The 144,179-nt window shown below is 39.3% G+C and overlaps 1 protein-coding gene across 6 annotated transcripts; it reads left to right on the forward strand.

Moving 5' to 3' along the window:
- Nucleotides 1–18,848: 18,848 nt before the first annotated feature.
- Nucleotides 18,849–71,834, forward strand: HACE1 (HECT domain and ankyrin repeat containing E3 ubiquitin protein ligase 1). 6 transcript variants are annotated; one of them, XM_052781422.1, is made up of 24 exons: nt 18,849–19,006; nt 23,523–23,577; nt 24,848–24,937; nt 26,721–26,825; nt 28,222–28,297; nt 28,572–28,703; nt 29,876–29,958; nt 32,394–32,490; nt 35,000–35,101; nt 37,521–37,627; nt 42,127–42,373; nt 46,922–47,262; nt 50,207–50,275; nt 50,945–51,032; nt 52,797–52,908; nt 53,000–53,097; nt 53,293–53,380; nt 54,434–54,583; nt 59,443–59,639; nt 64,224–64,355; nt 65,067–65,165; nt 65,458–65,528; nt 70,364–70,477; nt 70,926–71,834. In XM_052781422.1, the coding sequence occupies exons 1-24, from the start codon at nt 18,931–18,933 to the stop codon at nt 71,026–71,028; spliced, it is 2,832 nt and encodes a 943-aa protein (XP_052637382.1). In that variant the 5' UTR covers nt 18,849–18,930; the 3' UTR covers nt 71,029–71,834. The 6 variants fall into 6 exon arrangements, with proteins under 6 accessions (XP_052637382.1, XP_052637383.1, XP_052637384.1 ...); XM_052781423.1 differs by having other exon boundaries at nt 42,127–42,277; XM_052781426.1 differs by having other exon boundaries at nt 18,913–19,006; nt 24,848–25,005.
- The last annotated feature ends 72,345 nt before the right edge of the window (nt 71,835–144,179 follow it).

Raw genomic sequence — 144,179 nt, forward strand, 5'->3', positions numbered from 1 at the left:
TGGCCTTGCATAGGGATAGATATCTCCCCAATGGTCTATTTAAATGTTTACATAAGGGCATAATTTGTATGTAAATAGATAGATATTAATTCTTTTATGGCTGGATTCTGAGTCCCTTACAAGGAAGAATATTCCGCTCATTATCCGATGCCCCTGCTATAAATAGAAAACTGACAAAAAAATATTATTCAACCGCTGTTCCAGTTTTATTGAGGGGATTTTTTTAAGGACAGAGACAAAAAATAACATATTTCTCTTGTATATATATATGGCTGCATGTACCTTTGTAGATGAATATGTTTAGATGATAATTTTTGTTGCTTGATTAATTATTTAGGTATGGTATGAAAATCAGGATGTCAGATTAAAATAGCTATTGTCTGCTTTTATGAACAGTCAGAAACTAGGTCATTGCAAGAACTGAAAACATCCCAGTGGTCTGTCATAGGTCTGTCATATTCTATATTTTTATGTGTAGGTAATACAGTATATTGTAATGTGAGATCTGGCATGTCTTATTCTAGTACAGCCTAATTTCAGTTGTGTCAGCTGTGAAACTTGCCAAGGGATGTAGAAGCCAAGCACAGTCTGCGGGTGCTAGGCTGCCTTAGCAATTTTTATGCGATAGCTCAGAAGGCTCTTGACCTCATGCCCTAAACTTCCTTGCATACGCACATGAAAGTTTCAAAACTCAAGGTTTCTGCTCTGTCCCTCCAGGCGAGCTCCGCAGAGCACGGCCCTGGTGCTCCATGCAGCCCTGCAAGGTAGCCAGGATGTGTGGCCTGAGCACGGGCCTCTGCTGGTAGTGTTCTGTTCATGGGAAACCCATTCCAGTCCCTGGAAGCCAGCAGGAGGCAATAAATTAAATTCCTCTGTAGTACTTATCTCCCTGTAGCCTTCTGCTGCTGCTGTTTCCTGTGCATTCCTGTCTTCTTGCCCCACACAGCCACTTCTTGACCCACACACCATCGTGGGCGTACCGTGCCGTTGCTCTTTGCTGTCAGGTGCCCTTTCTGGCATGCCATGCATATTACAGGCAGCAGCTCGCTGGAGAGTGTCACTTTTCCTTGCTTCTGTAACTCAAGTTACAAATAACCAACATATGAGAAAACTTTGCCGAATGGTCTGTGGCTGTGTGCCACTTTTTGGCTATGGCTACATCTTCTAGCACTTTACCATAGCTGCTTTTATCACAGCTTCATTTTCCATGGGTTAATCTTTTTATATATACATTGCCTTCAGAAGAACTGACCTATAAATAGGGATAGTTTTTGCAAAGTGTGCAAAGTAGAACATTCATCTTACTGATTTCTCTCAGGTGGCCCCAAAGACCCCAAAGAGGGAAATGAGTAATGGCCTAAAATAGTAGCTTGGAGTGACATAAAATATTCTGCTTGTTGACCTGCACACCCCGTCCTCCCTTCCCAGGATCCACACCCCCTCCTTGGTCCAAGGAAGTTACTGAAATGATAACATAAGCAAGCATGACAGGACTGGGTATTCTATACAGTTATTTTTCCCAACCATATATATATTTTAGATGATTAACTTTTCATTTACAAAGTTCCTTTCACTCATAAAGTTGAATTCTTTGGCAACAGACACAACTCAATGACTAACCTCTCTGAATAGTTAGATAGATATTATAGATATTATAAGAAAGAAAAATACTATAATAAGAAAAAAATAATAATGTTACCATTTATTATCATTATTACTTGTGTTCTGGTGCTCAAGGTTTGTCAGGTGTTTAGAGAGTAACAGGGAATGAATGACCTTTCCTCTCAAATCTAGATACGTCAAATCATCCTTGAAAACTGACACTCGCTCAGCCTCCCCTGTCCCGTGTTCCCAAGCCACGGTACCAAACAATCAGCTACCTCCAGGACGTATCCCCAAGCTAAACTGCATCTGTTTTCTGGCTCCAGGGTCCCATAGGCCAGCTGCAGCTGAAAGGCCAACCACCCAGCTGCGTGTGGCAAGGAGGACAAGGGAGGCCACAAGATTGAGGAGCAACCAGCAATATGTGCTGGAAAACAGCCTCCCCAGCTACAGTTTTGCCCCTCAGCATATCCCTTGCATGATCCAGTGCTTCAAGGAGGGAGCGAGCCACAGGAACCTTGTCATGTGTCCAAATGCAGGGAGAAAAAAGTGGGTGACAAAGATGTTGAGAGGTCTGAAAATTTCAAAATCCAAATATGGGTTTCATGTAGTACAGGAGAACATAAAAAAGAAATCTGGAAAAACAGCTTTTTATGGTTTTTTGGAAGCTGAAACCGGGATAGTGCCAAGAATCCTATCCTTCCACGGCTTCACCATGCGCTGTTAAAAAGAAACCTTATCTTAAAGTACACAACATCCCCATTTGCCTGGCCAGCTCTTTAGACACACTACTAAGCCACATCCTGCCCTCTGGGAAACACTCTAGTGCAAGGAGGAAAACGAGACTGCAACAGAAAACTGGTAACTCTTCATGTCTCACTGGGCTTGGGTTTTTCCTTCTGCCCGTAAGTGCGTGTTCTGAAGGCCCAAAGTGATACTGGAAGCTGATGCAGAGGAGAAGGATGAGGGTAGTGGTTGTGGGTGGGCATATTTTTAAAATCAAAATAAAGTGGCAGAACAGGAAGATAAGGAATGTGATGGGTAAGCTTAGGAATGCAGGGCAGGAAATGGATGGTGAATTAGCATCTTGCCATGGGGGGAAGGTATACATCATCTATCATCATCACTGTCAGTGGTTAAAAGTGATGTTGAAAGAAATGTCAATCTATAACTTTGTCTTAAAGTGCTAAAACTAGAAAATCACATACTGAGAACAGGTGAACAAGTGAATAACATTTAAGAAGCTGATTAAGCATCAGGCAAGGAAAGAAAACTCTTTAATGGAATACAGTAACTCTATTAGCTGTCTTCAATGAAACTTGAGCGCGGGTTGTACTGACTAATGTAAAGTTACCCATGAAACCAAGTGCTCTGGGATCTTCTGCTGTAAGAGCTGAGGAGATACACTAATCAATTTTGCGATATGAACAAACTCTTTAAATGGCAAATCCTAATAGACTGTGTCTAGAAATGCTGAAAAATATAAATACAATTAACTGGTCTGAAAATTTGATTTTTATATGTTGGAAGCATTGGACTTTCTGCAGATAGTATCTGTCAGATACATTTTTAGATAAGTTCTGGTATTTCATTGTCTTGCTGACATTTTGTATTTCTCCAGTGGTACTCCTTACAAAATAATTGATGAGTACTAAATCAATGTATGTTAACTCCTGAGTCTATGATTCTGTATCCCTTGTGATTGCAGTAGTGGTCAATATGTCTAGTTGCTTTTCAGAGAAGAAAGTACACAGGAAGGAACTGATTTTATACCAAAACCCAGACAGATTCCAGACAAATTGCAAGACAGAAGCTGAAAGAAGCAAGAAACAACAGCTTTTCATCCTTTACTCTTTTATGTTTAATATTTGCAAAGGATTACTCTAAGTAAAGGATACTGTTATAATGAGTGATGTATCAGGAAGAAGCTTTAACATCCCCAAACATTTTCCCTCCTAAATTTGGAAACATTCTACCATAACACGTTCATTTTACAAAGCACAGAACAGATCTCAGCAGAACATGAGTCATCTTTCAACCAGGCACACAAATAACCTACGTTGCAGACATACTTGTCCCAGATGGCAGGTGACTTTCAGCCATGGGATACAGATTCAGACTTCTGGAGGCTCCACACCAGTGCATCATCTCCTTGCCCTGTCTGAGTGCATTTTGGCTGTCCCTGCTTTGGGGGTAGTATTAGGCAGTTGCATGGTCCTGTCTCAGCTCTCTGTTGGCTTCTCACCACTCAAAAACCCAGAGCCAAGCCCCACAGCATCTTTTATCTGTGTATTAGGATGCCTGCTCTCTTCATAAAGCAGAAGCAAATGTCCCAAGGGAGACTGGCAACCATCAAACGGTGCATTATGAAACCTGAAGACACAGCAGGTGAATTAAACTTGAAGGCCAAAGTAACTTTAGCAAAAGTGCTTTCACTTAATACCTGAATGACGAGAGTTGGTCAACTTCAGTTAGGTGGTTTATAAGGCTGGAGGTGTGAGGTGCAGGGGGGGACGACAGCCTGTGTGAGAACCCTGTAAGATGGGAGCCTAGAGCCTGCTGGCTTGCAGCGAATGAGCTGGTGAAGGAACTAAAGGTTTGGGGCTTAATTTCCTGATTAAGTGTTGTGATGCCTCGGGGTATTTCAGCTACAAGTTGATGTGTAAGGGTTTTAATTGTGTTCTGGGCAACCTATCTGTGATTGTGGAGGGAGCAAATGGTGCAGCTTGTCATTGCATCTCACAATAAAGGAACTAAAAGCAAATCTGGGTCAAAGCATCTTTTGGTGTTTTGTCTGTTTTTTCAGAGCACAGGTAAGATCCTCCTGGGAAATTTGCCGGTTGTGGCACGTTTTCTGTGCAGTTCCTGGGTATCACTTCAACTTTTTAAGCACAAATGAAAGACTGTATGGACTGCAGAAAGAAAGGGCTGAGCAGCGACACAGAAGCAGTCAGCAGTTTTGCTGCAGAACAGAGCAGAGCAAAGCAGCACAGCGTGAACAACCAGCAGAAACAACAGGAGGTTGCGACTGATGGCAGTAGCTAATGGTAAACCTGGCTAGTGTGACCAACCGGTACCAAACACAAGAACATTTCTAGTGTGAGTAGCTAGAGGCAAATAGAGCGTCCCTCAAAAAAAGCAACTGAGAGCACAACTCTTTTGTCAGCTTTCAAATGGTGAACTATGGGGGAATAGATGGCAAAGTATTCCAGGAATAACGATCAATATCTGTCACTTGGATGTCTCCAAGCCTGGACTGGAAATGGAAATTGGACTTTATTATCTTACAAGCTTTCAGAACTGCAGGATGAGAACACGGTCAAGAATATTAGGAAAATAAAAATAGCTTTACAGGAAAAAGCCCAAAGTCCATCTAGTCTGATACCCCAGCTCTGACAGCAGATGCTTAGAGAAAGAGTGTAAAAAAAGGGCAAGTGGGGAGTGACAAATCCCTGCTATGTCCTTCCTGTGAGTCTCAAGCAGAAAGGTTAAATCTTCAGCTTTTTTTCTAGTAGAAACAAATGTGCGTAGGGACTATATTTGGAACTGATCATTCATTTTTCTGACTATGTTTATGACTAGGGGTATTATTCTTACATTACTTTCTCCACAAAATTTTCAACATGATAAATAGTTTTTCCCTATCTAGTTACTTATCAGGAAGGAGCCAATCAGAATAATCTACTGTAATTCATTAAGGCTGACATCTTGTGGTTGCTTTTTGTATGCCACCTTCTGCTCGAGTTTCTTAGAAAAGACGGAATTTCTCCCTTGGCTTAAATAGCTATTGCACATCTCTAGGTCACTGATTGCATATTAGCTACATGATTCTGAAAATTATTCAGTAACCCCAACAGGAAGCTGAGAAAAAAAGTAATGCTGGTATCAAAATTTACTTCCTTTTTTTTTCAGAGCTTTATGGTTTTGAATTGCTAATGCACGAAAGCATCCTTACCACTGCAATCACAGCCCTCTTCAACATGTCTCTGTTTACATGCTGATATTTATAATCTAAAATATTTTTAAAACTGTTAGTAATCCTACCCTAGAACACTAAACAAACTTAAAGGCATTGGCTAGAGTAACAAGGGAGTATACTTTAGTTTGAAAATCTCTCTAATGATATTCTGCCTTTTGTGAATTAAAAGCTACCAGCGTCCAGTAGAATGTGCGTAGTGAGGCCTGCTTTTTGCACATATTTAGTCAACATAGCTACTGGGAGCACTGCTGTGCTCCCTAAGATTTCATCATGTGTTTTATTGTGCTGCAAGCGTAAAAGACACACCGCCCATGTCTGCAAAACAGGATCCATTTCAGAGCATGAAATACTATTACTGCCAGTCCAAGGAGTATAGTAATTGCTACACTATTTTTTTAAATCTCAGGAATGGTGTTATAATATGAAGCTACATCTTCATATTATTCTGAATTTAAAGGTAGAAGTTTCTTTCTTAGACAGCAATTTGCAACTTGCAATATGTTGATACAAAGCGGGAAAGTAATTTGGATGTTTAACTGAAACTTTGTGATCTTCTGTTAGTACCTTATTAGCTTGTTCACAGGCATCAACAACTTCTGCGGCAATACTTTACAGGAGGCCTGGGATACCAAGGGGAGTCCACCTGTATAGCACCAGCAGCAAGTCGCAGAGAAACAGCAGATCAATTATCTCCAGTTATTATTGTGTTAAGCAAGGATAGATCAACCCAGTATTTTCTCATGTGTATATAATTAATTGATCTATTTATTTGCTTGAGAAAAGAAAGATGATTGCCTTCCTTTGAACTTTTCTGAGTGACAGAATGCTCTCTTGTCTCCCAACAACTAAAATTAGCCCAGTTTTAATATACTTCCAAGAAGGAAATTAGTTGATCAGGAGTAAATTAATAGATTTTGCTTGTCCTTCAAAATAGAATGACAGCAAATAGTGTCATCCTGAATGCAATTTTTACAGAGTTAACAAGGACCTGAAACAGGGATAATGAAAATCTCAGTATATTGTAAACTCTAAATTTACAGCAAATGCAACAAAATAATTAGTTCTACTGTTCATTTAATATGTTTAGGTTGTTGTTCAGGATGTAATGTAGCCTTTCAGCATCATTCACCTTGTGGGTTTCCATATTGTGATCTCTGCTTGAGTATAGAGATAATGAATTACAAGACCTAAAGACATGATTACTGTTGCGGAACTGTAAATATGCATGTTCTAGAAACATGAGAGAATATAAAGAAATTTCCATAATTATCTGGAGGAAAAAACCCTCACATCTGTAGAGAGCTGCAGCTGCACAGGATAAAGTTGCAAACACAACTAACCAGAGAAGTGGTAGGGAAAACATGACAGCCAGCAAGAATCTTACAAGAACAGCATCACCAAAGTTAGACAGACAAGGACAAACTGATTATTGACTTCTTATTGCCCAAGCAGATGTTTAAATAGTCGTCCCTTCGCTGATTCCACCCAGGCTAATACTGAGAGGAGCATAATGATTAGCAGAACAAAGGCTCGTGTCTATGTCTTACTCACCTTTTGGTATTTTCTGCTCAAAAATGCTCTGTGCAGAAGAGGGGTTTTACTAAAAGAAGAATGATGCTGTTTTTTAAATATGAGATATAGTTGTGAGCTTTTTAAGCTTCAGTAAATATATTGCAAAGTTAAGGGCTATGACACTATGAAAACAGTTCGAAGTATCTTCACTTTAATCCTCAAGCACTGTGGATTTGTTCTGAGGCACAGTAAAACTTCCTTTCAAAAAATTAATACAACAGAAATGTAGCAGAAATGTAACAGAACTGACAGAGTTGCTTCAGATGAGGAGCATGGACATATTAGACAAAGATAGTTAAAAATATATATCTTCAAGCCTGGACACTTTATTACTGAGAAATTTCAGCAACTCAGCTTTAAGGAAATGTAGGTAGGCGTCAAGTAGCACTAACTGTTCCACAGAGAATAGAAATGGATGCTGCACAAACTGATGGTCCTTTAGTTTAGAAATGTTTTTGAGAGTCAGTGTAAATCATGTGGGTCATAAAAATAGGCAATAACATTTTTAACCTTATGTTAGGTTCTAATTAGAATTAAAACAAATTAAAAAAAGATCTGTATCTCTTTTGCGATATAGTTCATATAGCAAAGCAGGAAAGAAATAGAAGGAAAGAATTCAATAGTTCAACAATGCAGATAAAATAAAACCAAAAAAAGTGATGCGGAGTTTCTCTGATGTCCTGACCCACAGCTCCTTACCTGTCAGTTGGCAGAATCAAAGCAATGCAGTGCTTTCAGAGTCTTCTCTGGATGAATTTCCCCCCTTGATGAAATCTCTTCATAGTAAAATGAAGACAAACCCAGTCAAAGTATACACAATTTGTACTTTTCTAGAACATGGTTTCATTATTATCTAGGGAACTAAGTTTGTCCATTAAAAGAAGATATTAAAATAGTTCTAAGAAATCCCATTAAGTGATTATAAAACCAGCATCTTTTTACACAGGATAATATTCCTTATTAATATTAAATAATATTTTATTAAAAAATAAGACAAGACATAGAAATAATAGATCTTACTTTTTGAGATTATTATTATTATTATTATTATTATTATTACAGCCTCTATGAGTATTGCTTTGGCACATATAGCACAAATAATGAGGCTCAGAACTCAAATCTGAACACAGCCAAGTTCACATTTCATTTGGCAGTAGCAATAAATGTGGACATAATCCATATAGTTATTATTGTCTTATAAATCCCATTGACAATGAGAGTGAGGTTGCATTGATTGTTTTTAAGATGGATATGCAAATGAAACAATAGATTTCCAGTCCAGATAACAGATAAAATCGAAACAGCTTAATGCTGCATTTTCTTACCCTCGATACTATTGATAAGAAGGCTAAAGATAGCTTTTGGAATCTGAAAAGCATCTGGAAAAACAAAGATTCATGTATATATGTATAAAGCCTATCTATCCAATGACATACAGCTAATAGATCCTGAAAAGGTTACTGGAAGTCTCACTGCAGTAGCATTTTACAAGATCAGATATACTAAAATACAGCTGTATGAATTAGTGTATAGGACAGTCATGCAGCTGCATTAGTAGTAGAATTCACAGAGATACATATAGATCCTTCATCATTGTTTTCACTGGGATTATGCACAGTTCTCTGTCTGGAGTGGCTTGATCTGATTTCCTCAGTCCCTAAGAGCATCTATCCAGCAGTAAGAGCAGTCCTCTCAAGAGCAGAGGGAAAGCAGCACGGACTTGTTTTCTGTGAATGTCTTCTGTTCTTTGATGGTAATATACGAAAGAGGAAGGTAGCTGAAGCAGGTCTCTGTGAATTAAGTTGATCTCTACTGTAATTCTGCAAAGGTCCTCTGTTACATAGTGTCCTGGTTTTGGCTGGGATAGAGTTAATTGTCTTCCTAGTAGCTGGTATAGTGCTGTGTTTTGGGTTCAGTATGAGAAGAATGTTGATAACACACTGATGTTTTCAGTTGTTGCTAAGTAATGTTTAGACTAAAAGTCAAGGATTTTTCAGCTTCTCATGCCCAGCCAGCAAGAATGCTGGAGGGGCACAAGAAGTTGGGAGAGGACACAGCCAGGGCAGCTCACCCAAACTGGCCAACTGGGTATTCCATACCATGTGACGTCATGCCCAGTATATAAACTGGGGGGAGTGGGGCTGGGAGGGATCGCTGCTCGGGAACAAACTGGGCATCAGTCGGTGGGTGGTGAGCAACTGCATTGTGCATCACTTGTTTTGTATTTTCCAATTCTTTTATTATTATTCTTGTCATTTTATTATTGTTATTATTATAATTATTATTTTCTTCCTTTCTGTTCTATTAAACTGTTCTTATCTCAACCCATGTGGTTTACTTTTTTCCCCCGATTCTCTCCCCCATCCCACTGGGTGGGGGGGAGTGAGTGAGCGGCTGTGTGGTGCTTAGTTGCTGCCTGGGGTTAAACCACGACACATAGCCTCATCTTCTGCACAGGCAAGTTCCTGCACAGAAGATGCAGGCAGGTTCCAACCTCAGTGTGCTGGCGTGTCCAGATGAAGCTGGCTCAGCCCACAGGGAGCATGTGGCTGTTGGGAAAAATGGCTCCAAGCCACACTCCGAAGATGTGCTGACTCCTAACACTGCAATGCAGCAGAGAAGAAAATCTCCGCTGGCAGAGCAGCTTCCAGAAAGGACTCAAATTGCACTTGTAAGTCCACTGCTAGGGAAGGGAATCAAGGCTAAAGAAATTGCAGGGCAAAGCACGTGGGATCATGCCTGCCTATCTGGAGTACCCCATAAAAATATCACACTCTGTTAGATTTTTGGTTCATTCCTTGATTAAACATGAGCTACCACACTATCTCTTCCTTCAGTATGAGTGGCAGACAAAAAAAAAAAAAGAAAAGATACTCTTTTACCTATTTGTGAATATTTAATTATATTCTTCCTTTCTGAAGAGATCTGATCTTTTTTTCAAGTAGTCCTGTCTCATAGTTTGCAAGTAACTGAATAGGGCCTGCTAAAGTGAATCTGAACTTTAGCAGAATCTCTTTTTTTTGGTAAAAGGAGACAATAGAATACAGCTGAAATGTGCTTTCCCACACATTGTCTTAACTCCTGTATTTTGGCATCCAGTGATGCCAAAAAGGTCCAGTTTAGGACTGGATGCTTTGGCTCAGCACTGTCCAGAGAAGACTCTTTGTGAAGATCTAGCAATCTAATGATAGACAAGATGCAACAAAAAATGAGATCCAAAGTTCACTGAAGTCTTTATGCCACAAATTCCTCTGGGGGTTTAAAAACAGGAATACCAATATCAATTTCTCTCTTTCTTCTATGCTGTAGGCTAACTAGCTTAAAGTTCTTATAATTTTCTATGTGTGAAGAATGTACGGAGGAAAAACAGAGTGAAAGAGCTGAAGGTTTTTATTTTTACTTCGTACTGCATTCCCTTTCTGACAACAATCTGCATTCCTCCAAATCTTGAAAATAAAATAATTTTTATCTCTGAAGAAGACTTTGCTTGTAGCAAAATAAATTCCATGAGCTTCACAGTTTTAATTGTTTTGATGGTATTATCTTTTTGAAAAGAAACACAGTCTATCTCTGGTCTCCCCTGAGAATGCTCACGGCAATGAACTTCCTGTAAAATCCAGGGACAGTGTTTCTCTTGCAGGACTGATAATTGATTTGATTTCATTCACTGCGAAAGACAAATTTGACCAACTGCTCTTAGGCAGTTGAACATGACATCTTAGATATGCAAGCGCAATGGATAGATATATTAGTGTCTGCTTATCTCAGTATTGAAGAGAACTCTGCTGACTGCATTCAGTGAGCAAATAACTTAAAAGCTGTAAATGGTGAGTTAGAAATCTTAGTATTTCCTTGGGATGACATTCTTTTCCTTGACACCAAGGAAGTTAATAAAATCTGGAAGTATTATTGATGATACCTGCCACGGTGTAACTAATTTTAGCCACTTAAAAGTTTTCAGTTTGAGACCTAGTCTTACTACAGGTGTCTTACAGACACCTCAGAAGGTGTTTCATCCCTGTGTAATACCAATTTCTAAACTAGATGGAATTAATTACCACCCAGAGGTGCCTAATTCTCCATGGCAGTCAATATAGGCACAGACAGTAGCAATACCACTAGAAAAGCACACTGTTCAAGTAGGAATTTCCCACGACATACTAATAGCTCGTAGGGTTGAGCTGAGGTTTTTTCAGGTGATGAAGTCTACTATAAAGTAGTCTACCAAAAAGAAAGGCACTTAGGCATTTATGCAGCCCTCAAAACAGCTGGGTGGATCTGGAGTTTAAGTCAGCCTCTGAAAGTGATACTGAAATTTGTGACCGCTGACACTGACCACTGAGATCACCTTACTACTACCTGGTTTGCTTTTGGGTCTCCACTGGATTTTCTTTCCTTGAATTTTTATACGGTCTCCAACCAAAGGAGTTGTTAGACTTCAGGAGATGCTTTTGCTTGTGGACTTCTTCCTGCTAGAGTGGAAAGAATAAGGGTTCAAAGCTGAAAATGCCCATCAATATGTCCTATCTGTTTCAGAATGTCTTGGCAAGTAGAATGAGTTTGTACAAGAAAACCTGAAGTAGGGTCAAAAAATACAGGAGCAAAATTAGTCAAAGGGCTTGGCTGACGATCTTCCCTGATGAATCAGGGAAAAGGGTCTTGTTTTACCTAGTCTGATGAAGCCCAAGCTGTTTGGCTGGATAGCAGACCTCATGAGATAGGTAGTGGAAGACCCTGTAATTTAGGTGAAGGAAGACCTTGTATTTAGGGTTGGGAGACTGCATAGCTGATTGCTAGGGAAAGGAGTCAGGTAGTGGGTATCCTCCTTCCCTTCTTTCCTGAGCAGTCTGTGACAACATGGAAGGTAAAAACCATTGATTCTCTCCATTCTGTGTCCCAAGAAGAACTAAGAAAAACCACAATAAACTCAAGCAACTCTGGCTGAAGTAAAAGCAAGAGCTTATGTTGTTATCTCTTCACTGCTTACCTGCTCTCTAGTAGCATTTCTGCCCTGTTGACTGCAGATAACAGTGAACCCAGTGTTTGACTGTAAAACATTCTCTATTTAAAACAAAATTTACTAAGGATTTTATATCACTGCTGTAACAATCCTTTAACTTTTGAACATGCATTCCTGAATATAGTTTGCATTTAGCCCCAAACTGGAAACTAAATACATAAGAATTTATAACATTTTGCAATTGATTGCATACCCTTAATGCTTTTGTTTTGTTTCAGCCCTTTATTTTGATGCTCTTAAAAGATGCCACTAAATATGTTCTGTGGCAGTGAAGTACCCTTGAAATATCATTGCACTCATGAGGGTCTCAAGAGACATTAATTTAGCAAGGACATACATTCTCAAGTTTCCATGCTTTACTCCTCTTTGGTTGCTATGATGAGCAACTGCAATCAATGGTTGTTGTTCACACATGTTGTGGTCCTACTATTAGGTATATCCAGAATCATATGCACACAAAAGGAAAGGGACCTGAAGAGGTCATTTAATTCATCCTCTACCCTAGTAAGGCCATTTAGAAATTGGAGTAAGCTCTAATCTTAGCCCCTGAACAACCTTGGAATAAAAGGAAGAAGCACTGGATATGCTCACAGAACATCACTGTTTAATAGCACACTAATACTGTTTGTTTCTATTAGCAGCATCAGCTGCCTTTGGCAAAGCTGAATGTGAATTGATGCTGACTCGCCTACAGAAGTAGACCAAGGAGGGGAGAATTGCATTATACTGTTTATTTTACTTAAATAGAACTCACACACTAATTTTCCTAAGGAACACTTAAGTATCGAGACATTCTATAGTTGGTACTTCTTCTTTCTTAATACCAATGAAATAAGAAAAAGACAACTATAGAACGTTTTGGACCAGTAGAGGTAGACTGTGACACAGGATGCATTTCAAAACTATGAATAACGTGATGACACCTCATTTATATCCTCTTGCTTGTTCTATTATCTGCCAGAAGAAACACATGATAAACTCAAGTTGGGCTAACATTCTTGTTGAAAGGGCTCCTCTACTCCATCAAGTATTTGTAGCAAAATAAATCACATTTTTCTCATAATATTTAAAAAAGTATTTAATTTTTGTGGTCTAAAAAGCATGTATAGGACCCATTTTTCATCTTGCACCCAAGCCTCCACACGTAGAGAAAGTGTTCTGTACCAGTACTGCAGGTGAATATTGTCCTGGCAACAATTCCATGCAGGTCTGGAAAGGAAGGAGGAAAGTGTGGCAAGATCCAGCTAGCAGAACCCTGTGAACAAGGGAAGGAGAAAGCATTGTTTCGGCAACACAGCTAGGGATAGGCACATTTGCTCTTCTGTGGAGATCAGCAAAGGCATCCGCATGGATTTAAAGACGCCAGACCAGAGCACATTACTGTTGCAGGTAAGAACTGTCATACCACATAAGGCCAGTCTGGCTTCTCGTGTCTGACCATGACGGGTGATGAATACGTCCTCTTACATCTCTCGCATACTTACGGAGTTTATGGAACAAGGTGTGCGCAGTGTGATTCTTTACCTGGTTTCCACACCCGGCTGTGGAAGTCTGTAGTTCAGGAGCTGAGTCAGGTTGCACCTACACCCATCATGCTTAAAATCTGCTGATAACCCAGTACTCCATGAACTGTTTAATTTTTGTTGGAACACACTTTGCAACCTGGCCTCCACAACACATTTGTTTTAAGCTTGTTGCCTGTTAACTTCATTTCCTAGTCACCTTCTCGACACTGATAAGATTTTAAGATTTTATAAATCTTTATCATGCCCACTTGAATCCACCCTTCTCACATGCAAGAGTCCTAGTCTTGTTTGTTTTATCTCATAGACAAGCCATTCCACATCATTGACCATTCTTCTTGCTTCTCTTCATAACTTTTCAGAGGTAATAAAACCTTTTTTTCTGAGCCAGGTGGACCAGACATGTGCCCATAATATTAAAAACATGTAATTTTTTCTGTTCTTAATTCCTTTTACATGTTACAGAGCTATAAACCCAACAGTTTTAAATACTGTCATTCGTAATTACAACTAAAAAATACTCTTCAATCATCAATAAAACAAAGACTTGAGAAAACAAATGGGCTTTGCAACATTCTTGAAAGTTGATATTCAGACTCCCAGATCAATGGAGACGATGAATTCCAGTGCTGAAGGTCTTTTACTGTGTATGCCATGCCCTCTTAGCATTCTCCAGATACTTTGTTCGACTGACTTTTACATGGAATACTTCAACTGCTATCATCTACCAGGTGAGTTCAGGCTGTCATCTGGATACCCAGGAGCTTTCTGAAGATCAGGCAGTGTTATTACATGTTGGAGGTTTTTTTTAAGATATGTAGGCAGGTTAGCAACCTGTTTTCCTCCTCTGAACCTCCATTTGATTTCTGTTCTTTTTTTTCTCTTAGAATTCAAACAACTACTCTGTTTTTATCTGCTATCTGTAAACCAAGTCTGATCCCTAGGAAGCACAATCTCCTTTCATTCATCATTGGAGTGTGTTAAATTCACAAGTCTTGTCCGCATAATCAACATCTCAATTACCTTTTAAAAAAGACTGTGAAAAATAAATCTGATAAAAGGACTGGAAGCCATCTGATAATTTCTTAGAGAGACTGGAGTCTAGCCACCACATGTCTAGTAGATATTAGATTGAGACAGGATCTTATTGACGCAGGACACTAATCTTCCCTCTTTTTTAAAAATTAACTTCTTAGGATCAAAAAAGTAAACCTTAAGAAGTTAATTTAAATTTGTCACATGGAACTAGGTATTGCAGTACACCAGATCATTTCTAGTCTAGTACAATATTCCATGTAATGCTAACCAGTAGAAACATATGTCTAACAACCAACAGTTCTTAAAATTGCATTCAAATAATTTTGCTGAGTGTCCTGGTTTCAGCTGGGATAGAGTTAATTTTCTTTCTAAGAGCAGGTATAGTGTTATGTTTTGGATTTAGTATGAGAACAATGCTGATAACACACTGATGTTTTCAGTTGTTGCTAACTAGTGTTTAGACTAAGTCAAGGATTTTTCAGCTTCTCATGCCCAGCCAGCAAGAATGCTGGAGGGGCACAAGAAGTTGGGAGAGGACACAGCCAGGGCAGCTCACCCAAACTGGCCAACTGGGTATTCCATACCATGTGACATCATGCCCAGTATATAAACTGGGGGGAGTGGGGCTGGGAGGGATCGCTGCTCGGGAACAAACTGGGCATCAGTCGGTGGGTGGTGAGCAATTGCATTGTGCATCACTTGTTTTGTATATTCCAATTCTTTTATTATTACTGTAAGTTTATTATTATTGTTATTATTATAATTATTATTTTCTTCCTTTCTGTCCTATTAAACTGTTCTTATCTCAACTCGTGAGTTTTACTTTTTTTTTTTCATTCTCTCTCCCATCCCACTGGGTGGGGGGAAGTGAGCAAGTGGCTGTGTGGTGCTTAGTTGCCAGCTGGGGTTAGACCATGACACTGAGAAAATAAAGTTGTTAGCTAGTATCTCATTTATACATTAATGGTAAAGCTTCATTTGTTGTTAAGCTTATTGGCATTTTCAAAATAGAAAATTTGCACATCACAAATTAACTTACAGAGTTCTTTTTTACAATGCTGGGGGTATTTGGAACATTTATTTTTGAAAAATGGAATAGTTTTTTTTACATTTTCACAGAATTCCATCATCCTTTGCTACAACATTAGAACTCATTGTATAATTTTATTCTTCCTCAAAAATTCTGTATTTTCACTTCAAATTATCCTCCTTACATTTTTGATTTTTCATGTTATGTAAATTGCTTATTTTTGTGATTGGGATTGGGGATTCTTTTTCAAAGAATGTTCAGTGTTACTGTGATATAAGTAATAAATATCTAGTATTTTCCACAGAATTTTAGGAAGGGACTCCAAGGTGGTCATGCAGTCATCTCTTCATCCCAAAGCAAGATCAGTGAATCGACATCACTCCTCTCATATGCTCCTCCGGCAAATTGTCTAATCATATGTCTCCTCAGACAACCTATTCTACTATCTCTATGGCTATCAGGAAATATTTTTCTAGTATCAAAGCTAAATCTAAGCCCCAAACAATTTGAGGACAGTTAGGATCTTCCTGAGGCAGATATGACTTTTACGTGTTCAGTTGTTGTATTGGGTTTTTGTGGCAAGGTTTTGGTAGCGGAGGACTACAGGGGTGGCTTCTGTGAGAATCTGCTAGATGCTTCCTCCACGTCCGACAGAGCCAATGCCAGCCGGCTCCAACACGGACCCGCTGCTGGCCAAGGCCGAGCCCATCAGCGATGGTGGTAGTGCCTCTGGGAGAACAGATTTAAGAAAGGGCAAAAGACGCTGCACAACAGCTGTGAGAGAGGAGGACATGTGAGAGAAACAGCCCTGCAGACCCCCAGGTCAGTGAAGAAGGAGGGGGAGGAGGTGCTCCAGGTGCCGGAGCAGAGACTGTCTCCCGTGGGAGGGACCCCACGCTGGAGCAGGGGAAGAGTGTGAGGAGTCCTGCCCCTGAGGAGGATGAAGCGGCAGAAATAACGTGTGATGAACTGACCGTAAACCCCATTCCCCATCCCCCTGTGCCGCTGGTGGGGGTAGGTAGAGAATCCGGGAGTGAAGCTGTGCCTGGGAAGAAGGGAGGGGCGGAAGGAAGGTGTTTTGAGATTTGTTTTTATTTATTACCCTACTCTGGTTGATTGGTAATAAATTGAGTTAATTTTCCCCAAGCTGAGTCTGTTTTGCCCGTGACGGTAACTGGTGAGTGATCTCTCCTGTCCTTATCTCAGCCCACGAGCCCTTTGTTATATTTTCTCTCCCCTGTCCAGCTGAGGAGGGGGGAGTGATAGAACGGCTTTGGTGGGCACCTGGCATCCAGCCAGGGTCAACCCACCACAGTTGTCTTCTGTGGTTGTCCGTTCCATGAAGTTCTCCAGTGTTACTATGTCAGTTTTCAGCAGTCAACACATCATTTGGCAAGAACTGCAGTTGTATTATCTCTTTTTGTTTGCTTCTGAAACTAATTGTTACCAGCTTCGTTCAGTGTCCTCTGTCTGACTGCAGAGAGTGAACAATAGATCCCCATCTCTCCTCTCCATGCCACTCATCATTTTTCCACTTCTACTATTTCCTCTCCAGTGTTTCTTTTCCAGATAGCAGAGTTGCAACTCAGTTCCCACTTGGATGGAAGCCAATGCACATCTCTTGATAGTCCTTGTTGTCCCTTCCAAACCTTTTCCAATTCTTAGATCTCTCTTCTCCAATTTATCTTTCCAGGTCAGAGTCACGGGAACATGTTATGGCATTATCTCACTAAAACATTGTACAGAATGAAACAATGAAACCATTACACAGAATCAGATCACAACAGATCCCTGTGGATTCCCACACACTTCCTTGCATTTGGAAGTAGATTATTAATAACAGCTTGTTGGGCTATGATTATCCCACCATTTTTACATTACCACTTTACAGCCTTTTCATGTAACCCATACTTCCCTGTCTTGGCAAGATCACATTAACACCTGGAGCATCATTAAAGCCAAAATACCTGACATTGAATGCTTCTTCACACTTGTGTGTGTATGTATTATCCTGCCAGAGGAAGAAATGAATTGATAGACTCCTGCTGGCAGTTGTTTCCTTGCACAATTCTAGGTGCCTACAGTTTTTGTTCTGACACTTTTGCTGGAATGTAAGTTGCACAGACTTACTGATAAATCCCTAGGTTTTCCTCCCCCACACCTACATTCGCTGTTTTCAAGCCCCACCAGTCCTTCAGGAGTCCATGTCGGCTAGGTCTTGACAAGTCTTAGGAGGGAGTTCATGAGGCACAGCTCACTTGAGAACACCTAACAGATCTTTCCTTAGTCTATTCTCAGAGTGTAACAATTTCTCCTTGGATTCAAGTGCTTTATCTGCTTTGTTGTAGTTGGGAGTGACAACTGAAACACAAAAAGAATTGATAAATAATTTATGAGCATTTGTTCTTTGCTTCTCATGTCTTTATGTATTATTGCTATTATTAAATGCTGCTTACATTTTTTTTTAGGTTACAGTTCCTCCATCTTGCTTTTCCTGAGCTTACTTTTAAAGTGCTAGTAAAGTCCATCACACTTTTCATCCTTGCTACATGCTTCCTTCTTCATTTTCAGTAACACCTCAGGCTAAAAGGTCCCAGAGCTTGACTGGTGAAAACCCCCTCATCCCTGGCTTGGGGCTTACTCTCATCAACACTGCAGCCTGGCTGCAATTTCAGGGCAGGGATGACAGCAGAGCTGCCCCATCCTGCTCAGCTGCATTTGCCAGGCGCCATTACGGCCCCTAGCTCGTAGGCCCAGGAAATGAAGGCCTCGAGGCAACACTGGCAGGACCACTCAGGGGAGGTGATTTCAAAAGGCAGTCTTTTTTTTTTCAAAAACTGTAACAAACAGAAGTTTAAATGTCCCTATACCACAGGTTTTTGAAAATTTATCCCACCCCCGCCCCTTTTCTTTTGTCCCCTAGGAAAAAACTAAGTTGAACTAAACCTCGCTGCCGGCGCGGCCTACGCCCCGCGCGCGACTCCCGCCCCCCCCGGAGACCGCCCCCCCGCGCATGCGCGCAGCCACCGGCCTCTGCGCATGCGCAGTGGGTCGGGGCCCGACGGCGGCCTGGGGAGCCTTCGCGCCGCCGCCGCCATGGGCTGAGGGGAGAGGCGGCAGTGGCGGTGGGAGGGGGTTCAGCGGCTCCAGGCTGGGCGCCCCGAGGATGGAGAGAGCTATGGAGCAGCTCAACCGGCTGACGAGGTCCCTGCGCCGCGCCCGCACGGTGGAGCTGCCGGACGGTAGGAGAGGGGTGGCGGGGCGGTGGCCCGGCGGTCCGTCCCGGGGCCGCGGCGGCCTCCCCGGCCCAGCCTGGCCCGGCCCGGCCATCCCGGCCCGGCGGGGGTGGGCTGAGCCGCGGGCCGTTGCGTAGCTCCCCCCCGGCGAGGCGACTCGGGAAATGGAAACCGGCTCCCTCCCTCCCTCCGCCTCCCAGGGGCTTTTTTTATTTGTAACGGTGATAACAACAGCAGCAACGGCTTCCCCGCCCTCGCCCTTTCCCCGGTGTCTCGCCGCCGGAGGACGCCGGTGTCTGTCACAGGGCGGGGGGTGCCCCTGGGCCCGGGCGAGCAGGTGGTCTGGGGTGCTGGACCCTCTTTATCCGGTTTTATTTAAATCCTTCATTAGGTGCTTCGTCGATGGCACACTAGTGATGACAAGTCTTTGCTTTTTTTTTATATTGCTGAATTTTGTTTGAAAACGTGTTGTAAGTCACTATCCCTGGTCACAGCCTGATTTTTTTGGCTGTAAGCTACTTCACGTGGGTACTAGCCACCCAGTATCGGGATGGATTTGAAAACACAGCTTCAGGCTCTTATGGCAAGTAGTTTAGTGGTCCAGCCACGTCCAGCTTTTGGGAGGACTACCTCTGCAAAAGCTTTTGGATATGCAAAAGTTTCTGTTGTTGTGAGTCATGTGCTGTTATTGTACTCTCTTCAGGGTTTATTTTTATGGACGAGTCTTTGGCTGTCTGTCTGCCAGCTTTCATCTCCAGTGGTGGAGGAAAGGGAGTAATATTCTGTTTTCTCTATGCACTCCCTGTTCGGACTTCCTGGCTGTTACATATGGACTTCCTCCTACACTGAGCTGCTACAACTTTTCCTTATTGTCACCCGTCAACGGTTTCGATGTCTGCCAGTGCAGTTGCTCATAAGTTTCACAAATTGACAGACAAGTTTCAGATGGATTTTGCTGCTGCTTGTAAGCCCTTGAATGACAGCAGCAAAAACTGACTTAATACTGTTAACGTAAGCTCAGACTTACAGAAATAATGTAGTAGCACCAGTTTAACTAATTGATTATGGTAACATGAATAATGCTTAGCACAACCTATGCCAGTTGGAGCCGCTTTAAATTTACTTCAGTACTACTGTAGGCAAATTCATTCCAAATTTGAGTTCAGCTGTTTTCTTCCCGTCTTGGGCATTATTATCTTACATTTCAGAGGTAGTTATGTCTGTGGTAGTGCAAGTGCAAGCCCTGTGACATCTGGAACAAGTACTACTTTTGCCATGTAGTGGAGAAGGAATGTCAATCCTATGTATTCTCTAAGAATTACATGAAGCAAATCACAGCTGGACTGAAATAAGGAGGTAAATGGACTTCAGGCTCTGAACTCTCAAATTACATTCCAAGAAAACTTCCTTTCAATGGCCATCTAACTCTGGGTACATCTTAGCTCATTACATGTCTTCTTTCTTGACCTTGGTGTTTCCTAGGTTCATGCAGGCCTGCCCAAACTCTTCTTGAGAAGCAGGTTTGGGTTGTAGTGTTTTGCTCCAAACATGTACTGGCAGGACCAGCTTAGAAAATACCACCACCAGTCTAGTGTGGCTTCCTGTGTGCTGTGTCTGGCATCTTGAATTGTGATTTCTTTTTTTTTTTTTTTTTCCTCCCACATACATTTGAATAGCTTTAATTTGAAAGATACATAGTTTACCTCTCCACCCTTAAATGAAGAGTCATAGTACTCTCTTAGGAAATGGAGATGTATGTTTGAACTTCCTTATGCTGAAGAAGGCACTAAATCCAGGTATTTAACTTCCTTTGCATGTGCTGTAGCCATTAGGGTATTATATGGATGGTGCTGACACTTCTTTAAGATTGTGATCTCTGCCAAATTCAAGCCAATATCTCTTACAAAATAAACCGATAAGTATCTTTTCAGGGCAGGCAGGATTCTAGATGATGAATCTTAAGTGATTTTTTTTTTTTTTTTTTTAAAGCAAGCATTAACACCCGAGTCCAATGCCAGTGAATACACTGAGCTGACCTTGCCAGCAGGAAATAGTATTAGTTTTTTCATCACTCTTCTGAAGTATGCTTCAGCAGGTGTTTTCTGGGAACTTAAGAGCTTGACACAAATTTCTGGATTCTACTGTTAAGGCTCAGTGCATGAAAACTGTTTTGCAGCCCAAAGCTGTAGGTTTTAGGCCCTTTGGCTCTGACTTGGCATTTTGGGTGCTTTTTTTTGTCTTTGGATATTCATGACTTGAAATGCAAGCGAGTTAGATAACAAATAAGTTCTGTGAGTGCATGAGGCGTATAATGCTTTTTCTTTCCCAGGTGTCATGTACTTTTATTTCAAATCAATAGGAGTTTGTTTATGAATAGGGATAATATTTACCAAAAATAGGCACAAAAGCTCCTTAGTTCCATACCCTTTTAATTATCTCTGTACAGACAAACTCTGGGAAAATCTGCATATGCTCCACAGTGTAGATTCTGTTAATAGAATAGCAAAGGGCTTAGTTTTGTAACTATACCATAAACACCTTTGGTGGTCCAGCTACGCTTACATTTAACTGTTGTCTTTTTCTAGATCACTATACTTGCAATATAGTTTTTTTTGGTCTCTTCTCTTTAATAGGACATGAGTGTGGAAAGACGTAAGGATGTCAAGCTTAGATTTAGTTGGCTTTCTCAAGTTCTGTTTTTTTGTTTCAGTTGGAGAGCTTTGTCTTCCTGCCAAGAGATCTGTGGAACAAGAGCTTAAGCAAGAAGTTTTTTTTTCATTTGTGTATACTGGGAGCTAATCATGGATACATTTTTAAAAAGTGATCAAATCTTTTCCACAATTGATATCTTTATCTAGCATCTATTTAATTTTATTTCCAGGACTCTCCCTCTGCATGTGTCCCCTCCCTCCCAGCTTGCTCCTCCTGCCCCAGCAGTCAAATTCTAGTGGTGCATGTTGGAGATGGAGTTATTTGATGCCCACAGAGCTGTGCCATAAGGAACAATTTATAGACCGTTCAAACTCTTGAACTTAGTGATGGTTAGAATGACTCTTTGCAGCTTTGAAACATCATTTGGTGTTTTGAGAGGCTTGTGTCTCTTCTGCCACGCGTTCGTTATAAGCAACATAGTTTTTTTTTTTTTTAATTTTTGTAAATAACAGAATTAGTGATTTGAATTTGAACATGACTTATGTCTTTTCAGTGTTCAAAGGTAATAATAGATTAGCATTGCTTCTTTCTTTTGTTAGCTACAGACAGTCTGCTTCAAATAGTGGGTAACAGCACTAATCTTGGACCACCGTAGAATAATAATGAATAGCATAGCTGCAGCATGATAAGGGTTTCTCTGACTCCAGTTGATAACTCTTGAAGACTTCTTTGTTTAATATTTGGTAAATGTCAGCTTGCCTATCTAGTGAAAGTAGTGAATATATAGAAGCATGGTATGTGAAAGATATGAGGAGCTATACTTGTGTGGGTCTGTTTTAATTCTTCTTATTCTGATTGCTTTGTAACTTCGGTATTTGGATCAATTAAGATGGTGAGGAAAGAGTTCAAAATATGTTTTACGAGAACAGTCCTATATATTCATATCTTGGAACCATATACCTGGGTTCTCAGAAAGTGTAGTCCCTTCTGTCATAAGCTGATGTCTATGTGAAGAGTCTGTAGAGATTGTACTCCCAACAATGGGTAATTTGCTTTAAACTAGAAAATATAATCATACATCAATAATAATTAATTAATAATAATTATTGTACATTAAAATTAGTAATTATTATACATTAAAGCCTTTTAAATTTTGTCAAATTCATCCTTTAAAAATAATATTTTACTTCAGAAAGTCTGTAAGTGACCAAACAGGCACGTTATACCCATACGGTGTGCTGGTATGTGCAGCACTAGCACTGACAGGGACTGTATAGTTGAATGTCAGTCTGTTCCCACCATTGACTTGGATCTTTGTGTTCTGGCCTTTTTTCATTGCCTTCAGATGTGGAATATGAAACTGACTAGGAATTAAAATGAAATTTATTGCATTCAGGTATTCAAGTTTAGAGACAAAAATGAGTGGTTGTGGAGTAACTTAGTTTAAAGAAATCACTTTTACAAACTCATAGGTATCATGACTATGAAAATCACCCTGGAACACAGGAAGCTTCCTTCTTTTTAAAATAAGGGTGGTGTTTTGTTGTTAATGCACATTTCTTAAATATTTTGCCTTAATTAACAGAATTGTCAATTTAAAGAAATTAATGCTCCATTGAAAATTCTGTAATTATTACTTTGTAAAAGAAAAAAGCCACATTGAAATTTCATGTACTGCAGTCCTGTTAACTAACTCTTCTAAGTATGGTGGCTTTCTCTTCATAATGAAACTTCAGGTATGTATAACCTGTGTAAAAAGAATGACCTATTGAACAATGGACACTATAAAAGGTAAATCAGTGTTGCTAGATGAATTTATTTTGCATAAAAGATTTTTTTATGATAATGGAGTAATTTAATTTCTTCACAGATAATGAAACTGCTGTCTATACACTAATGCCGATGGTTATGGCTGACCAGCACAGGTGAGAGCTTCTTTAAATCTCTCTCTCTCTCTCTTTTTTTTTTTTTTTTTTTTTTTTTTTTAATGCCCCCAAAACCAGCATGTTTGCTAGAGTTGTAGCTGCTAGAGCATTCTCGGGAGTTCTGCTGCTGAATTGCTGAGATATCTTCTGTAGCTGAAGTTAGTCACTGACTGTGTGCATCCCAGCATATTCCCACCTGAGAAACCTGTTTTGTTTTATGCCATAGACTGGAGCTGGGATTTGTTCTGTTGATGAACATAGAGAAATTTGTCCTAGGATAAGAACAAAAGCATTGTTTTGTAACTGGGTTGTAGCTCTGTGTATTTATTGATGACATAGAAGCTCTTAGTCTCATTAGATGTCCCAGAAAGACATGGAATAAGAGTTGGACAATGAGATTGATACATGGAATAAGAGTTGGACAATGAGATTGATACTTCTGGGATTCCTCAGATGAGCAGCTGTTTCTCTTACCCATTTGTCCTCAGAGTGGTTGGGACCTGGGGGCCGTATAGTGCCAGCTAAGTGGTGCTACCTTCTGATGAGTTTTGTAGGCAAGCAGGTAGTAACTTACTAAACTGTAAACTGTTTATCTAATCAGGATAAACATTTGTTCTGCTGTGTAGTACCTTGTTGAGATTGTGTGCAAGAGCTTTAAATTAGTTGATCAGCTCATTACTGAAGGTTGAAATCACTAGTTCACTTGCGGTTTTCCCTATTTTGAAATATTTTATCTTCACTAATATTTTATCTTTACTAATTCATTAGGACTAGAAGGGTCCTATTTGAATTTCTTATCCTATTGGCATATCATGTGTCCTACTTCATCATGATGATTTCACATACCAGTCATCCTTCTGAACTTTGCCCGTGTTTGGGAAAGTTGCTGGATATCTGGTTAGGGTGTCTGTGTTGACATAAGGAGGAAAATGGGAATTTAAAGTTTTGAAACCAAAGCTATTACTATGCTTTTTTCCATATTTGTAAAGAAGGGATTTGGCCATCTCGTCTAATACTTACTAGTTTACATCTGAAACAGTTGCATAGTGTCAGCAGTTCATTTTTTATGTACAAGTACGAAGTGAAAGAGTAAAAGTACTGTTAATATGCAAATGCTTGAAAGCTGTTGGGTCTCTTGTTCAGAAATCAGTTGGAGAGAAAAGAAATAGTGATCAAGTAAGAAATAGAATACTTGTGTACAACTTACAGTATATACTTTGCTTGGATATTGTGAGCTATTTTTTAATTAAAATTATATTTCTGTTTGAAGGTCTGTCTCAGAGCTGCTATCAAATTCAAAATTTGATGTGAATTATGCATTTGGACGTGTGAAGAGAAGTTTGCTTCATATTGCAGCAAAGTAAGACTTACTTGAGTCCAGTCGAGAAGTTAACAATGAAAGTATTACCACAAATCTAAGGCACCAATGTAAGCTGGAAAACTCTGTAGTACCAGTTAATGTTTTGTTTTTACACTTCCTTTTTGTATTTTGTTTGTTCTTTTAGCAATGTGCCTGCCTCATGGAGAGGACAGGTTTTGCGTGGTATCAAATGGCTTTCCAAATTCTAGTGAAGGAAGTTTTGGTTGATACCTTTTTCCCTTTCTGTGAAGAAATGTAGCCATTATGTGTATCTTGTATAGCTGGGTTACTCTTGCCTTTGTAGATTGTCTGCAGGTGCTGCTTGGTTTTAAAGTATTCTAAAACAGTGGGAAGTACTTGGATGTTCAATGGGAAGCAGCTGTTCCAAAGTACTTCATGTGACTATAACTTGGCCACTCACTTCTAATGATTTTTTTGTGTCCTGGATAAAGGACTTAAGTGCAAATTTCAAATCCGTGACCTAGATTGTTATTTATGTAGCTCTTCAATGGGGATAAATCAATATTCCCAAGAAACATCCAGATTAACATAACCTTAATAGAAGTGAACCAGCTAGTTTTTGAAATGGCCTTTCAGGAAACTAAGCTTTAAACTAATGAATGAGTGCTCTATATCTGGGTCCCTTTTAAATATCTTGGAAGTTCTTACATTTAAACTGTTAAAAAAAAAAAGTAAAAATAAAAGAAATAGTGGTAGTATTGCATGTAAACAGCAGGTATTTGGGTACAATAAAGGTAGAACTTCCAGTTTTCTAAGCAGAATGTTTTAGAAATATCTGTTTCCCAAACATTCCATCTTGGAATTATATGCTGCTTATGTAAAGTTTACTTAAGTACTTAAAGAAAAAAATGCAAGCAAATTTTTAGCATACATCTTGGAAGTATCTTTGAAAAGCTGTATTTATTGATCATAAACCCCAAGAAATTGTGTTACACTTAGTTTCTGGATTCTCTTTTATCTTGGCTAGTTGTTGGGTCATTAAGAGGTCATCAAGATGCTGTTTTTGCAACTTATTGTACAGCTAGTCTTCAGTTTCTTTGGGTGGTTGTGTAGCGGTTCTGTCATTAGGAAGACTAATAACAATGGATAAGCTGGTTGTGATGGATACAAGAACACTATATGTTTATCCTCCCAATTGGCTCTTCCCCTGGAAGAGTTCAGGGGTAAAATAAACATATAATGCAAAGTTTCTGTGTTCTTGGTGACATTGATTATCCTGAAGAGCTGCTATATTATGAAAAGTAAAAATGAGTTACAGGTTCAAAACAAATAGCAAAGAAAGATTTGTATGAGTTTTGGAATTTTTCTAATATTTAAACTTTTAAATGTAACTTCCACACACCGAAGTGTAACAAAAAAAAATACATTGGAATTGTTATGTAATGGAAAATTTAGTCCTGTGAATAGATTAAAGATGAGGGACATGAGAGGAAATAGTAAGCAAAACATTTTAAACAGTTTACATTTTAAACAACTGGCAGTCTTAAAGATTTACTGTTGGGTTTTAAAGTCACTAAAATCATACAGAAGGCTAGCATCTATTCATTAATACAAGTTATGATCAGTCAGTTCTCACTGTATTTGAGTGTCTTTCCTTTAGCTTTGTGTAACTTGAACTATGAGGGCGTAAAAAATGGTTTTGTGTAAAGATTTTTCTACTGAATGTAATCTGTACATAGTATTGCTGTCGTCTTTATGTCAATGTAGATTTGGTTTGTAAATATTCTTGTTACAGTTTTTCCCTTCCTTATTTTGTTCTTAGCTGTGGTTCAGTTGAATGCCTTGTTCTATTATTAAAAAAAGGAGCAAATCCAAACTATCAGGATATTTCAGGATGCACACCTCTCCATTTAGCAGCAAGGAATGGGTAAGAAAAAGTTTTTAAAACTCTTAAAAAGGTTTTGTGCATAATGCACTTGAGCTGACATGTTCTGTAATATTTTTGCATAGTTCAAACAGAATACTTTGGTTTTCACTTTTGAAAATATGGGTGGCTCACAGGGAATGTGGAGGTTAAAGTTCATACTTTGCATATTCAGAAAATAATTTTTTATAAATAAGAAGTTATGTCTGAAGTGCCAATTTCATTGCCAGTCATTTTAGTGTGTTCTGTTAAGCAGGAGCCTAAAGATTCTTACAACAGTGATTGAACAAGGGATGCATTCACCTTCCAGTTAGCTAAGTAAGAAAAGATTTCTAAGACACTGGAGGACACTGGAGGGTTTGGAAGGGTTCAGAGATTTCCGATTTTTCTCAGATAGTGTCTCCAAGGAAATTCTTACTACAAGGAAAGGAACACAAAGTTCGCCTGCACAATATTAGGAGGGGAGGGGCAAAACAAAACCAAAAAACCAACCCAAAACCCGAAACAGTGAGCAAGTCCTGTTTTAAGATCTTTTAAGGTCTTATTTCTTGAATTGTAGTATGTGGAAATGCACAGCTGATAGTGGTAATGCTGTCTTTTTCTTTTTAGAGTATGTATGTGTTACAGTAACTGAATTGTATCATGGCTGGTACTTCAAATGAGGAGGAGGTAGTGTTTAGTGGCTTTTAGGTATGTGGGAGGAGTATTTGTAGGAGCAGGGAGTAAGAAGCAGCCAAGTGATACATGATCAAATGCAGAAATACACACAGGAGACAGTTACGTGGAAAGGAGGCATGAGAAGGGTGTGAGACATACCAAATAAAAAGGAAAAGTATGAATAAACTCTTAAGGGTAAAGCACCTGGAGCATTAGAGAGTGTTAAAAGACCAAACAAAACATGAAGCAGGAAAAACACTCCTACTTTCATTAAGGCAGTTCTTGTGCTTGCCAAAGATTTACATAGTGTTACAATGGGTGTCTCATTAAATAATGATTTAGTGGTGTACTGTAAATGTGTTCACTGAAGTGCAGAGATGATGATGAACTTCATGGATTTTCATTAGCTGAACTCTAGCTTCTTGTCTTGAGAGTGTAGTTCATGCTGAGCTGAAGCTGTTAGAGCAGTGGTTAAGTACTTCTACACTTTCCACAAAAACATTTAGCTACACAACTATGTTTTTAGCCCTGTGCTGTCATATGCTACACTTGCTCTGTGTGAGTGTCTGGTGTTACTGATGATCACTTCTCTTTTTACATGCTCAGTACCATACTCCTTATGAAGTAAAACTACCCGCTGTGGTTTGTACAATGATAAATTAGAGTGAGTGGAGCTCTAAGATACTTGGTTTTTGTAAATGATTTTCCCTGGCTGGGTTTTAATGTATTCTTTTGTTTATAGCCAGAAGAAATGTATGAGCAAGCTGCTGGAATACAGTGCAGATGTCAACATTTGTAATAATGAAGGTTTGACTGCAGTAAGTTCTATTGGTTATCATGGTGCTCTTAAAATGAATGAAGAATTTGAAGATTCTAATTTCTTAAGCTTCTGCCATCTTAGATGTAAATAAACAAAACTGCTGTGTGTCCAGTGCCCTTAAGAATCAAAAGATATGATTGAAGTACCTAAGCATGTGATAGTATTATTCAAAGCTTCTAGTTGTGAAAATGTTGACAATACTACAGTCAGGTTTTAAACCATATTTATGAAATATCATTGCTAAAGGAAACATATCATCATTTTGTACTTAGATTCATTGGTTGGCTGTCAATGGACGAACAGAATTGCTTCATGATCTTGTTCAGCATGTCAGTAATGTAGATGTTGAAGATGCAATGGGACAGACAGCCCTTCATGTAGCTTGTCAAAATGGACACAAGACAGTAAGTTTCTAAGTTTTATTAACACATTGGATTTATGAAGAATTGGGTAATGCCTCAATGTTGTTGTGTGTGGGTTTTTTGTAAACTTCAGGCTAGTCATGTGCATGATAATGGTTAGAAGTGTGAAGAACTCTATTGTTTGTCTTAGTATTGACTGCATACACTTCATGGGAACAATTAATTTATTCTTGTGGAGATGATTGATCTCAGTGTTTATGGGAGTTTTAAGTGACTTACTGTATACTATTCAGCTGTTCTGTGGTACTATTATTGCCTTGTTGATTGCAGGTTTTGATATAATGTTAAACATTTGAAAATGTTCTTCCTTACTTTTTAGACTGTGTTTGATTCATAATTGTACCAGCTATTATGTACTTTTGAAATCCGAAATGATCTTAATTTACTGTGAATAAAAAATGAACAGAGTTGGGTCAGTTAGATATTTAACACTGGAAGTAAACAAGTTCACATAGACTCTTCTATGGATCTGTGTGAATAATTTTTAGGCCTGGCCTTGCATTGCGGCTGACTCTTTACTCTCAGAGTACAGGTCTGGATGCTTTACTTGAAATGCTTTACAGCCATGTAGAGTCATACAGATTGTCTCCAGGACTATTTACTGTTCAAAAAACCCCTATCTTTCTACCCAGATCCTTTCTGTTGTCATTGTCAGAGCTTGACTTTGGAAGACCAATTTCTGACAAACTGTTATCTATAGACTTACCTACTTTATGTGACTGCAATATAGCAAAAGTTGTTTGAGAGTCTGCTCAATGCTTTCATATTTTAGAATTTGCTTACTTATTTCTTCTATTCTAGTGTGTGTTTAAAACTTCAGCTTGTGATAAGGCTGTTTATGGCTGTCACTAACTTGAGGTTTACTTCTCTAAAAAGTGTAGTTTTCCTTTTTAAATGGCTTGTAGTTCCAGGGGTCTTTGGGATTAGCTGAAGTTCAATAAAAGGCATTGTTATTAAAATGGGAAGTTCAAAGGAAGCTTTATGAGCTCTGACAGCCATGATTTTCCATATAGTGTTTAGGATTTTGAATTTGAGATTCATTACTGAAAATTAAATCCTTCAGTGTAATTAGACATGCATGATACTAAATAGTTGCAAGCCAATAGGCTTTTCTGTTGCTGTTTTTCTAATGCTGGTATTTTCTCCTGTTCTAGACGGTGCAGTGTTTGCTAGACAGCGGTGCGGATATAAACAGGCCGAATGTGTCAGGGGCAACTCCACTCTATTTTGCTTGCAGGTTATATATTCTTAACTTTTGAATACTGTGCTAAAAGTGAAATCTATTTTTTTTTTTCTGCCTTCTGCAATAACAATGATCAGAAAGCACAAAATTTAAGGAACATAAAAGCTGACTGGTATTTAATCTTGCCCCATGTTTGAATGTAGTTTGGTGTCTCATCTAAATACTTATCTTAGTACCACAGGCTTATATACCTCTTTTTAACCAACATGTTAAACATGTAGGCATGCATGTTCTAGCATGAGTCATAAAATCAAGGACTGCTGAACTTTTTTCTGAAAAAATGAGATCTATCAACTTAGATTATTTTGAGTAAACTAAAAAGGCAGCCTTTTATAAGGCAAGCTTGACTATTCTTTAATGTACGTTATGGTATTACAGTATACATGAAATGTGCATATATGCCTTAAAGTTAGAATGTTGAATTGAATTTGTATTGTTGCTTTGATCAGTGCTGTTTTCTTCACAGTTTAGTTTTATTTCAAAACTAATCACATATGATAAATGACCTTTTGTTTTAATTGGAGTGTTTTTGCTATTTGGTAGAACATTTACAATTTTATAATCCTTGTGCTTTGGTTACAGGTTAAATAGTTCACTTATGATTAAATGCTAATATAAACAATAGGAGAAATGGACTGACCTGGTGGCCTGCCAAGAGTTATGTTGTGGGGAGCCCTGGTCTCTGGAGCTAGTGTATGCTGACTCTTGGCAGTTGAGAAGAAGGGAAGTGGAGAATAAATAGCTGCTAGCTAATTGAATGCCTTGCTGCTTGATTTAGGGACTGGTATTGGCATCCACTTTAAAAGAAGTAAGCAACTTGCCTTGGCTTGGAGTTTTTCCATGAGAAGGGAATGTCTTGCAAGTACAGTGGTGATGTTCTTTTAGAAATTAACAGTTGGAGCAGCTGGCAGGGTAGAATGAACAGGGTGCATAGCAGAAGCCAATGTCTCCTTGTCAGAAGTGCCAATTGGTGGTGCTGCCACCTGGGAAGAAAGGTTACAGGTCCCTGATGACAGGGAGAGCAGGATGTGGTAGCAGTGGCTGGTGATGGCTGGAGAAAGGGTATTGGTGATCAAAGTCTGACTGAAACCCCTGTTTTTTCAAGGTGTCGGGTTGGGCACTTAGTCTAGAGAATTACAGTGAAGAGGTGCTTCAAGTAGGCCATTAGTCTTAGCTTCTTTCTGAGATCTGGTAGCAGACTCTGAATGTTTGTTTGCACTGGGGCAAAGTCCGGTGCATTAGATTAACCTATTGGTTTCCTGGGCTGGAAGGAACTGAGAACTACTGAGAGACCAGTGAAGCTGCCTCTTGCCCCATAGCTGTTGTCACTTTTCCTGTGTCCTTCCCGAACTGTTAGAGCAGGCAGCCATGGTGAGTTCCAGGACAGCAAATACTCATATACTTTTGTGTGAAGGGTGCACTGCAAACTAGCTTGTGATCTAAAACTTCATTGAAAAACTTTGTATCCATAACCTTAGTTGCTATGTCTTTTGTATCAGTCTTTCACTTCACAGTCAGATACTTCTGTACTACACTTATCAGTATATGCACTAAATATTGGTGAGGGCAATAGTCAAATAGTCTTTCAGCGTGTTTTTAATGAGGTTAACATCTAATCACTGGTACCCAATTTCTCATTTTCTTCATAAGAAAGGGTTTTGGAAAGTGTATGCTGTAGGTGTTGAGGGATATAGATAATTTTTGGTCTTATTTTTTTTCTAGGCAATGATGGCCTGTTGGAATAATTGTTTGTGAAATTCTTGACTCAAGGAAACATAAGTGTCCTATACAACCTATAAATAGATGAGTGAGACTGAAATAGACTCTAAGTGGAAAAGTAAAACACATCACTGTTCACATTTAAAGGCTAGGCAAGACAGTCACATGTATTGGTTAAAAGAAATTAGAGCCAAGAGTGATGTATTGAACTCTTGTGCAAAAAAAGATGTTTTATCAATTAAAAAAAAAATCTTACTAATGTTTTACTGATGGTTAAAGCACAATTAGATTATTTTTTTCCCCCAAATCTGGCAAGAGTGAGCAAAGAACTCGGTGAAGAAAACTTTATCTGGGAAGTAAATTAGGGTGTGAATTGAGAAAGAGCTCTTTCTTTGCAGGAAATGCCGCTCATACGTATTTATGAGGCTAGGCTAAGATGAATAATTTCTGAATGATGAAGGTGACTCTGGCTTGATAAATGGGCCATACCTAACTTTGCACTGTACTTCTGCAGTGGCCTTGAAAGGTAGAAGAAGAATATAAGTGGCATTATCTTCCATCCTGTGTTTCTGCTTAGTTTCATGCCATAACTATTTGTTTTCTCTTAGCTTATGTTGGTTTTGTTTGTTAGATGCAATAAAGTCAGATTTATCACTCATAGTAGAGCATAAGTGCTGTATTAACTCTCTTTCTTCTCTTATTTTGAATAGCCATGGTCAGAGAGACACTGCACAAATTCTTTTGATGAGAGGAGCCAAATATTTACCGGACAAAAATGGTATTACTCCACTGGATCTCTGTGTACAGGTATTGAGTTAGCCACATGCTTTTTCTGTGAACTTCTATCACTTACTACAGTGTAACCTGATCAGTGTTATCTTTTTTTATTTTTAAGGCCTATGAAAGATGGTAGTCCTTTGGTGAAACAGAAATGCAAAAATTTTTTTTTTGCCATTAAATTGATCCTACAGGCAGGTTCCCAATTTGTACCCTTTTAAAAGTCTATAACATCTTTAAAGACTTTGCAAGATTGGCACTCATGAGAAACAAAGAGTTTACAGAACTCCATTTGACTAGAAAGTTTGGGAATCCCTGGTGTAATGGTGATAGACTCTGTTTAGGTGTTTAACTGTTAACAAGTAAGAGGTAAAGGCATGCAGAAAGGAGTGTTGTGTGGTTTTTTTGTGTGTTTTGTTTTTTTTTTTAATCTCAATTAATAGATTTTCTTTTCTCTTGAAGAGATATTACTAATAAAAACAAACAAAACTTACATGGTGCTGACTTACTTTTTCAAAGGCATTCCAAATACTCTATCTGTATGAGGAACAAAAGTCTTATGCATTTTCAACTACTGTGCAAAACGCAGTCTTTCTTGTTTGATACCAAATATTGTTTGTACTGCTTGCTAGTGTGTCTTTTCTTGATTTGTGAGCACTTACACGTTTTTCTGTAGGATCAGTTTAAGGTCAGTGTGTAAATAACACTTAATGAATGAATGGAAGCTTTTGAACCTTTGCTAGTCATCAGCAGACTAGAAAACTGTGAACTGGATGCTAAAAAAATAGTCACTGCACTTAGTGGACATCACATTATCTTGGTGCATGTCATTAGTTTGGCAGGATAAAGTTGAAATGTTCAAATTTTTTGCTGTACTAGCAGTTTATTTTAATCTCAAGTTATTTAATTTCTGAAGACTCCTCAGGTGCCTAAGACCTGCAGTTGAAGTAGCTATGTGCATGTGGTAGAGACTGCTGTCTCCAGTACCTGTGGGATATTTTTGGAATGTTTAACTCTGAAAAATTTATTTCATAGACTATCTGTGGAAGGTCTTGATCAAGTTAGGTTACTTACAGCATTTCTTTTTGGGTATAAGGAACCCTAGTAAGTCCTCATCTCTGGTCGCTCAGAAGTGCCAGATCACTATACTGTCTCACTACTGACTCAACTGTGAAGCTCCAAGTCAGATTTTTTTTTTTCTTTATTATGGCAAAATGATTTACTATTACCATAAAACCATGTGAAGTCTAGTCAATGTTGAGGCTTTCTGCAGCCACAGACCTGTAAGACAGTATACTAGTGTGTACTTAATGGTACTATTAGTTTTTATGATTAGTGTTTTGAATGTCTGCTTCAGTCTCCAGTTTTACAGTCCCTAGGGCACCACTTTATTCATCAAAATTCTGTCAACTTTTTTTAGGTATGAGTAGTGACACCTGGTGTTTGCTGTTTTGTAGTGATGATCTTACTGTGTTCAAGATCATCTAGTTTACAAGTTCATGACACTAAATAAAAAAAGGAAGAAACAAAATATTTTCTTTCCTTTTACATCAAGGGGTTTATTCTTTGCTTACAGGTCTGCTTTTCAGAGTAGATACATGTTTTTAGAAGACTGAAATTACAAATTCATATACTTCTTGCCAACATGGTATTACCTTGATTTTGAAGAGCTGAATTCCATTAATTCTTGCAGATTCTGTGTGGTTTTAATTTTAATACTTAATTTCTTGGCACCAGGAACAATTAAACGAATCTGTTGTCACTGAAGCGATTTATAAACTGTCATGCAAAGAGAAGGAGGCTCTGGAGTTGCAGCATTCAATACGTTACATGATCATCTCTCCAGTGTAGAATTTGATGTATATTCAGGTGTTAGGTGCCTGCTTAAAAATGCAACTGTGTTAAATAAGAGTTGTTACAAATAAACCACAAATTCAAGTTATGTTGTTTCCAAAAAACCTTTTTCTCAAAAGGTTGTGAAGTTAGTCTCAGCTGTTGATCTCAGGCACAAGTGGAATCATACTTGTGTATTGATTTTAAAGTTAAATAACCCTTTCATGGGTTTATCCTATTTCTTCCTTTAACAAGACAGATTTGTGCTCTATGAACCTTTAGGAAAATATTTGTTTTGAAGGATTAGATTCTGGGTGTAATTAGGTAGACGTGTGTCATCCATCAGCAATGGGAAGAGAAGCTAAATATTGCACTGTTTTTAATCTCTGGTAAATTGTTAGGTGAAGTGTTATTCAAATGCAACTTCGGCTTTCTAAGTAGGAAAGTGTTTCAAAAAACAGAATGGAGCAGATACATGTGAGCTGATACACTGAGAGAATTTGATTCTGTCATCTTCCAAAAGTTTTGTGATACCTAACTTTGATATGTTATTGAATTTCAGTGTATTTTAGGATTGGATTTCTCCATGCAGCATTTAAAAAAAAAAAATTTGTAATCCTCAGTAGGTTTTAATGCCTATAATGTTATAAACACCAATTCTAATGTTTCTTTTAATTAAAATGGTTTTTGAACTATTGCTTTTTAGGGTGGTTATGGAGAGACTTGTGAAGTCTTAATACAATACCACCCTCGACTTTTCCAGACAATAATTCAAATGACGCAGAATGAAGATCTACGGGAAAACATGGTAATACAGTATTACGTGTTTTATAGTTGTCTGTGTTGTGGAGATCTGATTGCTCAATGTGAGTGTCCTGCTTAGAAGATATTACCAGCAGTTGACTGTCAGTGCCACAGTAGTTGAGAACTATGTATTTTTCTTTCCCCCACAGAAAATGTACAGTTTTCACATAGTTTTAAACACAAGAATTTGGGATTAAATGTAGGATCTATTTTAATTTAGTGTTCTAACTTTGTGTATTTGGCAAAGTGATCTAGATAGTGTAAGAATTGAAAGAGCAGACTTGTTGCAAGCTTTGACACAAAGGTGCTGGTAGAGCATTCTGTATATACAATTACTTTGTGTAATGGGGCCTATTTTCCTTCATTTAGTGGTTATCTGCAGATACCTGTTTTAGGATGTGTCTCGAGACTTGAATCATCTAGAATGGACTTGAACATTTGGAGTATGAGCACTCATCTGTATGAAGTTGCCTTGTACAATTAGAGTGTAAAGGCTGCAGCCACAATTTCATTTGGTTATTATTGCTGTAGATGAAACTATTCTGTTCCTTTTTCAGTGGTTTTTCTATACCTTGTTTCTTTTATTACTGTGGGGTAGTGCAATCTAAAGCACAGAAAAGAATTTTTGTTTCTTGATTGTGTAGGGGGAAGGAGGCATGGGGTGCTGTTTTCCCCTTCCAAATGTAGCTAGCTATAGGTTTTTAATATATTGTTTGCTTGAAAATAACTGCAAACAATTTTACAGACTGTAAATTAAAAAAAAAAAAAAAAGAATAGATTTAGTAAGGTATTGACTGCCACTTCACTGAACTTGGTTTGCTAGATTTTTGAAGTTTTTATTGTTCTCTGTAATCCCATTGCTTCCACTACAAGGCTTGAGCATTTATAAGTCTGTATAGAAACAGTGTTTAAATTTCTGAGACAGGGTTGGGTTTTACAACGTAAAATGACAGAGAGGTGAGAATTCTCAAATTATATGTTAGAAGCATGGGGAGGTGATGTAGGTGATTTCAAATAAAACAAAGAACTAAAACCATGGAATAAAATAAGACTTCCTACATAAAGGTAAATGGCAAAGCATATTATGGTATATTGTAGAAGTGAAGGTGGTAAGCGAGAAAAATGTTTCATCTGTCTGAGTAAAGGTGGAGGTGTGTGCAAAAACAAGATCTGAATGAGAAGCTATGCAAAATATATTAGAAAGTACCTGGTATAGTTATGCTTCATTGCCAAAATGGAAGCATATTTTAAGTGTGGTTTTCTTTGGCCAAGTCTGAGCTGTTCTGCCCAAAGTCTTGGATATTGACCAGTTCTTATTATCTGAAAGTGGTGACATGAACAGACTGGGTGTATGTTAGAAGTCAGGACTCACATATTTAAATGTTCTTGACAAACTGGAAAAATTATCAACAGACTGCAGGGAGAAAGGTATTGCCTTAGCCATTTGTAGTTAGATATTCAACTGAACCTTGAGGAAAAACTTACACATAGTCGAGGACAGTGAAGTATTAAGAGATCAGTTAGCGAAGCTGCAGGGCTTCCAGAGAGGAATACATCTGAAAACAGGCAGGCAAATTGGGCAAGCCAGTTTGGATCACAGACACAAGTACTCCTTGCTTGGGGCAGTGTTGGACTAGATGACCTTTATGAGATTCCTTTTCACTCCACCTTTCTACAGGAGAAGGTGAGAAGGATTACTGAACTTTCTGAAAGAGAGACGAGGGAGTAAATGAAGTTACAATAGGAATGCATGAAGAGCAGTGCCACTGAAGAGTTAGTTTATCTGCAAAAAGATGTCTAGGCTAGAGAAAAGTGTAGAACAAAGGAGTTGAAGACGGCACTGTCTGGGCGTTTGCAACATCTAGTCTTTGTGAGCCAAGTGATGGTAAGAAAAAGGACAATTTTGAGAAGAGGGTAATCATAACAATTATTGATTAGCAGGGTATGACTTCTTATCCAAGGAAGGATATTCAGTATCTTGAGCAAAAGTGAAGGTGGTGAGAGCAAACTCTAGGATCCAAGGTTTGTTTACACTGTGTCATAAACTGAGTGAACTGGGGAGACAGGTAAATTATGCAACTCAAAATATGCTCGTAGCTTTCAGAAGTTGAAAGTGTATCCCACTAATTTTTCAGATTAAAATAAGTTGTTCTTATGAATTAATAATACATGGTTAAGCATTCAGTGTTCATAGCATTCTATGTTATATATCCTGTAGTAGATACATTGATGCTAGAATGTATACCTTTTCAGTAATCTTTGTAAATTATAATGAAATGTTAACTGAGGTTAGATTAGACATTGGACAATATAGATGTACATTAATATTGCTAGATATTAATGCTTGGGTGATAATGTTCTAAATTAAATGTTGATCTGATGCTCCATGACACTATGCAATTTCTTTTGTTTTCATGTATCAGTTGCGGCAAGTTCTGGAACACTTGTCTCAGCAGAGTGAAAGCCAGTATCTTAAAATCCTGACAAGTCTTGCTGAAGTTGCTACAACAAATGGTCACAAACTGCTTAGGTAAGTGTGAGAGCATCATAAGTAGGTTGATAAGCTACCTGGTAGTTAGTGCCACTTAGTAGTTTTAATAATATAAACTATCTGATGCTGGGCACATGCTGGAGTAGAGGGATCTCAAATCTGATTCTGTATGACAGTGCCTGTTTAGATTGCTGTCTTCATGAGGACTTCAGGAGAGAAAGTTGGTGTCCTTGTATAGCTGCTGGCGCCTAGAAGCTTGAGTTGCAGAGAAGGGTATTTTTTGTTTGGTTAGTTTGGCTATGTCAGCTCTAGGAAGGGAAGCTTTTTAGCCAACTATGAATCATTGCTTTTTTTTTTTCTCCTCTCCTTTTTTTCTTCTCTTCTACATCTTTACTTTTCTGCATGCTTTCTTAGTATGTTTGAGGAGAATTTTGTTACTTCAGACACTTGTCTCCTGTTTGCTGGCTGTGATTGCCTTCTGTGGCTACTAATATATATGAGACCAAAAATATCATCTACCAGTGTGCTGTCTCAGCACAGCAAGAAACAGTTACTTGGGGAAACACATAAAATAGGCAAGCGTATTTTCCTAGTATGCTTTCCTAGTTTTTGTGGAATTTGTTTGAGGGAGTTAGTGCAAAATGCCTAATCTGTAATCTGTTGGAACACCAGTAACATTTTATTGTTTTCAAAAGCTAGCAGAATTTGCTCTAACCTTTATGCTTTACTATAAGCTAAGAAAAGCTCAACATGACCCGACAATGTGTGTTTGCAGCCCAGAAAGCCAACCATATCCTGGGCCACATCGAAAGAAGTGTGACCAGCAGGTCAAAGGAGGTGATTCTTCCCCTCTACTCTGCTGTTGTGAGACCCCACCTGGAGTACTGCGTTCAGCTCTGGGGGCCCCAACTTAAGGAGTCCATTGACCTGTTGGAGCGAGTCCAGAGGAGGGCCATGAAGATGATCAGAGGGCTGGCACACCTCTCCTACGAGACAGGCTGAGAGGGTTGGGCTTGTTTAGCCTGAAGAAGAGAAGGCTCCGGGGAAACCTTATAGCAGCCTTCCAGTACCTAAAGGGGGCCTACAAGAAAGCCAGAGAGGGGGTTTTACAAGGGCATGTAGTGATAGGACAAGGGGTAATGGCTTTACACTGAGAGAGGGTAGATTTAGATGAGATGTAAGGAAGAAGTTCTTCCCTGTGAGGGTGGTGAGGCACTGGAACAAGGCTGTCCAGAGAGGTTGTGGATGCACCATCCCTGGCAGTGTTCAAGGCCAGGTTGGATGGGGCTTCGAGCAACCTGGTCTAGTGGAAGGTGTCCCTGCCCATGGCAGGGGGGTTGGAACTAGATAATCTTAAAGGTCCCTTCCAACCCAAACCATTCTATGAAAATCTCCACTGAAAGAGGTCAAGAGCTGGAAAGCATGAGTGGAAGTTCCTTACTAACATGTTCTGGATGGCTTTTTGGAAAAGAGAGGTTTAAGAGAGTTGTGGAACCAGAGAGGCCTGTCAGCATAGGTTGCAGAGGAATAAGACTTTAAATGCTTATTTTCAATTGGGGCTGGGGCATGAGGAGCCCATCAGTTAGGTGGAGACTATATAATACATTCTTAGTTCTAGGTGCTTTTTTTTTTTTTTTTTTTTTAGCTTTTTCTTCCCTGTCAGTCTTGTTTAATTTGGATGGAGCTTGTAGATAGGAGGTTAGAACTCCTAGATAATGCTAGGAAGTTCATGACACCATTAATGACAGTCTTGTTCTGATGGGTGTTCGCCTCAGTGAATGAGCAGAAAAGACTTAAACCCCTCTAATATGTCTATGCACTTTAACCCCAGACATTTATGTCATTTTTGTTGCTGCAAAGATAACTTTTTTTAAGAACTTCAGCTGTTGTTGGGCTTCAGTATGTAATCAGCTTAACTTGTAACACATACCTTTTGTCTCCAGACTTCATTAAAGGCAACAGATCTCCCACAAATAAACTGTGATAAAGTGTAAAACCTTTCTGCAGTAAAGGGTTTCAAACTTGCTTTTTATGGGGACATTATCAGAAGCCGTGGTAGCTGGATTAGATCATATGAGACAGTATTTGTTTCTATTTCAGTATCTTCAGAGATAAATTAAACTGTGTTTAGATTTGATTTATTACTGTTTATTATTGCTCCTTTCTATTGAGCAATGCTGCCTCAGTATGGCTGTAGAAACAGTATCTATGTGCATGTACTGTCTCTGAATTTGAGCCAGTATGTACTCTTATACTGCTGCATGTGGGTCGACTAGCGGAGGCTGAAGACAAGTTGGAAGCTTTGCATTGCATTGGATGAGCAGGCATTTCCAGAGATGCCTGTACTTAGAGCGTCCTGTGGGCTCTTACTGGCTCACTTCTCTTTGGTACTTTGTAATATGTCACAAAGGAAATGGAATTATTTTCTTTTTCTATTACAAGATACAGTTTCACAAAAACTGCATTCTCTCCAATTCTGTTCCCTGTCAGAGGTTTCAATCTCTACTTTGACTAAGTATTTCTTAGTTGCTTTATCATTAATATAATTAGGATGAAGGTAGTACTTGGTGAATACAGACTCTCTGAGCTTGGGCCTCTTTCCTCTCTCTCCTCCTTCCAACAAATAGCATGTAAAATGCACCTTGTACATGAAAACATCCAATAATGATACTCCTGAATGGCTGAACTAGTATCATCACTGTTAGTTTCCTGGGTGCTAACCCGGAGCCCTGCTGTTGGGTTTGTTTGTTGTTTAGTTCAAAAGTGTATAAAGTTGTTTTTTGTAATGCTTCTAGCAGGTAGCCAGGAGTGCCACTAAGCTTCTGCCTGAGGACTTCCGCCTTGAATGCCAGCAAGGAGCCTGTTCAGTTAGCATTACCTCCATTGCATAATTCCTCTTTTCCAAGAAATAATTGTAGTGTGACATGATTTGGTCTTGCTGGTGTAGATTGGGCCTAGCTGAATGTTTACAAACATGCTAGTAAAAGCTTAAGTAAACTATTAAAAGCACTTTAAGATTTTCCTATACTTGTGGGTCCTCTTCCTGGAGACTAGGAGATTTAAATTGTAATTTCACTGGGAAAACACTGCTGCTGAGGGATGATAAACATCAATTGAAACGTTTTCTTTCAGTATTTAAGTTAGCTTCTTGAGTTAGCTTCTTGTATTCCTAGATTCTTTTGGTATATAAGCAAAGATTTTATAAATGTTAATTTGTGGCTGTGACCAGAGCTTCTGGTAATATAATTACAGCCTGCTAGTCAGGGGGTTTTCTTTACCTGGTTAAAAACTTAACATTTCTACTGTTTATTCTTACTCTGTTTACTCTTTGTATTCCTTTCTTATCTCAATTTACTGAAAACTTCTCTGGTTAAAGTCTAGATTGTGACAAGAAAGTCATACTTTGTGTATCAGTTTGGTAAAATTCTTAGTATATGGCTTTTTAAAATTAACACTTCAATGGCAGTTATTAAAATGTAGTGCTGAAAACGAATAGATCTTTTGCTTTTACCATGCCACAGGGAGAGTGAGGTCATGATAAAGGTACTGTGACGTTACAACTAGCTATTTTTCAGATTTGTGAATTAACAGATTATTAATTTCATCGGAGGTTTACAGCATCCTCTAAGGTGTCAGTTTTCTGGTGTATACTGATCTTATAGTTAGAAAGCATGCTTTTAAGTTGCAAGTACTTTAAGGATAGAATGAGGATGTGCTTACTTATAAGTGAGTAGAGTTCGGTAGCAAAAGTTTTAATTTCTTACGTTTTTTGTTACGTGTTCAAGACAGAAGAATTCTTATTACTTGGGGTTTAAGGAAAGAAAACCAAGTTGAATTTGGTGGAGAATGTTCTGCTTGTGCATGAACTCATGCGTATCTCATTCTACACGGTATTGGTACAGAGTTCAGTGTTGGCCAGTTCAGTTAAGAAGACATAAAACTTTTAATATATTTATTGGATTAAAAAAATAACATAGTGGTGCTTTTGTGTGGTATCTTTTAGATGATGTAGAAATAGTGACATCTTTACCATCCTGATCCCTTGTCTGATTGAGGTAGTTAATGGGCTTTTAGGATAATAGCTTGGTGAGGATGGGCTGTGGCAGCATATCTGATGAGTAAATACACCTTTACCATTGGATGCTATCTTTTCTGGATTGAAAAACATTTTCATCTGGATATCCCAATTTGTTTCATATGTTGAGATCTTTACTGTGGTAAGTTGAATTTCTTACCAGAGGTTCATAAGGAGCGTACATGTGTGTAAAAACAAGTGAAGTATTTTGCAAGATCTGGAATTTGCTGTTCTTATTTCACTTCTAGTTAAAATTATGAGTACTTATTAGTAAAATTATAATGCTTATATTTGGCTTTTGGGGCTGGTGCAGGAAATGAAAGTTAAAGTTCACTAGGGTTTAAAGCTTAGGGTTTTTTTTCAGCATGCGTGTCAGACACTACCATTAGATTGCTTACTCCTTAATATACTAAATTGTTTCATCTAGGAAAAGAAACTTAAATATTCCATTTTTTCCCCCCAGCTTGTCAAGTAATTATGAAGCTCAAATGAAGAGTCTCTTAAGGATCGTGAGGATATTTTGCCATGTCTTTCGCATTGGCCCATCCTCTCCCAGTAATGGAAATGACATGGGCTACAATGGAAATAAAACTCCAAGAAGTCAGGTGTTCAAGGTCAGAAAAGTATATGATGTTGTTAGGAAGATAGACGTTAAAGAGATGAATTTCACAAAGCATGCATTCATTAATCAGACATCTCATGAACAGGAAGTAAGTTTGGTTGTTGTCCCTATCCCTTCTTAAGTTAAGCCTACCTCTTTCCTTCTTAATTTTTTTTCTCACTGGATTCATTTAACCACTGATGCACATCTCATGATTTCTGTTTATTTCTTTTTTAATATGTTGTTTATTAGATGTTGAAGGTTCAGTTACCCAGCTGATTTTGGTAAACTTTGTTTTTATTTCTATTATGTTATTTAAGAGTGTAGTAATCTCAAAATGTGGTAATGTTAATATAATAGATTGTTTTAATGTAATTTCAAAATGATGTTTGGAGATTCATTTGGAATTCTGATCAGTTTTATCCAGCTTCACAAGATAAATGGAAATAACGGACTTCTTAATCTGTTCATTGTTTTCACTGTGATCGTGAAGTGTTATCCCAAGTTCTTCTTGAATTTTATCATTACATGCTTTGAAATGTACCAGCTTACTACTACCCTTGCAAAGTTATTGATTTGTAGCTGTTTTCAAACACTTGCTTTAGGTGCTTGCCATTTAGAGGTTTAATTTCTGAAGGTTTTTCTTTTTATACTTGTTGGTTGAGAAATCCCTCTGTAGAAAATCATAGCTTGCCTTTCTGTAAAGCAGTCCCGGTTTCTTGTGTGCCACTCAGTCTGCTTTGGGTATATAACTGACATACTATTCAGAACACTTAAATAGTAAGAACTGAAGGGTAGTCTCTTTTTTTTCCCCGTCTTCCTCCATACTCTTACATGGCACAGTTCATATCACCAAATTTAGATGCCAATGATTACACGAGAACTTTCCTTCACCTTTGAATTTCTTCCAGAGTGTTGTGAAAACAATATTTTGAAATTACTGCATTTATTTGATGATATGTGTTCATCAGGTTACTTCTAATGACTCTTAAGGCAGCTATATCGATAAGGTCATGAAAGATGGTACTTTTAATTCCGACTATATTTAGTTAGGTAGCTCAGTTTTTATTTAAATTCCTTCTCTTGGAAAGAAGGAAAGCATTAGACTATTTAAAAAAAAAAAAAGCACCAAATGTTTGTGTTTTCTGATAGCAGAATAGTTTTAATAATGAATTGATTTATATAATGAATATAAAACTAGTGCTAGAGTATGAAAAATACTGTGTGCAAAATGTAATACATTGTACAGTATGCAATGTAATAATTGTCCTTTAGAGTTGTTCACTAAAATATATTGAACTAGATTGGCAAATTGTGAGTTTAACCAGATTTCCATTTTCAAAAAACAAAGCCCTACACACATCACAAGAATAATTTTATTAAATACAGCATTTTCTAACAGTTTCATGAAAATTGGTTTAAACATACCAGATTAAATAACAAGCAGATGTTAAACATGCTTAATACAGGAACTATTTGCACTGAGATATTCTCCTACCTTTCTGTGTAGATATTCTGCTACCTTTTTTTCTTCAAGGTTTTAGGAGTAGCTGACCTCATCTCCTTGCATTTTTTGTTTGCTCATAGCCCAAAAAGGGGGGAAAAAAAAAAGTTTCATGCTTTTCATCACCAGATCATTTCAGAACTCACTGTAAAACAAACAAAAACATTCAACTGCAATTTGTGAAGGAAATTGTATTTCAGCAGAATCATTTATCTGTGTGCCCAAACTACTTTGTATGCTGAAATAATTGTTCCTCAATTTAGTTAAGTTTTGTGCAGTAGACTTACATTACACAACTGGCACAGTTGTCCCAGAAAATATCAGTAATTCTTAATTGTGTAAAAACCAACATTTATATGTTTTTTAATAAATGAGCAAAATATCTACTACTGTTGCATTAACTAACAAAACAAAAATTTCAGGATGATTTTAAAATTATTATTGCTATTATTTTAATTTATTTATTTTAGAAGTATTAAAACTGAGGCAGCCCTTCATTAGGGCCACTGTTGTCTCCATGATATTTTTAAGGTTGATTTAAATTCAAACTCGGAAATACAAAACTGCTGATGAGAATTTATTCTCATTTGGGAATAGGGCACACAGGTCTGGCAACGCTAAGTTAATCTTCAGTTGTGGTTGGATTAGCCTGTTCTTCCCTGAATTTACAGTAACTGGGTAGTGGGAGATTAGACATAGTGCTGAGTCAGTTGGGTGACTTCCTGTTCTCTCTTATTCCTACCTTCCATTTCCTTTTTCTTTTCTTTTTTGTCCTTTCCTTGAAAATGTGGTTGCGATGGTCCCTTTCGCTTTTTGGGAGGAGGGAAAAAAGCCCACTATCTCTAATTATTACAATGGTGTGGAGTCTACTTGAAGATGTGGCAGTTGTATGTCTTCATTGGTACCAGTATTTGCATGTGGGACATGCAGGTCAGTGACAAAGAACTCCTTTCCTGGTTTTTGTTTTTTATGAGTTTCTTGAATATAGGCTGTGTTAACTGTTTAGTACAGACTATTAAGGAAACCACAGAGGTTGCTGCTCCAAAATGGGAGTTAAATCTGTATTAAAAAGTCAACACGGAACTTAAAAGATTTTAAATTTGAGATCCATATTGACAATTTTAGAGGAAGTTTTCTGTATTAGTATACTGACTGAACATATTTTGATGAGTTGCCACTGTAATCTAGCTTGGAGGGGGTTGAAAATGTGAGTATATGAAATGTGAGACCTGTGAAAAGGTCTGATCATGGGTGCTAACATAAAATGTTGACAGCCATGGATATGGAGGTGGTGGGCAATATTTAGAGGAGTGCTTTATATCCTGAAGTTAGACTAGAAAAAAAAAGAAAGTGAAACGTTGAAGTCACTATGCTTGACTACACCTTTGAATGAGTTTGTGATCAGAATCTGTGAAAAACTAGCTTTCGAAAAACAAATCAGTTGCAAGGGTTCTGAAAGGCATGCTGAGTCTGTGGGAAATAAAAGATAAAACACAAGATATTAGTGGAAAGACAGTGTCTGGCAAGCTAAGCATTGAAAAGTTTGGGAGAAGAAAACTACATTTCAGTATTCTAGTATATAGCTACCTAGTTTCTTGTGAGTTAGATGTTAAGAACACAGCTGCATTTTAATTCTTCCATATATTCAGTGAATCCTATTTTCCATTAGAAAGTTTTTCTACATTATGTTTTGTGGTGAAGGTCTGCCAGGCAGGTCTTAGAAAGGAGCTAACTTGATCCTGTATGGCAGACATTTATGTAGAAAATAGTCCCTACACTGGAGGTATTCAGATCACCTTCTACAGAAACATGTAGGAGTACAAGGATTGAGTGTCATACAGTATGTTGGGCAAAGCCTACCAGTCTTAGAGATCAGGGTGGCTTTCCCCAAAATTCTTATTGGGAAAAAATGGAAGCATAATGGGAAATTTTTTAATGGTAAATTTCAACAGAATTTTTTAACACACCGCTTTTATGAGAAGTAATTTGTTGTGTATTGAGAGTGTGTCGCTATGAGGTGTACTGACAGTGCTCCAGACAGTGTAGACTTCTAGCGCAGTGTGCTGTGAATAGCTCTTAATTTTTAAAGGCAACTTTAGAAGATGAAAACATAATTTTCAGTATCTGCTAAGTCTTTGAATGCTTTAATTGGTGAAAGATGTTGATGCAACAGTTTATATGGAAAAAGGAGTGCATTTAGAAATTCACTTATTTTTGGAATGCTATGAAAGACTTAAGTCAGAATTGCCTCCCTGTAGGATACATATCCCTGTGCTCACTAGACTGTATGCTTGTGAAATGTCCTCTTAAACACCATTAAGGGACAGCACAGTCAGCCCTCATGTTTTTTTTTTTTTTTTAATGCTCATGAGAAAGCCACAGGTCTTTCAGCCCTTTCTCTTCTCTGTAGTAGGCCTGCACCTCAGAGCAGATGTGTAGTGATGGAATTGTACCAGGTTTCAATTATATTGGGTTTAAGCTGGTGGTAGTGAATAAAGAGCGACTTTGTTGAAATAAAATAAAATTTATAGCTTTAAAAATGGATACAAGATTCTGCTGATACTTGTTTCCATTTCATAAAGCTAAGTATTAGTGACCCTTACTCTGAGACATCTGGGGTACTATCAAAATGAGCTGTATGAGCTCACACTATGCGTAAAGCACATCTTACTAGATATGTGCATGAGTCTGAATCTCAGTGGTGTTGTCTGGAGTTTGCTCCATCTACCTGGCAGAGGGAGTTTCTTTGACCAGAGTCTTAAAGAACTGATGTGCTCTTACTCTGGAAACTCAACATGTGTATTATTGTTTCTCTGCTTGACTGCAGCAGTCAGGCAGTAGGGTGCTGTGTAACAACTGTGAGGCCAAACTCTGTTAAGTAGTTCAGTGTTTCACCCGTTCTAAATTATTTTATCTCTATTCCATCTGCTGCTTGATTATTTTCCTTCTATATGAAATTTTCTTTGTGCTCTATGGCTACAAGTACAGAATTTTTTATGAGTATTTGACTCTTATCTCTAACATGACTTCTAAAGGATCATTTAAAGCTTTTAAATGTGCATGATATTTGCCTTAAGAGGATTATCACAGTATTAATATTATCTAATGTCAACATGTTCCTTTTTTGTCTGTTTTTGCATGTGTTTATTGCAGCCGCTGGAACTGCTCTGGCATTCTCTAGATGAATGGCTTGTTCTTATAGCCACGGAGCTGATGAAAAACAAAAGGGATTCTGCCAACATTACTTCTATTTTACTGAAGCAAAAAGGACCAGATCACCAGGATGCTGATGCTCCTACGCCTTCCTTTGCTGCTGCAGGAGCCGAGGGCAGAAAAGAGCTATCCACGGATGCTGGCGAGTCGAAAACATACGATGTTGCCGGGAAGCAGGAAGCTTGTGCTGATTGCCAGGATGTTATCTCCATGACAGCAAACAGGCTAAGTGCTGTCATTCAAGCCTTTTATATGTGCTGCTCCTGTCAGATGCCTCAGGGGTAAGAAGAAGATCCTGTTGGTTACCTAAACTGTTACCATTTTAAAATCATATATGCTTTCTTGGAAAAATGTTGGTACTGACCAGATGATATTAGTGGCAGTCAAGGATATACTTCTTAATGCTTTCACTAGTTCAATTATTTGAATGCCTTTTTTTTTTTTCTTCCGGCTTTAATGGCACCAAACAGCACAGCAAATTTTCCATAGTGCTGCTGCCTATGAATGTAGCTGCGTTGGGGCAGATTTCATATTGAACGTCTAATGGCTTTTTGTAATCATGTGGGATACTAGCAGGTAGTGTAATTTTGATCTCTTGAAACTTAGCTGTTCTTGCTGTTGGTTCCTAATGTGAAATTATCTCTGAATTTAATGTGATTATCCAACAAGAGCAGCTGTAAGCTCAGAAAAAAATGTGGATTATCTAGCTGGGGCAAAACTTGTTTAGCTATATTGCAGAAGTTTATAACAAGGAGAGTTCAGTCTCAAAGTAATGCTCACTTGGAATCCTGTCCCGGGTTGGCAAACATAGTTTTGTGTGGAATACGCCCTACAACTTAGGCAAATTTAATACCATCAGTGTCTGGTTTAAAAAGAAAAGAAGTGTCTCCACTGTAACTGAGGTCTTAGTCCGTCCAAGATTGTTATCGATTATATTTGTGAACTTGCAAGGAAGGGATCCTTTGACCCTCTTGAGTAGAGGATTAGGCAAGTATGGTATTACAAGCTCCCTGAGGAATCTAGAAGCCAGGTTCCCACTACATGACAACTCTTGGTTATTCTCAGCCACTGTAAAGGTTTTTCTTTCTCTGCCAAAGTGGAATAAAAGCTTTCAAGTTGGCCAGTACTTGTTTGTCTGGGGCACGCTCCTCTGTGGATGCTCTGGAAGACAATCTGGGGATCAGCATGTTCTACAAGGACCTCAGTGCTTTCAATTTTACTCCACCTTGAAAAAGGAACTGCTGTTTAGCCATTTCCCTTGAAATCTCCATCAAACCTTACTAAGATAAAATGCCAGTAAAGCAGTATTTACAGCAGCCAAATGAAAAGCAGAAATGCTTATAGAAGTGATCAAGTACACTTTCCCCCCTCCAATTTATCTCTTTATACCAAAAGTCAGTCGGAGAGGTGACTGTCTCCCTGTGTCCAGGTGACTTGCTGATGGGCCTTGCCCAATGGGTCTGTCCCTATGCGTAATTTAAGCTTCAGGTTAGGGAGAACTCGGGTGGATACTACATAAGTTTAACTGAGAGTTATTATCATGGAAGCCAGCAGAGTAAGAACTGTTTCAGTGGCAACTGGGAGAACTCCCTGGGATGCAGGAAAGTAAGTCAGAGCACACCTGAATTCTGTGTTGGCATTAGGGCTTTTCAGAACTGTGTAGAGAAGTACAAAGATCTAAGACTTACTCTGTTTTCCTGAAGTTTTCATATTAGTAGGAGTAAATGGCACAATGGTGTAACTCAATACTGCTGCCATCTTCAAATAACGTTTGAAATTATAACAAATGACATTTTCAGACAAAATAATTTTAAATGGCTCTAATTTTAGATTTGGGTGTCTTTATGTTTAATGGAGGAGAGTAAACAGAACTCATAGTTTTCCATTCTACCTAATATTCATACAATAAAGATGGCATTTCATGCTGGTTAACATTTGAAATATTGAGGTTATTTTCTTTTACTTGCCACGATTGCTTTTCTTCTGCAAATGCTGATACTGAATCTAGGCATTCTTTGTTAATATACTGAAATACAATGTTCCAAGTTTTCAGCATCAAAACTGATGAGTGTATGCTAAGTTTGGGGGTTTGTTTGGTTTGGTTTTGGTTGGTGTGTTTTTGTTTTTTTTTTTTCTTCTCTGTATATTGCATCTTACAGCTTGTGTGGCAGTTTACAGGTAGAGAGAGTTCATTTTCTTTCAGTGAAGACTCTTTTAGTTGTTTAATACTTTCAGATCATCTCTCAGACCAGAAGTGTGTTTAAAATGTTCATATTTGGTCTCTGGAAGATTTTATTAGCTTATTTTTTGTGCGGATGAGGGGAAGGATATGGTGAGACTTGTGTATTCAAAACAGAGTAAGGGAGAGAACAAAAATAGCTCAGTTTTATATAAAATGAGCAGCTCTTGTCTAAATTGGTCTGGGGAACAGCAACAGTTCTAGGACTGTTATCCTGGACTTTTTAAAGTACTGTTTTTCACAACCTTTCAAGTCACTTCATGAGAGGGTTTTATTCTTGTTTGCAAGTATTCCTTAGCTTTTGCTGAAGGATCCAATTAAGAATTTATCTTTTTAAAAAAAATGCAGAACATAGGTGTAACTAAATGGAGTAAAATTTGCACCCATGTTAATCCTTCCCTTGTTCTCCAGATGTATATAAGAGAAAAAAATAAAATTCCATACTAGTGTATGAGACGCTTGTCTGGCAAGTAGCTTTGTTATTTCATGAAGTCATTAAATACTACCTTGCCCCCATTATTAAGTTTGTTACATTTGTAATGTTATTTCTTCCTGGCTCTTTTCCTCACTTACCACAACTTACAAGCTGCGTGGTGGGAGTTTTATACAATGAACTCTTAAGAATGTAGAACAATGTGCATATCGTGTATGTTGTGCATATAATATCAGTCCTTCCAGGTATGTGCTTCCATTGCTGTTTTGAAAACTGGAAGGATTCAATAGAAAATTGTGTATCTCCATTACTTTGAGCTTTTCTTGTTCATATAGTTAGTGGTCAGGTTGCTTGACCTTCTTGATTACTGGCATTTTTGCCTTTTCTGTTAGTTTGTTATGAATCTTAATGCTGCTGAGTACTTCATTTCATGATCGGCTAGTTAAACAACATCAGTTTCTATTTGCATAATATTAAAAAAAAAGCAACAATTTATGTAATTCAAATTCTTTCCAACTTCATTAACCAAAAGCATCTTATGATTTTTGAACAGGATGACATCGCCTCGTTTTATAGAATTTGTCTGTAAGCATGATGATGTCCTTAAGTGTTTTGTTAACCGGTAAGGTTCAAGAAATATGGAAATTCTAATTTCTTTTTTTGTTTTTCCTCCCTCAAAATAATTCAGACTCCTATTTTTCTTCTGAGTTGTATTTTTAGGTTATTGTTGTGACATATGTACCATATGCATTTTAATGGTCCTGCCAAATTTAAGGGAGTGTATATTAATGATTCAGAGCTCAGGCTTAAATGAACTCTTCTGCATATGTAAGCGATCTTTTTGTAAGGTTCTGTGAGATTTTGTGAACAAAATCTTTTTCAGAGCAACAGAATAATTTCCTTAATGGATTCTTTTGTCATCTTTGTTCCAAATAAAGCCTTCCCTTTTGAGGCAGATGAAAACTTTCATTCTTCCTCAAATATGTTATACTTAATGACTTCTTAAAGGAGTCTAAACCATCTTTGTATACTTGACTGTTTCCAGAGTTTCTCTGGGACTGCCCAGTTTATAACCTTGCTTCTGTCTGGAGAGCTGCTTGTAATCCTCCATATTCAAAGGATGGGTAGTATAAGTAATTTGGAAACAAGAGTTAGGAAACTGTTACAAAATAGAAGAGTCTGTTGGAACTTTTCTATATGATTGATTGCATTGTCTCTTTATGTAGACTTCGTGTATCGTGAAGCATTATTATTAGATCTCTAACAGGCTTCTAACCTATTTTTCTTTCAGGAATCCCAAAATAATTTTTGATCACTTTCATTTTCTTCTTGAGTGTCCTGAACTAATGTCCAGATTTATGCACATCATAAAAGCTCAGGTAAATGTCAGGAGATGCTTAGTTACATTTTCTATGAATATAAAGAGGATGTTGTGTTTAAAAATAATAATATTTAAAAATAAAAATCCATTTGGGGAGGATGGAAGAACTAAGCGCGGCCTCCGGTGATTCTGAATCTGGGATGTTGAAAGATCACATTAAACAGACATGGCAGCCAGATTTCCTTTCTTCTAATTCTTTAAAATACATGTGTAAGTCCATTTGAGATGACCACTGTTAAATGTCTTACAAGTCAAACTTCCAGTTAAACAGATTTAACTTGCTATTATTAAATCTGTTTGTGCACATCTGATAGATTGAGCTTTAAAATGCTGTGCTTTTTCCTTAATTGACTTACATTTTGAGACAAACCAGAGGATAAATACACCACTATTAGTTGATTAGGCCATAGTTAATTAGTGGTAGCTTCTTCAGTGAAACATCATGTTGTCTTCTTACCCTTTGCTCTGTTTCCTACCGTTTTCTTTTGTTTGTTTGGGTTTCTTTTTGAGTAAAATCCTGATGTCTTGCATAACTTAAACTCACTTCTCAGTTTAACATGGGACATGAATTCAAGACTAAAGAGCTACTCTAGGGAAGGCTAGTGTAGTTAAGTGGAAAAATTAGCGAGCAAACCCCTGTGTGGAAGTCTGCTGCTTTATATAACACTGTAGTATTAAGCATCTGCCACGTTTTCATCGCTTACCTTTACAAGATTATGATTGTCTACATGTAGCTCAGGAACAGAGCCGTGTTTGTTCTATTACAAATGAAGATGGTCTTTGGGTGATAATGTGCTATTTGGAACTTCTTCATTTAGCACACACTGGTTTACTTTTGCTTTGTTTTCTATTAGAAAGATTCCTTATATTAAACTATTTTGGTCAAAGACAGAATTTGCTGTAAACAAAGGTAAAAATCTTCTAACCAACCAGGACACCCCTCCGCACCCCCAGTAATTGTGGAGTGTCTGTTCCGAAAGGTTTATTTCTTTAGTTGTGAACAGTACTGTGCCTTTGTTTTTAAATGTACATTGGTTTTGGTAATCCAGTTTCATTTTGAGGACATGGTGTAGGTGTATTGTTTACTCATTCTTTGGTTGAAATGTGTGCTTTTGAAATTCATTACTTACGAATCATGAAGAGACCCTGAGAACTGATACCCTGTTTGCTAGATCAACTAGAAGTATGTGCTGTGAATTATGACAGGTGAGAGAGGCCATGCTTGTGTCATATCTGTCTCGGAAGAACTGCAAAATATCAATCTAAATACTGAGTCAAGCAAGCTAGGACCTTCTCACCTAGAAATTGCTTTGGAAGGTTTCTGGTTCCTTTGGGCTGTTTTTTATTGCTGATCAACTTTACTACAAATATGACTTGTTTATATCACTTGTGCTTCTGTGCTCAGCTGTGGTTGATAATAAGTAGTGTTACAGAAGCCAGTGATGACTTATCTAGATTCCTTCCCCCCTGCCCTGGAAGAAGTTTTGTGCTATTTTTCTCCTGTGTGGTGAACTCTGATAGCTATTTCTGGATAACTGGTGGTCCAGTCTTTCTGTGTACCAGACTTCAGCCATCACTCAAGGGCGTGTCTAGTCCTTTCCTCTTCCCAAAATACTGTGTAGCGTATTGAGGTAGCACTGAGTGACTGCACTTCTCAAATGAACTGAGAAGTATGCAGAACCATTTTCCAGTCATGTTTATGAGAAAGGAATTAATTCAGTTGAATGCATCTATATAATATGGCTTACCCCTTGTTTTGTAGCCATTTAAAGATCGCTGTGAATGGTTCTATGAACATCTGCATGCTGGGCAGCCAGATTCGGACATGGTGCACAGGCCTGTCAATGAAAATGATATCCTTTTGGTTCACAGAGGTATTGTGTTATAAACGGAATTAATATATCTTTGAAAAACATTGAAATATAATGAATTAAGATAAAAAATTAATTGGTGCTTTGTACTTAGATTCTATTTTTAGGAGTAGCTGTGAAGTTGTGTCTAAAGCAAATTGTGCAAAACTAAAGCAGGGGATTGCTGTGAGATTTCATGGAGAAGAAGGCATGGTGGGTAAAATTGCATGGTTTTCCATTATGGTATTTATATCTGGAAATATTAATTCTTTCACAAGTATTGTTTTGAACTAAATCCTAATTTTAAATAACTTGTATACTTTATTAAGAAATGTGTAGTTACCCAGCGTAACTGTTTGTACAGTGAAAGTTCTATGTACTGATATGTTTTATTCTTTTGACATGCAGGGACAAGGTGTGGTGCGTGAGTGGTTTGATATCTTATCCAGTGAAATAGTTAACCCAGATTACGCCTTATTTACCCAGTCAGCTGATGGTATGTGTCTGCCTTCGCCCCCCCCCCCCCCCCCCCTAATTTTAGGGTTTCAGAATATAAGATTGTTACTTTTTAAAAACAACACTGACAGAATTGATCTCGCATGTATGGATAAGTGATCTATTAATTGTATGTTTTTATAATGACAGATGAAATATTTTTCTTAATTTGAAGTTTTCTTGATTTTGTTCTCTCTTGTAAGAGGAGAGTGAGTTGGTTTTAATGAGTACATGCTATTTCTGCCTGGTAGTAGAAGAACATAACACTTTGAGCAGCAGAGAAAGTGTTTTCCTTTCTTCTGCATCTGCAAGGGAACTGTGGAGGTATTCCTTTATTTCCTGTTAGAAAACCACAAATTCAGTCAGTTAATTCTTGTGGTAAAACCAGATGTTGATTTCCACAGGTCTACCTTGTATTCGACTTTTTGTCTTTTGGGTGCTTCATATAAGGCAAATCTTTTATCAATAAAAGTTCTCACATCATCATCAGTGATAAATGTTTTGCTTTCTACCTTACAGAATCTTGGAAAGCGGCAAGGAATTCAGTTAACAGTAGAGGTCTAGATTAGTTCCTGAAAGTTAAAAGGAAAAGTTCAGGGATGTCTGCTTGAGGTGGTCTTTTCCAAGGAGAGCAGGGCTTGACTGACCCCTGTCTGCATCTGGCTGGAGCCAGATGAAAGGAAGTAGATGCATTCTGATCCTTCCTTGAGCATGTTCACAAGTTGATAGAAGCGTGGCCCATTAGAGTGAGCAAAAAATGCACAGAGCAATATAGTAAGATGGAGGACCAAATTTAGCAGATCATCATTACCTTTATGTTGATGATAATTATTTCAGAGTGGTGCCTTTGAGAGTGGCTAAGCAGTATCGTTGTAATAATAGGATGTCATTACATTCTAATATGTTTCTTTCTGATGTCTTTTTTGATGTAAACAAAACCTCCAAAAATAGAACCCTTTCAGTGGTTTCAGATGCTTAGTGTATTTGATAAATATGAACTTCACGTAAAAAACCAAAGTCAATCATGAAACATGATAATCTTTCTATTTTATAGGAACAACTTTCCAGCCCAACAGCAACTCTTCTGTAAATCCAGATCACTTGAACTACTTCCGTTTCGCAGGCCAGATCCTGGGGCTAGCTCTGAATCACAGGCAGTTAGTGAACATCTACTTCACGAGGTCATTCTACAAACATATTCTTGGTATGGCTTTATTAAAATCCTGTTTACTAGTCATAACAGTTGTCTAGCAGTAAATGTTTTCCTTTTTTACTTTTGTGTTTGTATTAAAAACGAAAAAGTCTTGGAAATGAATGTCTTGCTAATCTTTTATGTACAGCAGAGTCACAACAGCAGTAATTGCTATTCCACTCTGAGCCTCTCTTAGGAGCTGTTACAGTTGCAAGATACAGAAATACATTAGCAAAACTATGTGGGAATTTTATACAGTTAGCAACTTTTAATAAAAGCTAATCTTTCAATTTATATTTGAATATGAATCTTAAATTAAAAACAAGGAAGGCATCATTAATCTGTCTAAAGCATAATCATATAATTTAGTTGTCTTTAATGTTGCTGACTAGGAATGCCTGAAAGGCAGACTAGTGCAGCCAATTGTTTTTGTGGTGTATGCAATTCTTTGTATCACAGTTGTGAAATTCATCTGTTTTGCCATGTAATGTAATTCTTGAGAAATGAAAATAATCGTTCCCTAGTTAACTTAGGACAGACTTACAAAGTTGATAATGTTTATGAGCTCTGGCAAAAATCTATCAGGCGTTCTTTAGTATGTCTGCAGTTCTTTAGTCGTGTAATGTTTTGACAAGGTGAATCCATACTCTTGTGAACCTCCCTGTCTACCCACTTCAACAAACACTACTTATTTCCTGAAATAGTGTTTCAGAACTAATGCAGGTTCATGCTGTCTCCTTCCTGAGGAAAGTCAATTCATACACTTACTGTAGCATTCAAGAGGATTGGTCAGAAGTCTTTATAAAAATGTAACTTTTCTTTTTCATACAGAAGGACTGCTGTTAGCTGGTGGTATCTGTCATCTAGGGCTCTTATTTGAGAACCTTTGTGCCTCTTGATTGTCGAATGTGATGCCACTGTTCTGCATTGTCATGAAAAACTTTTCCTCTTGTGTGAAGATGTGATGAAAGGGTAAATTCCCTTTGCATTCCTGTTACTCCTATAAGTACATAAATTCCTTTGCTGCTGCATGCAGAATTTCCTTTGTGTTTAAAAGTTCTATTCTTTAATCTTAATGTCAGAAGTTTTACTTCTCCTCAAGAACCAGTCCTTACTTTAAGACCTAGCAAGGTTTTCAAGGAATTGTGTGCACCTCATTCTGTTTTTCTGTAATTGTTCTTTCAACGTACAGTATTCCTGTGGTGTTTGCTGAGTCCAGGACAGATCAACTCTTAACTTCAGATCTACTGTTTCTCTTCCCTGAAAGTGTTCAGGAAACACTGTTGCAGTTTGGTGGTGGTGCAGGCTCAGTCATCTTTGTCAAGATCTTGTTGACAAAGGGATGCATTTTACTTCTCTCTCTCAGTACCTTTTTCTGCTGCAGGAGAGTGACTGTGTACTGGGCAAGAGGCAATGGAGGACAGCCAATCTGAAGCAGTACCATGTTGGCAATGCATTGGGATTCTCTAGTCATTTATCTTCGCATAGGAAAGCGGTTCCAGAGTAGACATATCTTTGTGTGGCACTAACTTAAGGGTTGGTCTCTGACATCAAGAGATTCCTCTGCGTGAGCAGAATGATGCTCACAGGCTAATCTCCATGTGATGTATTCACAAATGAGAAAAACCTATTTTTCTGCCATTCAGTGACACCTTGAGAATAGTCAAGTGTTGCTCTTGTCACGTCTTTGGGAAATGACTAATAAGGAATTTGTGTTCTTTTCTAGTTTGACTCATTACATACTGGATTTGTTGGTTTCTGAATTGAAAAGGTTACGTATTGTTTACTCTTTTTTTTTCTTCTTTTTTTTCATTTTGCTAGAGTGACTATTGCAAACCAAACAGCAGTGAGTAGTCTGTTAATATGATCTCACCAGTGCCTCTTAGTAAGGTCTTGTCATTCTGTTGAACAGGCAACCTTTAACTCTCCAGATGTTTGTGCACATTCAACTTCTTTAAGTTCAAAAGGTTCACAGGTTTCTTATTGCTTCTTGTTACTTATCAGACACAGAGAACTGGAAAAATTATACCTCCACTTCCCAAAGTAGTTGCTTTTTCTGCCTCACAGTAGTTTATTTAAACCTTTTCAAGGCCTTTTCCCTCAGCTTTTTGCATCTCTTCTTTTTTTGCTTAAGGTATCCGAGTTGCACAGCAGCAGATGCTCCTGGGGGGTTTTTGTTTTATTTTTGTTTCAGGTTCAGCTATGGGTTATGCTAACTGTTGTTCATGCCAAATACAAGTTACGAGGTTACAGACATAGAGATTCCCTTCAGCTACTTGTCACGCCTTGAGTAATGGAGTATGAAATTTTTCAAAGCCTGAGACTATTTCCATTCCTTTGGTTTCTCACCTTGCACTGAGATCCTTGTTTTCTGTAGCCTTTCCTGTTGATGGCACTGAATACACCGGTTGTGTGGTAAGACCTCCTGTATCTGAGGAACAGTGTGGACCTCTTTCAAAGAACTCTTCTCTTTAGTCAACAGACATGATGTGGAAGTACCTTAATTAGAAGCCGAAACCTGTATGAGCAAATGTAGCTACTTTTTTGAGACTCAGGTGGGTGCATCAGCTTTTTTCACTGTGATGAATTGAGATCTTTCTGCAACAATATGTGGTAGGCAAGGAAAGATCACCAACTTCAGTGATGACCCAGCTAACATACAACTAATGTGCTTTATAAGATGTTAGATGTGCAGCTTGTGTGATTTTTTTTTTTTTTTTTTTTTTTGTGTGCTGTGAAATCAAACGTTATTCCATAGGTCTTCACATTTATTAGGGCTGCACTCTATGGATGTAGAACTGAGGCAGGAAATATAGTCAGAAATTAATAAGGCCTCTTAGGTTTGTTTTTCTCAAACTTCATATCTGTCTGCCTTCTGCTTAAACAGGGGAGGAGAAGATAGTTTCACTAGTGCTGTTGTCCAGTTACTTCATATTTTTTCTAAGGAACCAATTACTTTTCTGTTTGGAAAAGGAAACTTCTGCCTCCAGCCCACAAAGACACATAGCAGGGATAAATTCCTAACTGTGCTATTTGCTGTTAGACTTCTAAGTCCCCTCTTTCTCAGTATAATGAAAATACTCCTTGAAATGGCATAAACAAAAGCAAAAATTAATTTCTGGGTCAGGGTATTTTGAGCTGGAGGTCTTAAATCCTTGAATACTTACTGAACTTGTCTCAGAGCTTACCTGTAGTACCTTCCTGAAGTTCTGTGTTGCACAGAAATACCTGTTTATTGCAATTATGCTAAGATAGATTTCCCTTCCTTTTTAAACTACACGTGCCTTAGGGGTATAGCAAGAGAAAGATACGTAATATTTCATGGGATTAAAATTATTTCCTGATAAATCTGATAGTGTTTCTTTGTAACTGCCTGGCTTGAGTCTATTGATTGGTAAAAATACCTGTCAAGCAAATGAGTGAGCTTAGTGCTTTGGTCCCACAACATGCTGCCTACGAGTATAGTCTCATCATAACGCTCCAGTTCAGTTTCTTCTCTAAAGGAGTCTCCCGATTCCTACTTTTCAGTCTCCTTCTTTTCCCACATGTTTTGCTTATATCCCTCAGAGACATCATTATTTCCACATTTCATGTGAAATGCACATATGCTTACTAGCTGGCAAAAGTGAAAGTCCTCTGGAAACTACTAGACAGCTGTTAGATTTTTTTTTTTTTTTTTTGAGGGATGACAGTGAATTTTATTAGTAAATTATCTATCCCTCTCTTAAACTGGAGCGTTGCTTGATTTTATTAGAAAAACAACAACTTACAGCTTGTGTACACACCATTTCAGCACTAGTCAGCTCTTCCAGGGAAATATTTTAACAGTTTTTGCACTTACGTGTTTGCACCCACTGCTAACCTTTGAATTTTGTGTTATTCTCTGGGGCGTTGCTTCTGCAGTCCATAGCGTGCTAAGACTTCTACTAATGGGCACCTTTGTGACGCTTCACAATGCACAGAAGATGGTGAAGCAAAGAGAGTACTTCCCTATAACTTGCTTTTCTCTAAACCTACTACCACCCTCACCCCTGCCCCTTTTCCCAGGTATTTATCTGTCTGGGTAGCATGAAAGTATCTATCATGACAGATTTAAAGTAATCGGGATTTGCTTTCTTGTGTAGTGAAGAGGGTAGTTCTCTTGTGCAAACTCAGGGTCACCTTGTTCTGGGCACATTTGCTCAAATTTGTTTGTTTGTCTGCGAAGGGGCTGTAAAGAGGCAGTTTCTGTACTTGACTAAAAGTCAAACTTCTAGCAACTCTCCTGTTAATGCTTCTAAATGACTTGCAAGTTCAGTCTGAAAATGTAAAATTCCTATAAATAATTTTTTTCAACTGTATAGTAGATCTCATAGCAAATGATATAAAAAGAAGAAAACTGAAGAGCGACAGTTTTCCAAGTACAGAAAGGTTGTCTTCCCCCTGCAGTTCTAAATAATTTTCTGGGGGAAAAGATATTACTGTATAGAGAAATACGATATTTGGGTTTCTAAAAGTTACGTGGAAAACTCTAAGATTTTTTTAGGAAACTCATTTAACATTGTGTGTTCTATGTGGTTAGATGCTTTTACTGAAATCCATTAGTGAGCTAAAATCGTGCAAATTGTTGGTCAAGTGGAATGCCATTTGCTTCACTGGGAAGAAAAACGTATAGAGGGAACTTGATTCTTTAATGCTTTTAAAATGTAATAAGTACGGTTCTGCTGTAGTTCGTAATGGTGAATCTCTTTTTTTCCCTTTTTTTATTACTGCGTTATTCTGGTTTTTCTCTAGAGGGCAATCTTCTACCATATATTAAGTTAGAACCCTTTTTGCTTTATTCTATTTATTTGAGCGGTTTTGTCTCTCTGGTTTGGTTTTTTTTTTTCTAGGTATACCTGTAAATTATCAGGATGTAGCATCTATTGATCCAGAGTATGCAAAGAACTTGCAGTGGATTTTAGATAATGATATCAGTGATCTGGGTTTAGAGCTGACCTTCTCTGTTGAGACTGATGTGTTTGGAGCAATGGAAGAAGTGCCATTGAAGCCAGGGGGTGCAAGTATACTTGTTACACAGGAAAACAAGGTGAGTATACAGGTTTATTCAGAAGTTGATAGTATAAGAAAAGCAATTGGACTGACTTTCTGAGTAACTGGAAGCATAAATGGTATACCTGTTTTGAAGGAAATACACAAAATAAAAAAGTTGCCAACGTTCTTCCCCTTTTTCTAGCTTAGCATGTTAGAAATAGTACTATTTAAAGTCTCTGTTAGTGTTCAGGTATGAGGTTGTTCTTTCTGACAGAACTTTTGGAAGGAAAATAGGATCAACTTTAAATGAATGGTTTATTTTAAAAGTTACGAGTATTCCTAAAGTCAAGTCATGGGTATATATACCAGGAAGGTAATACAGCAGCAATTGCTAAAAGTAAAATTGTAGATAATGTTGCAAAGTGTGCTGCCTGGTAGGGCAGCCTATGGCACTGGATTGCTCTGCAGTGACATATGGATAATTGACAAAGTAAAAGGCTGCAGGAAGCTTTTTCAGCCATTTGCAAGTCACTTGGTCTGTATGGAAATAATCTACCTTTTAAATTTACTTCAATAGTATCAGCTTGGAAAGTCCCCGAGTTCAAAAACAAATAAGGAAAAACACAGCTAGATTTTGAAAATCATCTAGAAATTAAGATAGACATCAGTCTAATTGAATTCTGTAGTTACCCACTAGGTAGTTTTGAGTAACTGCAGGACTGTCATGGGTAGACCTGCAATTTCTTGTATCATTGACTCTTTTGATCCTTATGTTTGCTTTGTGTTTTGATTTTCATTTCTGTTGAGCTAGCCTAACTCACTTTGTGTACACAGTATTCATTCAGCTCTACCAGTCGTGTAGACAGCTGCTGTATTGGTAAATGGCCACTTGGTGTCAGCATTTGTTTTGACATTTTAGTTTGTGTTGGAGCAATTGGCGCTGCATTCTTGTATGCTTAATTCTCATTTTCATTAAGGCAGAGTGTCATTCCAATAACAGGAATACATATTATTAGCCTGATTCTGCACTGTTTCCTGCAATATAGTCATTCATGAAAGAATACAGATGGTAAAACAAATCTAATTGTGAGGGCAGTGGATGATTAATTTCTTTATTACCTATCAGAGAAAGCAAGGATGTTGATTCTTGTTTCTGGGCAGTCCTAGCTTCTCAATGTATAAAATAGATGTACTTGACATAAATTGTGGTTTCATAACACCGATTTAAAAACTGTTATCAGTTAGCATGAAATTAGAAATTTGCCCACACGAGAATACCCTCAGTCATTAGTAGCTTAAATTGCACTGTTAACTTCTGACTTTGGGCACAGACTAAAAAGGGTGGTTGAACATGTGCAGAACAGATGCATCCATTCTAGCTCATCAGCCTTCCTTAGCTGTGGCAGGAAGGGATAAGAGTTTGTGTAGCTTTTGTTTGAAAGGTGGTAATAAACAGATGACTGTTGTGGTAGCTTTGAAACTGTTAATAGTAATTGATTTTTTTAATTTGAATCTGCAAAATGTGAAGTCAACAAACACCTGTAAGATGGCACTGTCTCTTCTTCACTGATTTTGACAGTGGCGAACCAAGTTGTTGAAAATTGTAGATCTGTGTTTTAGTGGCGTTTGGGGTTTGTTCCCAATTTCTTTAATGTGACATGGTTTTGCAGTATGCTTTAGCTTAGCAGTTCTAACAGGTTAAACAGGAAAGTGTCTACTTTATAAAACTTTTTTTTTTTTTCCTCCTGCAAGAGAGACCTTTCTTTTTTTCTGCCGTTATCTGAGGAACAAAAGATGGCTGTTTAAAACTCATTGTATTTGCTATACCTTTGGGAGAAGAAAATTCAGCTTCTAAAGGAATTTGCTGTGTATGCGCACTAGCAGATTACCTGTTTAAAGGATAGCATTTTTTTTTTAAATGAAATTGAGTGAATCTTTATTCCTTAAAAAAACCAACCAAACCAACAATCCCCTCCGCCCCCCTACAAAAAACAAAACAAAAACCCCACAGAAACCAACCAAACAGTCCATCTCCCTCTTACTGAAAACCAAACTAAAAAAGAGTAAATGCCCCATTGAGGAGCAGCAGTAATAGCTGTTTGTAAAAAGTTGTTTTCTTTGAACAAGGGAATCTTCTTTTCTTTACATCAGCTGTGTAATAGGTGAATGGCTGTGGGACCATACGATGCAAATGTTCCAGTCTTGCAATTGGAGTGTCCATGTAGTGCCAACTGAAGTATCAGTTATAGATAGTAGTGGTTCAGCTGCCTTTTGTCACGGTAATGAGAGACTTCAAAGGGAAAAGTCAGGCTTTGTCCGGTGTCCATGCTACACGTTTCTTTGTTCTTTGCTGTGTATGTTTTTGCAGCTTTCTACATACTTTTTAGGAAAAAAGTAAAATTAGAGCTAGGCAAAGCTTGACCATATGCTATTTTAAAAAATGGTGCAAATCTTCACAAGCCTATGGCTTTCTCTGTCCTCCCAGGACTTGTCTGTCTGTGAGCTGGCCATGATGTTTAGCAGTAAAAAATTACCTTTTTTTTTTTTTTCAAACAGCTTTGGAATGGAGCTGCTCTCTGAATCTGAACATCAGAATAAACATTGATCCTTGTCTCACAGTATATGGGGTTGTCAAATCGGGGAAGCATGATCTCTGCTTGATTTACCTCAAAGGAAAATACAGAACAACCCCTCACTCAAAATGACTTTGTCATCATATTTGTGATGCTTGTCTCATGTGTGTTCAATCAAATCTCCCCTCTTAAAAGAAGGCTGGATTGTACCTTTTATGCACTATGTAGGAATGCATATATAGATCTGAAATTATGTAGATACTTCTGTTTTGTAATGTGCTCCTAAGGCTTCTGAGAGGGAATAAAATGTAAATGAAGTGAACAGAGAGGAAAAAAAAAAAAATTGACCAGGTTTTTTTTACTGACATGTATTACGTGAATTCTGTGGTACAGGGCTTTAAGCGTGCGCTAGTGCTGATAGTCAGGATGCTCGGTTGTTCCAGGCTATTCAAAACATTTCTTGTTACACCGAAAGCACAGCAACTGTTTTCTCTCATAATGAAAGAGTTCAGTGTAACTATTTTTGTAATGCAGAAAATAAGTGCGTGTCTTATTTTTTCTAATGGATTTTTTTAAAAATAAGATTGTGAATTTTTTTCTACAACCCTGTTTTCTGAATAGCCTTGTTTATGTAACAGCAACTTAAGAGATGTAAAACAAATATTTCTGATCATTGAAGACCAGTGGTAACACTACTTCTAATCCTGGTATTAGTAAAGTTTCTGATTTGTTCCTGGCGTTCATAAGATGTATTCACAGAGGCTGACTTTTGTCTAGTGCAGTTAACCTCCTTTCGTTACCCCTGTAATTCCTTAAAGAAGGGAGGTGTTTTCAGTTCCACTGACAGTAGAAGCAACCTAGGGGTATTACTAGATTGAGACTAGATTTTTGGGAACAGCTCTGCAGTTGAAGATATGATTAGGTTACATTTCTCTTCTTCAGAGCACTTCACACATTAATTGTCTTCTCACTCTAATAAAATGATGGTAATGCATTTAAATATATCTTCCAACTGCAAAGCAAATGATAATCCCTTTATACTTCTGTGAATGTAAGGAACTGCCTTTGAAAAATATTCTATGTTTTAAAATGTTTATACTTCGTTCTGTTTTTCTGAAATGGAGGGAAGAAAGAATGCTTGGTTGCTTTTGTGCAGGTTCAGAACATAAAAGTTTAGGTTAATGTTTTAAAATTAAAAATCAAGGTAGTATTTTTGTAAGATTATTGTCTTGAAGAAAGGTGATAGTTGAGATGGATTAATTGGGAGATATGTTTCATGATTTCATTATTAAAAATGCATTACTTTGAGTACCTTTAATCTAGGAGTAAATTTTATTCTCAAGTAGAAATCTCTTTTTTCAAGTGAAGAAACTTTATTAGATTTGCATGGTTTTGTCAGGGTGGATGAGACATGTTTATACAGCTTTACTGTAGGCACTTCTGTCTGCCTTATTCTGAAAACCTCCCTCCATTAACCGCCTCTTAGGTTTTTGTGTTTTCAACAAAAGCAAGGTTGTGGCGGATTCCTTTTCTAACTGGCATCTTTTAAAGGGGACGGAATCCCCAAATCTCTAAAGCATGCAAACTATGATATTGTCTACTCACATGGCTATGGTATAAATGCTTTTTTTTCTCCCTGAGTTATTTCAGTTTGGTTAATAGAATGTTTTTCTTTACAAACATTGCCTTGTTTATGTCCTTAGATGGTCGCAATGGTGGTTGTATTAGATGCAGGCATGACAAACTAAGGTCTATTCACTTCCTTTACCTTAGTCCAAATCCCTGGTTTTTGACTGGTTTGTGTTATGATTTAAACACTTCTGTTTGGGAATTGCTTTTGGAAGGAGGGAAGGAAAGGGGAAGAATAGAAGGGGCTCTGAACTCCGAGAGGTCTTCCAAATTATTTTGGGTGGTTTCTGTGTGTGAAAAGTGCATAGGGACTCTTAACATCTTACAGTAGATGAGATTTGTAATGTATTGAGGACTGCATTTGTGTGTGTGTGAGTTTGCATGAGCACTATGTATTTTTGCTATTGTATATCTTAATGATGTTTTCTACATTGCAGGCTGAGTATGTCCAGCTTGTCACAGAGCTTAGAATGACAAGAGCCATTCAGCCTCAGATAAATGCCTTTTTACAAGGCTTCCATATGTTCATTCCACCATCTTTGATCCAGCTTTTTGATGAATATGAACTGGTAAGCAGAAATGCCTATACTTTTTAAAATACTTTGTTCAGCATACTTAATCAGTAGTGTAATGATGTAGAAGTAAAGGTCAGTACCCACAAAATAAAAATTTTATATCTTTCACTTTATTTTTGCTTTCTGGGCATCTGTTGGTGAGGTTCTCAATATGTGTATTCCTGCTTATCCTAAGTACTTACAATGACTGTCGTCTTGTAATGTGATAACTTCACGTGCCAGTGATAAATGCCTTAAATTGCTATTTCAAAATGGAATCGGGATATTTTGGCATTTAAGCTTTTTCATATTTTCTTTCAGAAGGGAGGAAGGAAGGAGATGCTGTCTATTGTCTTTACTTTTTCTGAGTCACAGAATCAAATTCCAATAAGTTTTTGTGGTGGTTTGATTTTCTGTAACCAGCACATCTTAAGTTTTGTCTCGAGTCATGCCAAGACTCAGAGCTTTTTTTCTTTTAGGTTCTTTGGCAATACTTTCTAACTCTTGATACTCTGTACTTAAATTAAACAGATCATGTGAAGTTACCTGAATTCAAGAATCTTCTCGTATTAAATTTTAGTTGTAGGTTCTGTAAGGTTGCAATTAAACAGAAAAAGCACTGTAATTTTTATACTTCTTAAAGCCTTACTTTTTAAAATAGCATGAACACTTGAAATTAATGGTTAGTCAGGAGGACTAATCACAATCTGTGTGCTTCTTCTGAAGGAGCTTTTGTTGTCTGGTATGCCAGAAATTGATGTGAATGATTGGTTAAAAAATACAGAATACACCAGTGGCTATGAGAGAGGAGACCAAGTTATTCAGGTAAAATTATCTTTTTAAATAATGTAGACTACTGCATTTTAATCCCCAAAAGGGTGCTTTTGTTGTTCTTGTCATTTTCTCTCTGTGTTTATGGAAGCTTGTTTTGGTTGAAATTCGTGGAGGTTTTTTATACTATATTCCTGCATTAAGTGACTTAGTTATGTATGAATTTCATATGAAAATTTCCATCACTTAAGGAACAAACACACAAATATTCCATTTATTGTTTTACCATTATCTTTTCAAGTACTACAAGTATTTAATGGAGAACACTAACTTATTTTTCATTTAGTGGTTCTGGGATGTTGTGGAAGAACTAACTCAGGAAGAGAGAGTATTACTATTACAGTTCGTTACTGGCAGGTGAGAAACGCTTCTGTAGCAACAAATATATTGTCTGGATACTGTGAAATAAGTCTAGAGACTTCAGATTGCCGTACAAGATCACCTAACTAGAAACTGTTTTGCATGCTTTTGTGTTCTGTATGTTGATCAAAGTGTGTGTTAATACTTTTGCTGCCTGTATTGCCAGCAAAATGATTGATTACATATTTGTTATACTTGACTACTTTGCAAGAGGCCTTTGTTGCTGTCCCAGGCAATTTTTAACAAGGCAGTAGTGAATTTAACTGTGCTTTATATTCTTCTTCTTCTTGCATATTTATGTGGCTCTTGGCTTCTCCAATAATCAATATAGGCTTTAATATATGAGATAACTAGATATCACTTCAGTCAGTGTAAACAGAACATCCTTCTCTTAAAGCTGAGTTGAATTGAACATTAGTGCAGCATGTCAAGATCAAGTGAAGATGTAACCTTATGCAAGACTGTTTGCTTTATATAGGATTTGTGTCCTAAATTCTAGTTGTTCTTCAGGGAAAGCCACTTTTATTTCCTTTATGGATTGGGGGCAGTGTGGGAAGGTTTTGAACAATAAATGCCTCTGTGAGCTGGGTGAGTTGCTGAGTTTGTGTATACAGACCTTTTGCAAAGTGGATCCATAGACATACGTGTGGCACCTGAGCTGTGTAATCCATGTATTTTTCTGCTGGCAAGTAGAGATCGCACCATCTCCTTAATTTGATATTCCCTTCATATTCTAGGATTAGTAGAGTAGTTGACCTTTTGTTTATAAGTTTTGTGGGTAAGCAATGGTAAAATACAAATTAAGATCATCAAACCTTGTCTTTTATACCAAGGAATTTCAGTGTCATGGATGTATCATCAAATGGCATGGTCTTCAAATTGTATTAGTTTTACTTGATTTATTATGAATTTCATTGTTTTTAGGGATCACAGACAATTTAAGAAGCTAGTTCTGTGCACATCGATCTTTCTTTTTGTCCTCTGCAGAAATGATTCCTGCAGTTCTAACTGCACATCTGTTGCACGCCAGCTGCTGGTCTTTCACTTTTAGTGGACTAGTCCATTTCTAAATCTAGATGGCAAATAAGGTTCTTTAAGATGTAAGGTCATGTTTCAAATGCTTCTTAAAACATTCCAAGTGATACTGAAGTGGCATTCACTATTTTCATGGCATTTGGGATTATCTACTGGATTCTAAGGGATGCTTTCTATCAAGTAAACAATTATGTTGTCTGATTAATACGTGCTTGAGCACCATTAATTTTGGTCACAAATCACATACCGACTTGTTCTTACCCATTTCTTGTTAGTAGGAAGGAAATTTTTGGTATGTCTTTTAAGAACTCCGGGCTGGAATTTAAAAACAAATTGCTTAGTTTTTTTCTGTATCGGCTAGTAGGTACCCATTGTGTTTTTTCTTCAGTAGTTGAAATGTAATAGGTATATTTTTCCACAAAAATTTAACCTTTGAAAGTTACCTTTTAATAGTGGTATAGAGCTGGCATTTTTGCAAATAAATCCCCAGACAGTCCTAGGTTCTGGGCATGGAAGATTTAGATGCCAAGTTGTCTGTGGGCTAAAACAGCAGTTAGTCTAGTACAGGCCAGTATCTTAGGTGACATTTTACACTAAAAGTATACCTGATTTCAAACTGATCTTTTTTTGGTGTCACATTTCCTTAGTGAAGAATTTGTTTTTGGGTGTACTGGTTGGCAGGCTGCATTCAAAATTTTCATTGTTTTTTCCATTTCTCTTTAATCTCTTCTGCATAGTCACTTACTTGATTTTTTTATTTTTTGGGGGGGTGGGGGTGAGGTGTGAAGTGGTACTATTCTTTCCAATCAAGAGTATGAAATTAATTTAGCAAATTAAATAAAACAATTATATTTGTCTTCGGTGTTTCTCTGACATCTCTAAATATTTCTTAAACTTTTGCTTTTTGTTGTCGTCCCCCCTTTTCTCTTCAACGTAATGAAGTCTTCCACATTTTACTTCTTTATTCTCCCCCCCCCCCCCCCCCCCCCCCCGATCTGTTTGGTGTTTATAATAGTATTTGGCTAAATTATTGTTAATTGTCCATTGGCAACTTTTGATCAGGTTTTCAGTTAAGTTAGACGGAAGTGTTGACGGCTTATGATAAATTCTACTTTATTGGTATTCTGCAGGTATCAGGATTGCTGTTTAACTTCTTAGGGGACTGTAGTTTCTGTTGAGTAATAAGCTATATGCTGTTTTAAGGGAATTTCAGCATATTTGATAAACGTGATAGATATACAACTGCTTTTAAAAGTAAAATGAAACATAAGGGAAGGCTTAAAGTATCTGTTCTACACTTTTCATTTCAAGTAATTTTATGCAAAATCTGTAAGTGGAAAAATAGGTAGAAAACTTAGGATTCAGATGTAAACTTAAACATTTTAATAGCGTTGAAGTTTCCAAAGCTATGAAATTGTATTGTTGCTCTTGCTAAAGGCTATTTGCACATGCAGTAGGAGAGAGAAGATCTTGTGATCTTATTTGCACATACTTGGAAGGCTTTCTTAACTATATTGGCAGTGTTTTGCTTGGAAAGAAAACTCATTCTTGGAGGCATATGTTGGTAGCCATCTGTTACTTTTAAATGTTCAAAGCCCTGATCATACTATATGATTTTGACCTGTTGTATGAAAAACATTTTAATAGGTTAGATTGTAAAAAAGAAAAAGAAAAAAAAAAATTACCTAATAGTGGACTGAATGAGAAATTTTCAACAGTTAGGTCTGTGTTTTATTGCTGATTTGAATGTGGAATTCTCTTGGTTCATTGGAGGGAGAAAAAAAAATTCAGTGCAGGGGAGGCAGCACTGTATTAGAAATGTGAGCCAAAACCATGGTATAAAAGAGTACTGCTGTAAAATCTTTACAACTGTTCTGAACTGTGGCTGTGAGCTCAATTCTGTTTGTATGTCAGAAATAGCATGCTGCAAATAATCAGCACTTCCCTCCATAGTGGTTGCCTTATATACCAGTGCTAGAACTATATGCCCAAAGTTGTTGTCATAAAGCTAGGTGATACAGATTTATGTGTTGGATATTACACCTAGCTCTTAAAGGTACGTTCAAAAAGTATTATTACGAGCTCTGTCCTAGCTCCTTAACATTTGGCAGTAGCAACCCCTTACTATTCCGCATTTCTGCCAAGAAGTTCTACTGTGAGTGGAAACATTACTTCATTCTTCTTTTCCATTCTTGCTCCTGGTTTTTAGAGTCACTTTGATTTTGTGAATATGGGAGCATTGTTTTTAATGTAAGTACCTGTAATCCAAAATTCTAACAGCTGTTATATATTTTATGGAAGGTTTATTTTGTTTTATCAGATTCTTTCTTTGCTAGATACAAAATCACAGAATAGCTGAGGTTGGAAGAGACCTCTAGAGGTTGTCTAGTCCAACCCTCTGCTCAGAGCAGGATCAGCTAGAGCTGGTCAGCTAGAGCTCAAGGTCTTGTCCACTCAGGTTTTGAGTGTCTCCAGGAGTGCTGACCCTTCAGCTTCTCTGGGCAACTTGTTCCAGTGTTTGACCACCTCACAGTAAAACAGTTTTTCCCATGTTTAAATGGAATTTCCTGCATTTCAGTTTGTGCCCATTGCCTCCTGTCCTGTCACTTGGCACCACTGGGTGCTCCATCTTGAGACTTGTGCTCCATCTTATTTATTCCTCCCTTCAGGTATTTCTATACATTGATCAGATTCCCCTGAGCCTTGTCTTCTCCAGGCTGAATAGTCCCAGCTCGCCTTCCTTCTGTGTCGGGTGCTCCAATCCCTTACCATCTTAGTCACCCTTTGCTCAACTTGCTGCAGTTTGTCCCTGCCCCTCCTGTAGTGGGGAGACTGGAGTTGGACTCCAGATGTTTCTCACAGGGTACAGGGAAAGGATCATCTCCCTCGACTTGCTGGTGATGTTCTTCCTGATGCAGCCCAAGAGGCTGCTGGCCGCCTTTGATGCAAGGATGCATTGCTGGCTCACATTCAACTTCTTTTTAGTTCTTATCCTTTCATTATAGGTTGTGGGTTTGTTTTTTTTTTGTGTGTGTGAGGGCTATGCTAACAACTTGTTACCTCATAATGCATAGTGACTTAAGTTGATATTATAAAAATATCTGAATTTTATTCTATTTGTTTCTGTTTAAAATTATAGGGAGGGACTCTGAAGACTCCAGGGCTATTGTCCATTTACACCTTGAGTAATCCTTGAATAATATATTGGTAAAAGGAAAAAAATAATGATAATATTAATGAGTAATATGATTAAGTGAGAATGCATTCCTGAAGATGCTGGTGATTTTTTTCAGTGTGTTCTGGTTTTGCTATATATTGTCACTGGGTGATAGTGTGACTGATGTAATGGTTTTATTAGTTAGTTGAAATATGTGGTCTGGAGTAATAAATGAAAAGAGATGTCAAGGACACTGGTTAGTTGTCCCATCGATAGTAATCGGAGAATAAACTTTTATGATGCATTATTTCTTAAACTGTAAATATAAATATCCATAGATGTTTGTCTGAACTGAGATACCATTCCGTTATAAAAACTGGTTGTAGAAGTGCAAACAGAATTCTCTTAAATATCATTCAAACAATATGATGCCTAATGTAAATGGACAAATGCATTATTCAATATTGTAATTAAAAGCATTTAGACAGTGAGAATTTTTATATGGGTAAGAAAGGGAGAGGCTTGATAAAAGTATTAGTAAATGGTCACATGTAGCAGTAAGAGATATTTGCAGCGTAAAGATTATATTTTTTGGCTTATAACATTCTTGTAATGGTCTAATTTCTGTGAATTTTCTCAGTTCCAGGGTGCCTCATGGTGGCTTTGCCCATATAATGGGTGGCAGTGGATTGCAAAATTTTACAATTGCTGCTGTGCCATATACTGCAAATCTTTTACCAACATCAAGCACGTGGTATGCTAACTAGTGTTGTTGAAATATCTTAAAAACGGGGCTTTTTCATGTCAGTCGCAGTGAAAAGTACAGTTATTTTAAATAGTTTCACTAAAAGGCCCCCTGAAATTTAGACAGTTTGTAGAGTATTCACTATCCAACATGAAAGTGATGGGGTTTAACCCAGATGATGTTACATTATGTTTGCTCATTGTTTACTGCTTCATTTTGCTTAACTAAAGGCAGTGGGATCAATAAGGGAATATTCAAGTTAAATTATTGTATTACAATTTACTGAAGTGAAAAAACCCTTAATTTCCTGCAATGTATTTGAATACTCAATGGTGTTGTAATGCAGCACAGGTTTGTTTTCTCTCATGAATGTGACATCTTCAGGGTTTTCAATCAGAAAACTTTACTGTTGGGTTTCTTGCTGAACTGTGATGTGGCTTTGTTCTTTTCTTTTCAGTATCAACATGCTCAAGTTACCTGAATACCCAAGTAAAGAAATCCTTAAGGACAGGCTTCTTGTGGCCTTGCACTGTGGAAGCTATGGTTATACAATGGCATAATGAAGTCTAGAAAATTCATCTGACTACTGATGTGCAATTCTGAGTGGCAGAAGTAATTTTGGAAACTGTCAATAGAAAAGCAGCTTAGATGCTGCAGCCCATTGGCAGGGCTGGGCTTCAGAATTTGTACAGGATCATCAGCTTTTCCTCCATTACATGTTGTCAAAGTAACTTTGATACCATCATGACAAACTTCTCAGCATGCTATATTTTCATTTTTTAAAATTACAGATCTGTATGGAAATCAGTTTACATGCTTTTCATTATTACTTCAGTCTGAATCAGAAAGTTTGTCAGAATCTCTTTCCGTAGTTTACTTTTGATTTTCAACTATATGGTTGAATGACATTTACGTTTTAGTTTACTTTGCACTCAGATGGCATACTGCTAATGGACAGACTTGTACTTTATGCCTTGTTGCATGTGAAAGTGCCGTTTATTTTTAGAGAGAATGCTATAGAAAGTTCAATTTGGATATTGTACAGTAAGACAGATCTGATGTATTTTCCATCTCTTTGCATAGTAACAGAAATAAAATTTTATAACTTTTTAGTATTTTAATGTATATAGTATGTAAAGACTAGACTGGAAAAAATAACAGATGAAGTTAATATCTAATTTATATTAGAATTTACACTATATTCTACTAAGTATTTAAAGTATTTGTGACTTTATAGTCAACTTGCAGTTTAGAATTTGTAAATATTATTTAAGATCTCTATCCATTTGTTTGAATGCCTTTACTCTTTCCTTGACATAATTGTATGTTCAAAAGGTATTATTAAATTTTAATATTTTTATCAGAATCTGAATGTGACAAGTTTGTGTGTCTTTGTGGGTTGTTTATTCCACCCCCCCACCCCCCCACTCACCCCCCCAGGATTTTATTCATCTTACTATAATTTAAATTGTCATGGAAGCAGCATTTGAGAAGGCATTGTCAAAGTGTGTGGATGGACATAAGCAAATGCACAAGGAAGGAAGTTGGGCTTATCAAGATTGACTGGCAAGACTATAATAATCAGAATCTCATGTCAAAATTTATAGAAAATTAGAATATATCACTCAATATATAAAAATACACACCAGTGGCTCATCAGCATGTGTTTTTGATAAGTAGCTGCACATGTTGGGGTAGATGATGCATTTGCATAACTGCTTTTTAGGCGCTCTACGGTAGATCTACATTATTGTTTTGGTTCAGGCTAGGAGTGGTTTTTTGGTTTTGTTTGATGGTGTGGTTTTTTTTTTTTAATTTGGTCATCCCTGCTTGTCATGCAAACTGAATTCTCTCCAGGTGAAACTAAACATTTGGATCATGATCCAAAAATGTACCAAATGCTAATGGATGAACATCTAATTATGTCTCCAAGACCTAACTGATCTGAAGAGGTGATCTGAAGAGTTAGTAAATGAGTACAGGTATAGCGAACCCCCTAACCACCTAAATTTTAAGATTCAGGTCCTCAGCACAAACTGCTACTGATCCATTCATGCTTTCCTAAACTAAGTGCTAATGCATGTGTAGCCTGAGTTCACCAGCTGTGATCTGTCTGGGCTGCTTACTTAGTGCTGTTTTATCAGATTTTGCTTACTTATTTTAATCTAAAACACGTATAACCTCTCCAGGGGTGTGAGGGAGAAACCTGTGGACCATCTGATTCAGTGGTGCCACAGTAATTTTCCTTTGGGCTAAGCTTTATACATAGACTTACTAGCTTTATTTCCCTTTCAGTTCTGTTTGTGCACATATATGCATAAACGTTGGTTTAAATTCTTACGTGGTGTTTCTGACTGCAACTTAAGGAGAATACCGCTTTTAGTTAGTGGAAAGAGCAGACTCTTCCAGCAGGTCAATCCAGTGAAAGCTGGTTAGACTATTGCTTCAGTCAGTGGAGAGATGCTGTTCGTCTCTGGCATGCTCTAGGAAGCTTAGACTGTTTAGATAGGTTAGATGTTTGAGGCTGTAGGGGGTTTTAGCATTAAATCCCAGTTATCTTGGATCCTTCAGTTAGCAAAAGTACTTCACTTCTCTGCACAGTTGGGCAGTGCTTGTTTCCCTGGCTATATAGCTTATTTCTTTGTGTGCCATTGCAAGTTAGATTGATTGCAGGACAGTGTACTGAGTAATACAAGGTATTTGTCAAGAATTATGTATATCTGTTTTCTTTATGTAAACTGGGATTTTATCTTTATCTGAGGGTTTTACTGTAAATACTGTTGTTCATTAACTGCTATGCAATCTGTAAATTTTTTTTTTCTTTTTCATTTCACATGTTCTGTTTCATGGTAGTATACAGCGATTTGCAGGAAATGGAAACCTTGTGTACTCCTGCGTAGTGTCCAAAACGTCATACCATGACAAGGGGGGAAAAAAGAATCAGATTCTTTTTTTTGCACTTACACTTTTGTGTTATACTGTAGGTGACATAGGTATCAACAAGCTGAATTTGGTCTCAAACAGTATTCTTAAAATGCTCAGCAACTAGTTTTGAAATGTAATGGTACACAGAGTTTTAATGTTCTCAACAGTTCCCTATGACAGATCTCCCTGTTAAAGCCTCACAAATGGTTCATAAGCAGATTACTCCTTCCTCCCCCATACTGATGTTAGTCATGTCCCATATGAGGTATCTTGTAGTATTTCTTGTAATATTTGTACCAAAGACTCCCTCGATGGTCAGAATGAAATTTTATTAAAATACTCCTGCAATAAAAAAGCATGATGAAAATATGTAGAAAATGGGAATAGAGCTCTTGATGCTGGACCCTTGGTATAACAGCAACCTTGTTATTGCGTGTTTTGAACAAGTTTTTTCCTGCTGAAACACTAAACAGTACTGTCTGCTGCAGTTGACCATGTGAAGTTAGCAGGATTTAATTACTGCTTTGAAAGACTGTTTTTAGGACACCTGTGCCCTATTAGCAACAGGGTATGAAAAGCCTGTTGAGAAACTATAACTTAATATAGCTTATAGTTTAGAATGATTAATTGGTTTCTATTTGTTCTCTCCCACTGTGCCAGAACAAGGCAGGGTGAGTGTTTTATCTCAAAAAGAACAGAACAGATGTCTTGTCAGATCATAGATCATGAGCGCTCATTAACTTTTATTATCTTTATGAAATGTTAGACAGCAAAGCCTGGTTTTTGATGCTTGAAAATGTGTCGTGCATCTAATGTTGCAAAACCATTAAAACCATAAACTGTGAAATGTAGCTTAATGACTTCCACTGTATGTTCCGTAGTCAGTAAGACTGAAAATGGAATGAGAGGGAGAAGATGGTTGGCCTGAATCTTCCAGAGTCTTGGGACTTGCACATGTACAGTAGAAAAAAATGTTAGGACCACCTTTGCTTTGGAAGTGTGTGAACTCTACAATTTTGAGTTTATACTCCTAAATAAAGTTTTTGTTTATTTGGACTGTTCTTGAAGTCTAATGAGCTGATTCAGCTTTCAAAGTACAGCTCAACAGTGCCTCTGAAAAGCCTTGCTCTTCCCCTTCCAGACCTGAGCAGGAGTGGAAGCTCTCTTCATGACATCCAACCTAGATTGGCAAGGAAGGTGAAGAAGATGGCTCAGATGGCTTTAGAAAAGCATTTGAATAAATAAATAAATAAATCAATCTTATTTGTCCCTTACTATATGCAGACAAGCAATACTCTGTAGGTGTTCCTCCAGGTCTTAACGTGTAGGTGATTTTCCAGTAATACTTGTATGGTGTTGCACAGGAATTGAGTGTAGAAATTGAACCAAGCAATTGTCATTCCTTTTGTACATGTAGTGGGTTGATCCTTCACTCTGAAGGAAAGTAGTCTCTGCAGTTCTGCTCCCTGGACACAAGAGGTTCTTTGATGTTCAGGCAGTGGAAGTCTCTTGCTGGCACTGGCCTGCTTCCATTCCTCCCAGTGTCCTCTGCCAGCCAGGCATCTGTGGCTGAAAAGCAGAATCCAGAGTTCCCTCAATGATCAAGACTTAATTTTTTTTAACTGATTGAATCTAAAGAATACAGCTGCTGAATAGTACCCTCTATTCCAGGTAGTAAGTTGTGCTCCTTTTGGCTGGGATAGAGTTAATTTTCTTCATAGCAGCAGGTATGGGGCTATGTTTTCGATTTGTGCTGAAAACAGGGTTGATGGATTGATAATTTGGGGTTGTTTTAGTTACTGCTGAGCAGTGCTTACACATAGCCAAGGCCTTTTCTGCTCCTCACCCCACCCCACCAGCGAGCAGGCTGGGGGGGCACAAGGATTTGGGAGGGGACACAGCCGGGACAGCTGACCCCGACTGACCCAAGGGATATTCCAGACCATGTGACGTCATGCTCAGCAATATAAAGCTGGGGGAAGAAGGAAGGGGGGGACGTTTGGAGTGATGGCGTTTGTCTTCCCAAGTCACCATTACATGTGCTGGAGCCCTGCTTTCCTGGAGATGGCTGAACACCTGCCTGCCCAGGGGAAGTGCTGAAGGAATTCCTTGTTTTGCTTTGCTTGCATGTGCAGCTTTTGCTTCACCTATTAAACTGTCTTTATCTCGGCCCATGAGTTTTCTCACTTTTACTTTTCCAATTGTCTCTCCCATCCCACTGTGGGGGGAGTGAGTGAGTGGCCGTGTGGGGCTGAGTTGCCAGCTGGGGTTAAACCGCGACAGAAGCAATCAGTTCAGAAATCAGAAAACAAAGATGGTACTATCTCTCTGGGAATTTCTCTTGCATGTTAGGATGAATGCTTGAAGAAAACCAGCTGATTAATTAACACACTGATAAATATGAACTGTGGTAAGAGGAAATGGATGACCCTGTCTTAAATCTTACCAGGCAGGCATAGTGATCTGTATTTAGCACCTTTATCTCCACCACAAGCTTTTGGAACGTGATGCAGATGTTGAAGGGTGAAGAACAAGGTGTTTTCCCAAGATGGCTTTTCAGATTTTGAAGGCTAGTTTCTTTTTCTCCGTAGTTTCTATGCTATTTTATATATAATATATAACAATAAATATTTAAATAAGTATAAAGCAACAATATAAAATATATACATTACATTAACTCAAAGTATTTAGATTATATATAATATATTTAAAATATATATACAATATTATTAGTACTAGTATAGTAAAATGTTACATCCCGGAGTGTCTTAGGCTGTGGGGATTTTGTTTTCCTCTATTAATGTGATGAACTGGGTGCTTTTTGTATAGATTAAATAAAGTAGGCTTTCAATTTTGGCCTCGTAGTTGGGAATTTTGCATGTATGTGTGTGTTTTCCTTACTTTCGTTTTGAAATAGTGGGTTGGTTTTCAATTAGGCTGTTGAAATTATTGGCAAACCAGTAGTTTGTACATGCAGCTGTTACTAAGAATTTTTATCATGTCCGTAGAAGAGTATTTTTCCAGTTAAGAAGTAAAATTACTCAACTACTAAACTGATGCTAAGAGCCAAAGCTTTAAATCAACTAGATTAAACTTCCTCAGGGATTCTTGAGTTGTAAAGATAAGTGCTTTTTCAAGTCAGAACATCTGTTTATACCCAGACTTACTATAGATAATCATACAGCTGATAGACTAGAGACTGTGATATATGTTTTATAGACACACTTGTCAATTCAACAAATTTTTTACTCTCTAAGGACAATAACAGAGTTAATATACGTTTGTGGGACTAGCTGTAGCTTAGAGGCAGTAGGAATCAAACCACATAAGGAAACCTAGTATAAGGTTACTTACTGGCTTACTCTTATACTTAGTTTCATTTGAAAGTAGCTCTATACAGTTAGGTAGATTGTAACATTTCTAGTTAAGCATATAAAGTAGTATTTCTTGTTGCAGTTATAAAAATCTGCATGTAATTTTAACTAATGAATAAATTTATAAAATTTGAATTAAAATAGAATGGGTTTCCTATGCACCTTTAGTTTGGGTTTAAAAAATGGCATTATTGTGTGTCTTTCCTTACATGGCATATAATTTAGTGGAGCACAAGTTTTTAAAATGCTCACTTAATACGTTTGAAATATTACAGATAAGCTCAAAACACCAGTGAGAAGGGCTGCAATGTTCCATTGAAATATTTCCTCTGAAATCAGTGTCTTCCATCTATTTTGGTCTCCTCGTGTCATTGACTACTGTATATTGCTAATTTTTCTCTTACAACAGAACCCTTCCAATTTCTAATCCAGATTTTTCTGGACCATTTTCTCTGAATGTAATGTGTACCCATTGATGGAAATAACAAATAATATCCCTAAATGTGTGTTATTTTTTTTCCATGAGAAATTGTTAAAAAAACCCCAAAGTTATGCTAATATGATTAGAAACTGATTAATGCCAAAACGTGTAGAAATGCAGCAGGAGTGCAAACATTGTGTAGGCATGTGTCCCTGAGCCCGCTGTTTGCAGCTGTATATACTTGCTGCATTAAGTGCTTGTGACATTCTGTGCCAAGAGTTCAGCTATTGAGTTTCATATAGCGCCGAGTGATTCATCGGGATTATTAGGATTCTTCTGGGATAGCTTCACTGTACTGATTGCCTCTGACAGATCAGTTTGCTTAGATTAAAAAGCAATTGTTGCTGTCTAGTCAAATTTATAACCTCTGGTAAAAGGAAACTGAACCCTAGTGCTGTCCAGTATATAAAAACACCTTGGTCTACAAATTATGTGGACTGGAAAGAAAACTGAATACTTGAAGAGTGGTTTACATGCACATGGGCGAAGATTTCACAGGTGTCTATTACACAGCTTGTCTGTGCTAGTAAGTTTATTCTGATGTATTTAGGTGAGTCTATGTATAACCATTATTTTAGATTGATTCTTCTAATTGCTATCTCTGTAGAAATAAAGTGATGCTATTGATCGGTATTTGGACACCCGTGGATGTTATGGCAGTATGGCTTTTAGGTGTATGTCACCTAAAGGAAGGGATTGTACTATAGGGAATCTAAATTCCGTAATAGATTAGGCCTGGTGAGGTGGCCCGGAGACAACTAATGCACTTTACCCCTGATTTGTGGCACATATTTGCGATGCTCTGTGTAAGACGTAAGCAAGAGAAAATAAATGGTAGAAGCACACTTCTGAAAGTGGAGAGTATCTTCAGGGAAAAGGTGAGTAGTGTCCTGAGGAAATGTGGAATAACAGGGGTGTTTTCAACAACAGATATGTCATTCAGTTGGCAGGTCAGAAAAGTGCCTGGGCCTCCTCGAGATGTGATCCTTTTTTCTTCCCCACCTGGTCTGAAGGCTGCAGTCTGTTGCCATAGACTGGGAAGACTGGTTGAGCTCAGCAGCTCTAGAGGAGGGTTGGTGGGGATGGTGAATTTTGTCTTTCACATTTGATACTAGTCCAGAATGAATCTTCTGCTGACTTGTCATTTTGATGATTCTTTTTTCCTATGTCTTAAGGTAGGTTTTCTTGGCAGTATTTGCTAAAGCAAGTTAAGCTTCTGCTGAAAGGGCGCTGCTTCCGATTGTGTATGAGAAGGGGCTGCCTTCTGTACAGACAAGATGCTACCCATTAAGCACAACAGCATGCATAACTTTGCTGAAATGTGTCTCTAATTTAAGAAAACTCCAAATGTAAACTGCGTGGGCAAGACACGTGGGAATTGATTACCATATTTCTGCTTTTGGTCCCTAGCTTGTTGACATGTTTTTCAAATGCGCCTTATTTAGGTTGCCTGTATGTCTTGGAAATAGTGTATGTGTACTTTTAAAACAAAAATACGTTCTGACTGTTAATATTACCTTCCTTGCCAGCAAAGAGCTGTTCACCTGACTTTACTCTGAAGTAATTCACACACAAAGGTTGAAAATCCAATTGGATTAAATTCAGGTAGACATTGCTTGCTTTATTTATGTTTCGTGTTCCTATGGAAGTCTTTTTGTTTTAGCATAATTAGAGTCTCCATCTCTAGCCTTGACTGGATTGTGGCAATTTAAGAACGGTGTTGGAAAGACCAAACATACTTACAGTCTTTGCTATTCATTACAGTTTCTTTCTGTGTATTTGGTGATGATTTCGCACATCTCTGCTGATAGCGTTACCAGAGAAATGGACTGAAGTAATGGAAAAGTATGAGTGAGTAACTGTGATAAACTTTAATGTCAAGCTATGCTTTCTATAAGTTGTATTAAGTTGTACTTTGATTAAAACTGTTCAAGAGGCCGGTGTGTTAATTACAGCTCATAGCTATGTGTACTTTATTTTTGTGTACTTTATTTTTGTGTGTGTGTGTAAAAGCCTGAAGAAAACCTTTTCCTTGGGGTCTTTTACAGGAAAACACCTTTGGCCATGTCTGGCTGGACTGTAGGGTTTATTTCTGCTTCTGTGTCTGTCTTGTCTCCAGTACCAAGCTTTTTTGTTACTCAGTCTTGACTGGTTTGATGTGAGTTCACCAGGGGCTTTTGCTCTGTTGTGTATCTTTTGTGTTTAACAGTCAGCAAAGTTCAATGGACAGACAGATTACACAGAGACTGCCGAGGCTCACGTTTGATGTCTACCTCTGCCACTGACCTCCTTTGTAACCTTAGTAAATCACTTCGTGTCTCTGTATGTAGGCCCATGCTATAATAGTTAGACTAAACTTCTGAGAAGGAGACACTCTTTGTGTATCTGTGTGATGCCTCACAGAACAGATGAGTTCGGTAGGGACATCTGGAAGTGTTCAGATGTAGTGTCTATTTTTACCCAGGGCTTAATTCTGGTGCCTGTTCCTTGGAGACAGCCCTTGAATGGGGCCTTGGGAGTCTACTTGCTCTTCTTCTGTCTTGCCATCCTGCTGAGCTCTTCTGGCAGCTGGAGCAAACCAGAGCGGAGGGCTGTTATAAACAGCCAGTCAAGAAACTCTCTCTCTTGAAAACGCTGTTCAGTGCTCACTAGTCGCAAATTTTCAAAATGGTAATAAAGTTATACAGAAGGACTCGGGATCAGCCAAATGCTCTCCAAGGCTTGCTTCTGCTTCAGTGTCTTGTCCTCCCCTGTCACCTTGACTATACACTTGGTAAAGTGTGGAGCAATAGGTTCATTCCTGTGATCTGTCTGGAAAGCAGTCATGTTCAAGAGCTAGGGAACTGGTGGGGAATGCTCCGTGAAGAGTGTGACTCAGGTGCTTTAACTTGCCCTAGAGGCATCATCTTCTCAAGAGCCTTCACTGCTTTGTTACTGGAGGCTTTTATGTCCAGCAACTGATGGTCTGAATGGAGGGGTGCATTTGATAAAGGTGGGAAATCCCCGTGGTTTAATGCCAATTCCTTAACTTTCAGATAAATAAGTTTCTAGTTGTTGCTTTCCAACTTCTAGCAAAGTTGGAAAGTTGCTTTTAAGCAGTAGGGATTGTCTCATGGGAAATCTTACTTTCTCCTCGCAGCAGAAATGAAATTAATTTTCAGGTGCCTTGATGTCAGTATCATGCTCCTCTTGTTTGGGTCTTTTTCTGTATCCATTCAACATCACCTGGCAACTTCTGTACCAAGACTAACCACCTAAAGTTGAACTCACAGTCCATCTTGTGTCAATCCTACCTTGTTTCTATACGTACAAGCTCTCGTTAGTACAATCTATACTTAAAGTCTGCATTTTTTTCTCTGTTATGTAGAGACTCCGATGCTAAATCTAATATGTGCCTTCAATATATATTTGCTACAAATAACACTTTTTTTTTAGTTTAATAAAATAAAGCCCAATGCCTATATTTTAGGAGGTTTTGTTTAACTCAAACTCCTGAGTTATTTTCCCCTGGTACTGCATTGTCATCATGCTTTAAAGCCTACTGTTGGTGTGATTGGTGTAGGTACATACCTCCTCTTCTGTAAAAATTTTCCTGGAGGGGAAAAGCAAGCTGGGTGTTGGTGTTTTCTACAAAGTAGCAAGCAGTTTCCTGACAATGTAAAGACAAGTAAGTGTTGTTTGGCCTGTTTTGCTCTGTGCTTTCTATCTTTGTAAGACGAACAGTTACATACATGAAAAAAACTTTAAGTCTGTATTTGAAACAGGCAGCATTTAAAAGAAAGAAAGAAAGAAAAAGTTGGGGAGCAAGGGTGGGAAGTTTCTTGGTTTTCCAGAAATATGCCAGCCTCTTCATCCAGGGTGCTATCCTGCAGCTCTAGAGAGATGCTGTTTTTTTTAAAACAGACCTTATTTTTCTGTGACTGTGGAATATGAGATCTTTAAATTTCATGTCATCCTCCCCTTCAGACAAATCAAACTTCACAGCATCAGGAATGCTTCTGAGCATGTCTTGAAAAGGCAAGGATATAAAGCAGTAAACCAGCAAAGAATCTGCAGGGTCTGAAGGCCTCTAATTCTGAAGGTGATATATAGCCAGGTGGTGATATATGCCAAACACCAGCTCCTGCCAGCCCTAAAAAAAGGAGTGCCAAGTATAAATCTGTCTAAAATATTTCTGTTGCTTTTTCTGCCTCAGGATAACTATCTACCCTGATCCTGGGCCATAAAGCTGTGCCAGTTCAGTATGTCTGAACCTGATTAAGTAAGGGAACTTAATTATTTGTGATTTTCATGACATTTGTATTTCCTTGGGTGTAATGCAAAGAGCAACATCATCAGAAGCAGGAAATCACACACTAAAAATATTTCATAATGAAAGATACAAGCCATGTATGTAGATGGCATAACCTCCCTATTTCCAATTATAGCACATGAAATTCAGATTATGGTCTCAAAGTACCAGATCTCAAAACGTACAGGGCTACTTGCAGAACACCCACATTTGCTGACAATTGTGTTTTCTTTTTGACTGCAGGGGAATTGAGATATTGGTGGCACCCAGCTCTACAAGTGAGATCATTTTGCCAGCCATTCCATTAAATATTATATGACATTGTTACTTCAGGGATTTAAGCTGCTTTTTTGGCATATAAAGTTACATCAGAAGGTAAACATCTGGTTTGGTTTTGCTGCATGCTTCATGCAAAGAATGAATTGGTATCATCAAGCAATAGGAATGCATTTAACACTAATTATCTTGAATTATTTGCTGCTAAGTCTCCCTTGCCAGTGGTAGAATGCTCTGATTTCTATCTTTACAGGATGCCAGGCCTTAAACCTGTCAAAGGCCAAACTAAATGTTGGCCACCCTGTTCATCAGGCTCATGTAACTTGGTGGGTAAAGTGAAGTCTCTATTCAGAAACCTTTGCTGAGCTTCCAAAGGTGCTTGGCTTTTAACTTTTGGGAAAAGGCATTTTTATCAACAGCTTCTTTAAGAAAATCGTCTCTTGCTTGTAAATTGGTATAAGAAATTGCTGGAATGGGAGGATCATACAGTACAATATTCCTCTAATGAGCAGTATTATGTGATTTCCTCTAATGAATTTAGTATTTGTATGTTAGCCCTTTTTTAATAGACTGCTGTCTATGGGAGGTGTGGGTTTGACCTTTGAAGAACTTGCTTTGTCACTTCTTTCTGTTTTTGATTACTGGCTTTTCTCTTTATTGCCAAACTGCTATATTTATGTTCTGAGCAGAGACTTATTGAAATCTTTACTGAATTCAGGTAGTACAAATAAGGACACTTACCTTAAAGTAGTCTTTTAGTCTCTTTAGATTCTCTTTTTCCACATAGAAGAGCACCTTGAAATATGAGAGTTAACATCTGCCCTACACTACATATTTTCACACGTACTCTTGAAGAATTCTTAAAATCCTGAATTTTAGAGGAGCATGTGGTTCTGTTTATATTGTCCTAAGACCGTATTTCCTCTTTATGGCTGGATCTCAGTTATGGTAGGAAAAGACTCTGATCAGCAGTCTCCAGGGAAAACATCAGTGTTTTGGGAAGACATTTCTTCTGCTACTTATCAGGGGCATACCTAGGGCAAACTGGCAAAGAAGTCTCTGTGGAGATGTGGTGTGTGCAGGTCACTGAACGCGGCAGTACGCACCATCTATTTGCTTTGGAGCTGGGGCTGCAAATGCCTCTCAAATGTGTGTAGTAAAACAGGTTTACTTGAAAGAGGAAAAAATTAGTGTTGTGAACAAGTAGCCTGATGGGCAAACAAAAGGACTATAAAAACTGTTGAGGCCCCTTTGGATGCATCGTCAGGAACAGGCTCCTTTGATTACTAATCATTTGCAGAAACTGCAGTACCACTGCTCCAATGCTAACCTGAGGCTTGCTAGCTCGTGGATATGTTCCCCCTTTCTCCCCAGCCTCAGTGGCTGTGGCCGCCCTTCCTTCTCTCTGTTGCTTTTTCTTTTCTTTCTTCCCTCCCCCCCTTTGTCTCTTTTCTCCCTTGTTTTTCTATTGAATGGGAGAATGATCCTTGCCTTTGTCATGAAGAAATCTGTCCAAAACCAGAGAGCTCTGTTTTTGGAAACACTTAAGTTATATTTTTGCTCTGCATCAGATCTTATTTAGTTCCTGCCACCAAAAGTAGCCAGTAGTCTGAGAGACGGTCTTCACCATAGCCTCCTCAGCTCACTCCTGTAAGTTTTGTCTGTGTATGAGACTGCTCTACTTGCAAATATATCATGCACATGCCCATATTAGCCTTGGGAAATGTTTATAATAAATTTTCCTCATGGGCAAAACTTTCACAACTATTTCATGTTTTCATGATCAGCTCTAATTATGAGGACAGGTACTTTAAAGGTTGGGACATATTAGAAAATGCAGCAATGAAGATCACAGCGATGCTGGAGGGCACTCTCCGAGACCATTGTCACAGGAATGAAAGCAGGAATGTTTAAGGCAAGTCAGTTCTTGCTGTGCTCTTGATTGTATTCAGTCATTATATCATGTTTTCCATCTGAACTTAAAAGTTAGCACCACCCCCACCTCTCCCCAAAGTAAAGGTTTTGCGGTAAGGGTTCTGCCTTTCACTTTGTGAGAAAAGTCTAATTACTATAGAGAGGGAATAAATCTATAGCTACACAGGTTGTCTTTTTTTTTTTTTTGTTAATGCAAATTGCATCTGAGTGAAATTGAATCCATCTAACTCATCCAAAGCCTGATATATTAAGATGATTCCTTTCTTTTGTACCACCTGGATTTGGGTTTGGCTGCAAAGCTGATGTGGATTGAGTGGTGGTGCCCAGGCATGTGGCTTTGAATGCTCTGCCAAATGCAAATTCAAATATGTTGATATGTAAGAGTTCTCTCTATTTACTGCTGTGCAACTCTGCAGGTGGTATTTCTGATCTAAGTCCCTGACCAGTGCTGTTTGTTGCACTCAGTGAGATGGTAATGGTCAGCAGTAGATAATATTCAAAGAAGTCTGTGGGACAAGTCTATCTGAACATTACTGAGGTCATGGTATTGTTCTTGAAAAGTAAAAGCTGTAAAATATGACAATGCTGCAGTAGATTCTGCTGCCTCCTACCCCTATTCACCCCGCAGCTCTATTGCTGGCCATAAAATTACGTTGTTTTGTCACCTATGGTTATTCATTTTAACTTTAGCATAGTAAATTTAATGCAGAGACATTTACTTACTGTAAATTTGTCTCCCATGAAACAAAGGGGCACTAACTTTGCAGACTTGTGTAAAGAGTATCTGTTTCCATTAAAAATAGTAGAGGCTGCAGGTCAGGACATCTTGTAAAGTATATACACTAAGAATCACTAAGTGTTTTATTAATGCCTGGAGATTATTTGACTATAGAGTTTTTTTTTAAAAAATCCAATTGCTATAAAAAGGTAAATAAAAAATTAACCATCTGTTGCCTCAATTCTGTTTAAAATCTTGTGTTTAATTTCTTCTTTCTAGGTAACCAATTTTTTGTTATTTTGCTCTAATGTTGTGGCTTGGAAGATAGCGGCTTTAATTTATAGCTTTTATTTATTCAAATGTATTGTTGGTGTCATAGGTTTTATACTTCCTATTAGAAGTCTGGGAAATATTTCTTATTACACTGAAAGAGAACAAAATTCAATTTAGAAATATAATTTCCTACCACTAAGACACTTGATAACACGGGAGAGATTAATGGAACCTTACGACAGAAACTTGATTTAAAGCAGGAGATTAATACCACTTTATTGGCCCGTACTACGAGTGAATTAGTGCAAGAAATCTGTTTGAAGTTGCTGAGTTGTCTGCTAGAAAAAGGTCTCTGGACATTTATTTGATCATTGCTGAGTACTTGCTATAGGTTTGTCTATCTGACAACACAGGAACAAACTTGACACCAGCCTTGCTTATTTTACAGTAGCATGTTTCTTATTATTCCTTGTTATCCCACAGGAAGCTGGAATGCTTTGGAGGTCAGCTACTGGCTCAGGGGGATTACTCCTAGTTACATCAAGCTAAAATTAAGAAACAGAATTACACTGGCATTCTGATTTCATTGATATCAAGGACAAAAAAAAATATGCTGAAGTGGTGTTTTTAATTGGAAGGGTTCTGTCTCAACGCCTGTTGTAAATCGTGTTTTTATCAGCAAAAGAAGCCTCTCATTTCCTTTCCTAAATATAGGAGTGTTTATCTTTGGAGCACATTAAAGCAGTTCAGAAGTTGGGCCTGACAGGTTGATAGATCTACAGAGGTATACAACTAACAGAGGAAACTGGGAGCTAATGTGTTGGGGCCGCAGCCGGCTGCTGGTCCAGGTTGGCATTCCAACTCTGCTTCTGATATAAATTACAACAGCATCAAGTAAGAAAAAAAGGATCTGTGGCGATCAATCAATTTCTCTGTCATTTGGCAGATGTGCTCTATATCTAAAGATACAGCCGCCAAATTAACTGGTAGCTCTTAGGATCCTGTATGCTTTACTCAGTGTAAAGGAGAAATCGCACCATGTGCAAGCATAAATATAATGTATGTGTCTGTGTGTATGCACAAGATATGCATGCGTGCACACAAATGCTTTTTCCTCCAGTGGCTTTCAATTCTGTTGGGAAAATGTCTGAAGCAACTGTACTTGTAAGTTCAATCAGTCCAAAATGAGGCCTGTATGATTTTGTAGCTTTTAGTTTTTACTTCTCCTGGAACTGTAGCATCCAGAGTTTTATTTCTAAATCACTTTCTTTTAAACATTTTTGCTATGCTGTCTATGCAGATGAGTCTGCAGAGTTGACCTTCTAACATATATATTGGATGATTTTGAAAATAATACGTTGTTACACTAAGCTTGTATTTGTTGCCTACAATATGGTAATATATAAGGTACATTCTCAAATGCTGCACTGCAGAGGTTATACACAAACAGTGGTGTTCTGTATGCACTATATATGCAGTGACAAGTGCTTAAAGAGTACCTTCATCAGGTATCTCAAAGAGCATCCTGTTTCTTTGGTACAGATGAGAATTAATGGTAAAATGCCTGGTAAGGCATATAGATTTTGCTGATGTGAATAGCTGCATTTCATAAAACCGAAAGAGTGTATCTGCAGTGGGCAGACAAAGTGTGCATTTTCGGACAGAAGATTAGCATTTACCTGCAAACAGTACACTTTGTTCCTTAAAGTCTAGAGAGATGTGACAAGCTCCAGGTTGCTGAAATTTTGCTTGCTAAACATTTTGCAGATGGTCCTAGGTGTGTTTCTGTAGCCTCTCTCCCACTGTCCATCTGGGATTTGGAAGGGACGTGCAACATCTCCAGAAAAGAAGGGAAGAAAACCTTCTCCTGACTTCCTGGACAACAGAATAGGTGTATTGGCTTTGTGTGGCAAGGTTTTGGTAGCGGGGGGGGGTTACAGGGGTGGCTTCTGTAAGAAGCTGCTGGAAGCTTTGCCTGTGTTCGAGAGAGCCCATACCAGCTGGCTCTAAGACGGACCCGCCGCCGGCCAAGGCCGAGCCAATCAGTGATAGTGGTAACGCCTCTGTGATAACATTTTTAAGAAGGAAAAAAAAGTTGGGACAGATGTGAAACGGCAGCCGGAGAGAGGAGTGAGAACATGTAAGAGAAACAACCCTGTGGACACCAAGGTCAGTGCAGAAGGAGGGGAGGAGGTGCTCCAGGCGCCGGAGCAGAGATTCCCCTGCAGCCCGTGGGGAAGACCATGGTGAGGCAGGCTGTCCCCCTGCAGCCCAGGGAGGTCCACGGGGGAGCAGATATCCACCTGCAGCCTGGGGAGGACCCCACGCCGGAGCAGGTGGGTTCCCGAAGGAGGCTGTGACCCCGTGGGAAGCCCGTGCTGGAGCAGGCTCCTGGCAGGACCTGCGGATCTGTGGAGAGAGGAGCCCATGGAGCAGGTTTTCTGGCAGGACTTGTGACCCCGTGGGGGGCCCACGCTGGAGCAGTCTGTGCCTGAAGGACTGCACACCATGGAAAGGACCTATGCTGGAGCAGTTCGTGAAGAACTGCAGCCCATGGGAAGGACCCACGTTGGAGAAGTTCGTGGAGGACTGTCTCCTGTGGGTGGGACCCCACGCTGGAGCAGGGGAAGAGTGTGATGAGTCCTCCCCCTGAGGAGGATGAAGCGGCAGAAAATAACGTGTGATGAACTGACCGTAAACCCCATCCCCGTCCCCCTGTGCCGCTGGGGGGTTGGTAGTGAATCCGGGAGTGAAGTTGTGCCTGGGAAGAAGGGAGGGGTGGAGGGAAGGTGTTCTGAGATTTGGTTTTATTTCTTATTACCCTACTCTGGTTGAATTGTAATAAATTGAGTTAATTTTCCCCAAACTGAGTCTGTTTTGCCCGTGACGGTAATTGGTGAGAGATCTCTCCTGTCCTTATCTCGACCCACAAGCTCTTTGTTATATTTTCTCTCCCCTGTCCAGCTGAGGAGGGGGAGTGATAGAACTGCTTTGGTGGGCACCTGGCGTCCAGCCAGGGTCAACCCATCACAATAGGTTTGCTTGACCAGGAACCAGAGACAGTGGCCCTGTACACCCAACCTCTTGTCAGAGCCTTCGTGCTGATCACAGCCACAAATTAAAAACACGGGGCAAGTGGGTGGAAGAGCTTCAGAACTAGGTAAAGGTGTTTCATCTCTACAGATATTAACTTAAATAGTTGAGGTAGGGATGAGGTTTTTGTCACTTACCCTCGCTTTTATTTAATCTGAAAACCAAATGGCAGGTGCCGAGGTTTGTTTGGGTTTGTAATACATCCATGAGGTCAGCAGACAGTCCCCTTGAATGGGGGCTGCTCACACGAAGCCGAGTGCTTGAAGGATTCAGAGGCTTCTGAAACAGGATGCCTCAATACGGAGTTGTTCACTCAAATGGGGGTATTCAAAATTGGGAGTGAAGCTCTTAATTTTGGGGGCAAAGTAATTTCCTTAAGGGTCACAAAGCAGATCTGAACCTTCAGCCAAAAAGTTCAGGGATCAAAAATTGCTTCTTCCTATTGTAAAAAAAGGGGCTGTAGTTCAGCACAGGTAGCAGGTTTATATGGGTCGCGTTTGAACTATTCTTTTTGTCATTTTGTACTTAGATCTCTGAGCCGTTGGTAAGAGTAAGAAAGTTATTGCTAGAGAGATTGGAAACTGGTAGTTGATAAATAGTGCTACATCACTCAGCAAAGAACAGTTGATGAATGTTACCATTGTATGTGAAATGTTTCTTTTTTTTCCTCTTTAATAGCAACATTTTAAACTACATTGTCCCGCACAGGGGACTGCTAAGTAAACCAGAACTGACATATGATAAATGTAAAGCTGTGGTTACAGCTCCAGAAATCGATGAATTGCATGTTTCACATGTAGAAGGGCAGTCATGCTGTTTCTGCTTGCAGAGTGATAAATGTAATTCAATCTATGAGCAGTAAAACATGAGTGTAACTTACTAATGCAAGTACATGCCTCCAAGAGGAAAGAAAAGTGTGTGAGAAGCTACACTGCTCTGCTTTGAAACCACCTGTAAAATAATTAGATCTAAAATTTGCAATGAAAATGTAAAGGAGAACCACGTTAGAGTACAAGTCAATAACCCAGACAATGTTTCTCCAATAAATGTGGTTCAGTACCTGTGAGTATTGTTACTTCATCTCAGACACAGGAGCACCCAGCAAAATGTCACTTTGAGAGATACTAAAATGGGAAAGATAACAATACCAGAAATGAAGGCCATTATTTATGGCACTCTAGGAATGGAGCTCTAGGAATGACCCCCTATAACTCAGCAAGTTAGAAAGCATGTTTTAAATGCTGTTTTGGAGCAAGTGATTAAACAAATTCTAGAATAAAGGGGAAAATACAGGTTGAAATATACTCCAGGGACTGGAAATGTAGGTGACACACTTCCGTTCTTGCTGGGCACCCTGATTTTGACATTGGTCCAGTGGACTGCTAATCATGGTTGGTTTCTGATAAAGAACATAGAGCAGCTTCCTGCCAAAACCTACTTCATTTTGTTTTACTTCTGTTCTGAATTTATATTTAATAAAGATTATTTTTTCTTAGAGCAATTCAAGGAAACTTAGACAGTGTTGCAGTTCACTGAGCTTGTGGCACGATGTTGTAGTGTTTTTGTAAGATCCAAAGAGATATTTTTTAATGTTAAGATTCTGTTAAACAAGCCAACCCTAGCTGTCAGCTCTGTCACGGCAAGACCTTATTGGAACGTTGTTGTCAATAGGCCAGCAGACCGTGCCATTATTGAATGGGCATGCAGAAACGGATAAATTCCTTGTGCAGTTCTAACATATGGAGGGTTTAATAACAGCAATGTCTTAAAGTGTACGGAAGTGCTCTAGGAAATGTCTAACCCTTCTGTCCCATGAGAAGGAGCTTGGGGTGACTGTTTCAGCAATTACTTTTACAAGTTAGGATAATGACCTGAGATATATCCATTTTGAACAGAAGGAAGTCAAAAGTGTTTAATTCGGAAATGCAACTCTCCTGGCTTTTGTATTTTAACTGAAATGCCTTCCTTTCTACAGAGCTTTTTCCTAGACCCTAGTTTTAGGCAAGGCAAATGCACAGACAAGTGCCGGCTTGGCATCACGTGGGACTCCTCTTTACAGTTTCTAGAGTGTACTCCAAATTTGACATCCTTTTGACAAACTGAAAGGCATATGTAAGACAAAACAGACCATGCAGCTGAATGGAAAAACTGCAGTAGACTTGTGGGGTTTTTTTATTCTTCGTTGTGGTTTAACACACTCCACCTGAATGCTTTATACAGGAAATCTTCCACTGTCCTTTGGCACTGAACTTAACGCACTGCTGATCTCGACAGAATGCAATGCTGCTTTGACGCTGCACATCAAGATGTACTGTCTATGCAAATAAGGTGCAGATGATTATTGCAAGTAATGATACTTGTACTGCAGAAGTGCTTAGAGATCCAGATGGAATAGGTGGGTGGGGATCAGAAGAAAGAGCTGCCCAACCTTACTGCTTGCTAATGGTGTAAAGCAAAAGCGTTATCCCTATAGTTCCAAATGTGTAGGAACTGTCAGGGCATAATTAAATACAGTGGACCTAGCTGGCAGTATATTTTTGAGCTTTTTGAAAGGGAGATGGGATTGGATGCAAATGAACAAGCAAAAGGCTCATCTGGTTACCACTGTGGAATAGAAAAATCAGAAATGAAAGATGCATTTGTGATAAACAAGATTGAAATTCCTTGGGAGAGTGCATGTGTATTTAACATCTTAGCATGAATGTATTTGTTTTTTGTCAGAATAAATTGATAAAACCAACCATGAGATACAGAAGTGAAGAAATATGAGGAAGATTTCTGGATTATGGTGCAAGTAAATTCACAAACCCCCAAACTCTCTCTAAAAATACCGATTAGACATAAGCAGCATCAAACTATCAAGTCTCTTAATAGTGGCTGAGAGTTTCCAAATAGATATTCTTATCAAGAAATGAAATACGAATACCTCCCCAGCTTCTAATAAGTTGTTTTAAGAGGTGTTTTAATTAGAGGTTGATGTATTTTATCTCTCTGGTTAGTTTTTTTTGTTTGTTTGTTTGTTTTAGATTTATAACAACATATAACATTTCAGTATTTGATATCATGGCATAGTCACAGTGAACATCTCTACACTTGCTATTTTCACATATGCTTATATGTTTTTCTGTCAGTTGTGTAAAATCCATGCCCTTGGGAGAAAGCTGAAGCTCTGCTCTCAACATGCATGTGCGGGGGGGGACATGGCAGAGGACGTGTCTCTGGGGGTGACAGTGGCACTCCCCACTTTGCTGGCAGCCCAGTTTCTACTGGTTTCGCCTCTCAGCCAATTTCACAACAGTCACAGGGTATGTCTGATGCCTCTCTAACCCTGGTGTGCTTTAAGGATAGTTAAGCTATCTCAGAAAACTAAACCACAATCCAGGGAAGTGTTGATGGTAGAAACCAAATGCTTCATTATGTTAAGTTTTGTTCTCTTATTTTTAAGAGCTCAAAAGTGCTCACCTTAAAGAAAAACTTAGATTAAAATATTTTGGAATTGTAAATAAAAGCACTTTTCTCTCAATTGATTTTTTCAAATCAAACTGTTTCTAATGATGACAGTAAGTCAAGGAAGAAGTAGCAGCTGATTTCTGGCAGAGACCTGAGTTTAGACTGGGAAGTGACATCTCAGAGTTTAAAAGAAAAAAAAACAACAAACAAATCCCACCCCCCAAACCCTTATCAACTCAGTGAAAAAGGTCAGTAACAGTTCTCCAAAACTAGGAGAACTTTAAACTTTTTTTCTGTGCAGTTTCTTTTCAGAACAACTAAACAATTGCTCATCCCCTGTGCCAGGTACCTTCCTGTCCTCCCCAGGGTAAGTTGAGGTGAGCACACTGGATGAAAAAAGCACCTGTATAGTTATTCTTCCTTATTCTTCTGTTGGTAGTAGACCCCTTGCTTGTGGTCTTCTTCCTCTAGCACAGCAACTAGTCTTCAGGACCCTAAACTGGCAGGTCTTTTTAGTTTCTGTTTTTTTTACAGATGCGCTGTCTTGTTTTTGAAAAATGCTGGTAGGCTATAGAGAACTTGAAGCAAAATGTGGAGGAGCGCTTCATGTGGCATTGCCTTTTGAACACTACTGGATATGCTGTTTGAAAGCAGGTATTCAGGTGAAGTGTCCAGGTCTCTGTTTATCCCTCAGTCATATTTTATATGATCAGACTGAGGAAAATATTCAGTGAATCAGGATTTCAGAAGAAGAAGAAAACTGAAAGTCTTGTTGAAAGGTCCTGGGTCTAATAACCTCTTGCACTTTACCCAGTAAGACATTATTGATGGGACTTGTTTAAAATCTACCTTCTTCCTCCCTGCAGCCCCCAAACCCTGTGGTGCTGGAGTCGATGTTCTGCTGAGCAGCGGACCGCTGACAACTTCAGACAGAAAGAGCATGGTTGTCCTTAGTGGCTGAGCTGTAAGTAGGGTTTTTTATTTTTGTCAAAATCCACTTGAGAAGGTTTTGCCCTGGAGTTTTTTATGTCAGATAAGTGAAATGAAATCTTGCCTGAGTGTGAAAGTTGTTCTGCTCCAACTGTGTCAGGATGATGGTAGGGGCACAAATTTCCTGTCGTGGTTTAACCCCAGCTGGCAACTAAGCACCACGCAGCTGCTCGCTCACTCCCTCCTGCCTGTGGGATGGGGGAGAGAATCGGAAGGGTGAAATTAAGAAAGCTTGTGGGTACAGCTGAGAAGAGTTTAATAACTGAAATATAATAATAATAAAAAAATTGTAATGAAAAGAAAAATAACAAAAAGAGAGGGAAATAAAACTTAAGAAAAACAAGTGATGCAAACTAAAACCAGCTGCTCACCACCAACTGACCGATGCCCAGTCTGTTCCCAAGCAGCAGCCCCCTGGCCAGCTTTCCCCCTATTTTATATATTGGGCATGACATCATATGGTCTGGAATATCCCTTGGGTCAGTTGGGGTCAGCTGTCCCAGCTGTGTCCCCTCCCAACTCCTTGTGCCCCCCCAGCCTCCTCGCTGGCAGGGCAGCATGAGAAGCTGAAAAGTCCTTGACTTGTGGCTGAGCAGTGCTTACACTAACTAAAACATCAGTGTGTTATCAACATTATTCTCATCCTAAATCCAAACCACGGTACTACACCAGCTACTAGGAAGAAAATTAACTCTATCCCAGCCAAACCAGGACACTTCCCTCCTCTCATCCCAGACAGACCCATGAATACCACTATGAAGGTGTCTGATAGTGGTACCAAGGACTCCCACATGGCCAGCCTGTGACTCCTGAGCCACGTGCAGCATGTCACTACAGGATCCTGTCACTAGATGATGTTTGTCTGAACATTGTTGGGGCACCCTTGGATCCAGCTGGATATTTTGCCAAGTTCCATCCTGCGATGGAGCCCCAGGGTCTGAGCAGCTGTTATGCCCTAGCCTTTCTTGTCACCTGCCCCCTCCTTTCCCCTTAGTTTTCTGATATACCTGTTTTTAGGGCTCTTGGTCATAGGAGCTTTGTACACGGCTCACAGAGTCAGTAAGGCTGGTTGTCTAACTCAAAAAGGAGGAAAAGAAGTAGTGTTCATATATGATACTATCATGATGCAGTTGGTATCTACATAAAGGGTTATGCTGGTAATTTATCAAAAGTCACATCTGTAACAGGCATAATTCTGTTTTTATAACAGAGTCTGCCCTGGGATTGTAGAAGAGCTCTGAGAAGCTGTTGTAAGAGATGAAAGAGCTGAAAAATCCTCAAATAGCACCTAAGGAATAGGCTGCAGGGGCAGGGAGGGGGGATGGAGGCTCCTCAGTTCATGTTTGAGGCTAAATGTTCAGCATATCAGTTTTGCAGCATCACTGAAGTGATGTGGACCTGTTTCTCTGACCTCTTTCAAGACAGTATTTTGCCTTCTGTACCTGAAATCATTCCTGGCTCACCTTCTGAAGACCTTTCTAACTAAATCTACAAAGCCTTTTGCAACTTACTGTTACTCAGTGAAAAGCTATTTGGAGAGGCAATGAATTGTGAAGTGGTCTGATAAATACTTGGCAGAGGAAAGATGCTCCAGTACTTGGGAAGCTAGCCTAGGATTTGGATGATCAGGTTGACTTTTTTTCTTTTTCTTTTTTTTTTTTCCTCTTCAGCAGACTTCCTAAGGAAGCTTGGGCATGTTATTTAGCCTTACTTTTCAGCTCATGGACGTGTTGTTGGTATGGCCTATGAGGTGATCAGTGATAACAACAGCAGGAGGTATCAAAAGAAAAATTGGAGCCTGTTCTACTGTTTTTTAATGCTGATTTTTAAATACACTGCCAGTTTCCGTTGATTTCATATCCTTTCCTGAGATATATTAAACCAGACTCAACTTTTATGAGACAAGGCCTCATGTTATACTCCTGTTTTGACACTCAGAGGATGCAGCTGTAGATTGCTCCAAGGTCTGGAAGAGTCCTTTGAACATCTTCCTTACTGCTGCATTCATGTTAGCTTCGCATGGCAAGGTTTTGCCAAGGACACGATCGTGTGTTAATCTTTGCAGAGTGATGGAACAGACCAATTGTTTCTATTTATTAATCTCTGATCACTTCAAAGAGCATTTGAATCTATGGAAAATGATAATAATAAAGAAATGATGCTTGACAACTGTCTCCCTTCAGTGCTATAGATGGTGAATTGTACAATCAGATATTATGCGTGACAAATTGAAGAGGTCAGCTGTTGTTGACAGTGAGCTTTCTGTGTAGCACATGTAATTGCAGAAGTACTGTTTGTCTTCCTGCTGATTCATTACTATCATTTTCTGTGCAATTTCAATGTCATTTTACTCGTCCTGATTTCATTTCATGATCCAGAAAGGCATTTGCTATTAGAACAGGTAAGAGGATTTTTCATAGCACTTATCCGCTGAAGGTCACCCTGAGCAAACACACACCTGAAAGTAAATGTGCCTTCAGACAGCATTTAGCATAGGCAGCCAGGCACCTGTGGAGTGAAGAGCAGAATCTGTAGCAGATTCATGCGATCCATGATAATGCACAAAACAAGGGATCTCTTTCTTCCCAGTTCCTCAAGGGGATCTCCTTCCTTTCTTTGCTTCCCAAGAAGCAAACACCTCTTCCAAGAGATGCTTCTCAGCACAACTGAGAGCTTCGTAACAGCATCTGACTTCTGAGGCTGTTTGTTGGTGTCCTGATGTCCCTCTGTCTTGGCCTATTCGTGCTGGCTTCAGGAAGACTCTGACAGAGAGGCGTCATCTTGTTGATGCTACTCTTCTTCCTCTTCTTTAGTTGACCCTTTCTACGGCACTCCTGAAACACAGTGAAACTTGAGGAGAACTGGCCAGATCATCTGGCGACAGGTAACCTGTTTGTACAAACTGTCTCGTGGCATCATGTGGTTGAGACCTGGGGGATCTGTCCATTGAAACAAAAAGGTGGTAATGTAAGAAACCAGCAGTGTAGGCTGTGCATAGGTATCTTTTAGCTGAGCTGGTGGAAGAGGTTACTTCCTATGTTGGTCAGACTATGGGGACTTTTGTGTAAGCTTTTGCTCTTGTTCGCTTCAGGAAGAAAACATCTGTGGTGGTGTGTGAGCTAATTCACATGGCTTGGCTTGAAACAAGATGAGAGTGCTTGGACAGACTTTCCCCACTTACAGACTGGCAGGGACAGTAGCCTCCAACAAAGGAGAAGGGTGATCAGCAGCTATGACGGTTGCCCTTTTTTCTGGCATAGCTGAGTCTGAAAGAAAGTAACTATTCAAGGGTAACCAGGATGAACTTCCATCTGTGTTTTTTAACATAGTAGTGCTGCTAGAGAACAACTCAGGGCATGAGCAGCAGTGGAGCATTTCACACAGAGTCACGAGTCGTCCTTGCCCTTTCTCAGCCTCACACCCACACACCCCCGACCCGGACAGGGAGGCAGCTCTGCGTTCGTGTCCTTGCCACGTAGCAAAGCCAAAAGAAGGGCCTCAGAGAAGATGATTTTACAATGGCGCTTGACAACAGTAAGTCAAATTGGGGCTGATCACAGATTTGACACTCAATTAGAGACCACACAAAGGTAATGGGTTCACAGTAGAACTGCTTGCTGCTCAATCTTGCTCTCAGTGTTGAAGGCAGAGCAGTGAAGCAAGGGTCCTGGACGTTTGCTTCATTAAGGCAGCAGTCTCAGGTTTTTTTGAAAACCCCATTTGCTGTCTTAACAAATTAAACCCTTGTTAATATGTGCTGGAATAACATTTGTTTTAGGTGCTGCAGATTCACACTGGTGATATAGCTCAGGCTGGTTTGCCTCTACCCTTCTGAGCTCCCAGCAACCTCCACTCTCTAGGGTGGAAATGAATCAACACATTTATGACTTCAACTGTTGCATGGGAGATCTGTTCACCTGTGAGATTCATCCACCTCTGATCACTGAAGGACAGTAATCTGAGTATTATTATGAGGAAAAAATGAAACTAGAACAGCTAGTTTGTAGTTTACTCAAGGTAATTAAATCAAAGCCATAATTAATTGTGTGTCCTTTTTTGTAATTTGGCAAGCTCTTGAAAAGCTGTCTTGCTGAGACCTGATTTTTACCACTTTACTTGTCTGATGAAGATGGCCGTTATTATGAAAGCATTCAAAGAAATAGATTAGTACCTAATAGCACCAAAATGCTTGAAATCTTCTGGTTCAGATGTCAATCTTATTAGTTGTCTGAGCCTTTTCAAGTAGCACAAAAGCTATTTATTTACAGACTGACACACAGTAGCTTGCTTTATTCCTTCTTCCTGCCTAAATACTGAAGAACACTTTCTATCTTCAAAGCGCAATAGACATTCTTTTAAGCACTGACTGCTGTTTATTAGCTATTACTTTAAGCTTAAATGGTATTGAATTAAAATAATCTCTTAATGATAATCCCTTCCTCACAGGACTTAATGGTTTTTAAATTGGGTTTTGGCAAATATGAGACTAGGCAAGGATGCAAGCCTGGGTCTTATCCAAAGACCATTTAAATCAATGAAGTCATCAGGTTGTTTAAATCCATCATGCCACAGCACAACAACTAACATTTAGTGGAATGTTTGCAGAATATTACAAAGTCTATAAAATATGGATTAAATGTACCTGAGTCACAGCCAGTTTCCTGACAAACAGGAGATGAAAGTTTTTTGTTTTTTTTTTTTATTTCAGATTTACTCTGCTGATCTGACTTGCTGCAAGCTGTAGAAAATACCAGCTTCCAGGCAGTAATATTCATTATGGCAGGCAGTCCAACAAGTCTCTTCAAAATGGACTTTTCTACATGGATTTTTTTTAATTTGAAGGTTGATGGATTTTGTTAGATAAATGATAGGTGGAAGCTGTAAAAGACTGTCATGACTAACATTCCTCTCTCCTCCATACCAGTGGAAGATGGTCTGCACCTTCCTATTCATACTAGCGTCCACCCCTGCATGGTTGATAAACTGTTGCACCTTGTCAAGGAGTGATTTTTATGCCTTTTCTGAGTTTTGTCATTTGTAATGACTTTATATTTCTTTGCACATTTCTCAAGAGTTTGCAATTCAAATGAATAAGCTGCCTTCAGATGCCTAAGGCTCAAATCAAAGTGTGGTCTTAACTACCAGGAGCTGGTATTGTGTGGCCTTTGTTTCTCCTGCAGATACATGACCGTTGCGTGAAAAGGTACATTCCTTACTTGCATGAAGCCAAAGATGTTTTGGATAATCTTAAATAATCTTAAAAGTAAATGAAAACAAACCCAATCAACTCCTTCAAATCCCATGTCTTTTATGTTTAAGTTCTGAACTGACTGCAAAAATTCACCACATTTCTGGAAAAACAATCCTAAGGGTAGTTTGATGATAGAGTAGGAAGACATTAGTGAGGGAGCTCTGAGGTGATCTAGGGGAAAAAAAAAAAGAGTCTTGAGCTCACTACTTTTATAGGTAAATTTTAGATCCACCTTTGTTCCTCTCTTCCATTATATGTGTCAGGCAGTCTTTGATACAGAAAAGAGTAGTTTTGCACCGTAACATGCAAATTCAGAAAATGTTGGTTTTGTGGATGGTGAGATTTGCTAATCCCCTGTTACTTAGGGCTTTGAAGTAGCCATATTTTCTGGGAAAACATGAAAACCTCGTTCCAGAAGAAAACTACTGTCCTCTGCAGGAGCCAATAACTAGAGGCAACAAAGGTGTGCTGCAGAATGTGAGAGAAATATAGCTGTGTGTATCACACTTGGGTTTTTTTGTGGGCCCTCAGGCTGTAGAGTGAGGTCTCTAGGAGCTACTTTTAGATCCTTTGTTTTGGAACAAAGCACACACTGTGCAATGCCAGTCCTGGGTGTTCCCAGCATGTGTTGCTGTTCTTCAGGCAAAGCCAGGGCTTCTGTTGGAGCCAGAGAATGAGGGAGGACTGCCACCCAAAAAGGCTGTAAGTCGTGTAATTCCCCACAGGCAGTGTGAGGGAGACTGTTTTGGAAAGATGTCTTCCTTATCTTCCTTTCCCACTCTGTTTTTTCAGACCAAGTTAATTATATTTGCATATACAGTCACTGTTTACTCCTGTGACAAGACCATAGGGAGTGGTGGTTTTGGCTGGAAAGGATGCTGTATTTGTGGGGGAAGGAAGGTGGGATAGTTGGGCAGAGCTGAGATTCCCTTCTTCCTTGCTCCCTGATGTGATGTTAAAGCTTGCTGCTGATTGCCGCTGTGTCCTCTGTAACTTTTCACAGAGATTTCTTGGCTGTTTCAAGGCTAACTTTGCTAACTTTGTTTGTACTTTGTTAATACTCATAGTTACTGCCATTTTGCAACCTTCCTCTATTTTAGCTCAGGCAATTACATTCTGTCGATTCAAGATTCCCATTGCTGGATCAATAGAAGTTTACTCTTCATTTCCTTCATAATAGCTATTGTATAGTGCTGCAAAATGGCTGTTGTAGCCAGCTGTAATTCAGCAGTGGATGAGCAATCCTACAGTCTGAAAAGCATCCAAAGATCTTATGGGATGAAAAGTGATATAATCGTTATTGGTAGCTCTATTGCTCCTTTGACATCTCCTTTAAGTGTTAGTTGAGAATTGGAGGGTTATCTGGGCATAAATGTTGCTTCAATCAATTATCTGTGCATTTTCCCCCATCCCATCCGATGATCGCTGCTGTCGCAAACCACTGGTATCCCACAGGGTTCCTCGATTAACTTGAGTCTACAGAATTTTGTGTCTGGTTCCCTGATGCTTCCCAGTCATCCAATGCCCCTATACAGAACTGGACCCTTGAGGTTAGGATTGTTGGTTTCCTTTCTCTCTCAAACAGCTGGTGTGTCATTGCTGTTGTCTCTAGACATTGAGCAAGTTGGCCTCCCGTAAGCCTGCTGGCAACATCTGATGTGTAAAGTTACGTGCCTGATGGCAGAGAAAGTGTTGAAGCAACCCACTAATTCAGCTGTGATGATATCAGTTTCTGCCTTTTGTCCCTGAAATAGGAGGCCTTCTCAGGGTCTTGGGTTACAGATTGGAGTGTTTTGTAGTTAAGAATGTCTGGGTCAAATAACAGAAAAAAATGCTTTTATTGTTGCACGGCATTGTGGAGCCAAATGCGTGCTTGATTTTCTATTAGCACAGTGTATTGAGCTGGCACCTATAATGGTTCCGTCGCCTTAGAGGGCTTGGCAGTATGAGAGAGAGTAATCACATCTTGAGCAGGGAATGATGCCTGTACCACTGCAAAAAGTAGGTGGAAATGCTACTGGGTTGCAACACGGGTGTTAAATAACTGACTTTTAATGATTGAAATGGCTGTTCATGTTCTGGGTAATGACAGTAGCTGGGCCCTGTGATTTTAGTATTTTTAACAACATTTCGAAAGAAAAATGGAGGAGGTTTTATTATATTGCACAGCTCCTGGTAGAACCCAATGTGGTGCTAGTAAGCCATCTAGCTAACAGAAAATGAGAACTGACGGGACAGGTAACTTGCAATGGTGATGTTACAAAGAAAGGCATAAAGGACTGTGGTGTTTTGGTTCATCTTTTGTGAGTGATGTTAAAGAAATTAACCTTTACTTAGGAAATAGGCAAATATCATATTGTGAGGAGAGGTAAGAAAAGAGTAGGACCAAATTTGGAAGACTGAGGCATGCTCTCCGCAGTCATTAAGAAACCTGAATTTGTCTTGTATGCTTTTGTGATAATGAACAAAGAATTCTCCAGTCTTTAAATGAGCTACTGCACAGAAAGCACGTTTATAAAGCAATCTTCTTATTGCATCTGCATCACCATAAAACCTTTTGACACAGCCTTTTTGTAACTCCTGTCTACATATGCATCTCATGCAAACTATTTGGTTTTGAGTATGATAGTGAGGTCTGTTGAAAAAATTAAATAATAAATTATGTAACTTTCTAATTCCCTTTCAACTGAAATGCTTAATAGACAAAATTCAAACACAGGTTTAATTCACCTATAAAGTACTTGGGCATCTGAATTACAGTTTTAATCTGCAGCAGCTGAGTTATGTCCTACTGTTACAGCATATTCAGGCTGGACAGGTAGAATGTCCTTATTTTATGGATTGTGGGGATAACTTATGCAGACAGCTAACAGCCTGTTCTTACTAGGTGGGGAGAATTTATTGGAAGGGCTCAGCATCTTGCTCCTCCTGTCACTGGTGGGTTATTAGCTTGTTCTTCCCCCTGCAGAGCTGATCCGTTTGGGTTCAGCCTTGAGCTGACTACAAGTGCTGCCTTCTGGAGAAATGGGCTTGTGATGTGAGAGGAGGGTTGTGCCTGCATGTGCTCCTGACCAGGAGAGATCTCAAGTGAGTTAGCTTGTTTTTTCATTATCGCAAGCTAGCTAAAAAGGACAATCTCTGCTATTGTTTGTGCTGTTGGCTAACATATGAAGTAGCTATACTGAGAGTTGGCAGAATACATGTCAATTTATATAAGCACGAAGACTGTCACGGCCTGATTTTTGTAAGGCTTGAACCTGCAAACCTTTCTTCTGAATACTCAAGAAGGTACTCACCTGGAATGTCAGCTGGCAACTCAGGCTCCTGAGGATGCTAGGTATCTGCCCAAACTGTTGGATGTTCTGATCTAAATGACCTTGAACTGAGCATGAATGAAGCATATTGTTAATCTTACTGGGTGAATAACAAGATTTCTTTTTTCCTTGGGGCACCCAGAGAGACAAAAACCTTGCTACTTGCTCAGATTCCCACATCAGCTCCCATGAGTTTTCCAGGTAAGCAGGCATCTCCCTTGACCTCCGCTTCCTATGTTGACTAGTTGCTCTTTGATAGACAGAAGACAGAGGCTCGCAATATAACCAACTACCAGGTACTTCTGCCTACGAGTTGTTCTCCAGCCCCTCCAAACTCCTGAGGAAAAGGACTGGGGGTGGAAGTCAGAAAGGGCTTCACTCTCTGCAAATACCAGTGCGTCATGTAGGTCATTATATGTGTTAGCAGTTCAAAATGAGTCAGGGTGAGCACTCCTTTGAAACAGACTCCTATGGCTGGCTTGGAAAAAAACCCCATGTTTGGATTCTGGCCATAAAGGGAACAGAAACTCAAATGGATCAAGAGCAGAGAAAGAAGTCTCATCTGGTAGCATGTTCACCATTTTTGATTAATACCTTAATATGTCAAAAGTTACTTGAGATTGTCAGATGAAAGGCAGTATAGAAAAAAGGTATTAATGGACATTCTGTAGTGTGTAAGAGAGTTACACGGTTAAATCTTACTCTGAAAAAGAGATTTACTGAAACATCTGCATTTTGCAATGTCTGCTGATGGAATGGAAGATGCAGCATCCAGATTTAATGTTGGGTCCATTCTATTCTGTGTAGTATTTGCCTAATGTAAAAGTCTGAGCACACTGCACTTATATTTGCTAAAGATGAACTATATCATTACCAGTTGTTTTCCCAATTAAATTTAAACTTAGACTGGGCTGGGTGATTTTGATAAGGTGAATTACAACGTGTTCCTAGGACCAGTGAACAAGATACTAACTAAGAAATCTAAAGCTGGAAATAAATAAAATAATTGTACCTAATGGAGCAATATAAAGGGGTGCTTTTCATGGTCTTTGAGAAACATTTTCAACTTGCAATGATTTATTTCCACTGCTCACAGAAACTATATGAATAACTAATATTCTCCGATAAAGGCTCTATCCTATTAAGGAGTCAACTTTGCAGTAAAGGCAAAGAAGAATATAAAAAGTTGCAAAGACAAGCCAAAGCTATTAGCAAATCTCCATTCCAAAGTTGTTTTCTACTTGCTGTAAACCATTTCTATCAAGGGAGCAATTTCCTATGTGCTGCCATTAGTGGATAATATTTTCCTTCAAATAATGGGCTGTGGATGGTGACTAACCACAAATGGTAATATTGTCTCTTTTAAAAGCCTGCACAGCACACTTTAATGTTCCGCCATGACGCACTAAAACATAAAGTAGACTATTTCCAATATGAAAACTCATTTGTTTAGAAAAATCTCTCTTCCTCTCTCATTACCTCTCTCAAAACTGCTGAATGAGAGTTGAGGTTCCCATTAAGTTTCAGTTGTCCTGGAGTTCAAAGGTACATTCTATAGTTAGCAAACCTTGGAAGATCATTTTATATAGGGCTTAAAAATATACAATAAAATCTGATGAACAAGGCAACAGCATGTGCGCATATGCCATGAGATTCGTTACTGCTTACATCTCTGGGCTGCGGAGACATGCCACACAAGATAAACGGGGCTAGGATTAACCAGGTGCAGCATAACAGCATTCTGTTATCTCTCCCTGACAAATTACAGGCTGCTAGCTGGAATTGCCACTTGCAGATAGTAGTCATTTAGTAGTAAACAGTGCTTGTTTTTTTTTTCCTAAAAGCTTGAAACAAGGGCATGTTTATATAAGTATGTTGAAATATGAAATGGTTTGAGTACATGTAAGGGAAATGAAAACCTTCCTAGCCTTTCGTTTCCTATCAAACATTTACTGCATTGCAGGTCTCTCCAGCTCAGTAGCAACGTCAGTGTAGCATACCTCATACACACTGTGCTTTATAGTGTCATGGTAATGTATTATTTGAGGCCTTCTTTAAACCTGTATTCTGCTTTTATAGAACTGTTTTTGATTAAAGTGAATATAGAAACATTTTTTTGATGTTTTCAAGTATGACAATTTATGAGAGAAAGTAAATGCTCTACGCTTGTATGTTATTGCAGGATTCATTGCTCTGGAGGAAAAGTCCCTGCTCATAACTGAGCTTGCTCAGTGGAACAAGCACAGCAGAAAATACTGAGCTCCCTAACTTAGTTTTAACTGATTCTGTTTTCAAGTGGTTTGATTTTTATTTTTTGAAAAGTGAAACTGCAAAACAAAGGCTACTGTTATGCACTGCAATACCATGACACTTTCTTTTCTAGAATTGTCTTAAACAAAACCCACTTAAATCTCATATTTGTCTTAAACAAAACCCACTTAAATCGCATATATTGGGGGAACATTTTACTCGCCATCAAGTGAGAAAGACAAAACCTTCACAGCTGCAGGAGATAGGTAGCGAGAATACTGCCTCTAAAAGGCATTTACATGTAAATTTAAAGAGAAAATGTAACCAGAACATAAGAGCAAATGCAGTTAATTTTTAAATGCCGTTTAAGTTATTGGTTTAATGGATTATCATAAAGCTGCACCTTTGTTAATATCCTGTTCCCACGTTCCTTGCTCATTGCAGAACATATTGGGGAAGTTTCATACTGAATACTCTGAAGTTCATACTGAAATATCTCAGTCAGCAGTTACCAAGATGTTGGTTTATGAATCACCTCACAAAGAAAATTCTGATGTCAATTCCATTTTTTCCACCTCCTTGTGCACTTCTTTTATGTCTCAATAAGCTAATTATTTTCTAGAATATATAGTAAAATAATGCCAGGGGAAATCTAAAATGTTCAATTACAGTGTCCTTTTAAAATATGTCAGGTCTTTCAGGCAATGTATCAAAAAGAAACACAATGAAACAGTCATTATTTTATCTCTTCTATTACTCAATTTACAAGAAACAATTAATAAGGCCATAAACAGTGTCTTGACCCATTTTGGTTTGCTACTGAAATACCTTCAGTGATCTGACTTTTGAACTTGTCTAATTTAAGTGTGAAGTTCCTACTTTCTCTTGTTTGATCGCTTCCAAGCATGAGGCAAAGTCTATGGTAGCAATATTACAGCACACAATGTTTGTAAAATACCAAATTTTTGGCATGGCTCTTGAAATAGCTGAAAGACTGTTTCAATGCATGTGTTATGGTGAAAGAGAGAGAAAAAGAGCAAATCCAAGGGGATTCAGAGGATGTGATGCTGAGTGTGAGACAGCCTCAGTTTCCCCTTGCATCTCAGTGCTTGGGATGTCTTTCAAAGCACGGGGAGGCTAAATACGTGCAAAGGGGCTCCCTCTGTTGTGAGGCAGCAGAAAAACTAGTCAATTAGGTTTTCTACTTGGGAAGACCAGCAATGTATCTAGCAAGAAGCTAGTGCAACTTTTTGAACTGTTGGCTCAGTCTCCTAACAGCATGTCTGCCTGGACCATGGGAGCACAGGGAGAGCAGCAGAGGTGCGATGGCACTAACTAGCAAAAGAAATATGTACTCAGCACACTGGAGAGTTTTGGCTCCGCTCGCTTCTGCCGAGCTGAGGCACGAGATACAGAGCGTAGCACTGTATCCTTAGCTATTGAAGAGGGAGACAGTAAATGAGACCAGTGGTCCATTCTGGTCTGGAACATCTGATGAGCAGGTCTCCTGTGTTACCCACTGTAACTTATCAGCAGGATGGTATAAAAGATGCTGCCACTCGTGGTTTCATTTGCTGAATACAGAAAGCACCACTTGGATTATAAAATTATGCAAGACATTTTCAACAGCCAACATAAGAACACTGCTTTTTAGGTCCTTTACCAGCTGCATCTTTTTCCTTTTTGCTGTAAACTAACTCTTTGAGACTTTTATGCCTGTTTGTTGAAAGTTAGGGGTGGACTCAGGCAACAATGCAGGAAAGCAGAGGCGGACCCTTCTTTGCTTTGTGGCACCTACAGCCCCCTTTGGAATGTCTTGAGTACTGGTGTGTAGCAGGTTTTACTGCTCAGCAAAATTGAGTTGGCTTTACTGGGGCTGCCTGGAACACTATGCTGGGCTCAGACCACACACAGAAAACTGTCCTATGTGGGTGTGTGGACAGCTTGTTAGCAGCTGTATTTCTAAGGCATCAGACACCATGTTCTTTACTTCTCAGAAGTTGTTACCTTTTGCAGGCAGTGTCAGCTTTGCTAGCATCCCATTTTACTGTTGTCTGTGTCTGGTGACATGAGATTGGTTTCTTTCGTCATGCCTTGTAACTCCTTGAATCATAACTACAAATACCAAAATTGTTCCCTCATACTGCATATCACAGGCAAAATTCTCTGTTTTTACTATATTACACCTCAGCACCTTTATTGCAGGTGGAATCAATTTAGCCTTTGCTATATTTAAGAAGGGTAGATGCCCAGAAGATGAGGACTGAGAAAAAATATTTTGCCTTTCAAATAGATGATTCCAGGATTAAAATCTGGGATAGTTAATCTTTCCCCCAGTTTCAATCATTTCTGTTTTTCAGATACCCTTCCTAGCTCTTTAAAGTGTAAATCTTACAGTCTTTATGTGTCTGTAAATCAAAAACAGCAGAACTCATTTTAGCTTCTGTAAAAAAAAAAAAAATCACATCTGGACTAAGGACTTTGCATGCCAAGCTACAGCATCATGCACATACGGAGATGAGTTAAAATCTTTGAAAAAGGGAGGAGGTTTATAATGGGAATGCTTTTTGGAGTGGAAGTATGAGAGGGCATCACTACAATAAATCTAGAGAACAGAGATAAAGTGAGATCTTATGATGCTTTCATGCAGTTTGGCAAAAAGCAGTTTTGCATCTGAGTTCAGCTGATTCTGCCCAGGAGAGGCTATTAAAGGTGTACTTTTCAAGTGCTTATGTTTCACCATGTCCTCCTTTCATTTTTTTTCACCGTGAAGAAAGTCACAAAGTCAATGACCCAAAGGCAGAGCTGTGCTCGAGAGGTGCTAAAGATGGGATATTAGCCCCCTCCAACACTGAGTCCCCCCCATCTCTGGGTTTGCACTGAAATGTGCCAGCTCCTCTTGGGGCTGCTGAGCTGCAGCTGACCCTGAGCCAGGCACATTTTGCAGATGTTTGGGTGATTTGGTAGTGATGCAAAATTTACTATGGCATTTCTCTGCCATTTGGGAGCTCCCTCTAAATACACAAGGACTCAAAGGGATAAAGAAAGCAGCTCTGTACTACTGTGCTGGGAACATCTAGGCAAAGCGAGAGAGTTGTTTATGGAGGCTCTGTGCCCCCTAGAAATGCCCAGGCGGCACTTACCCCAGGTTTTGGGCTCCATTGTGCCAGCAGAGGAGCGCAAAATAGCCTTGCTGAGACAAAAAGACCCAGCCTTGAGAGCTCCTGATTAGGAGCACGGCTGTTTTCACAGGTCCTAATAAAGACTGGAGCCCTGCCGAGTCCGGAGGAGTTTGGCATCTCCTATAAGCGAGAGTCTAATTTTGTAGTAAATAGGTTTTTTTAACCTTTGTGACAGCCTGAAAACATTCGATTTAAGCTTTCGTACACTGGACTGACCGAAATAGAAGGATTAGAATAGAATAAGAAGCAATATGCCCTGGAAAGTGCAATTATGTGGGAATCCATCTGAAAACAGCTGTTTGCAGGAATAGACCAGAGGACCCATTTTTAATACATCACCAGGCAATGGGGAGCTGCACCTGTACCTCAGCAGTTTGAACCCTGATCACATCAGTGCTGTGTCACTGTCATTTTAGTTGCTCATTAGTCTTCTGCATGAAAAGAATTGACTTGACTAGCAGGAGACATAAGGAGCAGCAAGAAATCGTTCTTCAGCCATACTTGCTGAAGGAGATGATGCCCAAGGAAGGGCCAACCCTTTCCTTGCTGCTCAACAGAGCAGGAAAGCTGTGGACCAAAAATGTCACGGAAACAGAGTGCCTAAAGCCTTTTACTTCTTCATTTTCATTGCAGGTTCACATACATCCTAATTAAGTTTGGGAAGGTGGAGAATAGTTATCTGAAGTTCAAGCTTTTGAATTTGCTCCTGCTTGGCAGTATAAAATTTAGCAGTAGGAAGGTTAGAGCCCGAAATGATCCTCGAGCCATAGGAAGTTATCTCTGTAAGCTCAGGGATTGTGGGTGAGGTTCTGGGAGAAGGTCAGGTAGTGCCTATTTTCATGAAGGATAAAATGGGTGGAAGAGCTGCTGAAGGCCAGTCAACTTGAATTCAAGTGGAGAAAATACAGGAGTAGGCGAACCACATACAAGTACCTACTGGAAAAAAAAAACAAAACAAAATGAAAAAAAAACCTTGAAGCTTGTGAAGCTTCTGAGTCTGTCTTTACAGCATTCTTGGAAGCACACTGGGAATTATGGACTGGATGGAATTACTGCAAAGTAGATGCAAAACACATTAGAAAAGTAGTTAGACAATATTTCGCTGACAGAATGGAAGTGTATCTGCAAGGGTCTGTTCTTGTTCAGGTACAAGTCAATGTTGTCATTAATGTCCTACTTGAGGGACAGGAAATATCCTATTAAATTTAAAGTTGAAACAAAATGAGGAGGGGAGAGCAGCCATGTGAAGGACAGGTTAAATGGCGTTGGCAACATGCAGAAACAGTCTAAACACAAAAAGATAATGACAAAGGCAGGGCTTCACGCTCAGTGCAGTTGTTTACTGCTGCCAAAACCAGGATTAATAACAACTGGCTGGGAACCAGGTCTGTGGAAAAAATCTAAGGCTGTTGCAGACCACAAGCTGAATGTTTTTGAGGCAGGATATGGAACCATAAAAAAAAGCTGGAAAACTTTATCCCCTGTTCTGCTCATCACTAGAAAGGCCTCAGCTAGCATAGTGGTCTTATTTTGGGTGGACCTATGAAATTTCTTGCCACAAGATTGTGTGGGTGCTAAAAGTTTACATGAGTTTAAAAGATAACCTGACAAACTAAAGAGAAACAAAGTGACCTGTTCGAACAACAGCATTTTATTTAGGGGCTTGAAAAAGTCCTGGGAAAATATTGCTATATGTTTGCTCTGTGCTTAACCCCTTAGCAGGTCTGAGCTAAATGAACTTTCAGGCTGCCACACTATGTCCATTCTTCTGTTCTGCCATGTACTTAGAGTCAGCAGTGAGGATGAGGGATGGGATTGAAGGGGCATCAGGTTGTACGAGAAGATGCCAATGGCTGCCAGGAGCTGCCCAGTCAGTACTGGAGGGCCTGTGGTAAAGAGATGGCTGGGCAAACTGACTTGCTGGAGCGATAGGTTTTCTCTGCATATAGCTCTTGTATCATCTCCACAGCAGACCTTTGTCAGTGCAAGTCCTTCTCTCCTGTCCAACATGCTTCCTCCTTGCCACATCCCAGGTTCTGCTGACACCCCCTCTGAACGTTGCTATTCTGCAGTAATACTGCTTTTAATTTTGTTCCTGCACATAATTCTGAGGTCATCTGGTAATCCAGGCAGGCATCCAACATAGAATATGGATTTATGTCTTAAAAATCTGCCTGACCTGAACAATAGATTACAGTGATTGTGAAGGAGATGTTGTCCTTTCTTAGCTAAGTTCTCGTAAAGTTTTATATGACAGATTAAAAAAATAGTAAAAGGAAGAGAAATAATAAAAGAGGACATTATAGTAACAAAGGAGCAGAGCAATAGAGGAGATTCAGGCTCCAGACAAAAGCCAAGGGCAAAAATCCATCTTACTCCATGAGGTTAGAGCTGCTTTTTTGGTTTTAATCCTTTTGCTTTGGTGCGTTTCACTCCTACCCTTTGCAGGGTGTGGAAGCTGAACATTATACTCTGGTGGTTTAATAAAGCCTATCATCTTGTTTATTTCAATCATTTCCTCACTGGGCTGAAAGCTTTAGGGATTTCTTTCACAATAATTCCCCAGATCTCATTCTTGGTCATTACAGTGCAGCTGATTGCCACTAAGCAGATAGCTCCTCCTTTTTATTCTTTGCTTTCAGTCTCATAATTCTGTGCTTATCTGCACTGAACTTCATTTGCATTTATTAGCTGGGTTGGTATTTAAAATATCTACTCTAAGACCTTCTTTATCTGTCTGCATTGTTTCTTATTATTTGCTGTCTCTCTCAATTTAACTTTAAATGCAAACTCGAAATATTTGTTCCAAATAGTTGTCAAAATTCTTTGCATAAACTGTTGAGTGTGGACCTATTCCCATTTCCCAACTACCAAATTCTTTCTAGCTGAGAGGTTACCTTTTCCAATTGCACTTCTTCCATGAATCTCTTTATAGCTCCATCTGGTTCCCGCTCCTTGCTCCTCCTTCCCTCCCTGTCTGGGGACGCGGCTCTGGCGGAGCGCTTGGCAGGGCAGGGCTGCCTCTTGTCCCTACCAACACACTCGCTCATCTCCCTGAAAGTGCCCACCTCGTCGTCCCTGCACAGGTCCCCCCATGTTGGGATGAGCGTGTTGTCTTAGCATCCACATCCAACACTGCCATGGGGCGATAGGTATCTTCTGGAGAAGGTAAAAACCACCCTGATGGTGCTGGATTGAGGATTTTCACATGGTGCCATCTCTGCTGCTTATGTTTTCTCTGGTATCAGAGGTGGTTTGGTTAGTGACTGAAGGCACCCCGCAGGATGTGGGTAATCCCTACCTGAGGATAGGTTGGTTATAGTCAAAGCATGGAGGCTGGTTCCAGCTTTTGGTTCTGGCATAGACTTCTGCAATTTCAGGCAAACAAATCTCTCTGCCCTAGTTTCCCCTTGTGTGAAATGGAGACTATAATGCTTATTAGCAGAACTTATCTTTTTTTGTTGTTGTTGGCCTTTTCTCCCATTTTAGGAGATGTGTTGTTCCCAAACAGAGCAGAAATAAGAAGCTGCAAGTCCCAGGATGGTCATGGGACATGGTAGGGCTGCAGCGCACGCCAGTGTAAATACAGCAGCAGTCACCTACAAGCTGTGACAGACAAGGACGGACAGAATCTCTGGGAGGGGATTGGCTCCAGACTGCACCGGTTCCAAAATTCAGGTATTTATGGAGTAATAAAATAGCGCTTGCCTGTAGCCATAACTTCAGTATCTCTCCTCCTCACTCCCATCAGAAAGATGCCTAGAAGACTAGGCTGACCAAGTCTGCTTTCATTTTTTCACTTAATGCAACCTGGATAATAAGAATAATTGGCATAATGAAAAATTCCTACATAATTATAACGTTAATAATACTTCTTGTAAGTTTTTTTGCCAACAACTTTCCTTTTAGTTTTTTTTCATTATAATAAACCTGCTTATTAAGCTATTCCAGTACGCGTAATTTCTCATGGAGGTTAATCTATTGTACAACATATCAGTGTCTGTGACTCTGTTTAGTTTATTTAACGTTTTGTACAGTCCTTTTATTCTTTTACTGAAGATGTCCACAACTTTCTTAATGTTATAATTCTGTTTACTTCATTATTATTCCAGTTATAGTTGTGTATTCATGGTTGCCTTAAGCTATTGATGAATGTGTCCACACACATACAGATCTTCATGAAGATATAAATTGTCAAGTGAAGTCTTTGGGAAAGTCTTCTGGGGAAGGGCTAGCACTTCATTTTTTTCACTTTTCTCCTTAACATCTAGGCTGAGCCATAGCAGAAAACCTTTTGTACCAGGGTTATCCCACACCCTTCTTTCATCCTCCAGACACGCTTATGCTGCTGCCCTAGACCTGTGCCTGCTCTCCTTGGCTGCTGGCAAGGCTCGGGCCCATCTGCCTTGTCCTCATTTGGTGCCCAGGTTGGAGACCCATAAGGCATTCTCTGGCACTGGTATTTAAAATTCTTCCTTCCCAGCAGATTTGTCAACAGGGCAGAATAGAGGAAGGAGTTGAAAAGAGGTAATTTCCTCATGTTTTATGAGCAGGGTGGGAGAGAGGTCTTTGAAGACTGATGGATTCATCCTGGGGTCTTCTGACGTAGAAAGAAGAAAAGGGGAAGGTGTGCATTATTTCTCCTCCTCCAGTAATGTAGCCCCAAAATACCCATGCTACTTCTGCAGCCAAGATTTCCAGAAGAAAAGGTTCATCCTTTCTGCATCAAATCACGGTAACAAGGATAAACAAGTGTTTGGAAAAAACAGTTAAGTTAAACAGAAAAACATTCTTACAGAAAGCATAAAGTCCACTAAAAAGTGATATCAAATTTAGAAAAAAACCATAAATTACCAATGTCAGGACTTGTAACTGTCATTTGTAATTTGGTTGTTGTGATACATGTTTCCTCTTCTCTCAGTTCTGTAATTAAGTATCAGCAATATATTCATGACATGTCCTGGCTATGAAAACTGCATGACTGTTTGCACAAAATACTAGTAATTAACTTTCAGAGACACATCAGCCTTTATGTAAGAAGACCCTTTAAATCTATACCATATCATAGTATTTGGCAGTTGTCCATCTATTGCCTCAATTACAGTTCGGTGAAACAGGTCGTGTTTCTTGACAATTTAAGTCAGAATGTAAAAAATTTCAATTCCTTTTGTTACTGGAACTTGTTTTATTCTAGATATATGGAATTAAATCCAATATTTGGTTCTTTGAACTTTGAAAACTTCATTGAACTTAATCCGTGGAGTATCTGAATTTATGTCAGGGAGTTTTGAGGTCCATGAAACTATTCTGGGTACCTCTGGTCTGTTTTAAATGAGCTCACAGGGAGTCTACAATGGGAAAAGAATGATTATTTTAGTGTGCAAACTGAAGCAGCCCTGAATGCTCTGAGTTTGCTTGAGGCTAGATTAACTCAGATGAAAGAGGATGGTATTTCTAGGATTTCAGTAAGACTAATGGAGCTCTGAGTTGCTGCTCATCTTTTCCTGCGAAATTCAGGAGCTACAGGGAACATTATGACTATCTGATTATGCATCTAGAATACTATATAGAATTTCCTGATGTATTTTATGCTCCAGTCCAATAATTTCTGGTGCGTTTGGAGCATGGGTGACTCTAGCAAAGTTTTCCTAAACTTTTCAAAAGCCTAGTTCAAAATCTGAAGCTTAAGAATCTAATTTTAAACTCCAGAATGCATCTCTGTGAATGATGACCATCTCACAAGAGGCATTAAAAACATCTTATCTACTTCCTGATGATAAGCAAGTACTTGACACATGCTTAATTGTAGAAACCTCCAACAGGCACCAGTAGCAAGAAGCAATTGCACCCCTATGTGATTTGTGCATTCAGGGGACACAAGTAGATCAAGTGACAACAGCAGAGCAAGTTTGGAGTCTTTTAATTACAATCAGGTTCCTGAAGTGTTCCACGAGGACAGCTTTCTTGGGGAAACAGAGAAAAGTGACTGGGTAGGGCTACTCACCCTGACAGAGATGAAATATGTTGGCTAAAATTCGGTAATGAAACTTGGCTCTCATGAGTCTTTTGTCAATGGTTTCTTTTGGGTCCTTCCATTCACCATCAGTTAGTTAGTAGCAGGTCAGAGGTTTTCGGTCTTGTACTAAGACGTGGAGAACTGCACTGCAGTGCAGTCTAGCTGATGGTGCTCTCCCTTTTTCTCCTGGGTCATGAACGTTTAAAGGATACCCTGTCCTCTTTTTTTTAAACACAAGTTTCATTTTGTTTAGGTTTTCGTGGTTTTGGTCTTGAGACAGTGACGGCAACATTTGCTATACATTCTTTTCATGTGACTAAGGTGCATGCAAGTGTGGAAACTTCCCCCATTTTGAAGATAATAGGCAAAACCCTAAACTTTTACAGGTAAGAAGGATGTGCCCTTGGAGATCTGAGCAGGGGAAGCTTTAAACTCTTCATCATGGTTACCAGAGTTTCTGATTGAAAGAAAAATCCACTTTTTTGACAACAGAGACAGAATCATGAAAAAGACATCTCATTTTAAAAAAAGCTTTATTAATCAGATATGGCTCATGAATCCTATCTGGATGAACTGGGAATCATATAACCACAGCATGAAATATATATTAGCTGTGTTGTATAAATTTGCAGTGTGTCTTCACGATAGTTCAATAAATGAAAACAAGAGTAATGCACATAAGGCACCCAGGAGTGATTAAGTGAGCCTTCAGATCTTCTACAAGGAGTCAGCATGTTTCTGCGGGGCAAGAGAGTCAACTGGAGGCCTGGCCTTAGGATCTCTTCCTCACTTTGCCCTGGCATGGTGGACGAGGTGGAGGCAAGGCATTTCTCTGTGAGATGATACTGCTAATCTGTTCCTACTTCCGAATGGAAGATCTCGGTAGGCCCCTGCTGTCTGAGCAGTACCCAGCACAACACAGCCCTTGGTGAGCCAACTAACTCTGAGCACAAGGAGAGAATCGGTGCTTTTTTTTCTTTTTTCCTCCCCTTCCATCTAAGTGAAACCTCTACATTTATTTCCTGTGTTTTTTCCAAGATAACCACTCTGTCTCAACATCCTCAGTATCTGAATTTCCAGTTTGGGAATTGTAAACTTTAAAATCATTAGCCAAGTTCAGGAAGTTTGCCAACTTCTTTACTTTCTTCTATAACAACGGGGCACACGGTTCTGCTTAAAAATCCTATCTGCTCTCTTCCTGTAACCTATTTGTTAATCATGTTTTGGTGACTGACTTTTGGGCACAATCCCAAGAATTTTTAAGGCAGTCTTTAATAACCACTAATATGTCTGCATACAAAACCAGATGATTATTATTCATGGGTGAGATTACGCAGAATTAAACTTTCCAAAACTGCAACGAACATTCAGCTAGACATGAAAGTAAGCTGAATTTCCATTTGGTTTGCTTCTTGCTGAGCCTTCAAATTATAAAGTGAAGCAAAGCCAAAAGATTAATACAATGAAAACAAAGATTGGGAAATTAAATGACACGATGCAATTTTCTGCCTCATTGGGCTGGCACCAATAATATGCAAAGGAAAGCCTGTTTAGTGTTGGTTAGCTGCTGTATAAATGTGGGACAATCAGTCTCCTTCTCCAGGGAAGGTATTTTCTTGAATCATATAGCCATTGACTCTTCCAATTACCAGAGACCCCATGAACAGCTTGAGGCCTATTTTTTTCTTCTTTTTCTGTTCTGCTTTGCCATATTACTGCTATTAGAGTTTACACAGGTACATGATTTCTCATTATCTCTAATATTTTAGTGACAGATAAGGAGAACACATTGAAAAGAAAGAAAGGAAACCCTGCAGCCTGCTGCCACCTCCATAATTAAATATTAATATTTCAGAAAATGTTACTTTAGGGAGCCCATAACGGACTGTCTGTTAATCATCTCTTTCAGTGTACTTTTAATCTATTACATATTCAGGCTGCTGTTAGGGTATTACTGGAAATATGTCATTGCTTATAACTGTCCAGGGAGAGGCGGCATCCTCTAGTCTTCTTTGGATTATTTAGATATTAAAAAACTAAGTCCTCATTATTTTAAAGATTTGAATAATATTTGAATTTCTGTTACATAGCTATGAGCCAAAGGTCTGTTTACTCCCAGCAGGCCTAGTTTGCTTTACCACTGAGTCTGCAAGACTTGTGACCTTGGGAGGAAAGATTCATTATCTGTGAATACACTGGTGTTCTTGCAGTCAAAGTCAGAACCACATTGATGGTTTCATGGCATCCTATGGTGTGCCCAAGTTATTGGCCAATGGTTGACTTTTCTTATGATGCAACATCTGAAGAATAAACTCTGAACTGGGGTTCAGGAGGACGAGTGTTGGTCCCATTTTGAACACTGACATGGTACATGACCCCAGGTAAGTTTCTTCTGCCTTTGTTTTACCTTCTGTTCTTGTTTGTTTGGAAACTTTAAACTCTAAACCCTTGAGAGTGGGACATGCCTCACAACTGGATGGTTTGTACAGCACCTCTGGGTCCAACCCCTTTCTGCAGCCCTGGTTTTGCCATTTTTGCGTGGAATAAAAGAAACACTTTAATTTTTCATAGTTCTTATGCCTGCCGGGACAGAATGAGGCATGCATGAATTAACATTATCTTGATATTCTCTAACTACCGAATGCTTGAATCTTAATGTACTTAATGCTCTTAATATTCACTCCTGTGTTATTTTATATTTAATTTTCTATTAATCCCATAGTTATATGTGAGGGTGCAGCATTTGCCTGGGGATATCAGCAGGCTTTGCAAAGCAGATCTGGTCAGATAGCAAAAGACCCGTCAGCTACAAGTGGGAACCTGAGGAAACGGCACAGGTGCATTAGCAAGAGTGACAGCTTCTCACTGATCAGCCAGGTCGGTGGGTTTGGTAGATTCTTTGTGGGGTGCATCTGAGTAAGAGCTGCTATTTACTGCAGATGAGGTAGTATTCTATGTTATAGTGTGTATATATATATATATATATATATTACAATATTCTGTATTACAGAGGAACCTGAAATAGTCTTATCCTCCTGTTACTGCACCTTGCTGCCTGGATGTGATATTATGACGCTGATGTATCTTGTGAAAGGTTTTAGGAGCCTGACATTTCACAGTGAAATTTCCGTTATCTTTTCTCCACCACGTTCTTTTGTGTTCAGTGATTTGCACCTCTGGGTGCTACACCTTTTCTTAGATAGGGTGCTTCTTGCACTTTTAGCATCAGTGCTGATAAAACCCCACAACTTGGTTTAGATAGTGTACTAAATTGAAGTATGGATTTCAATCCCTCTTCATTTGTCTTAAGTAACGTCTACTCCGTTACTCAAATGTGTGTTTTCAGCCATTCCATTGGACTGCAGCTAATACAAACTGCTTGTTGTGTGTATGAAATACTGTCCTTTGCAAATTTTCTGACTTCCTTGGGTATGTATTGCAAGCCATTATTCCAAATTAGCTTGCTGTAAATACTATGCCTGGTAAATATTACTGTGGTCTGACTCATTGCAGAGCTGTATAATGTGTTTCTAAGTTGAGTTACTTTGACAAAACGACTGTAATAATCAAGTATCAGCAGGTAGTGGTTCTGCCTATGTTCATATAAATCAGGCACCAATTGCTGCCAAGCCTCTATTAGGTGCATCATGAACTATCATTGCTTCCTTGCTGTTTTTTTCTGATACTTTACATAAATAAAACAGTCTAGGAGAATTTATGTTACTTGTGAAGTCTTTCTGGAAAATTTCTGTGCATTTGTTTGCCTTTTGTACAGTGCCGCATCTTAGCATCCCTCACAGACTTTCTTCCAAATGTCTAGAGGAAATATTCTCTGGAATCCCTTGGTTTTTTTTCTTTAAACCACTTTTGGACTTGTTCATATCCCACATGCAGAGCCTGAATTTTTTTTTTTTTAATCCAAACATCTCTGATGGCCATGTTGTGTGCCTGACATCGAGGCCTCTCTGGCTGTATTAAAAAGAAATCAATGGTATCTACACACTGTGCTTCCCTTCCTATTTCCCATTTCTGTTGGTAGATAATAGGTGTGAGTGAACATCTGTCCCTTCTTTTTTGTATGCCATCATTCTGCTGCATGAGAGGACAGCTGCTACAGGGTTTTCGCTCTTTTTTTGACTTTTAATTCGAGTAATTTGAGTGTGATCGTCATCCTTTGTATTCCAGATACTCTTGTCCATCTCCTTCACTACCAGTTGCACTCTTCTATCCCTCAGACCTCATGGAAGTGCTGACATTTCTCTTAATCATTGTGTAAATACTAAGAGGGAGTCAACAGTCTCAGTGTGGTTCAGTTCTTTTGTGGAGGTTGGTGCTTTAAATCCTTGCAAGTTTTCTCCTTTGAGGATTAGATCAGATCACTTCCCCTCTCCTAATCTCATTGCCTTTTCTAACATAAGAAGTGCTTCTAATGTATAGAAGTGCTTTCCTCCTAATGCAGTAATGGAAGTAACAACCCCTCTGCTTCCCCCAGCAGATGAGAGTAGAATGTATCTGTTCCTATGCACTGAACCCAGCCTTTGTGCAATCCTTGCAAATTATATCTGGGAGAGTGGCTGTGGTACAATTTTCCCCGTTTTAGCTGTATGTGGGTCCCAAGGGCCTCTGCACATTCAGACTGGCCCAGCATGTGTTTGATTTTTTATTACTTACAGCAATCAAACTAACCCATTCTGAGGATTCCTCCACCTTTCCAATTACACTTAATTATGCTGTATGCTGGAGCTGCTCTCCCACTTTGGTCATAATGCTACTGACGCGCATTGCTCTGCATGCACCACAGACACTGTGTTCAGTGATAGAGTTCATTGTATTAGCAGATGTCCCATGCCCTCCAACATGCCAGTAAATCTCAATTTCCTCTGCCTTGAGCTGTCCTTATGTGGATTCCCCTGTATATCTCCAAGATTAATGATTTTTGCAGTTTTCACTCCCACTGCTAAATGTTTGGGTTTTTTTTTTTTGGTTTATTTTTTTCTTCTTGTGCTAATCAGAATGAAATCTAGGTATTTGACAGTTATCCTTTAACACTGTATTCTCCTGCTATGTGTAGAAAATGCCTCCTGTATCCTGCTGTTATACACATTCATGCAGTGCTTGGGTCTAGAGGTTGGCTTGGCCCTTCTTTCATTCTCTTTCCAGGATACAGTTTACTAATGCCTTTCTGGAAGTTTTGAGGGTTGGTAGCACCTTTCCTGGATCTATTAAGATGCCTGTTTAGCTGTAGCTCCTTATTAACCCTTTCCTTACTCTGTTTCATAGCTTAGTAGCCACTCAGCTTTGAAGGCAAGAGTGGGCATGTATGGACTAGTTTTGATGTGCTTCGCCCATCCACAGGCTGCTTTCAGTGTTGCAGGCAGATCATATTGCCCCTTCAACAGAAAGCCCATCAGCTTTCCACAGAAAGGATAACTACAGCCCTCTTTTTCTGTAGTCAAGGCCTCTCTCTACTTCCCCGTCCTCAGACTGACCTAAGTTAACACTGCTCTCACAATGGTCTCAAGAGCATGTTGTGTTGTACAAGGTTTCCTTTGAGGAGACATTTCTTTATTACTAACTTCTATTTACTTAGCAGCAGAGCCTGCTGCTGGCTAGCAGTTCCTGGTTCTTCTTATTCTGCCAGACCTTGCGTTGCTTTATGGAAAACCACCCATTTGTGCTGCAGGCACTGCCATCGCTGTCCCAGAGACAAGGACCTACAACCAACCAAGCAAATCAGCCCCAGGAACAGAGCAAGCATGGGCATTTTCAGTTCCTGTGCCTCATGTGAATGCAATGTTAACTGTTATGCAGACTTCATAAAATCCCTCTGTAAGTTTAGATCACACAGGTGGACACGAGGATCTGGAGCTACTTATGCCCAAGTAAGCACAATGCTTAAAAGACTGAGTTTTTTCTTCTGTCGTTTGTCTCAGGGTTTCCTAAATAGCAAAAGAGTGAGATGGAGAATGTTTGCTTGTCTACTTTAACTGTAAATATGTTTTCCCAGCCTAGAAAATCTTCACCTTTACCTTACAACTCCTTGTCCCAGAGGCTCATGCAATCAAATTAAACAGGCATTAAACTCAATGAAATCTATTCTCCAATCAAAATCATTTATAACTCCAACAACATTACTAAACCACAGGTTCAATGATGTAAGAGTAAATTAGCACTGCACAACCAACTTAAGAATTCTTAAACTTTAGAAACGATGATCCAAAATGTGTACATCGCTCACCTAAAACATGAGGGCTCTCAGCCTGCAGAAGTTACCACAGGTGGTGTCCCGACCCACAGGGAGAGTCCCCACCCGCAGACCCACTGCTCCGAGGAGGACCAACTCAGCTTGCCCTCCAGCAGGGCTGAATTTATACCCTAGCCAAATCTGATCTGTGGTCATATATGGTCAGCAGCCTAGAAACTTCTCTCAACCAAGGCGTTTCATTGGGGCCTTGCCTGTCAACCGAAGGGCCTTGCCTTTCCTATCCGAGGTTTGTACGTGATGGTCACCACCGGCTGAGGTGTGTACATGACCACAGTCACCACACCAGCCTGGCAGCTTGACCCCAAACCACGGCTTCTAGTTTTAACTCTTTCCTTTCAGCAGTCGAGACGTTTCGGTCTCTATCAGGGCAGGTGTACCTGCCACACTCCTTACAATTGCTCTTCACTACTGCTGCATTTCAGAACCTCTGAAGTTTGGTTTCTTTGATAAGCAAATAATTTCTTTTGTTAAAGGAGTTGTTGAAGTGGGTGATTATGGCAAAGACAGGAGTTTTTTATGTTTAAATCTCTGACTTTCTAGCCACTTCAGTCCTGATCGGTAGGATTGCAAGCAAATAAAAAACCACTTTTCTTCATAAATTGATACATAATTAAGTGATAAATTGATTTAGCTCCACCAATTAAAATGGCAGGCCTGAAATTTTATGAGGGGTCAGTGGCAAAGCACTGTGCCTGTTTTAAGTCATTAGCTTTCTTACAGCTGTAATAAGTAACTAGTTTGGCATGTGTTTTCCATTAGTGACTACAATAAAGGCTTTATACGGGCACAGTATAAAGTGACCAGTAAAGGTGACTCAGCAAACTGTAATGGTGGATAGAGCTTAGCTTTACAAGGACTAGTCTTGTTAACTTAGTAACTAGAAAGTTTCTGTAATAAAGTCAGTCTAGATAGGCTCCCTTGTATGCACAGGGAGGCAGAAGTGCTGACAACTGAGCATCAAAAAAGTTGCGTGAAGAGGTGCCTAAACACCTGCAGATACAGTACTGAAAAGCTTTCTGTCCTCTAGCGCGGGCAGCCAAGCACCCATCCCTTGACGGGAATGAAATGCTTCACTACTTCTTTTGGATGAGTGGTCATGAACCTATTTCAGAAGCTAGGAGACTTGATTGGTTCTTAAAATGATTGATTTGCTCTTGCTCTTGGTTCTCCTTCCTCTACATCCAAGATCCCAGTGATGGGATCCCATATTTACTTGGGAGCAGAAATGTGAAACATTGTGTTGGGTCTGAATTCCCTAATGGCTAGGCAATGGTGTGGGTTTTCCTCTGCTTACTCATCCAAGTCAGAAAGGCTGGGGATTTGAACTTAATCGCAGATATCTGAACACACTTATAGGATGTGGCCTCCCAGGAGGGCTTGAGACTCTTACTGCACAAGAGGTTTTGGTCAGTTCAGTGACAGTGCAATAGAAATATTTGTGCATTGGAAATTGTACAGTCAGCATCTGACAATAGCTTGAAGATCTAAATTTTGGATTAGGTCACCTGAAACTACGGTGAGGTCACCCAGGTGCATCTGTAGATGTAACCTTTTATCTTGCCTTTCCTCTGTGCAAGTGTCCCAGGCAAACATAAGCCTACTGGCATTTCAGACCCCTAAAGCCTCCGTCTTGGTGTGCCACTGTGTTGTATTGCAGCTGGTTGCCTACCACTCAGCTGTGCATGCTCAAATTACCTGTTGAGTGGAGCAAGAGCTGTTTCAGACTCCTGCAATCAGACTTTATTAAAAGGTTAGAGCAAGTATGACTGATTAAGAAGTGCTGGCACCAGCTAGCACAACTGAGTTCTTTGTCTGAAACCAGCTAGGAGCTGCTGTTATTTACTCTGCTGTGTAGTTTCTTTTAAATGTCTTCTGTTTTCTCTGTCTCTCTCTCTCCCCCTTAAAATGAACCTATAATCTGATACTTTCTTCTGAACCATAATTGCCTACCTTCTATTATTGGCAAATGTCATTCCTACTGGTGGAGGCAATTGTTACTTAATAACACCCAGGTGGTACCTGAAAGTTTTACATGAATTCCCTGGCAGCTATTCATTCTGCCCTTACCTACTTAAATGGTTACAAAGAACTTGCATGAAAAAGAAATTCTTCCTACTCTTAATACTATCTTCTCAATTCCTCATGGGAAGTGTGGATCAGTAGTTTCCAAAGTGTGGACTCCTTGTGTCAGAAATATTGGTCAGCTGAGAAGTGTAACTGAAGATTTGTATTGCTCCTTACACCATGTCCTGCAGGATGCCACTAAATGTAAATAAACAAACACATGGAACAAGATGTTTCTATAAAATAGGTTTCGTTTTGTTTTAGTGCTGATCATAATGTAGTTTGCTTCGTCTATAGCAGGTGGTCAGTGCTTATTAGCAACCATTTCAGCTATACATGTTTACCTTTGCATTTCAAATGTCTCAACTCAGTGTCTCAGTCTGACATCATTATGATTTTTACAAACTTGCTTGCTAGACGTGAAGGTGGAAAAAACTTCGATATGGAGAGGTCTTTGTTTCTTGCCTTCTGTCTTGGAATATACAGAGAAGGGATACCTGCAAGCGTTAGGACTTGGATAATAATTTTCCCTGATTAATTCTGTCAGTTGAAGCACCATTGCATCTGTATAGCTGGTGCTGATACTTGCAGTGAGTGTGAGTGTGGTGAAGCTGCACATCTTCAGTGATGTCATTTAACTGCTATGCAGTTATAATTCCCTAGTTGAAATGTCCAATTGTACTTTCCTGAAGTTGAAGCAGCCTTCAGTCAGTGTCAGACATTTGTGGAAACAACAGTGAAAAGCAGAGAGAAGTTTCTGATTGCAGGATAGGAATGTTAAGGGATTTTGAAGTTATCTTCATTGTAGCTGGAAAGCCATAAATAAATAATTTAGGAGGCCATGTCCATTTTAAGTATAGATGTGGCTTTATCTTCAAGGACCAAGGCAGTGTCAATTTATATGCAAAGATATTCTGCAATTACTCTGGATGTAAATATGCTATGGGGCTTCTGACAAATGGTGACACTGGCTTGTGCATATTCTCTCTTTTCATGGTACAACTATAATAATTCTTTTTTTAACATAAAATCCTGTATCACTCTCTTTGCCCAAAGCTTAAAAAAAAAAAAAAAAAAAGGTGAAAACATAATGAACAGGGCAACCTTGTCCTGAATCCTAATGGCTTTCTGATGAGGTAAACAATGACTCTTAATTAGAAGCTAAAATTTTTAATTAAGATGATTCTTCAGTAATTATCTCAGTTGTCTGCTTCACTGGATTTTAATGAAAAAGATTGATTAGGTATAAAACCAGTGGCATAATTAAACATTCAGGGTCTACATTGGTTATTGAGGTGAAAGCAATGTGATTAACTTCAAAGTGCTTTTTTCAACAAATGGTGTGAGACAGCAAAGCCCACTTCAGGTGCCATGCTGCCCTGTCCCAGCTCCCTCCCTCTTTCTCTGCCTGCCCACGTTTCACAAAGCAAATATGCAGGAACATCATTTTGGGGTAATAGTTATGTTGAGCGACAGATTATAATGGCACGCTTTTAACTAAGGCCGCCAGAGTGGTTATGAATTCCGTATGTCAAGGGGTTTTAGTAAATGGACTGGAACTTGTCACACAAGACTTCAGACTCAAGACTAGATTTGGTTTTTTGTTCTTATGAGAAGTGTAAAATAATTAGTTCAGCAGTTCTGTTTTTACATGTGCTCAGAACACCCCATAGGACCCAATCAGAGAGAGGTGCCTTTCTGTGGTTGATAAGACAAGGATGGTGCCAATCACAAATCTAATTTCTGCTTCCTTTACTCTCACTGAGCAGTCCCTCACATTATGAACAGTGTCACTGAAAACATGACTAAAAGCTTATCGAAGTGCAAAATTTGTTCTGAAGAAAAAATGGCTGCTGTGCTTCTGATTGTGATTTTACAGCCTTATTACACCAGCAGAAACTGTGTTCAGCATCCTGTTAGCTAATCATGATTAAACCTTGCAGTGCAGTGTCACTGTGAGGCAAACTGGGGATGTTTTTTTTCTGGAAGTTGTTGCCATTACAGCTGGAAATAAAGATGTCTGTACTGAGAAACCAACCTTAAGAAAAATCTGAAATCAGACTTTCAAACATTCAGCCATAGTCATAATCTCAGTGAGAAAGCGGCAACTATGGGCATGTATGGAAGGAAGCTGGTTGCCTGCTTTCATTTTTGCTTTACAATACAGAATTCAGGAACCCTATCTGGAATTTAGGGAGCTTCCCAAAGCCTTTGTTATGGATCAGTCTATTGGGAGTCATCCAACAGTATTATGCTTCCTGCCAGTTGCTGGAAGGAGGAAATGTGGTAGAAGTCCTGCACGACATCCTTGTCTCTAAATTGGAGAGACATGGATTTGATGGATGAACCACTCGGGGGATAAGGAGTTGGCTGGATGGTCGCACTCAAAGAGTTGTGGTCAACAGCTCAATGTCCGAGTGGAGAGCAGTGACGAGTGGCATTCCTCAGGAGTTGGTGTTGGGACTGGCATTGTTTAACATTTTTGTTGATGACATGGACAGCGGGATTGAGTGCACCCTCAGCAAGATTGCTGATGACACCAAGCTGTGTGGTGCGGTCGACACGCTGGAGGGAAGGGATGCCATCCAGAGGGACCTTGACAGGCTTGAGAGGTGGGCCCATGTGAACCTCATGAAGTTCAACAAGGCCAAGTGCAAGGTCCTGCACATGGGTCAGGGCAATCCCAAGCACAAATACAGGGTGGGGGATGAGTGGATTGAGAGCAGCCCTGCGGAGAAGGACTTGGGGGTCTTAGTGGATGAAAAACTGAATATGAGCCAGCAGTGTGCGCTCACAGCCCAGAAAGCCAATCGCATCCTGGTCTGCATCAAAAGAAGTGTGGCTAGCAGGTCGAGGGAGGTGATTCTCCCACTCTACTCCACTCTGGTGAGACCCCACCTGCAGTACCGCGTTCAGCTCTCGGGACCCCAGCGTAAGAAGGACATGGACCTGCTCAAGCCTGTCCAGAGGAGTGCCTTGAAGATGATCAGAAGGCTGGAGAACCTTTCCTATGAAGACAGGCTCAGAGTTGGGGTTGTTCAGCCTGGAGAAGAGAAGGCTCTGGGGAGGTGTTACAGCAGCCTTCCAGTACCTAAAAGGGGCCTACAGGAAAGCTGGAGAAGGACTTTTTACAAGGGCATGTAGTGATAGGACAAGGGGTAATGGCTTTAAACTGAGAGAGGGTAGATTTAGATGAGATGTAAGGAAGAAGTTCTTCATTGTGAGGGTGGTGAGGCACTGGAACAGGTTGTCCAGAGAGGTTGTGGATGCCCCATCCCTGGCAGTGTTCAAGGCCAGGTTGGATGGGGCTTTGAGCAACCTGGTCTAGTGGAAGGTGTCTCTGCCCATGACAGGGGGGCTGGAACTAAATGATCTTAAAGGTCCCTTCCAACCCAAACCATTCTATGATTCTATGAAGTGCCAAAAAGTTCTCGATGTACAGTCATTGCAATGAAAGACTGCCTCACATTGATTCATATTCTGTATAATTTTCCCAGTGTGAAGGCAAAAGATGTTTTTCTACGTTTGCACTGGTGCAACAGAGAACAAGACTTCGAACCATAGGATTAATTCTCCTGTTTTTTTCACTATATCAGCCCACATCAATTACTGTTAAACTTAATTCTTTTCTCAAGTTCCTCAGCTAACGAAGAAGCCAGCAGATTACATTTCACACTTTCCCCATTAATTGTTGGAATATTTCCCTCAGTGCGAGACAGTCTTAGTTAATCATTAGTCACATTAGCAAAAGGGGTAGCACTTCCTCTCTTTCTGTTGATTGCCCTGACCATCAGAGTTAATATGAAATGAGTGTGATGAAGGAGCTTGTGTTTTTTATGAGTTCTTGCACTTAGTCTTCCATGACATACAGTAATATTCAAAACCATCTTCCCAATCACATGGTTCTCACTAGACAGGCAATAGCCTTCATAGAAGAAATTCTCCCTTGTCCCCTCCTTTCTCCACCCTTAAAAATGTATTCTTAAGGGACCTTTTTTTAAAAAAAAGTTAGATTCTGTGTCTCTGGTATCCTGAGTGGAGAACACCTAGAAAAATGTATGGCTATCTTAACCATATGGAAAGAAAAGGGAATTTCTGCAAGGACAATTCTTTGTCTTAATCATCAGATAATCTAACAAATAAATCTAACCTACTTCCATGGCTTTCCCTGTTGTAAAGGGACCATTTGTAAGGAATCACGTATGCCAGTAACCTTTGTATGAGGACTCTCTGCTTGGGGAGTGTTGGATTTGAACATACTATTATTGCTTTAAGTTTCCTTCATGTTTGGAAGGTCAATAGCTCTTCTGTGTTTACTTGACAAACAAATTTGGGAACACAGAAGACATGGGAAAACCTGCATATTGTTTCTGGAGAACACTACACACCAGGTTTCACTACCAGTGTCCACAACAAGGCAAAAATAACTCAGTGGAGATGTTTCTTTGACAAAGAGGTCTGCTTATTGAGGGAGACCCCTCAGTAGACCCTGGTACCCCTCAGAGCAGCTGGAGGTAGCAGATTGTGCAATGCATTGTCTGTGAGTAGCATTCCTTTTCACCATGTATGGAGCATAGCCTGGCTGATTGTATTACTTTCTCTTATGTAATCCAACTGACTTTTACAGTCCCCAAATATTTTGGGTCATTTTCTCAAAGACACTCTTTTACTTCTTACTTATGGTGACAGTATAACAAATGAGTAGAAGTCCAGATTTTTAATGAATGTTGCAACCACTACCTCTCGGAGAGCTGAACAGAATAATGTGCTGGTCAGCTTAAGCCTACAAACACAAGAATCAAATAAAAGACTGGAAAGAAAATAATCCAGTGTTTGGTCATGTAGCTGCTCAAATTTTCTGTTGAAGAGTGTGTTATGTGCTTAAAAAAGGCCAGGTTATACAGTTTTGTGTATACCAGATTAATCAGGATCTGAAATCTGTTGCTGCCCAGCTTCCTGGAACGCATTTGTCACGGTGGTCTTTTGAAATCAATTGAAATGTATCTTTTCCTCCTGCTAACTGACATGATAGATTGGTAATAATCAAACACTATTTGTGCAATGTCAGTCTGGCTTTTCTGTCATGACTGATTGAATATCCTTTAAATACCATTGTGGCATTGCTCCTGAATTGAAACCTAATGAGAAAACTTTGTAAATGGACTAAAGTCATGTTTCCAGTTCCCAACTGTGCACTCAGTACAGACACACCTTGCTTTATCTCTGCACTTAGCAGGAATTGTTTAACAGGCTGCTCCTGCAAACTGTCAAGCCAAATACAGAGTGCACATGCAGTATTTTAATTAATGTTTAATGATTCTTTTCTGATCAGGCTTAAAATCCTCTCTGTGCAAGTGATTATAGGTAATTCTTTAGCTGTAACAAGATCATTTGATAATAAAGCTGATAAAGAAAAGCAATTATTTAAATATCAGCAGCTTAATATCAGTAATGACTATCTCCTTCTTGTTCAGGCTTTGTGCAAATGTGTTAATACAGTGTAATACTAATTTTCATGGCACTGGAATAGAACATAAACACAAATAGAGTAGAGGTTTCCCAAAGGAGAGGTTTTTTTTTCTCAAAGGAGAGGAACATTTGGTTCCTTTTACTGCCTCACTCGAGTTCATGGTGAGAAAGACGTAGCACATGCTTATTCATAATTTACTGGGTCACTATAATTGTTATTAAGAAGGAACTTTTCTTGCTCAGTCTGGTCAGATCAGCTCATAAGGCTCTGTTGTATGCTTTGTCATGGGTTCTAGCTCATGGGGAGAAATAGTTTATTCATGGAGTTTCTCTGCTCTGAGGCTTGTCCAGGGCTACATCTTGTATATGCAATAGGGAGCACCTTCAACAATTTTGATGGACAAAGGACTGTAAGGTTTTCCTCTGAAACCACTCAAATTAGAGTCTACTTACGATTGATTTGTGCTCTGTTAAGAACTACGCTCATTTAAGAAAATATATCCTATAATTTTGCAAGACAAGCGGAGAAATCACATTCTCTCTTGGGAGATTTGAAACCAATTCACATGCCCTTAAGCTCTTTGTGCCAGGATCAATGCCTTGCGCTAATGCTACAGAATTTGATCTTGCGAAGTAGATGTAATTGAGAGGTAACTACTTTTCCTCCACACTAACAAAAATATGAATCTTCAAATAGTGACTAATGACCTGAATTACTGTGATATTTGGGAACACAGAAGTGGTAAAATGCTGTTGTACTCTGGGATAGAGTTAATTTTCTTCACAGTAGCTGGTATCATGCTATGTTCTGGATTTGTGCTGAAAATAGTGTTGATAATACAGGGATATTTTAGTTATTGCTAGGCAGTGCTTACACAGAGCCAAGGCCTTTGCTGCTTCTCACCCCACCCCACCCCACCAGCAAGCAGGCTGGGGGGGCACAAGGAGTTGGCAGGGGACACAGCTGGGACAGCTGACCTCAACTGACCCAAGGGATATTCCAGACCATATGACATCATACTCAGCAATAAAATCTCTGGGGGAAGTTTGTCAGGGCTGCCGTTGCTCGGGGACTGGCTAGGCATTGATTGGCTGGTGGTAAGCAATTGGGATTTTTTTGCATCACTTCTTCTTATTTTCTTTTTTTTTTTTTTCCCTTTTCCTTTATTAAACCGCCTTTATCTCAACCCATGAGTTTTCTACCTTTTACTCTTTTGATTCTCTCCCCCATCCCACCAAGGAGGAGCGAGCAAGTGGCTGTGTGGGGCTTAGCTGCCTACTGGGGTTAAACCACAACAGCTGTAAAGAAACAATGCCACAAAATCCCTTTAGATATTTTTTTCTTGCTTGCTGCAAATTATGGCCACTCTGACTGGCCCGTTTTTGGCACAAAATGCTGTTCACTGGGATTAAAGAATAGGTTGCTAGAAGACCTGGCTTGTGTGTTACTGAAAACCAAAGCACGCCTGAGTCAATAACTGTAAGGTCAAATCTCGATTACCAAAGGTAGTGAAGTGCAAGGAAAGGACGGGAAGTAACCCCTCTTTTATTTGCAAAGTAAAGCAAAACTGGAGATGACACAGAGTGCATACACCTTGGACCAGAAGACCCTGCAGTGAAAGTGTGATAGGGAGCAGAAAGGGGAATGATGGTTGAGGTGCTTTGTGTGGGGGTGCAGAGCACCGCTCTGAGGCATGACGTCCATCCCGTGTACCTGGCAAATGCAGGTGTCCTGCCTGCCCTGCCGGGCATGACAGCTCATGCACAGGTAGCAGAGGTGCTTTTGCAGGCAGGGTGGTCAATCTTCGCGCTGGTCAGTGGTCCATGGGAGATGGAGAGAAGGTGGCATGGAGTTCAGCTCTGCTTCCACTGACTTTGAAGCAGAGCAGGTGAAATGATCTTCAGTTGTGCTTTTAGCTGTGGAACATAATACTCTCCTTTCAAAAAGGCAAACGGTCAAATGCCTTTCCTCCTTTTATCCAGATGTATATTGGCATATATGTAACCATAGCAACTACGGCTGGAAAAACTGAGATCTAGTAGTTTTAAAATTGCTTTCAGAATAAGTTTAACAATGAAGCTTGAAAGCAGACGATACAGCTTATGGAAAGGTAGATGACAAAAATGAAAGGAAATTTTATTGCTAAATTTACTTAAGCCTAAAAAAGTTCTAATAAGTGAAGTAATAGCTTCTCTCACTAAGCAGGCCATTTTATAACTCATTAACAGTTATACCTCCAGGCAAACTGTCACGTTTTTGTGACACAGTTGATATCTACTATTGTTTACTCATAGTGACTATTTTTAGGTATAAGTTCTTAACTCAGCACGTGGTTAGTTAACATGACCTCAGTTGAGCTTGGTTAAAGTGAGTGTTAGCTGCATGGCATGCAGATTTAAACAAGGACTCCTTCAATTGTATTGTCTGTCCTGCTTTGAACCCCACTGCCTGTGCCTGAACAAGTCTCTGAGTCCACATTTACAATGCAACTTACAAATGGGATCCTCTGGTTTTGTGTACCTGACCTAGAGCCAGGGAGAGATGTTCAAAGTGATGAACACCCACACAAGCAGTAGATGTGGACAGGCTTCTGCGACACAGGACAAAATAGCAGACGAGTGCTGTTAAGGTTAAGGGCCCCTAATAACCTTCAGTTTCCTCCTTTTGAAAATATAAAGTCAAGGCACCTTAAATCACTTGGGTGTTTTGGGGAATTCAGGCTAAACTCTAGAAAATGCATCAGACAGTTTATTGCAGAGGTAATATGCATATAATGCTTCTTGAAAATGAAGAGGTAGTAAACTAAAGTGCTATGCCTTTCTGTGTCAAGATCTTGAGAAGATCTTTGAGATAATGAGTAGATGAATTAAACTTGAAAAAGCTTGAATGTATGTGATGCGTTCCCACTCCTTATTTAGAAGACTTTTTTTCAGGAGAACAAATGAATCTTTATCTATCTCTATGGAGGATCTTTGCACATAAATAAGAAGAATGTAGCTGCTTAAGATTTCCATCTGTCAGAAACTGGGCTTTTGAAAATCAGTCAGTGCAGAGGAATGCCACATGTATATGCATACACTGGAAACGAAGCACTTTTTAAAGGCTTTGTTAGCCTGGTGTGCAAGTTCACTACTTCAGTGGGAGCAGCATCCAGGTCTTTAGAAATACAGTTCTGGGGCCTGATGTTGGTAGGAGGAGGATCACACATCAGTGTAATGATTATTAGGCAATGAGAGTGGCCCCCTTGGCATGATACCTACTGCATCAGTTTGGGGATCTTGGGATGCTGGATACAGGCAGATTGAAATCTGGTCATCTCTGCTGCATGGCTGAGGGGCTGGAGTGCCCTGGGAGAGGGAAAGGATTGTGATAACCATATAGCTGTTGTGGTTGAAGGGTAGAAAAAAGACAGGACTTGTAGGGAGAGACAGTATCTTTTGAGTAACTGATACTAGTAAAAAGCAGACAAGAGAAACTCCTTTATGCAAATGTAAATTAGGGTTTCAGAAAACGGAAGGCTCAGAAGTGAATCAGTGGGTCTGTCTGGGGCTAGATAGACTACCAGCGTGAAGGGAGCTTCACAGGTTTCAGGTAATCTAACTGTCCTTCCTTGGTGTCAAGGCTTGGCAGAAAAGGGTGGATTTGTTGGTAGAGGTGTCCAGGGAAGATGTTTAGCTTTTTGCCCTCTCTGGATGAGGAATTTACATGTTAGTGTTAAGAAAGTCACGTTAAGCTAAATTTAATCAACCACAATTTTGACAGTTGTTTAGAGTTTTTTAATCAGATAGAATTATAGTAATAAATCAAAATTTTGTAATCAGACATTAAATATATTGATTTTAGCATCTGTGGTGTTTGTAGCTGTGAAATAAAATTAGCTTTGTAAATAGACTATCCTAAAATTCTTTTTAATGTGATACATGTATTTTTAAATAGTATTTTTAATTCTTAGATGGCTAAAGTTAAAGGCTATTTCTTTCACTGCATTAAGAACTGGAATGTGGTAACCAAGTCAGTGTTAAGTAGTATTTAGGCTTTGATGTCATCAATACTAATGCACATAAAAAACTTGAATAATGTTGGGTCCATATGGGTAGAATTACTTACAGGGTTAACTGCTTCCCTTAATAAGCCATTTCCTGCTGAAGTAGATTTCAGTAGGTCTCAAAGACTAAGCTGATTTTCAATTGGCACAAGCATTTTACAGTTTGTCATGAAGGCATGGATTTACCATAGCTTTTCAAGATGTTTAGCCGAAGTTCTTAAAGTAAGAGCATAGTCCTCCACAATCCCTTTAAAACTGGCAGTGTTATAGAGGCACGCATGTGGGTGCCAGCTATCTCATTCCAGCCATCTAAGGCCTGCCTCATCTTCTGGAATTACCTATTATTATCCATTTGTTAGAGAGTTAAGTGATGGTGCTCCCCAGATTAGATGCAAAAAGTTAGAATAATTGATCTGGTCCTAAATGTATATACTGTCTTGCATAGAGAATTAGATACTGGATTTATATTGTCAACTTCTTAGTGCATTCACTACTTGTACATTCACGTGAGGTGGTGGCAGGAGCATTGGCACACATTTTTGCAAGTGGATAGAGAAGCCATTGCAAAACCTGGACCCCATTATAGGCTTTTACAACTCAAGAGCATGGTAGTGATGAATTTTGTATATAAAAGTAGAACAATTTTGTGAAAGGAGTTGTGCCATCAAAATATATTTTTGTGGTAGCCAGAAGTGCTGTGCCATGATGGTGGTATGAAAGCACCTGCTCAAACAAAATTCCCCAATTAGGTTTAAATGGCTCTAAGGTTAATTGTACAGTGATGATGATAGGAAGCACATTGCACTCTTTTCTGTAATGACAGCACTATAATGCCTTTTATGTAAAGGAAGCAAGCCTAAAATTAACCTAAGGTAATGAGAGAGAGAAAGACTTTAGGGTTTTTACAGGATGCTCTGTACTGTTTAATATCTTCATCAGTGACATAGACAGTGGGATCGAGTGCACCCTCAGCAAGTTTACCGACGACACCAAGCTGTGTGGTGCAGTCGACACACTGGAGGGAGGGGATGCCATCCAGAGGGACCTTGACAGGCTTGAGAGGTGGGCCCATGAGAACCTCGTGAAGTTCAACAAGGCCAAGTGCAAGGTCCTGCACATGGGTCAGGGCAATCCCAAGCACAAATACAGGCTGGGCGATGAGTGGATTGAGAGCAGCCCTGCGGAGAAGGACTTGGGGGGTCTTAGTGGATGAAAAACTGAATATGAGCCAGCAGTGTGCGCTCACAGCCCAGAAAGCCAATCGCATCCTGGTCTGCATCAAAAGAAGTGTGGCTAGCAGGTCGAGGGAGGTGATTCTCCCACTCTACTCCACTCTGGTGAGACCCCACCTGCAGTACTGCATTCAGCTCTGGAGTCCTCAGCACAGGAAAGACATGGACCTGTTGGAGCGGGTCCAGAGGAGGGCTGTGAATATGATCAGAGGGATTGAACACCTCTTCTATGAAGAAAGGATGAGAGAGTTGGGGTTGTTCAGCCTGGAGAAGAGAAGGCTCCAGAGAGACCTTATTGCAGCCTTTCAGTACTTAAAGGGGGCTTATAAGAAAGATGGGGACAAAATTTTTAGCAGGCCCTGTTGCAACAGGACAAGGGGTAATGGTTTTAAACTAAAAGAGGGTAGATTTAGACTAGATATAAGGAAAAATTTTTTTACGATGAGGGTGGTGAGACACTGGAACAGGTTGCCCAGAGAGGTTGTGGATGTCCATCCCTGGAAACATTCAAGGTCAGGTTGGACAGGGCTCTGCGCAACGTGGTCCAGTGGAAGATGTCCCTGCTCATTGCAAGGGGATTGAACTAGATGACCTTTAAAGGTCCCTTCCAACCCAAACCATTCTATGATTCTATGATTCTATTCCCTACAGATACAGAGCAGAAATTACGACCAGTCGTTAGATTTCATGTACAAGAATCATTTTAATTATAGCAAAGTGCCCAAATCTGAAACATTAAGTTCATCACTTTGCCTGTTGTGCCGGTCTTGTCCAAGGGCACAGGGGAACTGTGGGGTTAGTACGAACGGATTAGTTTGGCAGCGAGGTAATTCTCAAGGAAATGAAAGAAGGCGCAGATGGAGTAGTGCAGTGCTGGGTCGCTGGAGCTTAGCAGCAGCTGTTCTAATTTTGGAGCATAAAATCTTATAGATCTGGAAAGCAACCAGTATGGTCCCAAAGGAAATGGGAATCCTCCTGATTTAAATGATATATTTCAGGAGGGAGGGGAAGGTGGTAGATCTTTGGGGTACTGTACCTCATCTGTGATACTCGAGCTCTTTATTTGGATACCTTTAAAAATGGATCTGGGTGCTGACTTTTAGACATCTGTCTGATGTTTGCCTTTTAACATTTATTCCTTCAGTCTGCAGACAGATTAGTTAAAATTTGGTCATATATTGGCCCCCTTTCACTTTTTGGTTGTCACTCAGGGTGACGTAAGGCAGCACTGGACCTGCAGTTGTCCTGTTCCACTTCTGTGCTGACCACAGCCCCTTGGGAGCTCCTCGCTCCAGTCAGCCCTTCTGGGGCTTCACTGCTGCTTTCCCTGGGCAGCAAGAGACAGCAGAAAGAGAAGATACAGCAGGAACTGAATGCACACAGTCTGAGTTGCATGGCAAAAGCAGGCAACATGCCATTTGCTTAGTGGAAACCCATTCTTCATTGGGTATTTAAGGAAAAAATATTCTCTGACGGATAGGAAGAGGTCTATGTTACTGAATGGAACTTTTAACTCTTGTTTTATGCAGGGCCTTACAGATGCCTAAGCTGTCTAAGAAGTGCTCAGTACCTGACAAAATATGCTAGTTATAAATATATTAGTTGATTTTTGGAAAGAACCGGAAGTTATCCATATTGAAGCAATGAATGAAGAAAAACATGATGACAAGGTTTCATAAGGTTAAATCCTGTTCTTTTACTACAGTCTTTCCATTAGTGACTATAATATTTTGATGTGAATTGTTGCCTCTTTCTTCACAGAGGATCTGTGCTGATATATTTTGAATAATATGCCTTGGGAGAGAAAAAGAATACCAAATAGGAAATCAATAGGAACATTTACTTTTATTGTTCATGTCAGCTATTGTTTAGGAGACATAAAAATGACTGTAGTGTTTATACAACAGCACTTGCTCTCAGACCATTTCCAGTAGTGTCATATTTTCCTGAGTGATGCTCACTAATATTTTCTTTTTTTGTTCCTCAAGAGAATGAATGAGAAGAGTAAGCATTGATTCATAATTTGGATAACTGAGTGAATAGGCTGGAGTGGAATGAGTGTTGTCAGAACTGATTATTCCAAGGGATCATTCCAAAAAGCTTTAGTTCTAAAAAGATCCTAAAGCATCAATTCATCAAAGCTGCAAAAGGCTCCTGGCTTTCCTCTAAGATGGTCCAGGTAGCTGAAGTCTCTAAATGCACTTTACATTGTGGATTTTCAGCAGGCTGTGCTAGCCAAGCAGCAATTCCCAGGGAATATTCTTGCTTCTGAAATGTCCAGCTGGGTAGTGGCATTGCTAATGCAAATGTGGGAAACATCACGTCCATGACTTATGGTGTCATTGCTGGCTGAGTGATGAAAAGTGCCAAACTGATGATCTGTCCAAAGAACTAAGACTGTGTAGCCATTTCTTGTGCTCATCAAGGGCACATGTCAGAAAGAACTTTTAGCTCTGTTATTGGCTACATCCCCAGAGATGCTGAGTGGTGGAGGCACTTACCATGCCAGACCTTGATTTGGGTGATCCCCAAATCATGTTTATCCTAAGATGGCCATCAGAGAGAGGATTTTAGGCCAAGTAGTCTGTTGCTGGCAGAACATTTGCATGAAGAACCAATGACTGAACCGTAAAAAGTAATGGGAAGAATAGCTGCCACTATGTGATTTAAAACTCCCTGAGCAGAACAGAAGGAGATAAAGGAAGCCAAGGAAAATGTCCTTGGAAAGACAACGGAAAGGATGTTGCAGCTGAGGTAGAAAAGCACTTACTGAGGTAAGTGGAGGTGTTACCAGACTCAAAGATCTGGATACTGTAAAAGGTGACAACAACAAAGACCCTGTGATTATTTTGAATGTAACAAAACTCAATCTGCATCAATTTCTTACATATAGTGTCTTCAGGTTCCCAAGACTCCCTACATATCTGGCCAAAAGATTGGTGAGATCTTGTTAATGTGGACTACAAAGCTTCTTATTTTTACATAATTATATATGATTTAAATAAAGCTCCTCTGTGAGAGGGTGGACTGTCTGTTTCAGTCATGGCTTCGCTGGCCTGATATATCGCTTGACCAACCATGCTTGTAGAGCTGCAATTCATTCTGAATAATGTTGTTTCTTGAAAGTTGGGTTTTCATGTGAAATGACAGTAAGTCTTACAGCTGGATTGCAAGGTTTTAGTGTGTTTAGAACTACATTTATTATTGTGTTATTTACTCCTATTATTAATATCCATTGAGAAATTTGGCATACTGAGAGTTGCATCAGACTTATTGTGACTGGTTTATAGACTGAACACATTTGATTAGAGAGCTGTGAAGCTTCTCAATATTTTTGAGATGTATGAATACATAAAAATCAGGAGCCTGAAGTCCTAATGATGGTGAATTTTGAGAGTGAGCAGATTTTCAAAAACCCCTCCATGACTTGCCTGGCTAAAGTTACCTCTTTCCATCAGATGTAAGTATATAGGTAACCAGGACTTGCACTGCTTAATCATTTAGGTTCAAATCATGACACTAACTGCTGTGGAGGTCTATAATGCAGCATTGTTCTCAGGTAGTGCTTTCCTGAGGTTGCACTGGATACTCAAGAATCACCTCCAGTGCCTAGTTGCTGATGTGTAGTTAGAAGTTAGAACACTTGAACAATGAATTGATTGTTACCAGAGTAATCATTACTTGTAATTACACAGCTGCACACAACTTACTGTAGTTTCAGAGGAATGATGCTGTCCTGATATTTTGTAAAATGACTAAATATAGTGAATGAACACCCCAAACCCCTCATTAGGATGGAAAATGTCAGCTTACAAGCCCAAGGTGTATTCTCTAGAAAGCTCGAGTGTTAGCAAATGTGTGCAATTACGGTGATCTTGGATATATTTTGGATATTGCTGCTGGATGAAAGACCAAGATTATGTCATTAAAAATGCCATAGTCCTTTCCAGGAAAAACAACTACCAAAATTTGTCCTCTCTGCCACATAAACTTTTTTTACTTTTAAGAATAGGTTAGATGGCTGAATTTCCAGAGGATTTGGCAGTGATTAGTTTGGCTGGCCTCCATTTCTTGTACTTTTTTTTAAAAGCAATTGATTCTCATGGCATGCAACACTTTTTCTGGGATAATTTCAAACTCCAAAACTCTTTGTTTAACATTTTCTGTTTCACAGCTGACACAAAACTGCATTGCTTTATTCTGTTCCCTCAGAGACTGTAATCACAGAGCAACCATACCACAATTTCTGAAATACTGACAAACTTTATCTTGGGATAGAGAATTTCTGAATGGGAAAAAATCAACTCTGTGATTTACTCTGGTTAAGAACTCTTTCTAAAATAAATAACTTCTTTCTTTTGCTCCCCAGCTGTCAGTGCTTGGAGGGGAGGAAGGAACAGAAACCTGATGGTGTAAACACAATCCCCACCCGCCCCTCCTGAATTCATATTTATATGGTGATAGTGGAAATAATAGAAGATTCTGCAAGATCATTAAAAACCTGCTCAGCTCCTTGTGATACAGAGCTCAGAATAATACTGTATCATTAATATCATACTCAGACGTCTGAGGGTTGACTCCCTTAGGAGTTGAAAAACCAGTGGTGGTGATGAGTAATACTCAGATGCAAACCCATGTACTTACAGACCCTTTTGGTGAAAGTTCAGTTTCTTTGTTTAGAAATGGTGGGAGATTGTTCCTTTGCTTACAGTCCAGCCTCCTGCCTGTCCTTTGTCTTACACACCCCAGTTAAGGTTATATAGCCTTAAGATTATATAGCCAATATTACCAGACTGGCAAACTGTAAAACTTCTTGCATGAGTGGCTTGAAGGCTGCTGCTTATGCCAGCCGCCTTCTGTTCAGGCCAAGTAGAGGCAAAATCACATGCTGCTTTAACGGTAAGTGAAGGTGCTTGAGTCCCCTGCTGTTGCATTTTTTACAAACTCTGTATGGTTGAGGTTTGCTTGTGATCTAACCCACAGGCTCTTTTCCGTTGTTTCAGTTGAAGCTAAAGTCACGTTCATCTCTTCTTTCAATTAGCCTGAATGGAGGGCAGTTGGCATGCTCCAAAATTCAAAGTCAATCAGTTTACCCAAATTTCAGCCTATAAAATGACTATAAAGCATTTGAAAATGCTAATGTGTGAAAGCCCACACTTTTTGGACAGCTAATTTTAATGGTGGCTAAAAGACTGGAGATTAGAGATATACAGCCAAAGCCTAATCTTTATATCAGTGAAATGCAGGAAAATGCCAAAAGTATACTTTGGAGTTTATAAGGGTGTAATCAATTTGACACCGTTGTGTATGCTTCATGGTGTTTTTTCCCCAAACCTAATACAATGCACTAAAAAGACAACCCTTCTTAGATGTAAACATGATATAGTCAACAAGAGTTGTATCAGACTTGGGCATTGAAAGAATCAGGGCTGAAATAGTCGCTGAGAGCAGAAAAAATTGTTTTTCTCTCTCAAGCTCTATAGTAAGTGTACTACTCAGACAGGCAGATAAAAGGGGCAGATTTTTTTTCAATATTGCACTGACTGTGATCTACCCAAGCAGGAGTATACATTTCCCGCCGTTATGCTTCTCAATTTGCTTATAACAGTGATTCGGGTGAATGGTGATGGAGATGTTAATTAGAGGCCAACAGAAACAGCAGATGTGCTTGAAAGATGCTGGCAGCACGGCTCCCTTCAGCAGGGTGCAAAGTGCTTACCCTGCAAGGGGTCCTGGCCGGGAGCTGCTGTGCAAGCATCTGCATTGCCCCTGGGGGCTGTGCTCTGCCGGGGGCTCAGGGGGAAAAAATGGAGAAACCACACCTGTGACAGTCCCTTTTTCCAGGTACCTTTGGATAGAGGTAAGTAACCTGTCTAGTCAGGGGTTCTCAAGCTGGAGCTGCACAGCCTGATACTCCCTCCCATGAATTATGCAACCGTGAAATAAAATGGTGCGTGCAACCTCATTGGCCTAATTATGATCTACAGAGCATAGCCTAGGTCAAGAGGTGCAACCCTCATCTGAGAGACGGCGGTGAGTTTACAAAATGCTTGGATCCTTTCAGTGACCAAAGTCCTGCTCTTCAGGCATGCTGTTTCGCTGCTTATTAAGACAACACCATTTTCAGCCAGGGAACAGAAACAGCACTGTGAGGCGAGGGTGGAAAGTTACATATTACTACTAATAATAAGGCAAGGTGATTGGAGGAGATCAGACAGACTTATTTTTAATAAAACTGATCTTTGTTTGCATGAAACAGTGAAGCAACTATGAATGAATGTTGTCCCAGATATCAGTCTGCTAATAAACTATGAAAAGGTACTGAAATTCATCTATTCTTCTTTTATTAATAGCATCATAACCAGGCATGGTGACTCCCCCCCCGCCTTCCTTTGTGAAGAATATTTACTGATATCAGTTTTGACACTTTCCATCTTTGTTCTTTATAGGCCATTTAAACCCCAAGACTTTTAAATTTGATCAATTGTGGTGGCCTACATGGACAGGTACTCAGAGGCACGCAGAGAATAAGATTTTATGCCCTGATACGTATACATCGTGTAGTTTTCTGAAGACTTGGAACACCTAGAAGGAAATAGAGATCATTAGATAGTGAGGTCTTTAGGTTTTCAAAATGCTTGTGGATGTGCAATTTACTCTTTTTTTTCATAGTTATCTGGTATTTCCCTCTCTTGCTTACCTGCCAAGAGAAATTGCATCAGATGTCTGTTTTTCTGTTATTTGAATTATTTTATTATCCACCAAAGAGGTGTTTGGCAGGATGGGTAAGCAGAAAAATAATGAAATGAGTTGGGAAAGTTTAATAAACATAAATAAAACTTGAAAACAACAGCTTAAGGTTTTTGATCCTTGGATGACCCTTTGGTTGCTTCCATTTTTCACTCCTATGTGAAAGTATGCATTGCAGCAAATAGAGTGGGAGGGGGGGTGAGGGGAATAAAAAGTGGCATAAATAAAAAGGGAAAACCAGAAAGAGGTAAAACTGGACTTGGCCATTCAAGTGAAGAAACACCTTTTTGCTGTAACTCATATTTGGCAAATGTATCTGTTGAAGAACAGGCACTTGGTTGAGTTATTTCCTCCTACTTTTGAAAACTTGCTGGTTTTGAAGCTGAATAAAAAATACGGTCCAGATCTGTTTCTCATGGGTGCTCCTTCCCATGTGAGACTTGACATACCACTCCCCCAGGTGGAAGCTGTGGCTGTGGAGGGGTTTCTGGCTGCTAGAACCCCCAGACATGTGCTGGCTATATTTTGAGAAGGTTTGGCTGCCTAATTAGATTTTAGGGTGTTAGTTACCCATAAGTTGAAGATCCACTGCATTACCCTGGAAAGATAGTATTTGTGAGGGGGGGACACATTATGAGGTGACAGCAAAGAAAAATTGTGCTAGCAATCTGACAAGGAAGAAAGTAAGAGAAATTGAGTAGTGTTATGAGGAAATCCTAGCCAGATGGACAAAATGTTGGGTGATACTGGATTCAGGAACCTCCTTTTTTCCAGCAGGAGGCTTCTGGGAAACCTTTACTATAATGTCTCCTTTTCCTATTCAAAACATCTGCTTTGTACGTATTAGCTTAAGGGTATAAATATGAGTGTATTTCTGTAGTGGCTGGGATTCTGTTAGTAGCTTTCATAATTTCTCTTGAACAAGAAAAACACTCTTACAAAATTCCTTGTAACTGTGGTTAGAAACCCAAATCTTATGACATGAGTGTTGTCATATAGTCTTTTTGCCTGCCACCTATGGTCTGCACTTCAGATATATGCTAATGCTTCCACTGTTTGCCTGCCAGAAGAAAAGTAGTAAGAGTAAATATCTGTTAGTCCTGATGCCTGAGGTTTTCCAGGTTGGTGTACCCCTGTCCCTTCCTTCCAACAAAATCATTGCCCAGGGGCCAGCAAATGTTTGTTTTTCACCAAGCTTTTGTTGTTGATTATATTTGCATTACTGAAACTTTGCACTTTTTTTTTTTTCCTTTCAGAAGACTGACCTATCTTTTGCTTGTGCAGTTTTACCCCACAAAAACAATCCTTACTTTTGTGGGAACACAGGCGAATCCAGGGTTCTGAGTGGAACATTCAAAGCATTACAATTTCATAATTACCAGACTGAGGGTGACCTTCAAACAGAAGGTGCAAAAGTTTAAGTTTTCTACCATAATGCTTTTTACAGACTTGAAACCAAGAGCATCCACAGGCAAACTCATTTCACTCCCTCTAGCCTCAAGGAAAAGCTGATTTGATATTTTGTGAGAGCAACACATATTGACAAACAGAGACCACAATCTTCTTTATTAATGACTGCAAGGTTGTGGTGTGAAAATTTGTCTCAGTCTTCAACGCATTGCAAATGTATTCCTGCATGGCAAGCCTGAAATTGTAGTAATTCTGTTTTCTATTATGTTGTAAATTGACCTTCTACAATAAAAAGGCAGCACAGGAGGACAGACTGGATAATACCACAGTTGTTTCTCGGATTTCTCAGGGACTTGATGCTTCCCACCTTTGGACCTTGTGAGTTTTGCAGCTAATAAAGAAATAATAAATACTTTGTGCAGCTAAAGTTCAGGGTAGTTTAGATCAAAACTAAAAGGGGACTGTGATAAACTGTAGCTGTATTTTAAATGAATATAAGACTATTATAACCACGATGTCTTGAATCCTAAGTTCTATATTAAGGTCATGATAATGGCTTAGTGTTTTATGAGCCTTTGTAGTCTTAGCGGCACCATCTCTTTAATCTTAAATTCGCCTCAAGCCAAAATAAATCTCAATGCTGTAAACTGTATTGTAACATAACTGCCTTGTTCAGGAATGATCATTTTTTCTAAATGTCACTAATGTCTTTCTGTGGCAAAACTAGAAAGGAAATCTTGCTCTTTCTCTTGAAATGGCAAATCTGGAACTGCTGTAGCATTTCTGCGTGAACGGAATCTTTATTTTTGAGCATTTTATCCCCAGCATTTTGAGCTGGTTCAGTTATTTTCACCACTGCATTACTCAGGTTAAAAAGACTAAGAAAACTGAGTGCCATCTTCAGTGGCATTCTTTGAACGTGCACAGCTTATTTGTTTAAGCATCTGCCATGCTCCCAGATGTATTTGAATAAATCAAGATTGGACCTCATGAATGTCTGTCTGAATGTTTGAGAAAGTACTGCCTTGATCAGGTGGAGGGAGAGAAAGTAGCAAGTAGGGTATGAACTTTATTCAGCAAATGTCACAGCTCTGTAGTTTTTTTGCTTGAGCCAAGAAGATGTAAGATAGCGCTTATGCACAATACATAGTATAGAGGATTTGTCAGAGGAGTCCTTCTATAGGTGGTGCCTCTCTAATTTCCCTTAGCATTGTGCTGCTACAGTTCTTTTCCACATAGGTTTTTTTGCACTTTGTTGTTAGGTTTCTTGCGTTGGCATGTACATATTCAGCATCTGTTCCTTGTTTTCAGGATCTTAAAAATTGGGTTAGCATTTAGAAATGCAGATAAACTCCTTCACAGTTAACTGTGACTGAATTTGTAATGTCATGCAGCATCCTTTGATGAGACATAGGGTATGTCCTGGATTACTTTGCACATCAGGTGATTTCCATGTTGCCACCAATCCCTGGAAAAAGCTGGTAGCAAAGTGCATGGATGGATAAGTATGATAATTCTTTGCCAAAGTCAAACAAACAGTAGGCAATGATTAATAGCCAATTTAGTGCTTGGGACTGTTGTAGAGGAATACCATGGGGAGAATGCATCTTTGGAGTCCACTTTTTATATAAATAATAATTTTATATTCAGCCACTTTCATATTCTGGATGTTTTATTGAGCCAGAAATATAACAAGGATGGCAATAAAATTACATCTAGCTGTATCAAATTTCTTCCTGTTTTAACCGTACAGGCACAAATGTGAAGCTGAGCAAACATGGCAAAAATGGTAATTTCCTTCTGATGTGGATTGTGTGGCATTATCATGGGGAGTGACTGGGAGATGTTTTTATAGCACCTGCATGTCTGCAGGTATGAGTGGCAGTGAAGTAAAGGTACACATGCTTCACCTGTGGTTGCCCCAGAGAAAACAGGTGCTTGTTTGGCTAGCGAGCGTGGTAAGCTTGTGTCCCCATGTTTGCGGTGCTAGACAGAAAGATTAGAGTGAGTGTGTGTTTGCCTGAGCATGTCCCACCCGCATCTCTTTGTGCTATGACATTAGTAAGTAAAGAAAATAGCATCCAGGGCTATTTCTGCCGCCTTGGAACCCCCAAATTTCTGTGTGAGACTCCCATACCATGCAGCATTTAATTACTTTGACAACTTGCATGTACCTGAAGGTCACTGGTGGTCAGTAACAGTAGCACAGGCCCTGAATGTTTGCCTATAACAGAGGGACTGTTAAGAACAGCTCAGTAAGATGGGATTGCTTCTACTTTGACTTACGCCATCTAGAAGTTATGTGGAGAAGGACTTGGGGATACTGGTGGATGAAAAATTGAACATTATCTGTCCACTTGCAGCCCAGAAAGCCAATGGTATCCTGGGCTCCATCAAAAGATGCATGACCAGCAGGTCGAGGGAGGTGATTCTCCCCCTCTACTCAGCTGTCTTGAGACCCCACCTGGAGTACTGCATCTGGCTCTGGAGTCCCCAGTACAAGAAAGACATGGACCTGTTTGAGCAGATCCAGAGGAGGGCCATGAACATCATCAGAGGGCTGGAACACTTCTATGAGGAAAGGCTGAGAGAGTTGGGTTTGCTCAGCCTGGAGAAGAGAAGGCTTCAGGGAGAACTTATTGCAGCCTTTCAATACTTAAAGGGGGCTTATAAGAAAGATGGGGACAGACTTTTTACCAGGGCCTGTAGCAACAGGACAAAAGGCAACAGTTTTGTACTGAAAGAGTGTAGATTTAGATTGGACATAAGGAAGAAGTTTATTACAATGAGGGTGACGAAACACTGGAATAGGTTGCCCAGAGAGGTGGTAGATTCCCCATCCCGGGAAATATCCAAGGTCAGGTTGGACTGGGCTCTGAGCAACCTCATCTAGTGAAAGATGTCCCTGCCCATGGCAGGGAGGGTGGACTAGGCGATCTTTAGAGGTCCCTTCCAACCCAAACCATCCTATGATTCTATTTAGTCTTAGTCATCCAGGTTCCCTTTGTAGCAGTGGAGACAGAGACCTCCAGAGGATGATTCTTTGTATCCCCAGTTAGTCTATGTGAGATAGATGAGAATAATTGTCCTCTAAGGGCACCTGCCACTCTTCATTGCAAGGAGGGAACCCTGCTTGGGTAAAAGCTGGGTAGCATAATAAACACAACTTGTCTCTTAGTGAGAGACCCCAGACTGAAAGCGCAATCACTTTCGTAAAGCCTTTGTTATGGGAACATTCAAGTACGGGAACATTCATAGAGGAAAGACATGTTGGTGTCACTTTAGCACAAAATACTCTGAACCAATTCACCGTTTTCTAACCCTGGAGGAAGATCTTACCTCTCATAATAATCTTCTTTGGTATGTGGTAAACAAAGGTTGCTGTGTTTTTTACCTATTGTCCATTGCAATCAAATTGAGATAAATACTCCTTGCCAATTTCCGTTCAAAACCTGAATAGGGACAGTCTGTATCCATCTAAATTTTTTTTTTTTTATTTGAAACTACATTGCAAATTGCTGGCTTTTATCACCACTTCTCTGAAGCTCAAATCTGCTCTCTAAGTGAGATAAAATGTTATTCAATACTCTCTCTGATGTATATTTATATCTCCAAAATCTCTGTAGGCTGGTGTTGGTCATCCATGGCAGACATTAAGAGTTTTTACTTACACTCATTCACCTTGCATCAAGGAGGGTGTTAGGATAAATTGCTCCTTTTCTGCTGCCATGTTTTGCCATCATTCAACAGTCTTGCATCAAGGCAAAAGTGCCTATCTGTTTTGAATCATGTATGCTTGTGAAAATTATTCATTAGAAGTGAAAAATTCTTCCGGTATGATACACAGGAAAAAGTTCTTCCCTTCATGGAGATATTGCTTAGTAAGTTAAGATGACCTGTGTTTACTAATCCAGTTCATTCTGTTAAAGCAATGATATTATTAAAGGCTATTTGATCTTGGCATATTAAAGATAAAGAATTAGTTTTTTTATTGTAACAATAAGATCTTAAGGAACAAAGTTTAAAAAAACAATAAAAATTGGTAGTGTAAAATATTACCTTGTCATCCAGAGTGCAAAAAATTGTGTTTAGGAACACTCAACCTCAGACACTGTACCGAGTGAGTGAACTTTATTTTATTGTCTTTTTTTTTTAGTGAAAACTTAAGTGCTTTCAGACAAGGATCTGGAATTCTGCCACCCTCCTTTCCCTTGTATTTCTAACCAATATATGGCATAAGAGCTTCTGGGTGCAGAGTGCCTTTCAAAAAAGTTTGTACAATGTTAGGACAATAAGATTCCAGCCCTATTTGAGATCTGCTGGAGTTACTGCATTGCAAATAATAATGTTCTGAAAAAGCACTGTTAAAACTTAAAGCCCCTGGGGACTTCATGTTAGAGAGGTGATGTATGCAGGCTCACCAGCTTACCTCTGCAGAGATTCTGATTCATGCTTTTAAGGCAACCAGAAGTCTTGCTGCCTTAGATGTTCAAACCGAGTAACTTAAACCAAACTAATTTATGGTGATGGAGATAAATCTCTGCCCTGGGGAACAGTTACTGTCAGGACACTGACCCAGATGGGCCACTGCCTTAACTGGTTGTGACAGCTACTGTACTCCTACCTATCAGGTATTCTCCCCAATCCAATTGCAAA

Source organism: Harpia harpyja, chromosome 3, assembly GCF_026419915.1.
Source record: "Harpia harpyja isolate bHarHar1 chromosome 3, bHarHar1 primary haplotype, whole genome shotgun sequence".
Lineage (NCBI taxonomy): Eukaryota > Metazoa > Chordata > Aves > Accipitriformes > Accipitridae > Harpia > Harpia harpyja.

What these genes read in the sequence shown, in the direction of transcription:
- HACE1 (XM_052781422.1), top strand. Translation starts at nt 18,931, where the DNA reads ATGGAGAGAGCTATGGAGCAGCTCAACCGGCTGACGAGGTCCCTGCGC. An exon ending in CACTGGATCTCTGTGTACAG is followed by an intron (nt 32,491 to 34,999) that starts GTATTGAGTTAG and finishes ATTGCTTTTTAG; the next exon opens with GGTGGTTATGGAGAGACTTG. An exon ending in ATTTACCCAGTCAGCTGATG is followed by an intron (nt 53,381 to 54,433) that starts GTATGTGTCTGC and finishes TCTATTTTATAG; the next exon opens with GAACAACTTTCCAGCCCAAC.